This window comes from Triticum urartu, chromosome 5 (assembly GCF_003073215.2).
Source record: "Triticum urartu cultivar G1812 chromosome 5, Tu2.1, whole genome shotgun sequence".
Taxonomy (NCBI): domain Eukaryota; kingdom Viridiplantae; phylum Streptophyta; class Magnoliopsida; order Poales; family Poaceae; genus Triticum; species Triticum urartu.
The window spans coordinates 407,776,629-407,920,807 of NC_053026.1; positions in this window are offsets into that span (position 1 = coordinate 407,776,629).

Consider the following 144,179-nt stretch of genomic DNA (forward strand, 5'->3'; position numbering starts at 1 on the left):
TCCTCCACCCTCGTGGGCCCCCTATTGCTCCATTGACGTACTCCTTCCTCCTATATATATCCATGTACCCCTAAACAATCAGAGACGGAGCCAAAACCATAATTCCACCGCCGTAACTTTTTGTATCCACGAGATCCCATCTTGGGGCCTGTTCCGGAGCTCCGCCGGAGGGGGCATCGATCACGTAGGGCTTCTACATCAACACCATAGCCCTCCGATGAAGTGTGAGTAGTTTACCTCAGACCTACAGGCCCATAGTTAGTAGCTAGATGGCCTCTTCTCTCTTTTTGGATCTCAATACAATGTTCTCCCCCTCTCTTGTGGAGATCTATTCGATGTAATCTTCTTTTTGCGGTGTGTTTGTTGAGATCGATGAATTGTGGGTTTATGATCAAGTCTATCCATGAACAATATTTGAATCTTCTCTGAATTCTTTTATGTATGATTGGTTATGTTTGCAAGTCTCTTCGAATTATCAGTTTGGTTTGGCCTACTAGATTGATCTTTCTTGCAATGGGAGAAGTTCTTAGCTTTGGGTTCAATCTTGCGGTGTCCTTTCCCAGTGATAGTAGGGGCAGCAAGGCACGTATTGTATTGTTGCCATCAAGGATAACAAGATGGGGTTTTCTTCATATTGCATGAGTCTATCCCTCTACATCATGTCATCTTGCTTAAGGCGTTACTCTGTTTTTAACTTAATACTCTAGATGCATGCTGGATAGCGGTCGATGAGTGGAGTAATAGTAGTAGATGCAGGTAGGAGTCGGTCTACTTGTCTCGGACGTGATGCCTATATACATGATCATGCCTAGATATTCTCATAACTATGCTCAATTCTGTCAATTGCTCAACGGTAATTTGTTCACCACCGTAGAATAGTTATGCTCTCGAGAGAAGCCACTAGTGAAACCTATGGCCCCCGGGTCTATCTTTATCATATTAATCTCCTACTACTTAGTTATTTCCTTTGCTATTTACTTTGCCTTTATTTTACTTTGCATCTTTATCACAAAAATACCAAAAATATTATCTTTATCATATCTATCAGATCTCACTCTCGTAAGTGGCCTTATAGGGATTGACAACCCCTATTTGCGTTGGTTGCAAGGATTTATTTGTTTTGTGCAGGTACGAGGGACTCGCGCGTAGCCTCCTACTGGATTGATACCTTGGTTCTCAAAAACTGAGGGAAATACTTACGCTACTTTGCTGCATCATCCCTTCCTCTTCGGGGAAAACCAACGCAGTGCTCAAGAGGTAGTAGTGGCCTCCATCTCTGAAGTACTCCCTCTGTCCGGAAATACTTGTCATCAAAATGGATAAACAGGGGTGTATATAGAACTAAAATAAATCTAGATACATCCCCTTCTATTCATCTTGATGACAAGTATTTTCGAACGGAGGGAGTATAACACACTACCTTCATAACGAACCATTATTCTGATGACTTTGCACTTGTAGCGGATGATGGACACCCGGTAGATGAATGGTTGATCTGATGTACTCCATCCATCCCAAAATTCTTGTCTTAGATTTGTCTAGATACGGATGTATCAAGTCATGTTTTAGTATTAGATACATCCGTATCTAGACCAATCTAAGACAAGAATTTTTGGACGGAGGGAGTACATGCATTAGCAGCCCACTAACAGTTCTTTGCCGTAGTGGTACAACTTGATGATGTTGCTGGAGTTCATGGCCCCATGTCATGCATGCATGCATGTGCGTTTAATGAATTCTCCCTTGTACGTACACATGTGCCCTGGGTTTTTGTTTTTGTTGCTCCACTGATTTCTGCAGCGTGCACAGTGTTGGGCGAAGAGCCGCGACGGCTTGTGGAAGATGCGGGGCGGCTGGGAAGAGAGCCACAGCGAAGGCGGGCCAAGGTGATCAGGGGGAAGCTCTCAGCGATAGAGGAAATGACGTGGCAAGCCAGAAGGAACGGGGACGTGGCGGAGGCTGACCAGGCACTTTGATCCTTTGATGCTTGGTGACTCGATGGCGACTGAGATTGATAGCAGGTCAACGGAGGTGACTTGAAACAGAGGCGACGGCGACTCTCCCGCTGCTTGGAATGGCTTGAAATGGTAGCGGAGGCCGCGACGGAGTTGGGTCCCTTCAAAAGCGGCAAACGAGGCAGGTCCGCGGGGGCGAGACTCGAAGACGTCGAGGCGGCCTCGCCTCAGCAGAGGCGAGCCGGTACAAGGTGAGGCCGAGACGATGGCACAAACCATGGTGGCAGTAGAAGCAACAATCTGGACCGCGACAACGGAGACGGGCCACTCAGCGAAGGAGCGAGGCGAGTAGATGTAGCTACACTCAAAGGAGGCGAGTCGTAGCCCCGTTGACGGCTCACAACAGCGGGTCAGAGCGGTAGATCAGTGTGGCGGCTCAGAGCCCCGGTGGCAGCTCATGGTAGTGTTGACTCGCAGCGCGGCCGGAGATACGGCAGAGGCAAGCGTGGCCGCGGCTCGATGCGAGGGCTGTGCCATGCAGCTCCTAAGCGACAGAGGCCCGGGGACGCGGCGATCCATGGCCATGGAGGGACGATCCGAGGGCAACTCAGAGGCACTTGCAAACTATGGACGATTCCTTTTCCAAGTAATAGAGTTTTGAACAATCTATCTCCGGGTCTTGGCTTGACTTTGTTTTCTCTGGTTTGGAGTTTAGTGCAGGTACACGCGATGACAACGGTTGTCAGATAATTTAGGAAATTCCTTTGCTCTGGGCGACTCAACGTCCACCAAATAAGTCATAGGAAGTCGGCGTAACCCTAAATCCTTTTGATCTCAACTTTGTATAATCCATCGTTGAAAAACTCCTTTGATCTTTGACTGATGAACTTTTGATTGATGTGAATCCTTCCAAACCGGTTATTTTTCATCCAAAAAACTGCAAACTTTTCGATCCCTGGGAGAGATTGTTGGGGATCGTAGCAGAAATTTAAAATTTTCTACGCCTCACCAAGATCAATCTATGGAGTCATCTAGCAATGAGAGAGAGGAGTGCATCTACATACCCTTGTAGATCGCTAAGCAGAAGCGTTGCAAGAACGCGGTTGGTGGAGTCGTACACGCAGCGATTCAGATCGCGGTCGATTCCGATCTAAGCGCCGAACAACGGCGCCTCTGCATTCAACACACGTATAGCCCGGTGACGTCTCCCACGCCTTGATCCAGCAAGGAGAGAGGGAGAGGTTGGGGAAGACTCCGTCCAACAGCAGCACGACGGCACGGTGGTGGTGGAGGAGCGCGGTACTCCTGCAGGGCTTCGCCAAGCACTACGAGAGACGAGGAGGGAGAGAGGTAGGGCTGCGCCTTGGGAGAGAGAGACTCGTGTGTTGTTCAGCCCCAAAATCTCCACTATATATAGGGGCAAGGGCAAGGGGAGGCGCCCTAGGGTTTCCCCTAGGGGGGCGGCGGCCAGGGCAGATGGGATCTCCCCTTTGGGTGACTTGGCCCCCAAGCCAGGAGGTGGGAACCCTAGATGGGGCGCCCCAAACCCCCTGGTCACATGGGAATAGGTGAGGGGGGTGCACAACCCCTTAGTGGGCTGGTTTGCCCCCTTCCCTTGGCCCATGAAGCCCCCCAACACTTGCTGGGGCTCCCGAAACACCTTTCGGTCATGCTGGTCATCACCCGGTACCTCCGGAACACTTCCGGACTCCAAAACCCTTCGTCCAATATATCAATCTTCACCTTCGGACCATTTCGGAACTCCTCGTGACGTCCGGGATCTCATCCGGGACTCCGAACAACATTCAGTAACCGCGTACATACTTTCCCTATAACCCTAGCGTCATCGAACCTCAAGTGTGTAGACCCTATGGGCTCGGGAATCATGCATACATGACCGAGACATCTCTCTGGGTCAATAACCAACAGCGGGGTCTGGATACCCATGTTGTCTCCCACATGTTCCATGATGATCTCATCGGATGAACCATGATGCCAGGGATTCAGTCAATCCTGTATACAATTCCCTTTGTCTACCAGTATAGTACTTGCCCGAGATTCGATCATCGGTATCCCGATACCTTGTTCAATCTCGTTACCGGCAAGTCTCTTTACTCGTTCCGTAACACATCATCCCGTGATCAACTCCTTGGTCACATTGTGCACATTATGATGATGTCCTACAGAGTGGGCCCAGAGATACCTCTCCGTTACACGGAGTGACAAATCCCAGTTTTGATTCGTGCCAACCCAACAGACACTTTCGGAGATACCCGTAGTGCACCTTTATAGCCACCCAGTTACGTTGTGACGTTTGGTACACCCAAAGCATTCCTACGGTATCCGGGAGTTGCACAATCTCATGGTCTAAGGAAAATGATACTTGACATTAGAAAAGCTTTAGCAGACGAACTATACGATCTTGTGCTAGGCTTAGGATTGGGTCTTGTCCATCACATCATTCTCCTAATGATGTGATCCCGTTATCAATGACATCCAATGTCCATGGTCAGGAAACCATGACCATCTATTGATCAACGAGCTAGTCAACTAGAGGCTTACTAGGGACATGTTGTGGTCTATGTATTCACACATGTATTACGGTTTCCGGTTAATACAATTGTAGCATGAACAATAGACAATTATCATGAACAAGGAAATACAATAATAACCATTTTATTATTGCCTATAGGGCATATTTCCAACAGTCTCCCACTTGCACTAGAGTCAATAATCTAGTTCACATCACTATGTGATTGCAATGAATCCAACACCCACGGGGTTTGTTCATATCTTTCTTGTGAGAGAGGTTTATTAGTCAATGAGTCTGAACCTTTCAGATCCATGTGTGCTTTACAAATCTCTATGTCATCTTGTAGATGCAGCTACCACGCGCTACTTGGAGCTATTCCAAATAACTATTCTACTATATGAATCCGGTTTACTACTCAGAGTCATCCGGATTAGTGTCAAAGTTTGCATCGACGTAACCCTTTACGACGAACTCTTTTACCACCTCCATAATCGAGAAAATTCCTAAGTCCACTAGTTACTAAGGATAAGTTCACCCGCTGTCGTGTGATCCATTCCTGGATCACTCTTGTACCCCTTGACTGACTCATGGCAAGGCACACTTCAGGTGCGGTACACAGCATAGCATACTGTAGAGCCTACGTCTAGAGCATAGGGGACGACCTTCGTCCTTTCTCTCTCTTCTGCCGTGGTCAGGTCTTGAGTCTTACTCAATATTCACACCTTGTAACACAGCTAAGAACTCCTTCTTTGCTGATTTATTTTGAACTCCTTCAAAATCTTGTCACGGTATGTATTCATTCAAAAGTACTATTAAGCGTTTTTGATCTATCCTTATAGATCTTGATGCTCAATGTTCAAGTAGCTTAATCCAGATTTTCCATTGAAAAACACTTTTCAAATAACCCTGTATGCTTTCCAGAAATTCTACATCATTTCTGATCAACAATATGTTAACAACATATACTCATCAAAAATTCTATAATGCTCCCACTCATTTCTTTGTAAATACAAGTTTCTCATAAACTTTGTATAAACCCAAGATCTTTGATCATCTCATCAAAGTGTACATTCCAACTCCGAGATGCTTACTCCAGTCCTTAGAAGGATTGCTGGAGCTTTGCATACTTGTCAGCATCTTTCAGGATTGACAAAACCTTCTGGTTGTATCACATACAACATTTCCTCAAGAAAAACGTCGAGGAAACAATGTTTTGACATCCTATCTGCAAGATTTCATAAATAATGCAGTAACTGCTAACATAATTCCAATAGACTCTTAGCATCGCTACGAGTGAGAAAGTCTCATCATAGTCAACTCCTTGAACTTGTCGGAAAACATCTTAACGACAAGTCGAGCTTTCTTAATGGTGACACTTACCATCATTGTTCGTCTTCCTTTTAAAATCCATCTGCACCCAACAGCCTTACGACCATCAAGTAGTCCTTCCAAAGTCTATACTTTGTTTTATACATGGATCCTCTCTCGGATTTTATGGCCTCGAGCCATTCATCAGAATCCGGGCCCACCATTGCTTCTCCATAGCTCGCAGGTTCATTGTTGTCTAGCAACATGACTTCCAAGACATGATTACGTACCACTCTGAAGTAGTACGCATCCTTGTCGACCTATGAGGTTTGGTAGTGACTTGATCCGAAGTTTCATGATCACTATCATAAGCTTCCACTTCAATTGGTGTAGGTGCCACAGGAACAACTTCCTATGCCCTGCTACACACTAGTTGAAGTGACAGTTCAATAACCTCATCAAGTCTCCACCATCCTCCCACTCAATTCTTTCGAGAGAAACTTTTCCTCGAGAAAGGACCCGTTTCTAGAAACAATCACTTTTGCTTCCGGATTTGAAATAGGAGGTATACCCAAATATTTTTGGGTATTCTATGAAGATGCATTTATCCGCTTTGGGTTCGAGCTTATCAGCCTGAAACTTTTTCACATAAGCATCGCAACCCCAAACTTTTAAGATACGACAGCTTAGGTTTCTCTAAACCATAGTTCATACGGTGTCGTCTCAACGGAATTGTGTGCTTCCCTATTTAAAGTGAGTGCGGTTGTCTCTAATGCCTAACCCATAAACGATAGTGGTAATTCGATAAGAGACATCATGGTATGCACCATATCCAATAGGGTGCAGTTGTGATGTTCGGACACACCATCACACTATGGTGGTCCAGGCGGTATTAGTTGTGAAACAATTTCCACAATGTCTTAATTGTGTGCCAAACCCATAACTCAGATATTCATCTCTATGATCATATCATAGACATTTTATCATCTTGTCACATCGATCTTCAACTTCACTCTGAAATTACTTAAACCTTTCAATAATTCAGACTTGTGTTTCATCAAGTAAATATACTCAGCATCTACTCAAATCATCTGTGAAGTAAGAACATAACAATATCCACTGCGTGCCTCAGCACTCATTGGACTGCACACATCAAAATGTATTACTTCCAACAAGTTGCTTTCTTGTTCCATCTTACTGAAAACGAGGCCTTTCAGTCATCTTGCCCATGTGGTATGATTTGCATGTCTCAAGTGATTCAAAATCAAGTGAGTCCAAACGATCCATCTGCATGGAGTTTCTTCATGCATACCTACCAATAGACATGGTTCGCATGTCTCAATCTTTTCAAAAACTAGTGAGTCCAAAGATCCATCAACATGGAGCTTTTTCATGCGTTTTATACCAGCATGACTCAAATGGCAGTGCCACAAGTACGTGGTACTATCATTACTACCTTATATCTTTTGACATGAACATGTGTATCACTACGATCGAGATTCAATAAACCATTGATTTTAGGTGCAAGACCATTGAAGGTATTATTCAAATAAACAGAGTAACCATTATTCTCCTTAAATGAATAACCGCGTGGGGATAAACATAATCCAATCATGTCTATGCTCAACGCAAACACCAAATAACAATTATTTCGGTTTAACACCAATCCCGATGGTAGAGGGAGCGTGCGATGTTTGATCACATCAACCTTGGAAAACACTTCCAACACATATCGTCATCTCACCTTTAGCTAGTCTCCGCAGCCTTTTATTTTGAGTTACTAACGCTTAGCAACCGAACCGGTATTTATTACCCTGGTGCTACTAGGAGTACTAGTAAAGTACACAATAATATGACGTATATCCAAAATACTTCTGTCGACCTTGCCAGCCTTCTCATCTACCAAGTATCTAGGGTAGTTCTGCTTCAGTGACTGTTCCCCTCATTATAGAAGCACTTAGTCTCGAGTTTGGTTCAACCTTGGGTTTCTTCACTAGAGCAGCAACTGATTTGCCGTCTCATGAAGTATCCCTTCTTTCCCTTGCCCTTCTTGAAACTAGTGGTTTAACCATCAACAATTGATGCTCCTACTTGATTTCTACTTTCGCGGTGTCAAACATCGTGAGTTGCTCAAGGATCATCATGTCTATCCCTGATATGTTATAGTTCATCATGAAGCTCCAATAGCTTGGTGGTAGTGACTATGGAGAACCATCACTATCTCATCTGGAAGATTAACTCCCACTCGATTCAAGCGATTGCAGTACTCAGACAATCTGAGCACATGCTCAACGATTGAGCTTTTCTCCCTTAGTTTGCAGGCTTAAGAAACTTGTTAGAGGTCTCATACCTCTTGACGTGGGCACTAGTCTGAAATTCCAATTTCAGTCTTTGGAACATCTCATATGTTCTGTGACGTTTCAAAAACGTCTTTGGTGCCACAATTCTAAACCGTTAGTATTACGTACTGAATTATCACGTAGTCATCAAAACGTGTATGTCAGATGTTTCCCAACATCTACAGACGATGCTCGAGGTTCAACACACTGAGCGGTGCATTAAGGACATAACCCTTCTATGGAGCAATGAGGACAATCCTCAGTTCACGAACCCAGTCCGCATAATTGCTACTGTCAACTCTCAACTAAATTTTCTCTAGGAACATATCTAAAACAGTAGAACCAAAGCGTGAGCTATGACATAATTTGCAAAGACCTTTTGACTATGTTCATGATAATTAAGTTCATCTAATCAAATTATTCAATGAACTCCCACTTAGATAGACATCCCTCTAGTCATCTAAGTGATGCATGATCTGAGTCAACTAGGCCGTGTCCGATCATCACGTGAGACGGACTAGTCATCATCGGTGAACATCTTCATGTTGATCGTATCCACTATACGACTCATGTTCGACCTTTCGGTCTTCCGTGTTCCGAGGCCATGTCTGTACATGCTAGGCTCGTCAAGTTAACCTAAGTGTATTGTGTGTGTAAATCTGGCTTACACCTGTTGTATGCGAACGTTAGAACCTATCACACCCGATCATCACGTGGTGCTTTGGAACAACGGACCTAGCAACGGTGCATAGTTAGGGGGAACACTTTCTTGAAATTATTGCGAGGGATCATCTTATTTATGCTACCGTCGTTCTAAGCAAATAAGATGTAAACATGACAAACATCACATGCAAATCATAAAGTGACATGATATGGCCAATATCATCTTGCGCCTTTGATCTCCATCTTCGAGGCGCGGCATGAACACCATCGTCACCGGCATGACACCATGATCTCCATCATCATGAACTCCATCATCGTGTCTTCATGAAGTTGCCTCACCAACTATTACTTCTACTACTATGGCTAACGGTTAGCAATAAAGTAAAGTAATTACATGGCATTTTCATTGACACGCAGGTCATAAATAAATTAAGACAACTCCTATGGATCCTATCGGTTGTCATACTCGTGATTCCTATTACAAGAACATGATCAATCTCATACATCACATATATCATTGATCACATCCTTTTGGCCATATCACATCACATATCATACCCTGCAAAAACAAGTTAGACATCCTCTAATTGTTGTTGCATGTTTTACGTGGCTGCTATGGGTTTCTAGCAAGAACGTTTCTTACCTACGCAAAATCACAACGGTGATATGCCAATTGCTATTTACCCTTCATAAGGACCCTTTTCATCGAATCCGATCCGACTAAAGTGGGAGAGACAGACAACCGCCAGCCACCTTATGCATCAAGTGCATGTCAGTCGGTGGAACCTATCTCACGTAAGTGTACGTGTAAGGTCGGTCCAGGCCGCTTCATCCCACAATGCCGCTGAATCAAGATAAGACTAGTAACGGCAAGCAAATTGAACAAATCATCGCCCACAACTACTTTGTGTTCTACTCGTGCATAGAATCTACACATAGACCTAGCTCTGATACCACTGTTGGGGATCGTAGCAGAAATTTAAAATTTTCTACGCCTCACCAAGATCAATCTATGGAGTCATCTAACAATGCGAGAGAGGAGTGCATCTACATACCCTTGTAGATCGCTAACCGGAAGCATTGCAAGAACGCGGTTGGTGGAGTCGTACACGCAGCGATTCAGATCGCGGTCGATTCCGATCTAAGCGCCGAACAACGGCACCTCCGTGTTCAACACACGTACAGCCCGGTGACGTCTCCCACGCCTTGATCCAGCAAGGAGAGAGGGAGAGGTTGGGGAAGACTCCGTCCAACAGCAGCACGACGGCGTGGTGGTGGTGGAGGAGCGCGGTACTCCTACAGGGCTTCGCCAAGCACTACGAGTGACGAGGAGGGAGAGAGGTAGGGCTGCGCCTTGGGAGAGAGAGACTCGTGTGTTGTGCAGCCCCAAAACCTCCACTATATATAGGGGCAAGGGCAAGGGGAGGCGCCCTAGGGTTTCCCCTAGGGGGGCGGCGGCCAGGGCAGATGGGATCTCCCCTTTGGGTGACTTGGCCCCCAAGCCAGGAGGTGGGAACCCTAGATGGGGCGCCCCAAACCCCCTGGTCACATGGGAATAGGTGAGGGGGGCGCACAGCCCCTTAGTGGGCTGGTTTGCCCCTTCCCTTGGCCCATGAAGCCCCCCAACACTTGCCGGGGCTCCCGAAACACCTTTCGGTCATGCTGGTCATCACCCGGTACCTCCGGAACACTTCCGGACTCCAAAACCCTTCGTCCAATATATCAATCTTCACCTTCGGACCATTTCGGAACTCCTCGTGACGTCCGGGATCTCATCCGGGACTCCGAACAACATTCAGTAACCGCGTACATACTTTCCCTATAACCCTAGCGTCATCGAACCTCAAGTGTGTAGACCCTATGGGCTCGGGAATCATGCATACATGACCGAGACATCTCTCTGGTCAATAACCAACAGCGGGGTCTGGATACCCATGTTGTCTCCCACATGTTCCATGATGATCTCATCGGATGAACCATGATGCCAGGGATTCAGTCAATCCTGTATACAATTCCCTTTGTCTACCAGTATAGTACTTGCCCGAGATTCGATCATCGGTATCCCGATACCTTGTTCAATCTCGTTACCGGCAAGTCTCTTTACTCGTTCCGTAACACATCATCCCGTGATCAACTCCTTGGTCACATTGTGCACATTATGATGATGTCCTACAGAGTGGGCCCAGAGATACCTCTCCGTTACACGGAGTGACAAATCCCAGTTTTGATTCGTGCCAACCCAACAGACACTTTCGGAGATACCCGTAGTGCACCTTTATAGCCACCCAGTTACGTTGTGACGTTTGGTACACCCAAAGCATTCCTACGGTATCCGGGAGTTGCACAATCTCATGGTCTAAGGAAAATGATACTTGACATTAGAAAAGCTTTAGCAGACGAACTATACGATCTTGTGCTAGGCTTAGGATTGGGTCTTGTCCATCACATCATTCTCCTAATGATGTGATCCCGTTATCAATGACATCCAATGTCCATGGTCAGGAAACCATGACCATCTATTGATCAACGAGCTAGTCAACTAGAGGCTTACTAGGGACATGTTGTGGTCTATGTATTCACACATGTATTACGGTTTCCGGTTAATACAATTGTAGCATGAACAATAGACAATTATCATGAACAAGGAAATACAATAATAACCATTTTATTATTGCCTATAGGGCATATTTCCAACAGTCTCCCACTTGCACTAGAGTCAATAATCTAGTTCACATCACTATGTGATTGCAATGAATCCAACACCCACGGGGTTTGTTCATATCTTTCTTGTGAGAGAGGTTTATTAGTCAATGAGTCTGAACCTTTCAGATCCATGTGTGCTTTACAAATCTCTATGTCATCTTGTAGATGCAGCTACCACGCGCTACTTGGAGCTATTCCAAATAACTATTCTACTATATGAATCCGGTTTACTACTCAGAGTCATCCGGATTAGTGTCAAAGTTTGCATCGACGTAACCCTTTACGACGAACTCTTTTACCACCTCCATAATCGAGAAAATTCCTAAGTCCACTAGTTACTAAGGATAAGTTCACCCGCTGTCGTGTGATCCATTCCTGGATCACTCTTGTACCCCTTGACTGACTCATGGCAAGGCACACTTCAGGTGCGGTACACAGCATAGCATACTGTAGAGCCTACGTCTAGAGCATAGGGGACGACCTTCGTCCTTTCTCTCTCTTCTGCCGTGGTCAGGTCTTGAGTCTTACTCAATATTCACACCTTGTAACACAGCTAAGAACTCCTTCTTTGCTGATTTATTTTGAACTCCTTCAAAATCTTGTCACGGTATGTATTCATTCAAAAGTACTATTAAGCGTTTTTGATCTATCCTTATAGATCTTGATGCTCAATGTTCAAGTAGCTTAATCCAGATTTTCCATTGAAAAACACTTTTCAAATAACCCTGTATGCTTTCCAGAAATTCTACATCATTTCTGATCAACAATATGTTAACAACATATACTCATCAAAAATTCTATAATGCTCCCACTCATTTCTTTGTAAATACAAGTTTCTCATAAACTTTGTATAAACCCAAGATCTTTGATCATCTCATCAAAGTGTACATTCCAACTCCGAGATGCTTACTCCAGTCCTTAGAAGGATTGCTGGAGCTTTGCATACTTGTCAGCATCTTTCAGGATTGACAAAACCTTCTGGTTGTATCACATACAACATTTCCTCAAGAAAAACGTCGAGGAAACAATGTTTTGACATCCTATCTGCAAGATTTCGGTAACGCGTACATACTTTCCCTATAACCCTAGCGTCATCGAACCTTAAGTGTGTAGACCCTACGGGCTCGGGAATCATGCAGACATGACCGAGACATCTCTTCTGGTCAATAACCAACAGCGGGATCTGGATACCCATGTTGGCTCCCACATGTTCCACGATGATCTCATCGGATGAACCACGATGTCAAGGATTCAATCAATCCCGTATACAATTCCCTTTGTCTACGGTACGATACTTGCCCGAGATTCGATCGTCGGTATCCCGATACCTTGTTCAATCTCGTTACCGGCAAGTCTCTTTATCGTTCCGTAACACATCATCCCGTGATCAACTCCTTGGTCACATTGTGCACATTATGATGATGTCCTACCGAGTGGGCCCAGAGATACCTCTCCGTTACACGGAGTGACAAATCCCAGTCTCGATTCGTGCCAACCCAACAGACACTTTCGGAGATACCCATAGTGCACCTTTATAGCCACCCAGTTACGTTGTGACGTTTGGTACACCCAAAGCATTCCTACGGTATCCGGGAGTTGCACAATCTCATGGTCTAAGGAAATGATACTTGACATTAGAAAAGCTTTAGCAGACGAACTATACGATCTTGTGCTAGGCTTAGGATTGGGTCTTGTCCATCACATCATTCTCCTAATGATGTGATCCCGTTATCAATGACATCCAATGTCCATGGTCAGGAAACCATGACCATCTATTGATCAACGAGCTAGTCAACTAGAGGCTTACTAGGGACATGTTGTGGTCTATGTATTCACACATGTATTACGGTTTCCGGTTAATACAATTATAGCATGAACAATAGACAATTATCATGAACAAGGAAATACAATAATAACCATTTTATTATTGCCTCTAGGGCATATTTCCAACAGAGAGATCCCTTCAAGAACTCATGACCACCGTGCGCAAGCCCCACGGTGGGCGCCAACTGTCATGGATTTGTCACGGCAGATGTCCTTAGTGCGAGGACTTAGTCGTGAGGCCAACGCATCTATGTGGTAGCTTGAGAGGGGTTGAGTGGGATGAGAGACGTGATGTTTTTACCCAGGTTTGGCCCCTCTCGATGGAGGTAAAAGCCTACATCCCGTGTCTAAGACTTGTCTATTGAGACGTCTAGAAAAATCTCTCCCTCTTGGGGTTCCCCGCCCCTCCTTATATAAGTTGAAGGGTAGGGTTACATGTAGAGTCCAACTCGGATTAGGACTTAACCTATTTTGACGTCTCACCATGGACTTCTCATCACGATCTTCTCACCATGGGCTTCTTAACGTCTTGTGCTTCTTAACTCCATGCGACTCAATTTCATGGCTAAGTACTTGTCGTGTTACGATCTGTCTGTCGGGTCATAACTGTCTGTCGGGTTATAACTGTCTGCTGGGTTATAACTATATGTCGGGTTATAACTGTCTGCTGGGTTATAACTGTCCGCCGGCTTACAATCTGACGGCTTATAACTGTCCGCCGGCTTACAATCTACCAGCTTACAATCTACCGGCTTATAATCTGCCGGGTCACCAATGAGTCACCAGGCTCAGCCGGTTTACCTATGAAACACCAAGTCCTAGCCGCATCATATCTCCGGCCGGGTCATACCGCGGGGTATATCCCCGACACCTACCCCCTGGGAGCACCCATGTGCCTTGTGGCCTACTCCTTCGCCTTCTGGCCGGAAAAAAATCGTCAAAAAGTTTCATGCCATTTGGACTTCGTTTGGTACTGATTTCATAGAAAACCAAAACGAGGCAAAAAAATAGCAACTGGCAGTTGGCACTAAGTTAATAGCTTAGTCCCAAGAAATGATATAATATTGCATATAATTGCGTATAAAACATCCAAGATTGATACTATAATAGCATGTAACAATGAAGAATTGTAGATACGTTGGAGATGTATTAGTGTCAGAGAGTTTTGGCTCTGGCCCCATGTGCACAGGTTGTCTAGAGAGTTGACATTGCGTCATGTCCAAGACCCCTATACCCCATGTGCACAGGGTGTCTAGAGAGTTGACATTGCGCCGTGTGCATGCCCCCTATACCCTATGTGCATGGGCTATGTAGTCAAAAGGCACATCCTCATTGAGAATACGACATTTTTCTGGTGGATGGACTTGGGGGCCTGGTGTATATGTTTTGCATGTTCCCACACTTTTCATCCAAGCATCTTGACCCCTCTTAATAGTGCAGTTGTCCTATGACTCAAAGAAACCAAGAGAGAACTTCGAGTCATTGGAAAACCATGCCTTTTTCCTTTTTGAATTGGGCGTTAACCATCTTATTTAAAGAACCTTTGAGGGACAAATGACCTGAGATAAACTTAGCAATCGCCATTAGTCCCACTAAACACATTGTCAATATATCAAAACACCATTTAGAGACATATGCACTTTCAAGAAAAGGTCATGGTTCTTCAGGGTCTTTTTGAAATCTGCTTGTCAAATGATGAGCGATATTTTTACACTCATCTAACCTTTGTTTAAACCAAGATATTTCAATCAAACCGATATATTCACTCCAATATTGCCACTAATGACTAATGAATGCAAAGGATTCCATAAATCCTATTTTTATTGCGTTTCTACAGGAAATGGGATAACTATGCATGAAATCAAGTGGGAACATGGAAAGGAGTGAAGGAGATAGAAGAAATTGGGAGGAGGCACACTAGAAGAAACAATACCAAAGATGTTGTTCCATGCAACCATGACATGAGCGGTCATATGGCATGGAAACCGAGGCCTCTCGTCCACCTGAACAACTTTTATAAAGGGGTTGAGGCTGAAATGTCAACAAAACATCCGTGAGCGAAGTCAGAACAGAGTCACCCTCATCCATATCCATCAACCCTAGCCATCGCCATATCCATAGCCACCATCAACACCATAGTTCATCTTCCACTAAATCATACATGTAATCGTGCATCACACACGACATCCATTTTAAGACATATTATCAATCAATCTCCATGACGTGTCCTTCAATGTATTGTTTGTGTGATCTGATCTCCATGTGTGAGTATTTTGGTAAGGTATGGGTTGAGGCAAGAGCCTTGCAACCCTCTGTATTGCTTGGAGGGATCAATGGAAGTAATTTGAATTAATGTCCCGTATGTGTGAAATAAAATTGTTCTGTAGATGTCTCTTGTCTCGTCTACATTCTTCATCCATGCAGGTACCCAGGATCATGGAGAGCAAGCCACGGAGAGGCTAAGGACAGGGAGACCGTGAAATGTTATTCTGAACACCAGCTACAGAAGGGTTTAATACCGTAACACGGATCCTATCTCTGAGGATTCAAGAGGTGTAGTCATTAAATGCCCAAAGCTCTTGCCTGATTATTATAATCTGAATTATCGAGGCAACCCCGCGAGATGAATAGGGCCTTCGGTTGGATAACTAATTCTTGATGCAGGACGTGTGCCAGTCAAGATGTAATTTGGACACATCCCCGACTTCAGTTCGTAACAAGCACATCTCGATGGGTGATTTCCAGTGCACAAATTAAGATCATATTTGGTCCCAACAGAAATACATGGTTGTAAGCATGCATTAAGACCTCATACCCGTACCTATTTTTATTATAAGTGTTCAACTCAAGGTAGTTGATTTTGATCCGGTCAAAAGCTAGAATTTTTTTCTTTAACAAAAGCTTGTTAGAGACCCTAGCTTGAAGGGGACCTTACTCTCATGGGTTCGATAAGCCAGGGTCACCTTTGGGGAAATAGGTGTGGATACTTTCTGGGCCTGGTAGTCCCCAAGGGCCGGCTCATCTTTTCGACATGAGTCGGGTCTTCTAGATAAGTTTTGAAAAGATAACATGTAGCCCCCAAGGGCCGACTCACTTTTATGAAACGACTCAGGTCTTCCAGATAAGCTTTGAAAAGATAACCGGTAGCCCCCAAGGTCCGACTCATTTTTATAAACTAAGTCTGGTCTTCTTGTGATATTCATAAAGAAAAAATGACCTGCATTATCCCCCAAGTGCTAAGCATATTGCTTGCAATCTGCTTGGGACTTCACAACTTAAATTGAATTGGCATAGCCCCCAAGTACCGGGTCGCATATTATAGCTGGCCTGGTTCAACACTTTGTAAATGAATTATCTCCTTATTTTGCAATAGGCTTTGAGTACGACTGAGTCAAATTTGACCGGCTTGAAAAAAGAACTTGAATCTGAACAAACTCTACGAGTTAAGGCGGAATCAAGCCTGCAATCTTCTTTGGAAGAATTAGAGAAAATCAAGGTGGGCTTTGAGACAGAAAAGAAGTCCTTTGAAACTGAGAAAGCCGCCTTGATCAAGCATGCAGAAACTGCCGAAGGCCAATTGGCATCGATTACTGAAGAGCTGGCCGGGTTAAAGCACCATATCTCCCAAATGACCCAGGCCATATTTGGTAAGCAAACCCCTAAGTTCTTGTCAAAAAAATCACCTAACAAGTCATAGATGAGTAATAAATCGCCTGGGCGGGTCATGTATAGGCAATAACTCGCCTGGCGACTCATACATTGCAATTTGTTGCGGGTGGTAGAACTCGCAAACTCCAAGATAACTTAATGAAGTTGAAGGTTGTGTACTCCCTCTTAGAGCAATTATATGCTAGAAGCATGCATCCCCTCAGGGTTGTAATGTACAGAAAAGACCCGCCGCAATTCATGGGATGTGTTGAAGTGACTATCAACCATCCCAAAGCAGGTCGAAGAACTGAAGAGGTAAGCGGCCCGCGCAGGAGCAATGACCGCGCTGAGCCGGGCTATGGCTTATGCATCCGTTAGACCCTTTGGAAATGGCCGGCAAGTTCCCACAGTACAAACATGATAGGACCGACTTTTCTCAAGCTGATTACTGCTACTTCTTGAGCTTGCGTTGGTTTCTCCCTTGAAGACGAAAGGGTGATGTAGCAAAGTAGAGATAAGTATTTCCCTCAGTTAGAGAACCAAGGTATCAATCCAGTAGGAGGTACAAGAAAGTCCCCAATCTATGCACTTGCACAAACAATCAAACACTTGCACCCAACACGATAAAGGGGTTTTCAATCCCTTCACGTTCAATTGTAAAGGTGAGATCTGATAGAGATATATAAAACTAAGTAAAAGATAACTAAATAATTTTGGGTTTTTTGGTTTATAGATCTGAAAATAAAATATTGCAAAATAGTAGATCGGAAACACATATGATAGAAAATAGACCCCCGGGCCATAGGTTTCACAAGAGGCTTCTCGCATGAAGGCAAATAAGATGGTGGGTGAACAAATTACTGTCGAGCAATTGATAGAAAAGAGCAAAGTTATGACGATATCCAGGGCAATGATTATGCATATAGGCATCACGTCTGTGTCAAGTAGACCGACTCTTGCTTGCATCTACTACTATTACTCCACACATCGACCGCTATCCAGCATGCATCTAGAGTATTAAGTTCATAAAGAACGGAGTAAGGCCTTAAGTGAGATGACATGATGTAGAGGGATAAACTCAAGCAATATGATGAAAACCCCATCTTTTTATCCTTGATGGCAATAATACAATACGTGTCTCGCTACCCCTACATTGTCACTGGGTGAAATCACGCAAGATTGAACCCAAAACTGAGCACCTCTCCCATTGCGAGAAATACCAATCTAGTTGGCCAAACAAAACCGATAATTCAAAGAGAAAAACAAATATAACAAATCATGCATATAAGAATTCAGAGAAGATTCAAATAATATTCATAGATAATCTGATCATAAATCCACAATTCATCGGATCTCGACAAACGCACCGCAAAAGAAGATTACATCGGATAGATATCCAAGAACATCGAGGAGAACATGGTATTGAGAATCAAAGAGAGAGAAGAAGCCATCTAGCTACTAGCTATGGACCTGTAGGTCTGAGGTAAACTACTCATTCTTCATCGAAGGGCAATAGGGTTAATTTACAAGCCCTCCGTGATCGAATCCCCCTCCATCAGATCGTTGGAAAAGGCCCCAAGATGGGATCTCACGGGTATAGAAGGTTGCAGCAGTGGGAAAGTGTTTTCGTGGCTCCCCCTGAGGGTTCTGGAATATATATGAATTTATAGGACAAAGAGGTAGGTCAGGGGACTCCCGAGGGGGCCACAAGGTAGGCCCCCCCTAGGGCGCCGTCCACCCTTACCGCCGCCTCGCGGGACTTCTGGCTTGGAGTCCAAGTCCTACGGGTGTCTTCTGGTCCAAAATCATCGCAAAGTTTTATTCCGTTTGGACTCCGTTTGATATAACTTTTCTGCCAAACTCAAAAACAAGGAAAAAAATAGAAACTAGCACTGGGCTCTGGGTTAATAAGTTAGTCCCAAAAATAATATAAAATAGCATATTAATGCATATAAAACATCCAAAACAGATAATATAATAGCATGGAATAATCAAAAATTATAGATACATTGGAGATGTATCAAGCACCCCCGAGCTTAATTCATGCTCATCCTCGAGTAGGTAAATGATAAAAATAGAATTTTTGATGTGGAATGCTACCTAATATATTTATCCATATGTATTTTTCTTTATTATGGCATGAATATTCAGATCCATAAGATTCAAAATAAAAGTTTAATATTGACATAAAAACAATAATACTTCAAACATACAAACAATGCAATCATGTCTTCTCAAAATAACACGGCCAAAGTAATTTATCCCTGCAAAATCATATAGTCTGCCTATGCTCCATCTTCATCACACAAATTATTAAATCATGCACAACCCCGATGACAATCCAATCAATTGTTTCTTACTTTTGATGTTCTCATTTTTTCAACTTTCGTGCAATACATGAGCGTGAGCCATGGATATAGCAATATAGGTGGAATAGAATATGGTGGTTGTGGAGAAGACAAGAAGAAGGAGATAATCTCACATCAACTAGGCGTATCAATGGGCTATGGAGATGCCCATCAATAGATATCAATGTGAGTGAGTAGAGATTGCCATGCAACCGATGCACTAGAGCTATAAGTGTATGAAAGCTCAAAAAGAAACTAAGCGGGTGTGCATCCAACTAGCTTGCTCACGAAGACCTAGGGCAATTTGAGGAAGCCCATCATTGGAATATACAAGCCAAGTTCTATAATGAAAAATTCCCACTAGTATATGAAAGTGACAAAATAGGAGACTCTCTATAATGATGATCATGGTGCTACTTTGAAGCACAAGTGTGGAAAAAGGATAGTAACATTGTCCCTTCTCTCTTTTCTCTCATTTTTTGGTGGGATTCTTTGGCCTCTTCTATTTATTTTTTAAGTCCGGAGAGTCATCCTAGCTTGTGAGGGAATCATAGCTTCCATCATTCTTTCCTCACATGGGGCAATGCTCTAATAATGATGACCATCACACTTTTATTTACTTACAACTCGATTCTAGAACAAAAATATGACTCTACATGAATGCCTCCGGCAGTGTACCAGGATGTGCAATGACTCAAGAGTGACATGTATAAAAAATATGAAAGGTGCCTTTGCCACAAATATGATGCCAACTACATGATCATGCAAAGAAATATGACAATTATAAAGCGTGTCATAATAAGCGGAATGGTGGAAGTTGTATCGCAATATATCCCGGAATGGCTATGGAAATGCCATAATAGGTAGGTATGGTGGCTGCTTTGAGGAAGGTAATGGTGGGTTTAAAGCACCGGCGAAAGTTGCGCGGTACTAGAGAGGCTAGCAATGGTGGAAGGGTGAGAGTGCGTATAATCCATGGACTCAACATTTGTCATAAAGAACTCACATACTTATTGTAAAAATTTATTAGTTATCGAAACAAAGTAATAGATGCATGCTCCTTGGGGGATAGATTGGTAGTAAAAGACCATCGCTCGTCCCCGACCACCACTCATAAGGAAGATAATCAATAAATAAATCATGCGCTGACTTCATCACATAACGGTTCACCATACGTGCATGCTACGGGAATCACAAACTTTAACAAAAGTATTTCTACCAATCCACAACTACTCATTAGCATGACTCTAATATTATCATCTTTATATCTCAAAACAATCATAAAGAATCAAACTTCTCATAGTATTCAATGCACTTTATATGAAAGTTTTTATTATATCCCTCTTGGATGCCCATCATATTAGGACTAAATTCATAACCAAAGAAAATTACCATGCTGTTTAGAGAGACTCTCAAAATAATATAAATGAAGCAATAGAGTTCAATAATTTCTATAAAATAAAGCCACTGCCGTGCTCTAAAAAGATATAAGTGAAGCACTAGAGCAAAATTGCCTAGCTCAAAAGATATAAGTGAAGCACATAGAGTATTCTAATAAATCACGATTCATGCGTTTCCCTCTCAAAAGGTGTGCATAGAAAGTATGATTGTGTCAAACTAAAAAGCAAAGACTCATATCATACAAGACGCTTCAAGCAAAACACATATCATGTGCTGAATAAAAATATAGCACCAAGTAAATTTATCGATAGACGAAGACGAAAGAGGGGATGCCTTCTAGGGAATCCCCAAGCTTAGGCTCTTGGTTGTCCTTGCATATTACCTTGGGGTGACTTGGGCATCCCAAAGCTTAGGATCTTGCCACTCCTTATTCCATAGTCCATCAAATCTTTACCCAAAACTTGGAAACTTCACAACACAAAACTCAATAGAAAACTCATGAGATCCGTTAGTATAAGAAAATAAATCACCATTTTGGTACTGTTGTGAAATAAATCTTTATTTATATTGGTGTAATATCTACTGTATTCCAACTTCTCCATGGTTCATACCCCTCATACTACCCATAGATTCATCAAAATAAGCAAACAACACATAGAAAACATCATCTGTCAAAAACAAAATAGTCTATAGCAATCTGTAAATCTCAAATACTTCTGTAACTCCAAAAATTCTGAAAAAATAGGACAATGGAGGCAATTTGTATATTAATCTTCGGCAAAATGAATCAATATTTTATCGCTCTTACGTTAATAATAAAAATTATTTTACTGGGCGCAAAAGTTTCTGTTTTTCATCAAGATCAAATGAACTATCACCGTAAGCCATCCCAAAGATCTTACTTGGCACAAACACTAATTAAAACATGAGAACACATCTAACCAGAGGTAATGATGTGTATTTTATTCAAGAACAGTAGAAAAACAAAAAAACATATAAATGAAATTGGGTTGCCCCCCAACAAGCGCTATTTTTTAACGCACCTAGCTAGGCATTGATAATTTTAATGATGCTCACATGAAAGATAGCAATTGAAACACAAAGAGTGCATCATAAAACATGTGACAAACAAGTTTCAGTCTAACATGCTTCCTATGCATAGGGATTTTATAAGTAAACAAATTATCAAGATAAGCAAAAACTACCATATGCAAGGAAGAAGCAAGAAACAATAGCAATCTCAACATAACGAGAGGTACTTTTGTAACATGAAAATTTCTACAACCATATTTTCCTATCTCATAATAATTACATGTGAGATCATATTCAAATTCAACAATATAAATATCACATAAAATATTCTCTTCATGATCCACATGCATGCAAAGTTGACACTCTTCCAAAATAGCGGCATTATCAACAAATAAAGTCATGAGCTCTCCAAGCCCACTTTTATCAAAAATTTCACGAGATTGAACACTATCCAAATATGTGGGATCACTTTTACTTAAAGTTGACACTCTTCCAAACCCACTTTCAATATTATCGCAAACATATTCATCATGAGGCTTTAATAAATTTTTGAGATCAAAAGAAGAGTCACCCCAATCATGATCATTGCAATAAGTAGCGGACATAGCAAAACTAGCATCCCCAAGCTTAGGGTTTTGCATATCATTAACACAATTGACATTAATAGAATTTATAATAACATCATTGCAATCATGCTTTTCCTTCAAGGAGCTATCGTGAATCACTTCATAAATTTCTTCTTTCAACACTTCATCACAATTTTCAGATTCACGAATTTCAAGCAAAACCTCATAAAGATAACCTAGTGCACTCAACACACTAGCAATTGGTTCATCATAATTGGATTTTTTAAAAAGATTAGCAAGTGGATGAGGATCCATATCAATAGATTTTTAACAAGCAAAGATGCAAGCAAGTAGATGGCACATGGCAACACAAGCATACATAAGATCGAACGAGAAAAGGCAAACGAAAAAGAGGGCGAAATAAAAAACGACAAATCTCTTTGTATTTTTCTGAAAATCATTTTAGAAGTGGGGAGAGGAAAACGAGAGGCAAATGGCAAATAATGTAATGCAAGAGATGAGAGTGTATGATGGGTACTTGGTAGGCTTGATGTAGACCTCCCCGACAACGGCACCAGAAATTCTTCCTGCTACTTCTTGAGCTTGTGTTGGTTTGTCCCTTGAAGAGGAAAGGGTGATGTAGCAAAGTAGAGATAAGTATTTCCCTCAGTTAGAGAACCAAGGTATCAATCTAGTAGGAGGTACAAGCAAGTCACCAATCTATTCACCTGCACAAACAATCAAACACTTGCACCCAACGCGTTAAAAGGGTTGTCAATCCCTTCACAGTGCCAAATGCCAGTTGCTGTTTTCGCATGTTTTTTACATCACAGGAAATCAATATCAAACGGAGTCCAAACGCAACGAAACTTTTTGTGGATTTTTTTGGACCAAAAGACATCCAATGGGCCAGAGAAGCGCCTGGGGGGTGCTCCGAGGGGAGCACAACCCACCAGGGCGTGCGTGGAGGCTCAGGCGCGCCCTGGTGGGGTGTGCCCACCTTGGGTGCCTCCAGGACCGCCTCTTTACTCTATAAATACCCCAATATTCCAAAAACCCTAGGGGAGTCGACGAAAATCAATTCCAGCTGTCGCAAGTTCCAGAAACACCAGATCCAATCTAGACACCATCATGTCCATTGGTGCCTCTCTGATGATGCGTGCGTAGTCTTTTCTAGACCTTCGGGGCCGTACTTAGTAGCTAGATGGCTTCCTCTCTCTCGTTTGATTCTCAATACAATGGTCTCTTGGAGATCCATATGATGCAATTATTTTTGCCATGTGTTTGTTGGGATCCGATGAACTTTGAGTTTATGATTAGATCTATCTTTTTATCCATGAAAGTTATTTGAGTCTTTTGATCTCTTATATGCATGATTGCTTATAGCCTCATATTTATTCTCCGATATTTGTTTTTTTGGCCAACTTGATTTGTTTATCTTGCAATGGGAAGAGGTGCTTTGTGATGGGTTCGATCTTATGGTACTTGATCCCAGTGACAGAAGGGGAACCGACACGTATGTATCATTGCTATTAAGGATAACAATATGGGCTCTATTTCTACATAAATATATCTTGTCTACATCATGTCATCGTTCTTATTGCATTACTCCTTTTCTCCATGAACTTAATACACTAGATGCATGCCGGATAGCGGTCGATGTGTGGAGTAATATTAGTAGATGCAGACAGGAGTCGGTCTACTAATCTTGGACGTGATGCCTATATAATGATCATTGCCTGGATATCGTCATGATTATTCGAAGTTCTATCAATTGCCCAACAGTAATTCATTTACCCACCGCTTGCTATTTTTCTCGAGAGAAGCCACTAGTGAAACCTATGGCCCCCGAGTCTCTTCCTTAATATATTTGCCTTTTTTATCTATTTTTATTTGCTTTTATTTTCAGACCTATTAAACCAAAAATACAATAATACCTTGCTGCAATTTATTTTATTTGGCATCCGATCTATCAAATTATTACAACTCACTCACGTCCGTTTGCCAATTTCTGGCGCCGTTACCCGAAAGGGATTGATAACCCCTTTAACACGTCGGGTTGCGAGTATTTGTTATTTGTGTGCGGGTGCTATTTACGTAGTGTTGCTTGGTTCTCGTACTGGTTCGATAACCTTGGTCTCATCACTGAGGAAAATACCTACCGTCGCTGTGCTGCATCATCCCTTCCTCTTTGGGGAAATACCGACGTAGTTCTAGCAGACATCAATAAACTCAAGCAATATGTTGAAAACCCCATCTTTTTATCCTTTATGGCAACAATACAATATGTGTCTCGCTACCCCTACTTCGTCACTTGGTGAAATCACACAAGATTGAAACCAAAACTGAGCACCTCTCCCATTGCAAGAAATACCAATCTAGTTTGCCAAACCAAACAGATAATTCAAAGAGAAATACAAAGATATCAAATCATGCATATAAGAATTCAGAGAAGATTCAAAAATATTCATAGATAACCTGATCATAAATCCACAATTCATTGGATCTCGACAAATACACCTCAAAAGAAGATTACATCGGATAGATCTCCAAGAACATCGAGGAGAACATGGTATTGAGAATCAAATAGAGAAAAGAAGCCATCTAGCTACTAGCTAGCGACCCATAGGTCTGAGGTAAACTACTCACGCTTCATCGAAAAGGGCAATAGGGTTGATGTAGAAGCCCTCCGTGATTGAATCCCCCTCCCGCAGATTGCTGGAAAAGGCCCCAAGATGGAATCTCACGGGTATAGAAGGTTGCGATGGTGGAAAAGTGTTTTCGTGCCCCCCTTGAGGGTTCTGGAATATATGTGAGTTTATAGGACAAAGAGGTAGGTCAGGGAACTCCCGAGGGGGCCACAAGGTAGGTGCCCCCCCTACGGTGTGCCCTCCACCCTTTCCACCACCACACGGATCTTCTGACTTGGAGTCCAAGTCCTACGAGTGTCTTCTGGTCCAAGAAAAATCATCGCAAAGTTTTATTCCGTTTGGACCCCGTTTGATATTCCTTTTCTACAAAACTCAAAAACAAGAAAAAACAGAAACTGTCACTGGGCTCTGGGTTAATAAGTTAGTCCCAAATATAATATAAAATAGCATATTAATGCATATAAAACATCCAAAACAGATAATATAATAGCATGGAACAATCAAAAATTATAGATATGTTGGAGACATATCAATTACGCCCATTGTGTGAAGGAGACCCGAGTACTGGCAAGTCAGCTTGTCGAGGAAATGGAATTGAAGAAATATCTGCTGGCTTATGATGGCAGAAACACACGAATTCTGCCACCAATACTGAAATCTTTTGACTTGACTACACAATGGCGTAAGCATCTCTCCGTCCCTGATGTTGAACCATCTCATATCTTGCATGACGAAGCTGTCTTCCAAGCCTTAACGGATGTCAACTGGAATTTGGACAATCTTTAGATCCAAAATGCAGAAGAGTCGGCGCAGGATAACCCAGAGGCGTCAACTACAAGGGGCCATCAAGAAGCTGACCCGGAGGGGACCAACTTGGATGGCAAAAAAATCCACAAATTTATAATTGGTACGAAATAACCCGACGACTTATCCACTGGCGACTTATAGTCATGATAGTTGATTGCTCAAAAGAATTTGTGAATTGATAATCTTGGCGACTCATGGTCAATAGAATCTCAATACTCATCACAAGCAACCTGGAGTTCTTTTGACCCGGAGACGTATAGTCATCGCCATAATGTGATAAAGAGCAAAAGATTCCTGCAGAAACAGAGAACCAATACTTACATATAAATATTGAATGAATTAGAAGTCGGCTTTCGAGGCTCGACAAAAAGACTGCTTTCGAGGCTCAAGTCTTGCTTCAGTGAAGCTGGCATGATAGACTTGGTTTATCCTCGCTTTCTGTAAGCCAACTCTCACATGACTTAAGTCGCCGTTTTAACCTTGACGAGTTCAGGGTCGTAAGATTGACTGTCAAGAGTACGACATGTCATCTTTATGGAGTAGCATCAAGCAGATAGGCAGGTTAAACCAAATTTATTATGGTGTTTTTGCCGGGTCAAGAGGGTGAGAAAGCTAAACTTGGTGAGTTGGAAACCCCCAAGTGACCTATGATCAACAAATAAAAGACTCATGCACAATATATGAGATGAAACAACAAAGGCCCCGAGTTTCCATGATGTCATGTTTATTATATTTGATCATAAAAAGATATATACATGATATAGATATGTACAATGACTGGCGCCAGTGGCTTAAGTATAGTAAGGCCGAAGATGAGCAATATTCCAGGGCTTCTTGGTATCCTCCTCAGAGGTGCGTGACTTGTTGTGTTCACGTATGTCGATGAGATAATACGACCCGTTGTTGAGGTTCTTTCTAACCACAAAGGGCACTTCCCAAGGAGGTGAAAGCTTATGCATGCATGTGGAATCAAATGGAGCACTAAGTCACCCTCCTAGAAAGTGCGGCTTCGAACCCTACGACTATGATAACGACGTAGGTCTTGCTGGTAAATCACAGATCGAGCCGCCGCAAGATGACATTCTTCTTCCAAGGCATCCAAGGCATTCTGACGAGCCGTCTCATTATCTGTTTCGACATAAGACGCCACTCTGGGCAAGTTATGCTAGATGTCACTTGGGAGAACCGCCTCTACGCAATAAACCATGAAGAACGACATGTAGCCTGTTGATTTGTTGGGTGTAGTCCTTATGCTCGAAAGAACTACAGGAAGCTCCTCAACCCAACAACCTGGAGTGCACTCCAAAGGAACCATGAGCCGGGGCTTGATTCCTCATAATATCTCCTGGTTAGCACGCTCGGCTTGGCCATTGGATTGTGGATGAGCCACCGATGAAACATCAAGCCGGATGTGTTCCCTTTGACAGAACTCTTTCATAGCACCCTTAGACAGATTTTTCCCATTAGTAGTGATGATACTATGATGATAACCAAATCGGAAGATTAGCTTCTTCACAAACTGAACTGCAGTCGCCGCCTCACGATTGCCGACTGGCTTTGCTTCAACACACTTTGTAAATTTGTCGACTGCAACCAAAAGGTGAGTCTTCTTGTCCTTAGACCTCTTGAATGGCCCAACCATATCAAGCCCCCAGACTAGAAACGGCCAAGTTATTGGGATCATCCGCAATTCCTGAGCCGGCACATGAGCTTGTCATGCAAACTTCTGGCAACCATCGCACTTGCGAACAATATCTTCTGCATCAGTGTGAGCCGTCAACCAGAAAAAATTGTGTCGAAAAGCCTTGGCCACTAAAGATCTTGACCCGACATGATGACCACAATCCCTCACCTGAATTTCTTGGAGAATCTCACAGCCTTCCTCAGGGGAAACAGAACGTTGGAACACGCGACTCACACGACATGTGTGTAACTCGCCATCGACAATTGTCATGGACTTAGACCGCCTTGTAATATGTCACGCCACAATTTCACCTTCTGGCAGCTCACCCCAACCCAGGTAAGCCAGGTAAGGCATTGTCCAATCTGGAATAGCACACAGAGCCGCCACCAACTATCCTTCCGTGTCAGGAATAGCCAGATCTTCCTCTGAAGGCAACTTGACACAAGGGTTATGCAGCACATCAAGGAACACATTAGGGGGAACCGGCTTACACTGAGAACCCAACAGGGACAAAGCATCAGCCGCCTCATTATGCCGCCGGTCTGTGTGATCCACCTGATAACCTTTGAAACGACCTGCAATATTGGTCACTACTTGAAAATAAGCCGCCATGAGCGGGTCTTTAGAATCCCACTTTCCTGAAACTTGTTGTGCAACGAGATCTGAATCGCCAAGGCATCTAACTCGGCTCAAGTTCATCTCCTTGGCCATGTGGAGCCCATGTAGCAAGGCTTCTTACTCATCTGCATTATTAGTATAGAGAAACATAAGCCTCAAGACATAACAAAATTGATCACCTCGTGAGGAAGATAAAATTACTCCAGCTCCTGAGCTTTCCAATTGCCTTGAACCATCAAAGTGTATCGTCCAATATGTATTATCCGGCTTCTCCTTAGATGCTTGGAGTTTCGTCCAATCATTGATAAAATCCACTAGAGCCTAAGACTTGATGGCGGTCCTACGCACATATTTCAGATGATGCGGCCCAAGCTCAATTGCCCACTTAGCAACTCAGCCAGTGGCTTCTCTATTTTGAATGATATCCCCTAGAGGAGCTGAACTGACCATAGTGATTGGATTCCCAAGGAAATAATGCTTCAGCTTACGGCTAGCCATGAACACCCCAAACACTAACTTCTGCCAATGTGGGTATCTCTCCTTGGACTCCGTCAAGACTTCACTGACCTAATAAACCGGCCGCTGGACTAGATACTCTTTGCCTGCCTCCTTGTGCTCCACGACAACTAATATGCTTACAGCCTTATTATTAGCCACCACGTATAGGAGCATATGCTCTTTGTCGATCAGAGCAGCCAATAGGGGTGGCTTAGCTAGCTGCTTTTTAAGTGCCTCGAATGCCTCATTAGCAGCCTCACTCAGAAAAAATGATCAGTCTTCTTCATCATCTGATACAAGGGAATCACTTTCTCACCCAGGCGACTTATAAACCGGCTTAGGGCTGCAGTACGACCTGTCAGGCGTTGAACGTCATTGATACAGGCCGGCTTAGACAGAGAGGTGATAGCCTATAACGCCCTCGATGCGGCTATATCTCCCACGTGTCGAAGCACGACTTAGAGGCATAACCGCATTGAAAGCAATGTCGCAAGTGAGGTAATCTTCACACAACCCATGTAATACATAAGGGAAAGAGATACATAGTTGGCTTAAAATCACCACTTCACACAATTACATGAAAAACATTACATCATCCAGATACACTCAAGGTTCGACTACGGAACCAAAATAAAAGAAGACTACCCCAAATGCTAAACAGATCCCCGATCGACCCCAACTAGGCTCCACTAGTGATCAACTAGAACGAAACAACACAAAGGACAAGATCTTCATCGAGCTCCTCCTTGAGCTTGGTTGCGTCACCTGCACGATATCATCGGCACCTGCAAACTGGTTTTGGAAGTATCTGTGAGTCACGGGGACTCAGCAATCTCGCACACTCGCGATCAAGACTATTTAAGCTTATAGGTGGGGAAAAGGTATGAGGTGGAGCTGCAGCAAGCGACTAGCATATATGGTGGCTAACATACGCAAATGAGAGCGAGAAGAAAAGGCAAAGCACGATCGAGAAACTCTGATCAAGAAGTGATCCTAGAACAACCTACGTCAAGCATTACTCCAACACCGTGTTCACTTTCACGGTAACACACACAGTTGATGTATTTTAATTTAAGATCAACTTTAGGTTTTCTACAACCGGACATTAACAAATTCCCATCTGCCCATAACCGCGGGCACGGCTTTCGGAAGATCAATCCCTGCAGGGGTGTCCCAACTTAGCCCATCACAAGCTCTCACGGTCAACGAAGGATATTCCTTCTCCCAAGACAAACCGATCAGACTCAGCATCCCGGTTACAAGACATCCTCGACAATGGTAAAACAAGTCCAGCAACACCGCCCGAATGTGCTGACAAATCTCGATAGGAGCTGCACATATCTCGTTCTCAGGGCACACTCAGATGAGACATCCTACGAGTAAAACCAACCCTCAAGTTGCCCCGAGGTGGCCCCGCGGTCTACTCGGTCGGACCAACACTCAGAGGAGCACTGGCCCAGGGGGGTTTAAATAAAGATGACCCTTGAGTCTGCAGAACCCAGGGGAAAGAGAAAGGCTAGGTGGCGAATGGTAAAACCAATGTTGGGCATTGCTGGAGGAGTTTTATTCAAGGCAAACTATCAAGGGGTTCCCATTATAACCCAACCGCGTAAGGAACGCAAAATCTGGGAACATAACACCGATATGACAGAAACTAGGGCGGCAAGAGTGGAACAAAACACCAGGCATAAGGCCGAGCCTTCCACCCTTTACCAAGTATATAGATGCATTAACTAAATAAGAGATATTGTGATATCCCAACAAAATATCCATGTTCCAACAAGGAACCAACTCCAATCTTCACTTGCAACTAACAACGCTATAAGAGGGGCTGAGCAAAATGGTAACATAGCCAAACAACGGTTTGCTAGGACAAGGTGGGTTAGAGGCTTGGCTTAACAAAATGGGAGGCATGATAAGCAAGTGGTAGGTATCGCAGCATAGGCATAGCAAAAGAGCGAGCAACTAGCAAGCAAAGATAGAAGTGATTTCGAGGGTATGGTCATCTTGCCTGAAATCCCGCAAGGAAGAAGAACGAGTCCATGAAGAAGACAAACAGACATAGTCGAACGGGTCCTCACAAATGCGACGTTATCGTAACCAACCCGAAGAAGCAACACCGGAAAGAAGCACACAACATAGTAAACAACCAACACACGAACATGGTATGATATGTGGGATGTGGTATGTGATGCATATGCATGATTTGGACATGAGTGATTGAACCTGGCCTCAACATGGAAATCCAAGAGTGCCACTCGAAAGGTGAGGTGATTTCGGTTGAAATCGGTATAAAGATCACCGGAATCGGATGCACGGTTTGGAAATGGCAAGCAAAACAAATATGGCACCGGTCTGCGATAAACAGCAAGTAGCCATCTAAATGCATCAAGATAAATATGCTACGGCACTCAAACATGATAATAAAATACATGGCAGGGATCCACTCATGATGCTTGACAAACGATGAACACTGAGCTACGGATAATTCACTTATTAACAGGTTCAAACAAGCATGGCAAAAGTGCAAATGATAACAGGTTTCAGACTTTGTGAAATTAACACAAGTCTGGAATTTATCATCAGGAAGCAATCTTTAGAGAATGAAAACTACATGCTACAGGAACATATCATGGCAAAGCAAGGCATGGAACGAAACTACTCTAAGCATATAACAAAAGTCCCTTAGTGACCATGAGCCAAAAGGGATCAGAAAAATACAATTGCAAGCATGTGAACATAGCAAAAATATAAACAGATTCAGACTTAATGAAAAATTGGAGCATGCAAAACAGATTAGCAAGTAGGCATGTTTACGAGCTCAATGCACTCACTACAGAGCATGGCATGAAAAACTAAGCATACATCCATCAAGAAGACATGTCATAGAAGCTAGACATGGCAAGAACAACAACATAGCATGCACGGATCAATAGCAACATCCTCGGCAAAATTGCTAAACACGTCAACAATCTGCCAGGATCATTTTATAGCAAAAGTAGAGCTCGATTGACTCAAGCTAGGGTGATCCATAATTGCAAACAAAGACATGGATGGATATAGCACCACAATATTAATAAAACATCCTTACTGATCATCCTCAAAATAGGCACGGATCATTAGGAAACAACATGAACATATGGCATAAAGACAAAAACAGGACAAGGACTTAGTGAAATTATAAGTCCCTGAAATCAGCACTACCGATTAGGCTACTTTGCATGCTTGTGCTAGTCACCACAAAGATCACAAAAATAAATGGCATACACCCCTGTAAAGATGGCATGGCATTCTACAAAACACATGTAGAGCTCAGGATCATCGCATGCACACATTAATCATGGCAAAAATGACAAAAGGCTATTTGCTGAAACAGATCTGACATATTCCTCACATAGCCCTCTTCCAACATAATTTCGGGAATCAAGATGAGCTCAAATGAAAATGACGCAATGAGATGAAATGATGTACTCGTTGAGATGAACATTTTGATATGCTACACGTATGAATCGGAGCTACGGATGCAGAGTTATGGCATGTCAAAGTATGCAAAATACTAGGGTTTCGGGAGGAAAAAGTCAACTGAGGCAAACGAATCTGGATCTGGATCTCGCGGCATGCGAACCGAGGCGGCCGGAAAAGTGCTCGCCGGAGTGCTTGCCGGCGTCGTTGAGCGGAGGTGGCCGGAGGGAGCTGCGAGGACGAGGTTGGCCGGAGGTGGCGCGGCTCGCCGGCGACGTGGCGGAGGCGAGGGCGACCGGTGGTGGCGCCGCGAGGTCCGGCCGGCGAGGGTCGGTGCGGGGGCGGCCGGCAATGGCGCCGCGGTGGCCGGCGCGCTCTCCGGGCGGCGGCACAAGGAAGGTAGGCGGCGGCGCGGACGGGTCCTGCTCCCAGGCGGCGGGGCGCGGACGACGGGCCGAGAGGGCCCCGCACGGGCTCACGGGCCCTGCGGATCCGGTGAAGTGGGCACGGGGCGGCGGCCAACGGGGGCGCGACACGTGGCGGCGGCGGAGCGAAATGGACGTGTCCGGCCGGTCGGAAAATTGTCCGGCGGCGCGTGGTGGGGGAGGGGACTAGGGTTTCGTCCGGATTTCGGGGAAGGGGTCTATATATAGAGGTAGAGGGAGATAGGAAGCCCCAAATGAGGTGCGGTTTTCGGCCACGCGATCATGATCGAACGCTCTAGATGATGGAGAGGGTTTAGGTGGGTTTTGGGCCAGTTTGGAGAGGTGTTGGGCTGCAACACACATGAGGCCTTTTCGGTCCCTCGGTTAACCGTTGGAGTATCAAACGACGTTCAAATGGCACGAAACTTGACAGGCGGTCTACCGGTAGTAAACCAAGGCCGCATGACAAGTCTCGGTCCAATCCGAAAATGTTTAACACCCGCACACGAAAAGAGGTAGAAAGGGACACCGGGTGACATAGGAGCGCTAGATTGCAAAACGGACAACGGGGAAAATGCTCGAATGCATGAGACGAACATGAATGCAAATGAAATGCACATGATGACATGATATGAGATGCATGACACGCAAGCAATGACAAGGCAACAACAGCGAATAACTGGAGGACACCTGGCACATCGGTCTCGGGGCGTCACATAGCCTCAATCTTCTATGGGTTAGCTTCAATGCCCCTTTATGAAACCAAAAAATCTTGCAATTTTTGTACAAGTACACCAAAAACGCACTTGGTCGGGTTAAGCATCATCTTGTACACTCAGAGATTATCAAAGGTTTCCTTCAAGTCATCCAGCAAGGTTTCCTTCTTCCTAGACTTAACCAAATGTCGTCCAATCTGCCTATGAAAGAAATTCTGAACACATCACTGGTAAGTCGCCTGAGCACTCTTGAGCTCAAAAGGCATAGACACATAACAGAAAGCTCCAAAGGGCATGATGAAGGTTGTTTTCTCCTAATCCTCAACTGCCATCTTGATCTGATGATAACCAGAATAAGCATCCAGGAAACATAGGCTCTCACAACCTGTCGTGGCATCAATGATCTGGTCGATACGGGGGAGAGCAAACGGATCAGCTGGACAAGCCTTGTTAAGGTCTGTGTAATCAACACACATACGCCAAGTGCCATTCTTCTTGAGCACAAGCATAGGGTTAGGCAACCACTGAGGGTGAAAAACTTCAACTATGAACCCGGCAACCAAAAGCCGGGCCACATCTTCTCCAATGGATTTACACCTCTCCTCATTAAAATGACGGAGGAACTGTCCGAACAGGTTTAATCTTATGATCCACATTAAGGTGGTGCTTAGCGAATTCTCTCGACACACCAGGTATGTCAGAAGGTTTCCATGCAAAGATGTCCCGATTCTCACGGATGAACTCGATGAGCGCGCTTTCCTATTCGGGATCTACCCTAGTCCCAATGGTGAACTACTAAGAAGAATCACCAGGAACAAAATCAACTTGTTGCGTGTCCTTTGCCGACTAAAATTTGAGCAGAGGGTCCTTCTCAGTGGTGGGCTTTTTCAGAGGGGTCATGCCAGTCGGGTCAACATTGTCTTTATAAAACTTGAGTTCCGCGGTAGCACAAGCTGTCTCTCTGCATAAGCAGCATCTCCTTCATCACATTCTAGGGCTATATTATGATCCCCATGAACTGTGATCTTCCCTCGCGGCCCTGGCATCTTAAGCTGCAAATATATATAACAAGGGTGAGCCATGAATTTGGCGTAAGCTGATATGTCTCCAATGTATCTATAATTTTTTCATTGTTTCATGCTATTATATTATCTGTTTTAGATGTTTTATATTCATTATTATGCTATTTTATATTATTTTTGGGACTAACCTATTAACCTAGAGCTCAGTGCCAGTTTCTGTTTTTCCTTGTTTTTTAGCTTCACAGAAAAGGAATATCAAACATAGTCCAAACGGAATAAAACTTTCGCGATGATTTTTCATGGACCAAAAGACACCCAGGAGACTTGGAGTGCAAGTCAGAAGAGCCAAGAGGCGGCGTCAAGGGTGGAGGGCGCGCCCTAGGGGGCGCCCCTACCTTGTGCGACCCTCGGTGCCCTCCTGACCTAGTTCTTCCTCCTATATATTCGCATATATTCCCGAACCTCCAAAAGCATCCAGGAAAACACTTTTCCACCACTGCAACCTTCTGTTCCCGTGAGATCCCATCTTGGGGACTTTCTGGCATCCTGTTGGAGGGGGATTCAATCATGGAGGGCATCTACATCAACTTCATTGCCCTTTCGATGAAGCGTGAGTAGTTTACCTCAAACCTATAGGTCCATAGCTAGTAGCTAGATGGCTTCTTCTCTCTCTTTGATTCTCAATACCATGTTCTCCTCAATATTCTTGGAGATCTACCCAATGTAATCTTCTTTTGCGGTGTGTTTGTCGATATATGATGAATTGTGGATTTACGATCAGATTATCTATGAATATTACTTGAATCTTATCTGAATTCTTATATGCATGATTTGATATCTTTGTATTTCTCTTTGAACTATTGGCTTGGTTTGCCCAACTAGATTGGTTTTTCTTGCAATGGGAGAAGTGCTTAGCTTTGGGTTCAATCTTGCAATGTCCTCACCCAGTGACAAAGTAGGGGTAGCGAGGCACGTATTGAATTGTTGCCATCGAGGATAAAAATATGGGGTTTACATCATATTTCTTGAGTTTATTCCTCTACATCATGTCATCTTACTTAAAGCGTTACTCTGTTCTTTATAAACTTAATACTCTAGATGCAGGCATGAGTCGGTCGATGTGTGGAGTAATAGTAGTAGATGCAGGCAGGAGTCGGTCTACTTGACATGGACGTGATGCCTATATTACATAATCGTTGCCTTGGATATCGTCGTAACTATGTGCTTTTCTATCAATTGCTCGACAGTAATTTGTTCACCCAACGTATTATTTGCCTTCATGAGAGAAGCCTCTAGTGAAACCTATGGCCCACGGGTCTATTTTCCATCATATTAGTTTCTGATCTACTATTTTGCAATCTTTTATTTCCAGATCTATAAACCAAAAAAATCCAAAATACTTAGTTATCTTTTGTTTAGTTTTATTTATCTCTATCAGATCTCATCTTTGCAAGTGACCGTGAAGGGATTAACAACTCCTTTATCACGTTGGGTGCAAGTGTTTGATTGTTTGTGCAGGTATTGGTGATATGCGCGTTCTTCTCCTACTGGATTGGTACCTTGGTTCTTAACTGAGGGAAATACTTGTCTCTACTGTGTTGCATCACCCTTTACTCTTCAAGGGAAAAACCAACGCAAGCTCAAGAAGTAGCAGGAAGAATTTCTGGCATCATTGCTGGGGAGATCTACGCCAATTCAAGATCTACATCAAGCCTACCAAGTACCCACCATAAACTCTCATCTCTTGCATTACATTATTCGCCATTTGCCTCTCGTTTTCCTCTCCCCCACTTCTAAAATGATTTTTGAAAAGATTTGCCCTTTTCTTCGCCCTTCTTCTGTTCATCTTTTCGTTTGCCTGCCCGTGTGTTGGTGTGTTTGCCTACCTTTATGGCTCAACCAAAGAATGTTGATCCTTACTATAGGAGGTTAGAAGAAATTGAAAATAATGTCAGGAGCTTCATGTCTTTACAATTTGAGCATAATACTTTCTTTAGAAATGAGCTCAAGGAGCAGAAAACTTTTTTGGAGTATACGAATAAAGAGCTTGATGATATGTCTATGGAATTTTATGGTTTTAAATCTCATTTTGCTCATCTTGAAAATTTAGTAGGCCAAATTTCTGATAAACAAGCTACTTTAGTAAACAAGATGGCTGCTAAACCGGAGTCTTTAAATAATGATGAAGATCTTAAAGTGATTGATGTGACTCCTATTGAATCTTTGTTTTCTAAAATAAATCTTGATAAAGATGGGACTGGAGATGAGTCAACTTTAGCTAGAAGGCGTCCCAATGATTTAGAGTTTATAGATCTTGATGCAAAAATTGATAAAAGTGGGATTGGAGAGGTCAAAACTTTAAGTAGCAATGAACCCACTCTTTCGAATTCCAAGGAATTTAATTATGATAATTGTTCTTTAATATATTGTATTTCCTTGTTGCAATCCATGTTGAATTCTCCTCATGCTTATAATCAAAATAAAGCTTTTACTAAACATATTGTTGACACTATGATGAAATCTTTTGAGGAAAAGCTTGAATTGGAAGTTTCTATTCCTAGAAAACTTTATGATGAGTGGGAACCAGATTAAGATTAAAGATTATGAGTGCCATGCTTTGTGTGATTTGGGTGCTAGCATTTCCACGATTCCAAAAACTTTATGTGATGTGTTAGGTTTCCGTGAATTTGATGATTGTTCTTTAAATTTGCATCTTGCGGATTCCACTATTAAGAAACCTATGGGAAGGATTAATGATGTTCTTACTGTTGCAAATAGGAATTATGTGCCCGTAGATTTCATTTTTTTGATATGGACTGCAATCCTACATGTCGTATTATTCTTGGTAGACCTTTTCTTAGAACGATTGGTGTAATGATTTATATGAAAGAAGGAAACATTAGATTTCAATTTGCGTTAAGGAAGGGCATGGAACACTTTCCTAGAAAGAAAATTAAGTTGCCATATGAATCTATTATGAGAGCTACTTATGAATTGCATAACAAAGATTACAATACTTAGATCTATGTTTTTGCGCTTAGCTAAGGGCATTAAACAATAGGGCTTGTTGGGAGGAAACTCAATTTTATTTTTGTTCTTGCTTTTTTGGTCCTGTTTTTAAATAAATAATTCATCTATCCTCTGGTTAGATGTGTTTTTATGTTTTAATTAGTGTTTGTTCCAAGTAAGACCTTTGGGATGGCTTATGGTGATAGTTGATTTGATCTTGCTGAAAAATAGAAACTTTTGCGCTCAGGAAAATAATTCTCATTTTTAACATAAGCGTGATAAAATACTTATTCTTTTTGCAGAAGATTAATATAAAAATTTCCCAAGCTGTACAAATTTTTCAGAATTTTTGGAGTCATAGAAGTATTCAAGAGTTACAGATTGCTACAGCTATTCTGTTTTTGACAGATTCTGTTTTCTTTGTGTTGTTTGCTTATTTTGATGAATCTATGGGTAGTATCGGGGGGTATGAACCATGGAGAAGTTGGAATACAGTAGATATTACACCAATATAAATAAAGAATGAGTTCACAGTACCATAAGTGGTGATTTATTTTCTTATACTAACGGATCTCATGAGATTTTCTGTTGAGTTTTGTGTTCTGAAGTTTTCAAGTTTTGGGTAAAGATTTGATGGACTATGGAATAAGGAGTGGAAAGAGCCTAAGCTTGGGGATGCGCAAGGCACCCCAAGGTAATATTCAAGGGCACCAAGAGCCTAAGCTTGGGGATGCCCCGGAAGGCATCCGCTCTTTCGTTTTCGTCTATCGGTAACTTTACTTGAGGCTATATTTTTATTCACCACATGATATGTGTTTTTCTTGGAGCGTCTTGTATGATATGAGTCTTTACTTTTTAGTTTGCCACAATCATCCTTGCTGTGCACACCTTTTGAGAGGGACCCGCATGAATCGTGATTTATTAGAATACTCTATGTGCTTCACTTATATCTTTTGAGCTAGGCAATTTTGCTCTAGTGCTTCACTTATATCTTTTTAGAGCACGACGGTGGTTTTATTTTATAGAAATTGTTGAACTCTCATGCTTCACTTATATTATTTTGAGAGTCTCTTTAAACAGCATGGTAATTTGCTTTGGTTATGAATTTAGTCGTAATATGATAGGCATCCAAGAGGGATATAATAAAAACTTTCATATAAAGTGCATTGAATACTAGGACAAGTTTGATTCCTTATGATTGTTTTGAGATATGAGGATGGTGATATTAGAGTCATGCTAGTAAGTAATTGTGGATTTTATAAATAGTTGTGTTAAAGTTTGTGATTCCCGTAGCATGCACGTATGGTGAACTGTTATGTAACAAAGTTGGACCATGAGGTATTTATTGATTCTCTTCCTTATGAGTGGCGGTCGGGGACGAGCGATGGTCTTTTCCTACCAATCTATCCCCCTAGGATCATGCACGTAGTACTTTGTTTCGATGACTAATAGATTTTTGCAACAAGTATGTGAGTTCTTTATGACTAATGTTGAGTCCATGGGTTATACACACTCTCACCCTTCCACCATTGCTATCCTCTCTAGTACCACACAACTTTCACCGGTACCTTACACCCACCATATACCTTCCTCAAAACAGCTACCATACCTACCTATTATGGAATTTCCATAGCCATTCCGAAATATATTGCCATGCAACTTCCACCGTTCTGTTTATTATGACACACTTCATCATTCTCATATTGCTTGGCATGATCATGTATATGACATCGTATTTGTGGCAAAGCCACCATTCATCATTTTTATACATGTCGCTCTTGAGTCATTGCACATCTCGGTACACCGCCGGAGGCATTCATGTAGAGTGATATTATGTTCTAAGTATCGAGTTGTAATTCTTGAGTTGTAAGTAAATAAAAGTGTGATGATCATCATTATTAGAGCATTTTCCCTTGTGAGTAAAAAATAAAAGAGGCCAAAGAAGCCCACAAAAAAAGAGAGGCCAAAGAAGCCAACCAAAAATGAGAGAAAAGAGAGAAGGGGCAATGTTACTATCCTTTTTCCACACTTGTCCTTCAAAGTAGCACCATGATCTTCATAATAGAGAGTCTCCTATGTTGTCACTTTCATATACTAGTGGGAATTTTTCATTATAGAACTTGGCTTGTATATTCCAACGATGGGCTTCCTCAATTTTCCCTAGGTCTTCTTGAGCAAGCAAGTTGGATGCACACCCACTTAGTTTCTTTTTGATCTTTCGTAAACTTATAGCTCCAGTGCATCCGTTGCATGGCAATCCCTACTCACTAACATTGATATCTATTGATTGGAATCTCCATAGCCGTTGATACGCCTAGTTGATGTGAGACTATCTCCTTTTTGTCTTCTCCACAACCACCATATTCTATTCCACCTATAGTGCTATGTCCATGGATCACGCTCATGTATTGCGTGAAAATTGAAAATGTTTGAGAACACCAAAAGTATGAAACAATTGCTTGGCTTGTCATCGGGGTTGTACATGATTTGAGTATTTCTTGTGATGAAGATGGAGCATAGCCAGACTATATGATTTTGTAGGATAGCTTTCTTTAGCCATGTTATTTTGAGAAGACATGATTGCTTATTAGTATGCTTGAAGTATTATTGTTTTTATTTCAATATTAAAATTTTGTTTTGAATCTTATGGATCTGAACATTCATGCCACAATAAAGAAAAATTACATGGATAAATATGTTAGGTAGCATTCCACATCAAAAATTCTTTTTTTATCATTTACCTACTCGAGGACGAGCAGGAATTAAGCTTGGGGATGCTTGATACTCCCTCTGTTTTTATTTACTCCGCATATTAGCTTTGGTCAAAGTCAAGCTTTGTAAACTTTGATCAAATTTATAAACAAAAATATTAACATGTACAATAACAAAATAATACCATTAGATTCATTATTGAACGTACTTTTTCATCATACAGATTTGTTATGGTAAATATTTATATTCTTTTCTATAAACTTGGTCAAAGTTTACGTTTGACTTCAGTCAACTCTAATATGCAGAGTAAATAAAAACGGAGGGAGTACGTCTCCAACGTATCTATAATTTTTGATTGTTCCATGCAATTATATTATCTGTTTTGGAGGTTTTATATGCATTAATATGCAATTTTATATTACTTTTGGGACTAAACTATTAACCTAGATCCAAGTGTCAGTGTCAATTTATGTTTTTTCCTTGTTTTTTAGCTTCGCAAAAAAGGAATACCAAACGGAGCCCAAACGGAATAAAACTTTCGGGATGATTTTTCCTGGACCAAAAGATACCCAGAAGACTTGGAGTGCAAGTCAGAAGAGCCATGAGGCGGCGACAAGGGTGGAGGGCGCGCCCTAGGGGGGCTACCTTGTGGCCCCCTCGGTGACCTCCTAACCTAATTCTTCCTCCTATATATTCACATATATTGCCGAACCTACAGAAGCATCAACGAAAACACTTTTCCACCGCCGCAACCTTCTGTTCCCGTGAGATCCCATCTTGGGGCCTTTTCTGGCATCCTGCCGGAGGGGGATTTGATCACAGAGAGCATCTACATCAACTCCATTGCCCTTCCGATGAAGCATGAGTAATTTACCTCAGATCTACGGGTCCGTAGCTAGTAGCTAGATGGCTGCTTCTCTCTCTTTGATTCTCAATACCATGTTCTCCTCGATGTTCTTGGAGATCTATCCGATGTAATCTTCTTTTGCGATGTGTTTGTCGAGATCCGATGAATTGTAGATTTATGATCAGATTATCTATGAATATTATTTGAATCTTCTCTGAATTCTTATATGCATGTTTTGATATCTTTGTATTTCTCCTCGAACTATCGGTTTGGTTTGCCCAACTAGATTGGTTTTTCTTGCAATGGGAGAAGTGCTTAGCTTTGGGTTCAACCTTGCGGTGTCCTCATGCAGTGGCAAAGTAGGGCTAGCGAGGCACGGATTGTGTTGTTGCCCTCGTGGATAAAAATATGGGGTTTACATAATATTGCTTGAGTTTGTTCCTCTACATCATGTCATCTTACTCAAAGTGTTACTCTGTTCTTTATGAACTTAATACTCTAGATGCAGGCAGGACTCGGTCGATGTGTGGAGTAATAGTACTAGATGCAGGCAGGAATCGGTCTACTTGACATGGACGTGATGCCTATATTACATATGTGATGCATATATTACATAATCATTGCCTTGGATATCGTCATAACTATGCGCTTTTCTATCAGTTGCTTGACAGTAATTTGTTCACCCACCGTATTATTTGCCTTCATGAGAAGCCTCTAGTGAAACCTATGGCCCCCAGGTCTATTTTCCATCATATTAGTTTTTGATCTACTATTTTGCAATCTTTTATTTTCAGATATATAAACCAAAAAATCCAAAAATACTTAGTTATCTTCTGTTTAGTTTTATTTATCTCTATTAGATCTAACCTTTGCAAGTGACCGTGAAGGGATTGACAACCCCTTTATCGCGTTGGGTGCAAGTGTTTGATTGTTTGTGCAAGTATTGTTGATTTGCACGTTCTTCTCCTACTAGATTTACACATTGGTTATTAACTAAGGGAAATACTTATCTCTACGGTGCCGCATCACCCTTTCCTCTTCAAGGGAAAAACCAGCGCAAGCTCAAGAAGTAGCATAAGCCGGCCGTCTGAACAACGCATGATAATGACTCTTAATTTTGACCACCTCAAACCACAATGTCTCCGCTCTATAATTATACTCATCACCAAAGGCCACTTCCAGAGCGATCTTCCCCACAGGGTAAGCCGATTTGCCAGGAATGACTGTGAAATACCATAAAAGATGGCTTAAGATCTTTCTGTGTCAGATTCATCTGTCAAAAAGTGTCATAGTATGATATGTTGATACTACTGCTACCATCCATAAGTACCTTGGTGAATTTATAACCACCCACTTGAGGGGCCACTACAAGGGCCAGATGACCCGGATCATCAACATGGGCGGGTGATCAGCCCGACTCCAAGTTATCGCGTGCTCAGACCACTTCAAATACTGTGGCACCGCCAGCTCAACCGCATTGACCACCCGCTTATGGATCATCCGGTCACGCTTGCATGTATTTTTAGTAAAAACATGGTACTGGCCACTGCTGAGCTGCTTAGGATTACTCTGATATGCTGATTGATTATTCTGCTGTTGATTACCTTGACCGGACTGCTGACTGTGACCACCATGGTTCCCTTGGCCCTGATAACCAGAATTTGAGCCGCCACCACCAAAGCCGGCTCCATGAAAACCTCCAGAGCTAGACCCGCCCGGCAGCCCATTACTGTTACCATGATGTTGTTGAAACGACTGGTTCTTGTACTCTTGGATGATATAACAATCCTTCCAAGCGTGAGTAGACGGCTTGTTAGGATAACTATGCTTCGAACACGACCCATTAAGGGCTTCCTCATAATTCTTAGGTTTTCCCCCAGCATATGTCTACTTGCCATTGCGACACTGATTTTTGAACCCTGCGTTGGTGTTAGCCACAAAATCTGACCCGCCTTCTGAGTGTTAAAGTTTTTCACCATTACCATGGTTATTACCATTCTGCGTTGAGGTATTCTGTTGCTGACCCTTGACGCCGCCATTTTTCTTGCCCTTGCCAGATTTATCATCATCAGAATTAGGATCCTTCATACCATCAGAGTCGGCATATCTGCTAAGTACATCCATGAGACTGCCCATATCAATGCACTTGCGTTTAAGCCGCCTGAGCTTCTGCACAAGAGGCTGAAAGTGACAGTTCTTCTCCAAAATCAACACAGCTTGAGCTGCTTGGATGCTATCGGAGGAGTGGATAATGCTCGCAACCTGGCGAGCCCAATGATGGGCCGACTCATCTTCATGCTGTAGACAGTGCTGCAAATCAACAATTGTCATCGGCTGCTTGCAAGTGCCCTAAAAATTCTTGATAAAGCGCTCCTTCAACTCTGCCCAAGTGTTGATAGAATTGGGGGGAAGGTTCTTCAACCATGTGTGAGCCGGCCCCTCCAACATCATAGTGAAATACTTGGCACATACCGCATCACTGACGTCCAACATATCCATGGAAAGCTCGTAGCTATCGATCCAAGTGTCCAGAGGAAGATCAGCCGTGTAGTTGGGTACTTTGCGAGGACCCTTAAAGTCTTTAGGCATGCCCTCATTACCAAAAGCCAACACTAGGCACGGCACTCTGATGGTTCTGGCACTCGACCCGACTCCCACCGAAGTTGAAGGAACTACCGGGAGCGACTGGTAAGCCCCCTGGTTTACTGCCTCTGCCTCTCGATGGGCCCTTGCATCATCCACAATTACCTGAGCATTAGTCTATGGGTTACGGGGCGGGTGATCCTGGGGCGGGTTACGATATCGTTCGCTATTGGAAACCGTCGACGACTCAGCATGCTGGTTGTAGCTACGACTCGGCAGTGGGGTCGAGTGTACATGATGCCGACTATAAGAGTAATTAGCCTGCTGAGTAATCGCCGTCTGTAGAAGTTCAACGGCGTTCCGGGTTTCAGGTTGCCGCTGCTACCATGTTATCCACCGGGTTAGAGCAGTGACCCGACGATGTTAAAAGATGTTGCGGTGGTGTCTAGACAGGGGAGGGTTTGGGACCGGCTCATCCCTCCTGGACGGCTCTGGCCGGTGAGGTTGAGCTATCACCCTATTCCTAGACGCATCAGGGGTTAATTGGGGTATAATCGGTGCTCCCAGAGTGCTCGGACCTGGCCCTGGTGTGTTGAACAAACGTGTCGGCCCATAACTCGGAGATAAATAGCTCTGGTATTTCCTCTGGTAGACTGCATTGGAAGCATTCTGATCAACATTTAAATGCCAAGCCTCCGTCTTCAAGCATTCTGCCTCTGCATTAACATGAGCCTGCAACTCGGCTATGTGGATGTTTTCAGCGTTTATATCCTCCTGGGCCTTGGTCATCTGTTCTCGGAGTTTTGCAATTTGGGCATTGCATTCCACTTGGTTCTCTGCAGTGACCTCAGTCCCCAGCAAAGTTGTCAGGGTAGTTACCAGCTCAAACAAAACTTGAGCTGAAGGCCTGGCTAAGCCGGATGCTGAAGGGTCAGTCATTGCCGTAGCTCCAGCCACCGTGGTGTTGAGAGTCGGCGTTGTCCCTGCCATGAAGATGGCGGCCCTGCACGACGGATCATAAGGGTCTGGAGTAGTGTTGCCATCGGAACAACCCCCAAGCTTGCCGTCATGAAGCGGGTAGATTGACTCCCGGTCGAGGACTCACCATCTGAGTGCACGAGAGTCTCTCCTCCAGATGCGGAATTTTCTACAAGTTCCACACCTTGCGTGAAACCAACGAAGACATGCATGCGACCGGCTTGGATTCGGGCGGGTTGCGTGCACTGAGCCGGCTCGACGAGCTCGGTACAGATGTCCGGCTCAAGCTCAGATCCGCCGATCTTGCTGATGAAGACGCGGAGTCCGCCGAAGGGGACCCGGTACCTGATACCTCTCCAATGTATCTATAATTTTTTATTGTTCCATGCTATTATATTATCTGTTTTGGATGTTTAATGGGCTTTAATATACCTTTTTATATTATTTTTGGACTAACCTACTAAGCAAAGGCCCAGTGCAAATTGCTGTTTTTTGCCTATTTCAGTGTTTCGTAGAAAATGAATATCAAACGGAATCCAAACGGAGTGAAACCTTCGGGAGAGTTATTTTTGGAACAAACGTGATCCAGGAGACTTAGAGTGGAGGTCAAGAAAGAAGCGAGGAGGCCACGAGGCAGGAGGGCGCGCCCCCACCCTCATGGGCCCCTCACGGCTCCACCGACGTACTTCTTCCTCCTATATATACCCATATACCTCGAAAACATCCAGGAGCACCACGAAACCCTATTTCCACCGCCGCAACCTTATGTACCCATGAGAAACCATCTTGGGGCCTTTTCCGGTGCTCTGCCGGAGGGGGGATCGATCACGGAGGGCTTCTACATCAACACATAGCCTCTCCGATGATGTGTGAGTAGTTTACCACAGTCCTTTGGGTCCATAGTTATTAGCTAGATGTCTTCTTCTCTCTCTTTGGATCTCAATACAAAGTTCTCCTCGATTATCTTAGAGATCTATTCGATGTAATTCTTTTTGCGGTGTGTTTGTCGAGATCCGATGAATTGTGGGTTTATGATCAAGATTATCTATGAACAATATTTGATTCTTCTCTGAAATCTTTTATGCATGATTAAAATATCTTTGCAAGTCTCTTCGAATTATCAGTTTGGTTTGGCCTACTAGATTGATCTTTCTTGCAATGGGAGAAGTGCTTAGCTTTGGGTTCAATCTTGCGGTGTCCTTTCCCAGTGACAGCAGGGGCAACAAGGCACGTATTGTATTGTTGCCATCGAGGATAAAAGATGGGTTTTATATCATATTGCTTGAGTTTATCCCTCTAGATCATGTCATCTTGCCTAATGCATTACTCTGTTCTTATGAGCTTAGTACTGTAGATGCATGCTGGATAGCGATCGATGTGTGGAGTAATAGTAGTAGATGCAGAATCATTGTGGTCTACTTGTCGTGGTCATGATGCCTATATACATGATCATGCCTATATATTCTCATAAGTATTCACTTTTCTATCAATTGCTCGATAGTAATTTGTTCACCCACCATAGAATTTTCTATCTTGAGAGAAGCCACTAGTGAAACCTATTGCCCCCGGGTCTATCTTACATCATATTATTTTCATATCAACTTGCTATTTCTATTACCGTTTATTTTGCAATCTTTATTTTCCAATCTATACCATAAAAATATCAAAAATGTTTATCTTCTTATCTCTATCAGATCTCACTCTCGTAAGTGACCGTGAAGGGATTGACAACCCCTTTATCGCATTGATTGCGAGATTCTTGTTTGTTTGTGCAGGTACTAGGTGACTTGCGTGTTACCTCCTACTGGATTGATACCTTGGTTCTCAAAAACCAAGGGAAATACTTATGCTACTATGCTGTATCACCCTTTCCTCTTCAAGGGAAAATCAACACATGCTCAAGAGGTAGCAAGAAGGATTTCTGGCGCCGTTGCTGGGGAGGTTGCATCAAGTCAAGACATACCAAGTACCCATCACAAACTCTTATCCCTCGCATTACATTATTTGCCATTTGCCTCTCGTTTTCCTCTCCCCACTTCACCCTTGCCGTTTTATTCGCCCTCTTTTCCGCTCGCCTCTTTTCTGTTCTTATCTTTTCGCTTCATTCTTGTGTATCCGTGTGTTAGACCATTGGTTTTGCTATTATAGCTAGCCCTTCTATCATCGTTAGTACTCCCAATCATGGAGTTCCTAATTTTAAACAAGGGGAGGGAGAAAATTTAAAAGATGCTTCGTATAGAATTTGCAATGCTCAGAATAGATCCACTCGGAAGCAATCCACTTTGTTCTTCTTCGCAACTTTTACGTAGGCATCACCCCTTGGAATAGATATATTCTCGATACCATTACCGGAGGGAATTTCTTGGGTAGTCATACTTTTGATTCCTATAATGCTATGATAGATTTGTTCGGGTCGCCACCTCTCTTGGTTAATGGAACTATTTTAACTTTGGAACATGTGATGCAAAGGCTTGAAATTATTGAAAATAAGGTTGCTACCGTAGAGTTGATTGAAAATTTGGATAAAAAGATCCACAACCAGATTACCCAATATGGCTCTAAGGTAGGAGTTACTCTGAATTTTTTTAAAGAAAAAGAACCCATAGTCAACGAAAAAATAGATCAAGATTCCACAAGAATTGATAAACTTGAGGATATTATTACCAACTTAGGGTCTGCCTTTCATTTCGTGAAAAATACTCCAAATCCTCCTACTACTAGAGTTGCCAAGTTTATGTATGTGCCTAAAAATAAAAAAGGTGAATCTTCTAGTAAGGAAAATGCGGATCTTAAAGCAATAAGTGTTCACCCAAACTTTTTCACTATCATTAAGGAACCTTTTGCTACGAATGATTTTTCGATTTCTTGCCTAGGAGTTTGATCATTAATAAAAAAGAAGGAAACTCCTAAGGGGTATAAGTGTTCTATTGAAGAATTGCCTACCAAAGATGATAATACCTAAATCTATTCTTGTTTTAATGCCTAGCTAGGGGCGTTAAACGATAGCGCTTGTTGGGAGGCAACCCAATTTTATTTTTGTTTCTTGTTTTTTGTTCCTGTTTAGTAATAAATAATTCATCTAGCTTCTGTTTAGATGTGGTTTTATGCTTTTAATTAGTGTTTATGCCAAGTAGAACCTTTGGGAAGACTTGGGGGAAGTCTTTGCGATCTTGCTGTAAAAAACAGAAACTTTAGTGCTCACGAGATTAGCTGCCATTTTTTACTGGAAAGTGCGATTAGGTTGATTATTTTTGCAGATGATTAATAGAAAAATTCCTAAAGTCCACCAATTTATTTCAGAATTGTTGCGGTTACAGAAGTATTCGAAACCTACAGATTACTACAGACTGTTCTGTTTTTGACACATTCTATTTTTCGTCTGTTGTTTGCTTATTTTGGTGAATCTATGGCTAGTATCGAGGGGTATGAACCATAGAGAAGTTGGAATACAGTAGGTTTAAGACCAATATAAATAAATAATAATTTCATTACAGTACCTTGAACTGGTGGTTTGTTTTCTTATACTAACGGAGCTCATGAGATTTTCTGTTGAGTTTTGTGTTGTGAAGTTTTCAAGTTTTGGGTAAAGATTTGATGGATTTTGGAATAAGGAGTGGCAAGAGCCTAAGATTGGGGATTCCCAAGGCACCCCAAGGTAAAATTCAAGGACAAACAAAAGCCTAAGCTTGGGGATGCCCCGGAAGGCATCCCCTCTTTCGTCTTCGTCTATCGGTAACTTTACTTGAGGCTATATTTTTATTCACCACATGATATGTGTTTTGCTTGGAGCGTCTTGTATGATTTGAGTATTTGATTTTTAGTTTACCACAATCATACTTGCTGTACACACCTTTTAGAGAGACACGCATGAATCGGAATTTATTAGAATACTCTATGTGCTTCACTTATATCTTTTGAGCTAGATAATTTTGCTCTAGTGCTTCACTTATATCTTTTTAGAGCACGGTGGTGGTTTTATTTTATATAAATTATTGATCTCTCATGATTCACTTATAGTATTTTGAGAGTCTTATAGAACAGCATGGTAGTTTGCTTTGGCTATAAAATTAGTCCTAATATGATAGGCATCCAAGATGGGTATAAAAAAACTTTCATAAAAAGTGCATTGAATACTATGAGAAGTTTGATACTTGATGATTGTTTTGAGATATAAAGATGGTGATATTAGAGTCATGCTAGTTGAGTAGTTGTGAATTTGAGAGATACTTTTGTTGAAGTTTGTGATTCCCGTAGCATGCACGTATGGTGAACCGTTATGTGATGAAGTCGGAGCATGATTTATTTATTGATTGTCTTCCTTATGAGTGGCGGTCGGGGACGAGCGACGGTATTTTCTTACCAATCTATCCCCCTAGGAGCATGCGCGTAGTACTTTGTTTCGATAACTAATATATTTTTGCAATAAGTATGTGAGTTCCTATGACTAATGTTAAGTCCATGGATTATACGCACTCTCACCCTTCCACCATTGCTAGCCTCTGTAGTACCGCGCAACTTTCACCGGTACCATACACCCGCCTTATACCTTCCTCAAAACATCCACCATACCTACCTATCATGGCATTTCCATAGCCATTCCGATATATATTTCCATGCAACTTACCACTGTTCCGTTTATTATGACACGCTTCATCATTGTCATATTGCTTTGCATGATCATGTAGTTGACATCGTATTTCTGGCAAAGCCACGTTCATAATTCTTTCATACATGTCACTCTTGATTCATTACACATCCCGGTACACCGCCGGAGGCATTCACATAGAGTCATATTTTGTTCTTGTATCGAGTTTCAATTTTTGAGTTGTAAGTAAATAAAAGTGTGATGATCATCATTATTAGAGCATTGTCCCAAGTGAGGAAAGGCTGATGGAGACCATTATTCCCCCACAAGTAGGGATGAGACTCCAGACGAAAAAAAGGAAAAAAAGGAGAAAGCCATAAAAATGAGAGAAAAAGAGAGAAGGGACAATGCTACTATCCTTTTACCACACTTGTGCTTCAAAGTAGCACCATGATCTTCATGATAGAGAGTCTCCTATGTTGTCACTTTCATATACTAGTGAGAATTTTACATTATAGAACTTGGCTTGTATATTCCAATGATGGGCTTCCTCAAAATGCCCTAGGTCTTTGTGAGCAAGCAAGTTGGATGCACACCCACTTAGTTCTTTTGTTGAGCTTTCATACACTTATAACTCTAGTGCATCCGTTGCATGGAAATCCCTACTCGCTCACATTGATATCTATTGATGGGCATCTCCATGGCCAGTTGATACGCCTAGTTGATGTGAGACTATCTTCTCCTTTTGTCTTCTCCACAACCACCATTCTATTCCACCTATAGTGCTATGTCCATGGCTCATGCTTATATTGTGTGAAGATTGAAAAAGTTTGAGAACACCAAAAGTATGAAACAATTGCTTGGCTTGTCATCGGGGTTGTGCATGATTTAAATACTTTGTGTGGTGAAGATAGAGCATAGCCAGACTATATGATTTTGTAGGGATAACTTTCTTTGGCCATGTTATTTTGAGAAGACATGATTGCTTTATTAGTATGATTGAAGTATTATTAATTTTATGTCAATATTGAACTTTTGTCTTGAATCTTTCGGATCTGAACATTCATGCCACAATAAAGGAAATTACATTGAGAATTACGCTAGGTAGCATTCCGCATCAAAAATTCTGTTTTTATCATTTACCTACTCGAGGACGAGCAGGAATTAATCTTGGGGATGCTTGATACGTCTCCAACGTATCTATAATCTTTGATTGTTCCATGCTATTATATTATCTGTTTTGGATGTTTAATGGGCTTTAATATACCTTTTTATATTATTTTTGGGACTAACCTACTAACCAAAGGCCCAGTGCAAATTGTTGTTTTTTTGCCTATTTCAGTGTTTCGCAGAAAATGAATATCAAACGGAATCCAAACGGAATGAAATCTTCGGGAGAGTTATTTTTGGAACAAACATGATCCAGGAGACTTGGAGTGGATGTCAAGAAAGAAGCGAGGAGGCCACGAGGCAGGAGGGCGCGCCCCCACCCTCGTGGGCCCCTCTCAGCTCCACCGACATACTTCTTCCTCCTATATATACCCATATACCCCGAAAACATCCAGGAGCCCTATTTCCACCGCCGCAACCTTCTGTACCCATGAGATCCCATCTTGGGCCCTTTTCCGGTGCTCTGCTGGAGGGGGGATCGATCACAGAGGGCTTCTACATCAACACCATAGCCTCTCCGATGATGTGTGAGTAGTTTACCACAGACCTTCGGGTCCATAGTAATTAGCTAGACGGCTTCTTCTCTCTCTTTGGATCTCAATACAAAGTTCTTCTCGATTCTCTTGGAAATCTATTCGATGTAATTCTTTTTGCGGTGTATTTGTCGAGATCCGATGAATTTTGGGTTTATGATCAAGATTATCTATGAACAATATTTGATTCTTCTCTGAAATCTTTTATGCATGATTTAAATATCTTTGCAAGTCTCTTCTCTTTAGAATTTGCTATCTTGAGAGAAGCCACTAGTGAAGCCTATGGCCCCCGGGTCTATCTTCCATCATATTATTTTCATATCAACTTGCTATTTCTATTACCGTTTATTTTGCAATCTTTATTTTCCAATCTATACCATAAAAATACCAAAAATATTTATCTTATTATCTCTATCAGATCTCACTCTCGTAAGTGACCGTGAAGGGATTGACAACCCCTTTATCGCATTGGTTGCGAGGTTCTTGTTTGTTTGTGCAGGTACTAGGTGACTTGCGTGTTACCTCCTACAGGATTGATACCTTGGTTCTCAAAAACGAGGGAAATACTTACACTACTGTGTTGCATCACCCTTTCCTATTCAAGGGAAAACCAACGCATTCTCAAGAGGTAGCAGTACCCATACTCGATTGAGTCGGCCTCAGGGCCCCAGCCGACATCGTCGATGTAGAGCTTGCGCAGCGACTCTTCGTCATCCTGCCAATGGCGTATCCCTCGATCCCTAGGAAAGATCCCTTCAAGAACTCGAAACCACCATGCATTGGCCCCACGATGGGTGCCAACTGTCGTGGTTTTGTCACGGCAGATGTTCTAGTGTGAGGACTTAGTCGTGAGGACATGGCAACCGTGCAGTTAGCTTGTCGGGCTTGATTGGGATTACCCAGGTTCATCCCCTCACGATCGAGGTAATTTCCTACTTCCTACTTGTTTCTTATTGCTTTGAGATCAATTACAAGGGAGCGGATTCGCTTGACCTAGCTATTGATCGATTGTAACTTAACCCTATCTGCCTCTGGGACTCGCCTTTATATACAGGTTGAGGCCCAAGGATTACAAGAGTCTGGGTCATACTATGACCTGTGACTTAGTATGCTTCTGACTTGTCTTGCTTCCTAAGTAAGGAAGCTCCAGGTAGCTTATCCTTCCGGGCCTTGAGTCGCCGTATTCGGATGCTAGGCTGCAAGCCGGCCTACTCGGTAAGCCGCCCTGCTAGTCTCGTTGCTCAGTGCCATGGCCCATCTTGAACCTTGCTTTATCAGCCGCCACCTAGATGACCCGGCTCAGTATGGTGGGTCATATTGCGGGGTTATATCCCCGACACTTTCCTTTCCATTTCTGGGTCACAAAAAGGAAGTATCAAGGCCTTTTTATGGCGTCGTTGCCGGGAGGAGTCGATTGTTCCTAATCTTTGTGTTTAGAGTTTTTGTTAAAGTTTTAGCACTACTGCAGGATGGTCCAAACGCGACACTATGATCAGAGACCCTTCGATGAAACTGTGTGCGATGCCATAATCGCAAACGATGGTGTAAAAAACCCATTAAAAAGGGTGCAAAACGTTTTCGATGACGGGTGCATCAAACAAGGTTCAGATTTTAGTTGCGTGTGCGATGCAGGGCATACGGTTCGGTTTAATTAACTGTTTGTGATAAGGAGGAGCAAAAGAAACGGGCAGCCAAATGAAGGTGTGTGCAATATATAGCATACGGTTCACTAGGATGAACTGTGTGTGATTATGCAACACAATGGAAATGGTTCAACTGAATAAGATGTGTGTGATACGCGGCAAATAGGTCCGTAATCAGAAATGTGTGCGAAGACCAATGATAACACAGGCGATTCCTGCTAATAAGCCGTGTGATTTGCTCTGTCTAAAGAAGAATAACATGTATATATATAACTGAAATAAACATCCAATTACATAAGTGACTATACATATCATTTACACACCTCAATAAACAATTGCATGCATTCTAAAGTAGGAGAAACGATCGTCTAGTCATCTACTTCTTATGATGGTCCCTCCACTGCTCTGTGGCTCGATCCCTCGTCAGGGGTAGGAAGAAGACACTTCCTCATGTCAACGATCCTCCTGTACATCTCGTAGCTTGTGTACGCGTCCTTGGCCGCATACTTGAGATGTTGTTCATCCAGTCTCTCATGCCACACACTGTGCTAGGCGTTCTTGTCCATCTTGCTCCCATTCTTCATCTTCATGTAGTAGGGGTCGATGATGGCCGAGGCAAGGTCAACCAGGTAGTTCAGTTTGTTTTTGTTGCTGCCCCAGACCTTGTAGTGGTGCTGGATGTTGACAAGATTCGGGCATTTCAAGCCCGAAACCTTGAGCGCTTTTAGATCATTGGTGGTGTCCACCGTAACGAAACTGTAGTCGGAGCTGTTGATAAACCTGGAGAAATGCTCGCAAGGCCTTGTGGTCAGGTGGCAGTGGTAGACGAGGACATCATGTCGCACGCACAACTGGACGACGACAATCTTCTGATCGTGCCCGGCACGACCGATGGTGTACTCGAGGTCGAAGCCGACCACTTGGTACTTGTCCTCGGCAAGGAACTGCTCCATAGTTTGGATGGATCTCTCCACCGAGACCGGATCATTCGTGTACACCACCAAGAGGGCCTTCCCCCTCACGTGGGTGTACACTACGTGATGCGTGGTGAACTGCCAGCCGTTGTCGTCATCGGCCACTGGGAGCACTATTGGAGCCACGGGGATCGCCATTTGAACCGCTAGATGTCCTCTCTGTATTCATGTGTCGTCGTGGGTGTGCCTATTGTGTCGTGTGACGCGAGAGATGAAGGTAAATGGCCGCAGGAATAAATGGGGGCCAGGCAGCCTGGATTCTCTACGCGTCCGCATGGCAGTTTTTGCAGCGGGTAACTGCATTGTCGCGCCGTGCCCAGCGCAACTACATGCACACGAACGTGCATGATCGTGCGCCGGCCCCAAACACTGGCAACGCGTGTGGAGGGATGAGGGCAGAGCACCCGGAGGGACGCGAGAGCAGTGCGCGCGTGGCGGGATGCGAGCAAAGCGCGCCGCGGTGGGACGCGAGCAGAGCGCGCCGCGGCCGCCTCAACCGCAAGCAACCACACGCATAGAGCAGTTGAACACGCAAGAAATGGTCTCCTACAAGCCGGTCGACAGTTGCGTAGCTGCGTAGAGAGCGGCCGTGTGCTACTACCTCCGTCTTGGTCTATAGTCCCCTTTATATTCTGTGCCATACTTTGCCCTCAAATTTAACCAACAAAATGTTAATGCATGTTATAAAAGTTATATAATTGGAAACTATGTTCAAATACGAATCCAACTATATAATCTTTGGCGACATGCATTCATATTTTATTAGTTAAATCCTACTTATAAACCAGCACAGGGGTATAGTAGACAATTAAATCGCAAACATTTTTTTATTAACCGTATGTGTACGTGGTCTTTCGTCCTCCTCTGTCACATCTTGTCACCCCGCTGCCGTAGACGGCTTACAACACAAGCTTGCTCAACGCACAGGTGCGTTCTTTTGGCCAAACTGCGGCGCCAATGAATCGTCGCTGAGCTCGTTCCCGCGCAACCTCGCAGGTTCCCGCACAAGCTTCCCGCCCGACTTGGTGAAACCCCCAAAATCTCAATGCCTACCAGCCTGCTATATAAACCCTCACAGCCAGCGAGTCCAGCGTCGCATTTCCCCCTCCCTCCCTAAAGCTTATCCCGTCTGCTTCTCCCACAATCGCCAATGGCACTGGTACATCGTCGTCGCTCAGCCACTCCGCCGTCATCAGAGGACAGCTCTAGCTGGGAGGCTACACCGCGGCGGCGGTGCAGTCCCCTACGTACTATAGTGCGGGTGGCGTCCTTGTTGGGTGTGCACGGAACACCCACCACACGCTCCGCCAACGCTGCCCGTCGGCAGCTATTGTCGGCCGCTGTTGCCGCCACACCACCGTCGAAAGCCAGGGCCATTGCCCGCTCCACTGCTGGCCCGAAGGGGGAAGGTGGCCGCCGTGGTCGCCACCCCACTACCGACCACCGTGGCCATCACCCGCTCCTCCACCACGGCCCGAAGGCGGGAGGTGGTAGTCGTGGCTGCCACCCCATCGTCGGCCGCCGTGGCCGCCAGCCCACCATCGACCACTGGGGTCATCACCCGCTCCACCACCGCTGCCCGAAGGCGGGAGGCGGAGGTGGATGCCCGCACGTGCATCAGCGACCTTGCGCGCTACACCGAGTTCCTGCGGGAGGAGGAGGAGCACCTCGTCGAACACGCAAAGAGCCTTACCGCCGCTGTGGCCGCGGCAGACGCCGCCTCAGAGGTGAGGAATCAGGAGATCTACGAGGAGAACCACTGCTTCGAGAGGAGTCGTCTGGAGCAGCAGAGTGTGTTCGAGGTGAGCGTCGCTGGAGGTGCAGCAGCGGCAGACACCGTATAGCAGTTGTCCAGCTCATCGGTAGGCTCCTCCTCCCCTACCACTTACTGAGCGCGCTCGGCAAAGGAGAGGCTGCCGGAAGTAGTACAAAGCCCCTATGTAGTAGTTGTACTAGTACTTAGGGGCTATTTTGTTCGGTTCATCTGACTATAGATGTGGTAGAACTGTACAACGTACTTAAAATTAGCTAGTATATAAAGTAGAACAAGCTATTTCAGTACGTGGTTGGCAACAATTGGTGAAAAGTTTGGTCGGTTTAGCTATCGAGTTGAACTGTTTGTATAAAGAACGACTGCTTAACCTATGAATGAAATCTATGCTTAATTACTGAATTTTAGTTGCAAAATTAGAGAGTGCTAGTGATTTTTAGCTTCATATTTTGACAAATCGCAGTGTTACAAGGTTGACAAATGGCAATGTTACTAGATCAACAAATGTCAATCTTTCCAGTTTGACAAATGGCAACATACCCAATATGACAGATGCAAATCTTACCAAATTGTTTGTAAGTGGTTGCACGCGGGTCATCCAAAAGGACTGTTTGCGTTGAAGAGATGCGCAAATCCTGCTCTCACTTTGCCTACGGGTCTTCTATCTAAATTGTTTGCGATCAAGAGCTGCACAAATCCTGCTCGGCACATTTTCCCTTGGCTTCCTGGGGAAGGTGTCGATTTGCATATGGTGTTCTAACTAAAACGTTTGTGATGAGTGTTTTATATTTAAAAATCATTGGCATTTTTTTTCAAAAGAAAATCGTTTGATAAGTCTATACATTAAGAGAGAAAACCACAAGTTCGCTCAAACCATATCTTTCATTCAGTCATACTGCGAATTTATATTCATATGATTGAGATACAGTATTAAACCCAATGAAAAAAACTATTTCCGGCGGAGGCAGAGGCGGCGTGCCGTGCCGCCATTGTCGTTGTCGTCCTCCGGGACGCCATTGTTGAAGTCTTGAATGCAGCACAAAATGTTCTTCACATGTAAATCAAACATCATGTCATCGCGCGATCGACAGGCAGGGCGCGAGAGGACGGCAGCTGGCGGCGCTGAGAGGTAACGGTCGATGACAGCGTCCCATGTTGCTAAGGGGGGCGCACGCACGGGCACGGGCGTGGCGGGTGCAGCCAAATGCACGGGGACCAGCACCGCGGTGGGTGGAGGGGTGCGCACATGCACATGCACGAGCGCTGGGGCTGGCATGTACACGAGCTCGTGCGGGTCCGTGGAGACCTTGCTGATGCCCGCGGCTTCCATCTCTGCGATATTGCTCGGTGACCAGCCCATCAATGCTACGGGGATGGTCGTTGGTGCGGGCGCTGGGATGGGAGCGGGGGCAGCAACCGCCGCGGCCAGCTTGTTCTGGGTCATGTCCATGAGGCCGCATTCCTCCTTATTTTCTATCTCTTCCGGCTCCGAGCCGACTTCACCAAACTTGAAGACTAGTGGCAGATGATCTTTCTACGCCATGGCGTTGGTGGAGGTCTGCAGCAGCGAGGGGAATGGGAGGCGAACAGTAAGGCCGCCTGTATTAAGCAGCAGCTCGGGTGCCATTAATGGAGAGGAAGCGGGCGGCCATGGAATTCAAAGGGCTCGCTTCCCAGTGAGCCTGCGCAGCATACAACATGCACGCTTCCCGGTGAGCCTGTGCATTGGAGGACAGTTTTCATGCCTTTTGGCCAGCCTACGCACCGGACTATGCTCGCATGAGTCCCGTTCAGTCAAGCATCTGTCCGCATGGCTCCTCCTATAGCCGTTAAAACAAATACACGTGGCGTCACGTGAATGGTTAACATAACGCACACGATTTGAATTATACAAACGTTTGCGATGTTAGAGTGGCAGCTATTTGTTTCAAAATGCCTTTGTTGGTTGTTATTCAAGTGCGCCTTCTCTCAACATGGACACGAAAAGTACCACAGCATGTCGGGTGCCATTCCATGATAGCATGCCAAGTTTCATGAATTTCAGATGAGTTTTGGATTTGCTAGAATTTAAAAACAAAGTATCTCAACGTTTTGCTGGCAATCAACGGTGCCCTGGTGTTTGAAATTCATTCCCATTTCTTGCATGGGAGCTAAGCATGCACCCAAGCACAAAAGATTTGATTTTCAACCAATTTATATGCACAAGAGCATGTGCATGTAGTTCAAATTTGAACTATGCACATAAATGCATTGAAAACTCAATTAATGCATAAAAATGTTCAAGCGAACTCTGAAAAATCCAAAAAATTGACACAACACTCCTGTTGTTCTATGTTGACACGAGAAAATTTTGAAAGCAATAAGAGGCAATGGATATCGTTTCGTCCCCAAAGGTGGGACGTTCCCTACCGAAACCATCATGCTTGTTGTGAGAAGCTCTGGTTTGTGAGAAGCATATACCCAAACCTGCCCCAAATGGGACAAAAAATTTACCACGGCATGTTGATGATGCTCCATGATAGCATGCCAAGTTTCATGAATTTCAGACGAGCTTTGAATTTACTAGGATTTAAAAACCTGGTATCTCAATGTTTGTGGCAGAGTGATGGTGGCAGGGTGTTTGATATTCATTCCCATTTCTTGCATGGGACCTAAGCATGCAACCAAGGACACATATTTGAATTTTCAACCAATTTATATGCATTAGAGCATGTGCATGTAGTTCAAATTTTAATTATGCACATGAATGCATTGATAACTCAACTAATGCATAAAAATGTCCAAACGAACCCTGAAAAATCCCCAAAAATTGACACGACACTCCTGTTGTTCTATGTTGACATGAGAAATTTTTTGAAAGCAATGAGAGGCAATGGATATCATTTCGTCCCCAAAGGTGGGACTTTCCCTACCGAAACCATCATGCTTGTTGTGAGAAGCTCCGGTTTGTGAGAAACATATACCCAAAGCTGCCCCAAATGGGACAAAAAATTTACCACGGCATGTTGATGCCGCTCCATGATAGCATGCCAAGTTTCATGAATTTCAGACGAGGTTTGGATTTAATAGAATTTAAAAACCAGGTATCTCAATGTTTGTGGCCGAGTGACGGTGGCAGGGTGTTTGACATTCGTTCCCAATTCTTGCATGGGACCTAAGCATGCAACCAAGGACACATATTTGAATTTTCAACCAATTTATATGCATTAGAGCATGTGCATGTAGTTCAAATTTGAATTATGCACATAAATGCATTGAAAACTCAAGTAATGCATAAAAATGTCCAAACGAACCCTGAAAAATCCAGAAATTGACACAACACTCCTGTTGTTCTATGTTGACATGAGAAAAAATTTGAAAGCAATAAGAGGCAATGGATATCGTTTCGCCCCCAAAGGTGGGACGTTCCCTACCAAAACCATCAGGCTTGTTGTGAAAAGCTCTGGTTTGTGAGAAGCATATACCCAAACCTACCCCAAATGGGACAAAAAATTTACCATGACATGTTGATGCCGCTCCATGCTAGCATGCCAAGATTCATGAATTTCAGACAAGCTTTGGATTTACTAGAATTTAAAAACCAGGTATCTCAATCTTTGCGGTCGAGTGACGGTGGCAGGGTGTTTGACATTCATTCTCATTTCTTGCATGGGACCTAAGCATGCAACCAAGGACACATATTTGAATTTTCAACCAATTTATATGCATTAGAGCATGTGCCTATAGTTCAAATTTTAATTATGCACATGAATGCATAGAAAACCCAGTTAATGTATAAAAATGTCCGAGCAAACCCCGAAAAATCCCAAAAATTGACACAACACTCTTGTTGTTCTATGTTGACACTAGGAAAAAAATTGAAATCGAGAAGAGGTAATGGATATCGTTTCGTCTAGAAAGGTGAAACGTTCCCTACCGAAACCATCAGGCTTGTTGTGAGAAGCTCTGGTTTGTGAGAATCATATCCCCAAACACTACAGAAAAAGACACATCCATGACATTTTAGGCCGAACGAATTTTTTTCTGTCATGCTTATGACACTTCTATGACGATAATTGTGACAAAACCCGGTATCATCGTAGATGTGGTGGGCTCCAACTTCTATGACAAAAAATCATGACAGTAAATGGGCTTTTTGTCCTGGGCGGGCCGGAGACGCAACTGCATGACATTCTTTGGGCCGTCCATGACGGAAAAAACCGTGATAGAAGCGAGGGCAAGGAAAATATTGGGGGAGTTCCCGGTCGCGGTGGGTGGTCGAGGCCGAGCGATGCGCGTTTCTCTCGTACGTACGCGTGTGTGTGCGAGGCATTACGCTCTAACTAAACCCGAGCGATTGCACTAGCTACGTTACTGAACCCGAGCGATTGATCCCTTGTTGTTAACTGAACCCGAGTGATTCTTTCACTACTGTTGCTAACTGAAGCCGATCGATGCTGCCTCTGGATGAACAGTGAGCATTGTTGGGGTGGTTTGGATAAACAGTTCCCGGTGGGGGGTTGGATGAACAGGACCCCGTGGTAGTAGAGGCCGTTGGCGCTGGATGAATAGGACCCCGATCGAGCCGGTTGGGGGTGGATGAATAGGACCCCGTGGAGGGCTGGATGAACAGGACCCCGTGGAGGGCTGGTTGAATAGTAGCCGGTGGAGAGCTGGATGAACAGTAGCCCGTGGAGGGGTGGTTGAACATGACCCCGTGGAGAGGGTTGCTTGAACAGTAGCCGGTGGAGGAGCGGTGGAGGCTGGATGAACAGGAGCCCGTGGATGAACAGTCGCAGGTGGAGGCTGGAGGAGGTCGACGGTGGATGAACAGTAGCTCGTGGAGGCTAGAGGAGGTCGACGGTGGAGATGAACAGTATCCCATGGAGTCCCGTTCTGCGGTACGCCACACCCCTCCCGATGAACAGGACCCTCGTTTCGACTGTAGCGCTCCAACACAAGTCTGTTTCCTCCGTTTTACAGTACGCCACACCCCTCCCGATCAACAGGACCCCGTTTCGACTGTAGGAGGTCCAAGAGAAGTCTGTTTCCTCCGTTTTGCGGTACACCAAACCCCTCCCGATGAATAGGATCCAGTTTCGACCGTGGCCGGTCGAACACAAGGCTATTTCCTCTGTTCTACAATACACCAGGCCTCGTTTCGATCGGCTGTTCTGTCCAAGCCGGTTGGCTCCTGATGAACACCACAAATTCCATTGCCTCCCCATGAACACGGTGTTGGGCAACATAGCAATAATTCAAAAAAATTCCTACGTGTCACCAAGATCAATCTAGGAGATACTAGAAATGAGAGAGAGGGAGTGCATCTTCATACCCTTGAAGATCGCTAAGCGGAAGCGTTACAAGAACGCGGTTGGTGGAGTCGTACACGCAGCGATTCAGATCACGATCAATTCTGATCTAAGCGCCGAACAATGGCGCCTCCGCGTTCAACAGACATACAGCCTGGGAACGTCTCCTCCTTCTAGATCTAGCAAGGGGAGAGGAGAAGTTGAGGGAGAACTCCGACAACACGATGGCGTGGTGGTGATGGAGCTCGTGGTTCTCCGGCAGGGCTTCGCCAAGCACTACGGAGGAGGAGGAGGTGTAGGAGAGGGGGAGGGGCTGCGCCAGGGGAAGGGTGCGGCTCCCCTCTCTCTCCCTCACTATATATAGGGGCAAGGGAGAGGGGGGCCGGCCCCCTCAGCTCCCATCTAGGGGAGGGGCGGCGGCCAGGGAGGGGAAACTTGCCCCCAAGCCAAGGGGGCGCCCCCTTGAGGGTTTCCCCTCAACCCTAGGCGCATGGGCCCTAGGGGGGGTGGCGCCCAGCCCACTTAGGCGCTGGTTCCCCTCCACATACAGTCCATATATAGGGCCCTCCGGGGCAGGTGGACCTTCCCGGTGGACCCCCGGAACCCTTTAGGTGATCCTAGTACAATACCGGCAAACCCGGAACACTTAAGGTGACTGTATGAGGACTTCCCATATATTAATATTCACCTCCGGACCATTCCGGAACTCCTCATGATTTTCGCGATCTCATCCGGGACTCCGAACAACCTTCGGTAACCACATACTATTTCCCATAACAACTCTAGCGTAACCCAACCTTAAGTGTGTAGATCCTACGGGTTTGGGAACCATGTAGACATGACCGAGACATCTCTCTATCCAATAACCAACTGCGGGATCTGGATACCCATGTTGGCTCCTACATGTTCCACGATGATCTCATCGGATGAACCATGATGACAAGGATTCAATCAATCCCGTATGCAATTCCCTTTGCCTATCTGTGACGCCCCCGATTTAATCGTACACTAATCATACACGCAAACGTGTACGATCAAAATCAGGGACTCACGGGAAGATATCACAACACAACTCTACAAATAAAATAAGTCATACAAGCATCATATTACAAGCCAGGGGCCTCGAGGGCTCGAATACAATAGCTCGATCATAGACGAGTCAGCAGAAGCAACAATATCTGAGTACAGACATAAGTTAAACAAGTTTGCCTTAAGAAGGCTAGCAGAAACTAGGATACAGATCGAAAGAGGCGCAGGCCTCCTGCCTGGGATCCTCCTAAACTACTCCTGGTCGCCGTCAGCGGGCTGCACGTAGTAGTAGGCACCTCCCGAGTAGTAGTAGTCGTCGTCGACGGTGGCGTCTGGCTCCTGGACTCCAACGTCTGGTCGCAGCAATCAGGTAGAAGGGAAAGGGGAAAAGAGGGAGAAAGCAACCATGAGTACTCATCCAAAGTACTCGCAAGCAAGGAGCTACACTACATATGTATGCATTGGTATCAAATGAATAAGGCTATCATATGTGGACTGAACTGCAGAATGCCGGAATAAGAGGGGGATAGCTAGTCCTTTCGAAGACTACTCTTCTGGTAACCTCGGTCTTGCAGCAGGAGAAGAGAGTAGATGGTAAGTTCACCAAGTAGCATCGCATAGCATAATCCTACCCGGCGATCCTCTCCTCGTCGTGCTATTAGAGAGCGATCACCGGTTGTATCTGGCACTTGGAAGGGTGTGTTTTATTAAGTATCCGGTTCTAGTTGTCATAAGGTCAAGGTACAACTCCAAGTCGTCCTGTTACCAAAGATCATGGCTATTCGAATAGATTAACTTCCCTGCAGGGGTGCACCACATAACCCAACACGGTCGATCCCATTTGGCCGGACACACTTTCCTGGGTCATGCCCGGCCTCGAAAGATAAACACGTCGCAGCCCTACCTAGGCCCAACAGAGAGGTCAGCACGCCGGTCTAAATCCTATGGCGCAGGGGTCTGGGCCCATCACCCTTTGCACACCTGCACGTTGCGAACGCGGCCGGTGAGCAGACCTAGCAACCTCCATTACAAAGGAAGTTGCGTTACGCGGTCCAACCCGGCGCGCGCCGCTCAGTCGCTGACGTCACGAAGGCTTCGGCTGATACCACGACGTCGAGTGCCCATAACTGTCCCCGCGTAGATGGTTAGTGCGTATAGGCCAGTAGCCAGACTCAGATCAAATACCAAGATCTCGTTAAACGTGTTATCTTGAAGACACCGCGAACGCTGACCAGGGCCAGGCCCACCTCTCTCCTAGGTGGTCTCAACCTGCCCTGTCGCTCCGCCACAACGATCCACCCAGAGGGCCATCGGGACAAAGGTCCTTTCAGCCCCCAATCCGTGAATCACTCGCGGGTACTCCCCGAGCCAACCCGACTTTAGTCATCACATGTATCATGTATAAAGTACAGGTATATACCCGTGATCAACTCCCGAGTGATCACGGCCCGATAGTATAGCATGGCAGATGGACAAGAATGTATGGCCACTGATGATAAACTAGCATCCTATACTATGCATTTAGGATTGCAGGTAAGGTATCAACAGTTGTAGCAACAATGATAGGCTATGCATCAGGATAGGATTAACGGAAAGCAGTAACATGCTACACTACTCTAATGCAAGCAGTATAGAGGAGAGTAGGCGATATCTGGTGATCAAGGGGGGGGGGCTTGCCTGGTTGTTCTGGCAAGAGAGAGGGGTCGTCAACACCGTAGTCGTACTGGGTAGCAGCGACGTCGGTCTCGGTGTCTAGCGAGAGAAGAGGGGGAAGAAACAATAAATATATTGCAAACAAATGCATGACGATGCATGACATGACAAAGCGTGATGCTAGGTGTGCCCTAACGCGGTATGAGGTGGTACCGGTGAAGGGGGAAAACATCCGAGAAAGTATTCCCGGTGTTTCGCGTTTTCGACAGATGAACCGGAGGGGGAAAGTTGCGTGTTCGCTATGCTAGGGATGCGTGGTGGAAGAACGTGCTGCGTAACCGGATTCGTCTCGTCATTCTGAGCAACTTTCATGTAAAAAGTATTTTCATCTGAGCTACAGTTTATTTTATATGATTTTCTAAAGTTCTAAATCATATTTAGAATTTATTTAATTAATTTAATTCAACATTATCCAAAATAGTGTTTGCTGATGTCATCATGACGTCAGCATGATGTCAGCAGTCAATAGAGGTGTTGACTGGTCAAACTGACATGTGGGCCCAGTGGGACCCACCTGTCATACACTGTTAGGTTGATTAGGGTTTAAGTTAAACTAATTACTGTTTATTTAAACTAACAGGTTAATTAGATTAATTAAGTAGGATTAATTAACTTAATTAATTTAGTTAATTAATTAATTAATCTTATTTTTATTATTAATATTTTTTTAAATTTTTTTAATTCTAGTTTTTTTACACGTTCTGTGGGCGGGGCCCATATGTCATAGACCCCATGGGCCAAACGGGCACGGGCGCGAGTTAACGGGCACCGGGGCGTGCGGATGCAGGCAGAACCCGACACGGCACTCGCCCAGGCCTGCCGCAGGGCGCGGCGCCGGTGGCCAAGCGGGACGGCGCGGTAGGTGGGTGGCGGCGCTAGGCGGGCGGCAGAGAGCGACGGAGCTGAGCAGAGGGCGGCGGCGGGTGGCAGCAGCAGGTCGCAGCGGCGAGCAGCAATAGGAGGCAAGCGGGGCGAGCAGCGGCGCGGGAGCAGCGCAGGTGCAGCTCGGCGAGGCCGTGCAGGGCAGGGGCGCGCGACGACGAGCCTAGGCGAGGGGGGAGAGGTCCGACGAGGCAGGGTGGAGTGCGGTGGTCGAAGCGGCCACGGCGGCGTGTGCGTTCCAGCAAGAAGGGGCCTTGGGGAGCAGCGGTGCCCGTAGGGGACGGCCGCAGCGGCGAGCAACCTGGTCAGGGGCGAGGTAGCGCGGGGGAGCGTGACGGCAGCATGCCGCGGCTATGGACGCAGTGGGTGCGCGATGAGCACGCATGGCGAGGCGGGCGCGTGCTGGGGCGCGCGGAGGTGCCAGAGCACGGCGACGACGTTCTTTGGGCGCGGGCGAAGTGGTAGCAGGGCACGGTGACCGTGGGGACAGAGGGGAAAAAGGGGGAAGCTCACGGTGTGGTGTAGGGAACGCGGCAGCGAGTGTCGAGGTGGTGGTCAGAGACGATGGCACCGGAGGGGAAGCAGGCCGGCGGGGGAGCGCTCCGGCGAGGCGGCGTCCAACGGCGAGGCGGCGTCGGGCGGCGGGGTCGGGGCGTCGCGGCGACAGCGGGAGTTCGGGGGCGTCGGTTGCCCCCTCGATCCAGATCCGTTCGTGGGGGGTGGGGGTGGGGGATGAGTGGACCGAGAGGGGGGTTAGTGGGTAGGTGTCGGTTAGGGTTTGGGTGTCCAAGGGGTTAAGGGGGTGGGGTGCGGGGTGGGCTGGCCGGTTCGGCCTTTGCCTAGTTGGGCTGGCCAGCTGGGCCTCAGATGGCCCAGTGGGGGGGTGTTCCCTTTTTTGTATTTGTTTGTTTTCTGTTCTTATTTCTTTTTATTTATTTTTCTTTTCTATTTTATTTCATTTTAAATCATTTAGGCATTTTATAAAAATGTGTTTGCTGCACTATAATTACCTATGCCATTTTTGGCACAGCCCGAACATTTTAGTTTAATATTTTGAAAACTTTTGTCGTTTGACTTATTTAGGATTTAAATTTGAAACGGTTTCGAATTAACCCAAGATTAACTACAGTGACAGAGGTGACATGTCATCATTAGTACGGGATTACTGTAGCTTGATTATCCGGGCGTCACACTATCGGTATGTTACTTGCCCGAGATTCGATCGCCGGTATCCGCATACCTCGTTCAATCATGTTACCGGCAAGTCTCTTTACTCGTTCCGTAACGCATGATCCCGTGACCAACTCCTTAGTCACATTGAGCTCAATATGATGATGCATTACCGAGTGGGCCCAGAGATACCTCTCTGTCATACGGAGTGACAAATCACAGTCTCAATTTCGGAGGTACCTGTAGTGCACCTTTATAGCCACCCAGTTACGTTGTGACGTTTGGTACACCCAAACATTCCTACGGTATCCGGGAGTTGCACAATCTCATGGTCTAAGGAAATGATACTTGACATTAGAAAAGCTTTAGCAAACCAACTACACGATCTTGTGCTACGCTTAAGATTGGGTCTTGTCCATCACATCATTCTCCTAATGATGTGATCCCGTTATCAATGACATCCAATGTCCATGGTCAGGAAACCATGACCATCTATTGACCAACGAGCTAGTCAACTAGAGGCTTACTAGGGACATATTACGATCTATGTATTCACACATGTATTACTGTTTCCGGTTAATACAATTATAGCATGAACAATAGACAATTATCATGAACAAGGAAATATAATAATAACCATTTTATTATTGCCTCTAGGGCATATTTCCAACAGTCTCCCGCTTGCACTAGAGTCAATAATCTAGTTCACGTCGTTACGTGATTAACACTCATAGTTCACATCGCCATGTGACTAACACCCGAAGAGTTTACTAGATTCAATAATCTAGTTCACATCGCCATGTGATTAACACCCAAGAGTTTACTGGAGTCAATAATCTAGTTCACATCACCATGTGATTAACACTCAATGAGTTCTAGGGTTTGATCATGTTATGCTTACGAGAGAAGGTTCAGTTAACGGGTCTGCAACATTCAAATTCGTGTGTTCTTCACAAATCACGATTTCATATTGTAGATGTTGCTACTATGCTACACTTGGAGCTATTCCAAATGGTTGCTCCACTATACATATCCGATTTGCTACTCAGAGTCATCCAGATAGGTGTTAAAGCTTGCATCGACGTAACCCTTTACGCCGAACTTTTTATCACCTCCATAAATGAGAAACAATTCCTTATTCCTAAGGACATTTTTGACCGATGTCCAATGATCCACTCCTAGATCACTCTTCTACCCCCCTTGCCAGACACGTGGCAAGGCACATCGTGGTACACAGCATGGCATATCGTATAGAGCCTATGGCTAAGGCATAGGGGACGACTTTCGTCCTTTCTCTTTCTTCTGCCGTGGTCGAGCTTCAAGTCTTAACTTCACACCTCACAACCTAGGCAAGAACTCCTTCTTTGACTGATCCATCTTGAACTCCTTCAAGATCATGTCAAGGTATGTGCTCTGTGAAAGTCTTATCAGGCGTCTTGATCTATCTCTATAGATCTTGATACCCAACATGTAAGCAGTTTTACACAGGTCTTCTTTTTGAAAAACTCCATTCAAACAACCCTTTATGCTTTCTACAAATTCTACATCATTTCCGATCAACAATATGCCATCCATATATACCTATCAGAAATGCTGTAGTGCTCCCACTCACTTCCTTGCAAATACAAGTTTCTAGCAAACTTTGTATACACCCAAATGCTTTGATTGCCTCATCAAAGCGTATGTTCCAACTCCGAGATGCTTGCTCCAGTCCATAGAAGGATCGCTGGATTTTGCATACCTTTTAGCATCCTTAGGATTGACAAAAACCTTTTGGTTGCATCACACACAACCTTTCCTCACGGAAACCGTCAAGGAAACTTTGTTTTGACATCCATCTACCTGATTTCGTAAATGAAAATGCAGCAACTGCTAACATAGTTCTAACAGACTTTAGCATCGCTATGATTGAGAGAGTCTCATCATAGTCAACTCCTTGAACTTGTCGGAAACTTCTTTGAGACAAGTCGAGCTTCACAAATGGTGACATTAATTACCATAAGTGTCTGTCTTCTTCTTAAAGATCCATTTATTCTCAATGGCTTCCCGTTCATCGGGCAAGTCCACCAAAGTCCATACTTTGTTCTCATACATGGATCCTATCTCGGATTTCATGGCTTCTAGCCATTTGTTGGAATCCGGGCCCACCATCGCTTCTTCATAGCTCATAGGTTCATCGTTGTCCAACAACATGACCTTTAAGGTAGGGCTACCACTGAGAAGTTGTACACACCCTAGTCGACCTACGAGGTTCGATAGTAATTTGATCTGAAGCTTCATGATCATCATCATTAGCTTTCTCTTCAACTGACGTAGTTGCCACAGAAACATCTTTCTATGCTGCGCTACTCTCTGGTTGAAGTGAAGGTTCAACAACCTCATAAAGTTCTATCTTCCTCCCACTCAATTCTTTCGAGAGAAACTCTTTCTCGAGAAAGGACCTGTTCTTAGCGACAAACACTTTGCCCTCCGATCTGAGATAGAAGGTATACTCAATCGTCTTGTTTGGGTATTCTATGAAGATACAATTTTCCGCTTTGGTTCGAGCTTTTCCGACCGAAGCCTATCGACATAAGCATCGTAGCCCCAAACCTTAATAAACAACAACTTTGGTTTGTTGCCAAACCATAGTTCAAATGGTGTCGTCTCCACGGACTTAGATGGTGCCCTATTTAAAGTGAATGTAATTGTCTTCAATGCATAACCCCCCAAAATAGCGGTAGATTGGTAAGATACATCATACACCATATCCAATAAGGTTCGATTACGACGTTCGGACACACCATCATGCTATGGTGTTCCAGGCGGCGTCAACTGTGAAATGATTCCACCTTGTCTTTAGTGATTGCCAAACTCATAACTCATATACTTTCCCTTTGATCAGATTGAAGGAACTTGATCTTCTTGTTACGATGATTCTCAACTTAACTTTGAAATTGCTTGAACTTTTCAAACATTTCAGACTTATGCTTCATTAAGTAAATATACCCATATCTACTCAATTCACCGATGAAGGTGAGAAAATAACGATATCCACCGCGCGCGTCAACACTCATCGGACCGCACACATCAACATGTATGATTTCCAACAAGTCACTTGCCCATTCCATTGTTTCAAAGAATGGGGTTTTAGTCAGCTTGCCAAAGAGGCCTGGTTCGCATGTGTCAAGTAATTCAAAATCAAGTGACTTCAAAAGTCCATTCGCATGGAGGTTCTTTCATGCGCTTTACACCAATATGACCTAAGCGGCAGTGCCACATGAAAGTGGTACTATCATTATCAACTCTACATCTTTTGGCATCAATGTTATGAACATGTTTATAACTACGATCGGGATTCAATAAACCATTCACATTGGGTGCATGACCATAGAAGGTATTATTCATGTAATCGGAATAACCATTATTCTCTGACTTAAATGAATAACCGTATTGCAATAAACATGAACTAATCATGTTCATGCTCAACGCAGACACTAATGCAAACAACAGTTATCTAGGTTCGACACTAATCCCGAAGGTAGAGGGAGCGTGCGATGGTGATCACATCAACCTTGGAAACACTTCCAACACACATCGTCACCTCGCCCTTAGCTAGTCTCCGTTAATTCCGTAGCTTTTGTTTCGAGTTACCAATATTAGCAACTGAATTGGTATCTAATACCCAGATGCTACTAGGAGTACTAGTAAGGTACACATCAAATATACTTTTGTTGAAGTTGACAACCTTCTTATCTACCAAGTATTTGAGGCAGTTCCGCTGCCAATGACCGTTCCCCTAACTGTAGCACTTTGTCTCGGGTTTGGGTTCTTGGGTTTCTTCACTGGAGCGGCAAGTGGATTGCCATTCAAGAAGTTTCCCTTCTTGCCCTTGCCCTTCTTTGAAACCAATGCTCTTGTTAACCATCAACACTTGATGCTGCTTCTTGATTTCTACCTTTACGGCCTTAAGCACGATGAACAGCTCCGGGGTTATCTTCCCTTGCATGTTATAGTTCATCACGAAACTCTAGTAGCTTGGTGATAGCGACTGGAGAACTTTTGTCAATCACTCTCTTATCTGGAAGATTAACTCCTACTTGATTCAAGTGATTGAAGTACCATGCTCACTGGCTGAGCTATTCTCCTCCATCTTGTAGGCAAAGGTCTTGTCAGAGGTCTCAACCTCTCAACATGGGCATGAGCCTGAAATACCAATTTCAGCTCTTCGAACATCTCATATGTTCTATGGCGTTCAAAACGCTTTTGGAGCCCTGACTCTAAGCTGTAAAGCATGGCGCACTAAACTATCAGGTAGTCATCAGAACGTGTCTACCATATGTTCACAACATCCACATACGACGCCAGAGGGGTTGGCACACCGAGCGGTGCATCAAGGACAAAAGCCTTCTGTGTAGCAGTGAGGACAATCCTTAGACTATGGCCCTAGTCCACACAATTTCTTACAACATCTTTCAACTTAGTCTTTCTCTAGGAACGTATTAAAACAAAGAGTTAAAGCGCGAGCTATTAATCCACAACATAATTTGCAAAGACAATTTAGACTATGTTCATGATAATTAAGTTCATCTAATCAAATTATTGAATGAACTCCCACTCAGATAGACATCCCTCTAGTCATCTAAGTGATACATGATCCGAATCAACTAGGCCGTGTCTGGTCATCACATGAGACGAACTAGTCATCAACGGTGAACATCTCCATGTTGGTCGTATCTACTATACGACTCATGTTCGACCTTTCGGTCTCTTGTGTTCCGAGGCCATGTCTGTACATGCTAGGCTCGTCAAGTCAACCTAAGTGTTTTGCATGTGTAAATCTGCCTTACACCCGTTGTATTCAAACGTTAGAATCTATCACACCCGATCATCACGTGGTGCTTCGAAACAACGAACCTTCGCAACGGTGCATAGTTAGGGGGAACACTTTCTTGAAATCTTAGTGAAGGATCATCTTATTTATGCTACCGTCGTTCTAAGCAAATAAGATGTAAACATGACAAACATCACATGCAAATTATAAAGTGACATGATATGGCCAATATCATCTTGCGCCTTTGATCTCCATCTTTGAGGCGTGGCATGAACACCATCATCACTGGCATGACACCATGATCGCCATCATCGTGTCTTCATGAAGTTGCCTCGCCAACTATTACTTCTACTACTATGGCTAATGGTTAGCAATAAAGTAAAGTAATTACATGGCATTTTCATTGACACGCAGGTCATAAAATAAATTAAGACAACTCCTATGGCTCCTGCCGGTTGTCATACTCATCGACATGCAAGTCGTGATTCCTATTACAAGAACATGATCAATCTCATACATCACATATATCAGTCATCACATCCTTTTGGCCATATCACATCACATAGCATACCCTGCAAAAACAAGTTAGACATCCTCTAATTGTTGTTGCATGTTTTACGTGGCTGCTATGGGTTTCTAGCAAGAACATTTCTTACCTACGCAGAAGCCACAAAAGTGATATGCCAATTGCTATTTACCCTTCATAAGGACCCTCTTCTTCGAATCCGATCCGACTAAAGTGGGAGAGACAGATACCCGCTAGCCACCTTATGCATCAAGTGCATGTCAGTCGGTGGAACCAGTCTCACGTAAGCATACGTGTAAGGTCGGTCCGGGCCGCTTCATCCCACAATGCCGATAAGACTAGTAAAAGTAAGCAAATTGAACAAATCATCGCCGACAACTGCTTTGTGTTCTACTCGTGCATAGAATCTACGCATAGACCTAGCTCATGATGCCACTGTTGGGGAACGTAGCAATAATTCAAAAAAATTCCTACGCGTCACCAAGATCAATCTAGGAGATACTAACAATGAGAGAGAGGGAGTGCATCTTCATAGCCTTGAAGATCGCTAAGCGGAAGCGTTACAAGAATGTGGTTGGTGGAGTCGTACACGCAGCGATTCAGATCGCGGTCGATTCCGATCTAAGCACCGAACAACGGCGCCTCCGCGTTCAACACACGTACAGCCCGGGAACATCTCCTCCTTCTTGATCCAGCAAGGGGAGAGGAGAATTTGAGGGAGAACTCCGACAGCACGACGGCGTGGTGGTGATGGAGCTCGTGGTTCTCCGGCAGGGCTTCACCAAGCGCTACAGAGGGGGAGGAGGTGTAGGAGAGGGGGAGGGGCTGCGCCAGGGGAAGGGTGCGGCTGCTCTCTCTCTCCCTCACTATATATAGGGACAAGGGAGAGGGGGCCCGGCCCCCTCAGATCCCATCTAGAGGAGGGGCGGCGGCCAGGGAAGGGAAACTTGCCCCCCAAGCCAAGGGGGCGCCCCTTTAGGGTTTCCCCTCAACCCTAGGCGCATGGGCCCTAGGGGGTGGTGCCCAGCTCACTTAGGGGCTGGTTCCCCTCCACATACAGCCCATAGGGCCCTCCGGGGCTGTGGACCCTCCCGGTGGACCCCCAGAACCCTTTCGGTGGTCCCGGTACAATACCGGCAAACCCCGAACACTTCCGGTGACCGTATGAGGACTTCCCATATATAAATCTTCACCTCTGAACCATTCTGGAACTCTTAATGAAGTTCAGGATCTCATCCGGGACTCCGAACAACCTTTGGTAACCACATACTATTTCCCATAACAAATCTAGCATCACCGAACCTTAAGTGTGTAGACCCTACGGGTTTGGGAACCATGTAGACATGACCGAGACATCTCTCCGGCCAATAACCAACATCGGGATCTGGATACCCATGTTGGCTCCTACATGTTCCATGATGATCTCATTGGATGAACCACGATGTCAAGGATTCAATCAATCCCGTCTGCAATTCCCTTTGCCTATCGGTATGTTACTTGCCTGAGATTCGATCGCCGGTATCTCCATACCTCGTTCAATCTCGTTACCGGCACGTCTCTTTACTCGTTCCGTAATGCATGATCCCGTGACCAACTCCTTAGTCACATTGAGCTCAATATGATGATGCATTACCAAGTGGGCGCAGAGATACCTCTCCGTCATACGGAGTGACAAATCCAAGTCTCGATTCGTGCCAACCCAACAGACACTTTCGGAGATACATGTAGTGCACCTTTATAGCCACCCAGTTACGTTGTGACATTTGGTACACCCAAAGCATTTCTACGGTATCTGGGAGTTTCACAATCTCATGGTCTAAGGAAATGATACTCAACATTAGAAAAGCTTTAGCAAAATGAACTGCACGATCTTGTGCTACGCTTAAGATTGGGTCTTGTCCATCACATCATTCTCCTAATGATGTGATCCCGTTATCAATGACATCCAATGGCCATGGTCAGGAAACCATGACCATCTATTGATCAACAAGCTAGTCAACTAGAGGCTTACTAGGGACATATTACGATCTATGTATTCATACATGTATTACGGTTTCCGCTTAATACAATTATAGCATGAACAATAGACAATCATCATGAACAAGGAAATATAATAATAACATTTTATTATTGCCTCTAGGGCATATTTCCAACACACGACGCATTCCGTTGCCTCCCGTGAACACGATGACGACGCAGTTTCTCCGTTCTGACCCAGCCATGTACATGAGCCCTGGCTGTTTGTATGCGCGAGTAGGCGTTCGAGACCCCGCCCGTATGTACGTGCGTGGCCGTATTTATTTTCTTGCACCCTAGCCGTTGTATGTATGTGTACATGCTACGTTCGCGCCTCTACTACGACACATGCCCTTCCTTACACTGCCACGGTTCATCGTTGCAGCCTGCAGACGGGCTGATCGTATGTACGTACACGTTCGCGACCAGAATGACAACGCTACGTACGCTTCGACCAGGTGGGTCCCGACTGTCAGGCACTTCCTTCCGTGCGAAGATGTAGCTGGTGGGTCCCAGCAGTCAGGGGGCGAATCATTTTTTCCCCGTAATATGGACGCACTTCCTTGCGTGCGAAGATGTAGCTGGTGGGTCAAAACAGTCAGGGGGAACATTTTTTTCACGAAATACGGTGGCCCGTCCGGTGGGTCCCTATTGTTAGGTGGAGGAATCATTATTTTCCGCGCAATAAGGAGGCATGGTCGTGGACCCAGCTGTCAGCCTATCCACGTACAGTACTCTTCCGATGGAAGTCGTTCGTTGACCACATTGACCACGCCGCGCCGAGAGCACCAAGGCGGTGGACGGCGGCGAGGCCTAGGAAGGGGACGACGCGGAGACGGGGAAGACGTAGTTGTGGATACCCACGCGGAGAGGAGTGCGAGGGTTCACTGGTTCGGCTGCGGTGGGAGTAGTAGGGGCGGTGAGGCCTCTGCAGTAGCACAACTGACCATGGGAGGCAGGAGCAGGCGACACGACCGGTGCTGCTTTGGGCGGCTGGAGCAAGAAGACCAGAGGTTGAAGAAGCACTACGGCCGTTGGATGGACATCGTATGATCACTAGCGCTAGAATCGTTGATATTGACTAAGTTAAGCCCTCCGTCCCCGTTAACTTAGTAGGTCCACAAGTCAGCCTCCCACTATGCTGGGTCCCAGCTAGCAGGGGGAGTATTCATTTTTTGTGCGTAATAAGGAGGCACTTCCTTGTGTGTGAAGATATAGCTGGTGGGTCCGACCTGTCAGTGGGGGAACATTTTTTTGTGAAATACAGAGGCCCTTCCGATGGGTCCCAGTTGTCTTGAAAGATTTCTGGCCCAGCAGGGCGTAGAAAGCAAGTAGGCCTACGTTGGTTATTCTGCAAAAAACAAAATAGTTGGGCTAGCCATTTTCATAAAGGAAAAAAAACAAATTGGGTTGGTCATCTGCTAAACATATGAAATAAAAGCCCGGGCTAGACGGGCCACAACTCTCGAACAACCCAGTTGATACCCTTCTCCGTCCCGAAAAAACAAAATTACTACGCGCGCTGCTGGGTCCCTACTATCATCCTCACCATGTACATTCATCTCCTTATTCCTCTTGGTTGTTGACCATGTTGACAACACCGGAGGGCGGCGCCGCAGTGAGTGAACCAAAGCGGAGGACGATGGTGAGGCCTCGGACGGGAATGAACAGGAGTCGAGGAAGATGCGCAGAGTTTTAGGGTGCAATGTGGCCACGATGCGTGTGCGGCAGCACAGCCAGCCGTGGGAGGCCGAAGCAGGCGGTCCCACCAGCGCTGGTTTGGCTTTGGCGGCTGGAGGAAGAAGAGACTGAAGAAACACGACAGACGTTGAATGTCAATCCAACGGTCAAGGTTGGCACAATCGTTTGTCTACTAAGCTGACACCAAGTAGCATACTTTTTTATATATAGGAAGAAAAGAAAAACAGGGCTCGTTCGCCTGATAACATTCCTGAAACTGCGACTGTTCGATCTTGCATCGCAACTAAAACTACGAGGAAAATGCGTTCGTCTGCCGTCCTCCTCCCAGGGAACGTTCACCACATAAGTGACTAGCACCCTTGGTTTTCAACCGAGATGTCTTGGGTTCGAGTCCCAGGAACTCTCAATTTTGTCCTCCTTCCTTCCTTGCAAAAAAAGAAAGAAAACAAAAGACTTGAGAAGGCGTACAGAACAATCTAGTGTACCAGTAAAGAGACGTTGCTGAGTTTTAGAAAAAAGAGAGACGTGCTCCTGTAGTTGGTTCGAATCCAAACCTAGACTATGGCTATATATGGTGCTATGCTACTCTGCAAGTAATGAAACTGACATATCCAACATTCGCTTCTCCTCTTCTCTACTTACTCTGCCTAGCATCGGAAGCTCTGGCCGCAGAACCATGTCCGCTGGCTGCTCGTCCACCTGCTCTTCAGCAGGCAACAACCAGATATGCGCCAAGTCGCCACCCGTACCATCGCTTGTGGGTCTCATCACACCCCCGCCGGCATACGCACCGCAACCCACTGCCGTTGGTGTGGTGCCACTGCTGCAAATCACGCAGAGTCATCCATCGCGTCTCAACCACAATCCTCAACCCTGGCCGAGTCTTCTACAAATGCCCGAATCATGGAGTAATAATATGTTTAAGTGTTGTTCTACTGCTTTCAGTTGCTGATTTTTTTAATAGTTTGGCTGATGATCTTCCAATTTGATTCATGCAGAAAAGGGAAGATTCGTGTGATTTGTATTTCTGGGAAGTTGCTGATGTGGGGGAATGCAACTACGCTGATTATTTGGTTAGCCGAGGAATCCCAATACCAGCAAGTTGGGGTGTTGGACAAGTAACTAAAGGAATGACAGAAGAGGAAGATGCAGAGCAGAAGGTTACAGATGTAGTTCCTCTGATCATGGCCAAGCAACAGCTGCTGAACGGCCTTGACAGCAATGAGGAGATGAAAGAGCTTGTGAAGATAATGGGCAAAATTGATGTGCTCTGTAGGATGATTGTCTCTTTATTTGCAGTGTATGTAGCACTCATGATGTATTCAGTGGCTATGACATGAGCACTTTGCTGAAACTAGTAATGAATGAAACCTGTGTAGCAGGCTGGGCGTAGTGTTGTGAACATCTAATGATTTCTATTAACGGAAATCGGGGGTATCCCCTTTTTCTCATAAATAAATAAATAGCAGAGGCCCTTTTGGTAATAAATAAATAAATTAGCAGAGGCCCTGTCGGGTCAGCTTTCTTCCCATTCGAAGACGTCGAGCAAATTGCAATCCAATAGCAAACTATGTCATCAAATTCAAGTTTCACAGCCAAGTATGAGTACAACTAAACAACAATGTCATCATGTTTTAGTCATCATACAATCACCAAACCGAAATGAACATACATAACAAGTGATGTTCTCACCGCAAAATACTAAACAACACATTCATCAGGTTTTAGTTGTCATAGAAAACACAGTTTCACATAGTATATAAAAAACGTCTTCTGACAGGCAAATATGACAAAAGCAATCTAATAATCATCCGTAGCAGCAGCGTCAACATCTTCGCCATGTGTATCAGTCTGGATCGTAATTCCCTAGAGTTTCATCTTCTTCTTCATCCTCAATGTCCTCGAACGTTGGCTTCTTCTTGATCAACTCTTGTATGTCCACAGCATGACAGGCAATCGTTTTGCCAGCGTCATTGACGTGATGGTTCTCAAATATATTAGGAACATCTGTTTAGTCTTGTACATCAGGAGTAGTGTAAGCATGATCTTGTTGTGCAACTTCATTAAACGAATGCCTCTGCTCAAACCTTTGCAATACTCTCCAGTCATCGCTACGTGCAAATGTGTCTTCCAAGAAAATATATGTGTTGCTTGATTTGCCAAAATAACAGGCTCGTTGGTATGGTACGCCGCCTTGACATTGATGGATTTGAAATAATCATCAGCTCTGGATTTTGTGATCCTGGAAAATAGGTTATACCAATGACAGCACAACAGAACCACACACCGATGATCCTCGAAACTGGAGATATACTACAACTGAACAATGTCTGTTATGTTAGCATACATTTCAGTTGTCTGTCTATCGTACGTATCCATGCTCATGATGGCACTATTTTGTGTCTTTCTGCGTTCATCACGTGCAAGGGTGTTGTAGCGCACATCTCCAACAACGCAAAATTCATAATGTCTTACCCGAGTATCAGGACCCATTGCTAGTGCGTAAAGGGCATCGTCAACTGCCTGCCCACCCTCCCGAATCTTGTTAACCTATGGTTAGAAAATAGACAAGTCGGTCATCTTATGTACTCAATATATTAAAAAAACTGACAGTGCAATTCAAAAGCTTACATGGCTCTTGAACCATTTCGCAAATCCGGCCATAACCAGTTTGTCAATGTTTCTTGGATTTTGCGGAAGTAACTCCCTTTTGTAGATGTTGCACAACATAGTGATCGCGTCAAACATCTAAATATATAAGAATGTGCTGCAAGTTTAGTAGATTACGATGTATAAGCTGCAGTACTTAGCACTTACTTGATATAAGGTAGTATCTCAAGACAGTTATTCAACACATACTAAACCATTTTGTCCAAATCTTTAGGTTTGTCCTCTTGTCGACTCTTCCGTGTAACTCAAATAGAATAATTGAAAACATTGTGCCCGGGATTGTCTTCACCCACCTCTTTGCTAAGTTGATCAGCTATTTCAATGTATTTTGAGCAGAATGTCAACGCTTCTGTAGCAATGTAGGCCTCTGCAATGGAACCCTCGGGTCTAGCTCTGTTCCTAACATAGCCCTTGAAAGTGCCTAGCCGCCTTTCAATAGGGTACATCCAGCCATACCGTATTGGACCTCTAAGTACTGCCTCATCAGGTAGATGAACATCCAAATGCACCATCACATCAAAGAAGGCTAGAGGAGATATCTTCTCAAGGTCGCATAGGATAGTTGGTATCTTGTCTCTAAGATGCTCCAAAGCATCTACCCTGATATTTCTACTACAGAGTTCCCTAAAGAATTGTCCCAACTCTGCAACTGCTCTGTATAAGTCAAGGCGGCCCAATCCTCTAAGGATAACAGGTAAAACCCTTTGAAGTAGGACATGGGTGTCATGAGTTTTCAACCCTTGTACCTTGTTTCCATCTGCACTGACTCTCTTTTCAGGGTTGGAAGCAAATCCATGTGGTAATCTCACACGTGACAGGACCTCGCATAATTCTTTTCTTTTTACCTTGTCCAAGACATACACAGCTGGTGCCATATCCCATGGTTTACCTTCATCTTGCACCTGCAAATCCTGTCTGATACCCAGGTGTATCAAATCAATCCTAGATTTTGAGGTATCTTTCGTCTTGCCTTTAGTATTAAGAAGTGTGTCGATAATGCTGTCACATATATTTTTCTCGATGTGCATCACATCAAGATTATGCCACAGATCCAAATCTTTCCAATACTCCAAGTCCCACAAAGTGGACCTGCGGGTAAACAATAATCTCTCTTCTGCCCTGCCACACTTACTTTTCCCGCTACCATTACCAGGATGGTTTCCTTGTGTAATATGCCTGATCTTCTCTAATTCCACTTGCAACTCATCGGCGGTGAGCCTCTTTGGCGCATCACGGTTTTCATGCTTTGCATTGAACACATGTCTTCTGTATTTTGTAGGACGTGGCTTGTCCTTGGCAAGTAAACGGTGGTGTCCAATGTAACAGATCTTGCTAAGTATTGCGTACGACAGCGGATTCCTGTCACAGCAAACACATGCATTGTAACCATGTGTTGTTCGCCCTGACATAGTGCCCAAAGCCGGATAATCATGGATACACCAAATTATAATAGCACGCAGAAAGAAATCAGCTGGTGGGCTGCAATATAGGTCTCGAGTGAGAACACCCCTCCATAGTTGTTGTAGTTCCTCCACGAGAGGCTCCATGAACAAATCAAAATCCTTTCCAGGACTTTTTGGACCTAGGATGAGCAAGCCCATCATGTAGTTTGATTCTTTGGTGCAGACATTTGGAGGCATGTTGTAAGGGATAACAAGGACCGACCACATGCTATATGTGGCGCTCTGGTGGCCAAATGGGTTAAATCCATCTGAAGCTAAGCCAAGTCTAATGTTTTTCAGGTCAGCAGCAAACTTTTTGTGTTTCTGATTGAAGCTTTTCCACTCACTACCATGACATGGATGGCTCATTACATTCTGATCTCTGTGCTCCTGGTTCCTAGAATGCCACAGTACATTCTCTCTTGTTTTAGCATCATGAAACAACCTTTGCAATCTTGGTATAATTGGAAAATGTCTCAGGACATTATGAGGAATCCTCTTCACAGCATCACCATCTTTCCATCTTGATGATTTGCATTTTGGGCATTCACTTAAGTTGGCATAATCCTTCCGGAACAAAACACAATTATTCTTACAAACATGGATCATATCATATCCAATTCCAACTGCACAAAGGAAATTCTTCATTTTACTGTATGTGTATGGCAGCTCAGACGCATCTAGGAAAGCTTTGCGGAAAGCAGCCAACATCGCATCGAATGATTTGTTGGTCATCCGCTCAGATGTCTTCAACTTAAGAAAGATGACCATAGCTGAGAATACTGAAAGCTTATTTCCTGGGGTGACAGCCATGATGCATTGTTCCGACACGCGGGCCCACCATTTTTCTTCTGCAGGTGAAAGTTCACGAAATGCACGAGCATTTCGTAGCATTGTTTCAATGTTGGTCACATTCACTGGCTCCGCCACGACCACCCCCTCCTTCTCTTCCACCTGAGCATCAGGCAGATCAAGATGGTGATCTGCTGCTTCCACGTAGTTAGTAACATTAATGTTCACAGCTTCACCATGATGAACCCACCTAGTATATGTGACCGACATCCCATACAAGTGTAGATGATTTTGCATAGTTGACTTGGGTCTTGTAACTAAATTCATACAACTGCTACAAGGGCAGAGCACATCTGATTTTGGACCACCGTACTCAGCTCTGATAAAGTTCATGAAGCTTTCAACACCCTCGACATATGCAGCGGAGAATCTTTGAGCAGAAGTTATCCAAGTCATGTCCATCTGTTAGACATACAAATTAGTTCTTCTACTTCATATTACAGGAAAAACATACATGCTTTTTTATGAAGTCCAGGAAAAGAATACCTAGGTCGATGTCAAAAGCTATGGCAAGATATTTGGACGATCAGATCTAAGTAATGAAATATATTCAAAGCTAATTCAGCAAACAAATTTGAGTGCTAAATTATGGCAGGCTTTTTCAACAGTCAATGAGGCCGAGCACACGGCCATCGAACTATCGAAGGCCATCGCATCAACAAAGATTGAGTATAAAATGGTGTAGAGCTATTTCACCTAGCAGATTGGCTACTAGACCATGGCAATCTACGTCACAATGAATATATGGAAGGATATTTTAGCAACTAATCGGGCTTGGCATGCCATCTCAGCTAAGCAAATTGAGTGCAGAACAGGGCAAGGAAGCTTCTTAAGCAGAGCATATTGACTGTAAACTACTTCGGCAAACAGTGAGATTAACAATGTCTATCATCTAACATTCAGCGCTACACCGACATGCACGAGGCCTCAGTCTAGAATGTGCGTACCGTGGGAGAAGCCGAGCGCCATGCGTATCCACACGAACGTTGCCAGCGGTGGCGGCGCTGACCATCGTGCGCCCCCACAAGAATGTGCCAGCAGTGGTGGCATGGCTAGAGGACGGCAGTCTACGAGAGTGTACTGTGGGAGCGAGAGGATCGCCGTGCGTCCCCTCGATGAACCGCGGCACCGACGTATCAACGCGGCGGGGAGGGCGGCTTTGGTGGAGCGAATGGAGTGGAGGGGGACATGGGGAGGGGGGTTTGGGAAATATTATTGGCTAGTTGGCCGAAGGGCGGTTGAATTTGGGATTTGGGGGGAATTTTTTCGGGGGGGATTTACGCGTAGTGGGCGGGGGGAGTTTGGCGCATGGTCGGTTTCTCCAAGTGCAGTCCCACGTGTCAATGAAGAGGCAAGCCGAAGCGCATTCCATTTGCGTGAGTCGTGTGTAGGACCGAATGTGTGTGGGGTGCAATGCGACCGCGACATGGCTGTTGTGAGTGTACCACCTTTTTTCCTTTTAAACTAGGTGCTTCGCTCACTCAAAAAAAAACTTGGTGCTTCGCACGATCCATTGATATTACTACTAGTAATCCGGTAATCCCGACTAAAATGGCGCGGCCGGGTCTTTTCCCGCGCGATATGCTAGGAGGTTGGCTTAGTTAGGACGAGTAATGTTACACCTATGTAATCCCAGTTACGTCATTAACGTAATGTGAAACGAGTGAGCTGTTGACTGTATATTGGGGGCGGGAGGGGCCCACCACCATGAAAATCAGGGAGGAGAGAGAGAGAGGCAATTTATGTTAATCCTTTTGTAGGTTCCCGTAGATGTAGAAAGATGTGAAATGCGTGAATGTGTAGTGGACGTACTATTGGAGTGCTTAGGATAAATTGTGTATGTAGACCCTATGTGTTTATTTACTTCGCATGTTAGCTTTGTCTCGGTTCAATAAAAAGCGGAGTTGGTGATGATGGTGTGCCTGCCATCCTGCAATATAGGTCGTCCGATCTATATCTAACGGATAGGAAGGAAACTATGACAATTTACCCGCACTCCTCTCCGCATTTGCAGATAAGGCCTTCCCTCGTTCATCCTTTTCTCCCACAAGATCTTGATGTTCCGTGCAACACACGGGCATCTTGCTAGTACTCCTACAATATACTATATTATTGTGAAAGTTCATATACATCGACCAAGATTAATGCAAACACGGCAGATTTTCATTACATTTAGGACAGAAAAATATAAGAAACCCGACCCTAAACCTATTCTATGGCGGCGACCGACGTCCTCCATCTGCGATCTCCATGTATGGGGCGGGGTTCAAGACGAAGTTGCGCTCTCCGGCGAGGAAGAGTAGAACACGGGAGACGGACTGGCCAGTTGGCACACCATGCCATGCCGCCTCCCATGCCCTACTCATCCTCGGAGGATTCTCCGACCGCAGCGGTGCCGGACGTTGGACGGCGGCAAGTAGGACACGTGGCTGACGGTGCTCCCGTCGTTGGCCGCCAGCGTGGCCACCACTTGTGCGGTCGCGTCCGTGTCCGGCTATGCTACTATTGCATCGCGAGGGCGGCGACCTCGAACTTCATCCCCGAAGACAAGCTCTCCAGTAGAGCGTTCGCACTCGCGGTCATGGCAGATGTGGTGCCAGGTAGCAGGACGATGTGCTATGGTGTGGAGGTTAGCCGGGCATTGCCGCTTTAAGTAGCGCATTCTGGTGAGGCCAAAGCGTCTGGGCACGTCATTAAGTCGCCAGAGTTGGTTCCTCGGGCACCGAGCCTCTTAACGACGTGATACGGATGGACGACATGAATGCAGGCAGCTGGCGCCGGCTAGGAACGCACCGTGCGACGGTGCGAGGGATGAGGGTTTTTGGTGTGCCTGGGTATTCAGCTGTGGTCGTGGCAACATTGGAGATGCCATTTGCTCACATGCGACCCCACATGTCATTGAAAAAGAAAGATGACTTGGCATGGTCTCAGGTCCTGGGGATGTAGTTGGCCGCGCTACACCACTCTGCAGACGCGTCGCGGCGCGCGTGCACTTTGGTGCCCTGTGCATCCTCGATGAGCTGGGTGTTGATCTACTGGTCGTGCCACAACGCTAACGCCACCCTCGGCACACTAAAACCTACCGTGTCTAGCGACGATGAGCATGTCGCTCACCGTGGTCGCCCTGTCTAGAGGCGGTGCTGGAGCTGCACCATGTTGCTGGCCCCACGACCCACATGAACGGTTGCTGGTAGCGAGAAGGTCGCGGGCTAGCTCCTCCATTGGACTAGTCTGCGCCACGTCGTCTCGACAGGTGTGCCCCACATGTTGGTTTCCCTGTTTTACCGGCCATATTCGAGCGTCAGTGCTCCACGTTGCGCATTAGGGGCAGAACATGTGGTTTTTGTGCCCTGGTTCAAATGTGGTACAATACCAAGTTGTTACCCTAGCCCCAAGTGTGGTGGTTTTGGGTACGGTACCACCCTTTTCCTTTTCAAGTAGTGAAGCGTAACACTTCATTAAGTAGCCGGATGGTGTGCTAAATGTAGGTGTCTGACTGTTTGAAAGAATAATTGAGGTGTGCTCGGTCTGTGCCCGCATTTAGGGGTCCAACTTACCATGTTTTGGCAGTAGTAACTACTCCCTCCGTCCTTCAAAGAGTGTATTTCCAACTTTCTTGAAAAGTCAAACTTTTTTATGTTTGACTGTATTTATACAATAATACACCAATATTTATGCCGTCAAATTAGTAGCATTCGATTCATGATATAATATATTTTCATCATATACTGATATGTCTCCAACGTATCTATAATTTTTATTGTTCCATGCTATTATATTATCTGTTTTGGATGTTTAATGGGATTTAATATGCTCTTTTATATTATTTTTGGGACAAACCTATTAACCGGAGGCCCAGTGCCAGTTTCTGTTTTCTTGCCTATTTTAGTGTTTCACAGAGAAGGAATATCAAATGGAATCCAAACAGAACGAAACCTTCGCGAGGATATTTCTTGGAACAAACGCAAACCAGGAGACTTGGAGTGGAAGTCTAGAACTCCGTGAAGCTTCCACGAGGCAGGAGGGCGCACCCAGGGGGTAGGCGCGCCCCCACCCTCGTGGGCCCCACGGAGCTCCACCGAAGTACTTCTTTCACCTATATATACTCTTATACCCAAAAAACATCAGGGGAGCCACAAAACCACTTTTCCACCGCTGCAACCTTCTGTGCCCGTGAGATCCCATCTGGGGCCTTTTCCGGCGATCTGCCAGAGGGGGATTCGATCACGGAGGGCTTCTACATCAACACCATAGCCTCTCCGATGATGTGTGAGTAGTTTACCACAGACCTTCGGGTCCATAGTTATTAGCTAGATGGCTTCTTCTATCTTTGGTTCCCAATACAAAGTTCTCCTCGATGTTCTTGGAGATCTATTCGATGTAATACCTTTTGTGGTGTGTTTGCTGAGATCTGATGAATTGTGGATCTATGATCAAGTTTATCTATGAACAATATTTGGTTCTTCTTTGAATTCTTAGATGCATGATTTGATATCTTTGCAAGTCTCTTCGAATTATCGGTTTAGTTTGGCCTACTAGATTGATCTTTCTTGCAATGGGAGAAGTGCTTAGCTTTGGGTTCAATCTTGCGGTGTCCTTTCCTAGTGACAGTAGGGGCAGAAAGGCACATATTGTATTGTTGCCATCGAGGATAAAAAGATGGGGTTTATATCATATTGCTTGAGTTTATCCCTCTACATCATGTCATCTTTCCTAAAGCATTACTCTGTTCTTATGAACTTAATACTCTAGATGCATGCTGGATAGCGGTCGATGTGTGGAGTAATAGTAGTAGATGCAGAATCATTTCGGTCTACTTAACATAGACGTGATGCCTATGTTCATAATCATTGCCTAGATATTCTCATAACTATGTGCTCTTCTATCAATTGCTCGGCAGTAATTTGTTCACCCACCGTAATACTCGCTATCATGAGAGAAGCCACTAGTGAAACCTATGGCCCCCGGGTCTCTTTCTTATTATATTGCATCTCCTTTATTTACATCGCATCTCGTTTACTATTTTGCAATCTTTATTTTCCAATCTATACAGCAAAAATACCAAAAATATTTATCTTACTATCTTTATCAGATCTCACTTTTTCAAGTGGCCGTGAAGGGATTGAAAACCCCTTTATCGCGTTGGTTGCGAGGTTCTTAATTGTTTGTGCAGGTACGAGGTGACTTGCATGTTATCTCCTACTGGATTGATACCTTGGTTCTCAAAAACTGAGGGAAATACTTACGCTACTTTGCTGCATCACCCTTTCCTCTTCAAGGGAAAACCAACGCATGCTCAAGAGGTAGCAAGAAGGATTTCTTGCGCCGTTGCCAGGGAGATCTACACTCAAGTCAAGACATACCAAGTACCCATCATAAACTCTTCTCCCTCGCATTACATTATTTGCCACTTGCCTCTCGGTTTCCTCTCCCCCACTTCACCTTTGCCATTTTATTCGCCCCTTTTTTGTTCGCCTTCTTTCGTTTGCCTCTTGTGTGCCTGTTTTCCCTGATGGCCTTGCCTAAAAGTGTTCATCCTCACCTTAGAAGGTTGGAAGAAATTGAGAACAACGTTGGAACCTTTATGTCTTTGCAATTCGAGCACAATAATTTCTTTAGAAACGAGCTTAAAGAATAGAAAGGCTTTATGGAGTACATGAATAAAGAGCTCGATGATATGTCTAAAGAATTTTATGGTTTGAAATCTCAGTTTGCTCATCTTGAAAATTTAGTAGGTCAAATTTCGGATAAGCAAGCCACCTTAGTTAATAAGATGGCCGCTAAACCGAAGGATCTACATGATAATAATGATGAAGATCTAAAAGTGATTGATGTGTCTCCTATTAAATCTTTGTTTTCCAATATGAATCTTGATAAAGATGGGACTGGAGATGATTCAACTTTAGTTAAAAGGCGTCCCAATGATTCGGAGTTTTTAGATCTTGATGCTAAAATTAATAAAAGTGGGATTGAAGAGGTCAAAACTTTAGATAGCAATGAACCAACTATTTTGTATTTCAAGGAATTTAATTATGATAATTTCTCTTTGATAGATTGTATTTCCTTGTTGCAATCCATGTTAAATTCTCCTCATGCTTATGATCAAAATAAAGCTTTTACAAAACATATCGTTGATGCTTTAATGAAATCCTATGAAGAAAATCTTGAACTAGAAGTTTCTATTCCAAGAAAACTTTATGATGAGTGGGAACCTACTATTGAAATTAAGATTAAAGATTATGAATTCTATGCTTTGTGTGATTTGGGTGCTAGTGTTTCCACGATTCCAAAAACTTTGTGTGATGTGTTAGGTTTCCGTCAATTTGATGATTGTTGTTTAAATTTGCACCTTGCGGATTCCACCATTAATAAACCTATGGGAAGGATTAATGATGTTCTTACTGTTGCAAATAGGAATTATGTGCTCATAGATTTCATTGTTCTTGATATAGATTGCAATCATACATGTCCTATTATTCTTGGTAGACCTTTCCTTAGAACGATTGGTGCAATTTTTGACATGAAAGAAGGAAACATTAGATTTCAATTTCCGTTAAGGAAAGGTATGGAACACTTTCCTAGAAAGAAAATTTAATTGCCTTATGAATCAATTATGAGAGCCACTTATGGATTGCATACCAAAGATGACAATACCTAGATCTATTCTTGCTTTTATGCCTAGCTAGGGGCGTTAAACGATAGCGCTTGTTGGGAGGCAACCCAATTTTATTTTTGTTCTTTACTTTTTGATCCTGTTTAGTAATAAATAATTTATCTAGCCTCTGTTATGATTGTGTTTTTTATGTTTTAATTAGTGTTTGTGCCAAGTAAAGCCTTTAGGATCTTCTTGGGTGATTGTTGTTTGATCTTGCTGAAAAAAACAGAAAGTATGTGCTCACGAGAATAATTTTCATTTTTTACCAGAGAGCTAAAAAATATCAATTCCAACTTCAGTAGATCAATATACAAATTATTTAGGTTTTCCTAATTTTTCAGAATTTTTGGAGTTACAGAAGTACTCAAAACCTCCAGATTGCTACACACTGTTCTGTTTTGACAGATTCTGTTTTTCGTGTGTTGTTTGCTTATTTTGATGAATCTATGGCTAGTATCGGGGGGTATGAACCATATATAAGTTGGAATACAGTAGTTTTAACACCAATATAAATAAATAATGAGTTAATTACAGTACATTAAAGTGGTGGTTTGCTTTCTTATACTAACGGAGCTCATGAGATTTTCTGTTGAGTTTTGTGTTGTGAAGTTTTCAAGTTTTTGGGTAAGGATTTGATGGATTTTGTAACAAGGAGTGGCAAGAGCCTAAGATTGGGGATGCCCAAGGCACCCCAAGGTAAAATTCAAGGACAACCAAAAGCCTAAGCTTGGGGATGCCCCGGAAGGCATCCCCTCTTTCGTCTTCGTCTATCAGTAACTTTACTTGAGGCTATATTTTTATTCACCACATGATATGTGTTTTGCTTGGAGCGTCTTGTATGATTTGAGTCTTTTCTTTTTAGTTTACCACAATCATACTTGCTGTACACACCTTTTGGGAGAAACACACATGAATCGGAATTTATTAGAATACTCTATGTGCTTCACTTATATCTTTTGAGCTAGATAATTTTGCTCTAGTGCTTCACTTATATCTTTTTAGAGCACGGTGGTGGTTTTATTTTATAGAAATTGTTGATCTCTCATGCTTCACTTATATTATTTTGAGAGTCTTTTAGAACAGCATGGCATTCTGCTTTGGTTATGAAATTAGTCCTAATATGATGGGCATCCAAGATGGGTATAATAAAAACTTTCATATAGAGTGCATTGAATAGTTTAATACTTGATAATTGTTTTGAGATATAAAGATGGTGATATTAGAGTCGTGCTAGTTGAGTAATTGTGAAATTGGTAAATACTTGCGTTGAGGTTTGCAAGTCCCATAGCATGCATGTATGGTAACCGTTGTGTGATAAATTTGAAACATGAGGTGTTTTTTGACTTCCTTCCTTATGAGTGGCAGTCGGGGACGATCGATGGTCTTTTCCTACCAATCTATTCCCCTAGGAGCATGCGTGTAGTGCTTGGTTTTGATGACTTGTAGATTTTTGCAATAAGTATGTGAGTTCTTTATGACTAATGTTGAGTTCATGGATTATACGTACTCTCACCCTTCCACCATTGCTAGCCTCTCTTGTGTCGCGCAACTTTCGCCGGTACCATAAACCCACCATTTACCTTCCTCAAAACAGCCACCATACCTACCTATTATGGCATTTCCATAGCCATTCCGAGATATATTGCCATGCAACTTTCCACCGTTTCGTTTATTATGACACGCTTCATCATAGTCATATTGCTTTGCATGACCATGTAGTTGACATCATATTTGTGGCATGGCCACCTTTCATATTTTTTATATATGTCACTCTTGATTCATTGCACATCCCGGTACACCGCCAGAGGCATTCACATAGAGTCATATCTTGTTCTAAGTATCGAGTTGTAATTCTTGAGTTGTAAGTAAATAAAAGTGTGATGATCTTCATTATTAGAGCATTGTCCCATGTGAGGAAAGGATGATGGAGACTATGATTCCCCCACAAGTCGGGATGAGACTCCGGACGAAAAAAAGAGACCATAAAAAAAGGCCCAAACAAAAAAATGATAGAAAAAGAGAGAAGGGGCAATCTTACTATCCTTTTCCACACTTGTGCTTCAAAGTAGCACCATGATCTTCATGATAGAGTCTCTTATGTTGTCACTTTCATATACTAGTGGGAATTTTTCATTATAGAACTTGGCTTTTATATTCCAATGATGGGCTTCCTCAAATTTCCCTAGGTCTTCGTGAGCAAGCAAGTTGGATGCACACCCACTTAGTTTCTTTTGTTGAGCTTTCATACACTTATAGCTCTAGTGCATCCCTTGCATGGCAATCCCTACTCACTCACGTTGATATCTATTGATGGGCATCTCCATAGCCCATTGATACGCCTAGTTGATGTAAGACTATCTTCCTCCCTTTTGTCTTCTCCACAACCACCATTCTATTCCACCCATAGTGCTATGCCCATGGCTCGCGCTCATATATTGTGTAACAGTTGAAAAAGTTTGAAAAGGCTAAGTATGAAACAATTGCTTGGCTCGTCATCGGGGTTGTGCATGATGGGAGCATTTTGTGTGACGGAAATGAAGCATGGCCAAACTATATGATTTTGTAGGGACGAGATTTCTTTGGCTATGTTATTTTGAGAAGACATGATTGCTTGGTTAGTATCCTTGAAGTATTATTATTTTTATGTCAATATTAAACTTTTGTCTTGAATCTTTCGGATCTGAACATTCATGCCACAATAAATAAAATTACATTGAAAATTATGTTAGGTAGCATTCCACATCAAAAATTATGTTTTTGTCATTTACCTACTCGAGGACGAGCAGGAATTAAGCTTGGTGATGCTTGATACTGTTGGGGAACGTAGCAATAATTCAAAATTTTCCTACGTGTCACCAAGATCAATCTAGGAGATGCTAGCAACGAGAGAGAGAGGGAGTGCATCTTCATACCCTTGAAGATCGCTAAGCGGAAGCGTTACAAGAACACGGTTGATGGAGTCGTACTTGCGGAGATTCAGATCGCGGAAGATCCGATCTAGCGCCGAATGGACGGCACCTCTGTGTTCAACACACGTACAGCCCGGGGACGTCTCCACCTTCTTGATCCAGCAAGAGGAGAGGAGAAGTTGAGGGAGAACTCCAGCAGCATGACAGCGTGGTGGTGGAGTTTGTGGTATTCCTGCAGGGCGTCGCCAAGCTCTACGGAGGAGAAGGAAAAGTTAGAGTAGGGAGGGGCTGCGCTAGGGAAGGGGTGCGGCTGCCCTCTCTCTCCCTCACTATATATAGGGAGAAGGGGGATGGAGGAGTCACCCTAGGGTTCCCTAGGGGAGGGGCGGCGGCCACAGGGAAAACCCTAGATGGGTTTGGGCGCACCCACCCCCAGGAAACTTGCCCCCCAAGCCGGGAGGGCTGGCTGCCTTTGGGGAGGCGCCCCCACCTCTCCAAGTTACGTGAGATGGGGTGGGAGGGGCGCTCAGCCCCTTAGTGGGCTGATGTGCCCCCTCCCCTTGGCCCATAAAGCCCCCCAACGCTTGTCGGGGCCTCCGAAACCCCTTTCGGACACGCTGGTCGTCACCCGGTACCCCCGGAACAATTCCGGACTCCAATACCCTTCATCCAATATATCGATCTTCACCTCTGGACCATTCCAGAACTCCTCGGCATGTCCGGGATCTCATCCGGGACTCCGAAAAACCTTCGGTAACCACATACTATTTCCCATAACAACTCTAGCGTCATCGAACCTTAAGTGTGTAGACCCTACGGGTTCGGGAACCTTGCAGACATGACCGAGACATCTCTCCGGCCAATAACCAATAGCGGGATCTGGATACCCATATTGTCTCCCACATGTTCCACGATGATCTCATCGGATGAACCACGATGTCGGGGATTCAATCAATCCTGTATACAATTCCCTTTGTCTATCGGTATGTTACTTGCCCGAGATTCGATCGTCGGTATCCCCATACCTCGTTCAATCTCGTTACCGGCAAGTCTCTTTACTCGTTCCGTAACACATGATCCCATGGCTAACTCATTAGTCACATTGAGCTCATTATGATGATGCATTACCGAGTGGGCCCAGAGATACCTCTCCGTCACACGGAGTGACAAATCCCAGTCTCGATTCGTGCCAACTCAACAGACACTTTCGGAGATACCTGTAGTGTGCCTTTATAGCCACCCACTTACGTTATGACGTTTGGCACACCCAAAGCATTCCTACGGTATCCAGGAGTTGCACAATCTCATGGTCTAAGGAAATGATACTTGACATTAGAAAAGCTTTAGCAGACGAACTATACGATTTTGTGCTATGGTTAGGATTGGGTCTTGTCCATCACATCATTCTCCTAATGATGTGATCCCATTATCAACGACATCCAATGTCCATGGTCAGGAAACCATAACCATCTATTGATCAACGAGCTAGTCAACTAGAGGCTTACTAGGGACATGTTGTGGTCTATGTATTCACACATGTATTACGGTTTCCAGTTAATAAAATTATAGCATGAACAATAGACAATTATCATGAACAAGGAAATACAATAATAACCATTTTATTATTGCCACTAGGGCATATTTCCAACAGATACATCTCCAACGTATCTATAATTTTTTATTGTTCCATGCTATTATATTATCTGTTTTGGATGCTCAATGGGCTTTAATATGCTCTCTTATATTATTTTTGGGACTAACCTATTAACCGGAGGCGCAATGCCAGTTTTTGTTTTTGCCTATTTTAGTGTTTCGCAGAAAAGGAATATCAAACAAAATCCAAACGGAATGAAACCTTCGTGAGGATCTTTATTGGAACAAACGCAAACCAGGAGACTTGGAGTGGAAGTCTGAAACTCTGCGAAGATTCCATGAGGTAGGAGGGCGCGCCCAGGGGGTAGGCGCTCCCCCACCCTCGTGGGCCCCACGGAGATCCACCGACATACTTGTTTCGCCTATATATACTCTTATAACCTAAAAACATTAGGGGGAGCCACGAAACCACTTTTCCACTGCCGCAACCTTCTGTACCTGTGAGATCCCATCTCGGGCCTTTTCCGGCGATCTACCGGAGGGGGATTTGATCACGGAGGGCTTCTACATCAAAACCATAGCCTCTCCAATGATGTGTGAGTAGTCTACCACAGACCTTCGGTTCCATAGTTATTAGCTAGATGGCTTCTTCTCTCTCTTTGGTTCTCAATACAAAGTTCTCCTCGATGTTCTTGGAGATCTATTCGATGTAATACTTTTTGTGGTGTGTTTGCTGAGATCCGATGAATTGTGGATTTATGATCAAGTTTATCTATGAACAATATTTGGTTCTTCTCTGAATTCTTATATGCATGATTTGATATCTTTGCAAGTCTCTTCGAATTATCGGTTTAGTTTGGCCTACTAGATTGATCTTTCTTGCAATGGGAAAAGTGCTTAGCTTTGGGTTCAATCTTGCGGTGTCCTTTCCAAGTGACAGTAGGGGCAGCAAGACACGCATTGTATTGTTGCCATCGAGGATAAAAAGATGGGGTTTATATCATATTGCTTGAGTTTATCCCTCTACATCATGTCATCTTGCCTAAAGCATTACTCTGTTCTTATGAACTTAATACTCTAGATGCATGCTGGATAGCGGTCGATGTGTGGAGTAATAGTAGTAGATGTAGAATCGTTTCGGTCTACTTAACACAGACATGATGCCTATGTTCATAATCATTGCCTAGATATTCTCATAACTATGCGCTCTTCTATCAATTGCTCGGCAGTAATTTGTTCACCCACCGTAATACTTGCTATCATGAGAGAAGCCACTAGTGAAACCTATGGCCCCGGGCTCTCTTTCTTATTATATTGCATCTCTTTTATTTACATCGCATCTCGTTTACTATTTTGCAATCTTTACTTTCCAATGTATACAACAAAAATACCAAAAATATTTATCTTACTATCTTTATCAGATCTCACTTTCGCAAGTGACCCTGAAGGGATTGACAACCCCTTTATCGCGTTGGTTGCGAGGTTCTTGATTGTTTGTGTAGGTACTAGGTGAATTGCGTGTTATCTCCTACTGGATTGATACCTTGGTTCTCAAAAACTGAGGGAAATACTTATGCTACTTTGCTGCATCACCCTTTCCTCTTCAAGGGAAAACCAACGCATGCTCAAGAGGTAGCATATACCTATTTGGTTTCACAAACATTCATATATTTTTGCACAAACTCGGTCAAACTTTCAAAGAGTTTGACTCTCCAACGAAGTTCAAAGTACACTCTTTCAAGGACGGAGGGAGTATACTAGTCCCTGCGTACTCCCTCTTTTTTATTTACGTCGCATTTTAGCTTTGCTCAAAGTCAAACTTTGTAAACTTTGACAAATTTATAGACAGAAATAATAACATATACAATAACAAATCAATACCATTAGATTCATTATTGAATATACTCTCAGATCATATATATATATATTTGTTATTGTACATGTTCATATTTCTACTCTTACTAGCAAGATGCTCGTGCGTTGCACGTAACATCAAGATGCATTTGTATGACTAGTTTATCTTGTGAGAGAAATGGATGAACGAGGGAAGGCCTTATTTGCAAATGTGGAGAGGTGTGTGGGTACCTTTTTGCAAAATTGCCATAGTTTCCTTCCTATCCGTCAGATATAAATCGGACGGCCTATATTGCAGGATGGCAGGCACACCATCATCACCAACTCTGTTTTTTATAAGAGTCCGTCCGATTTATATCTGACGGATAGGAAGGAAACTATGGCAATTTTGCAAAAAGATACCCACACCCCTCTCCACATTTGCAAATAAGGCCTTCCCTCATTCAGCCTTTTCTCCCACAAGATAAACTACTCATACAAATGCATCTTGATGTTCCATGCAACGCATGGGCATCTTGCTAGTGTAGAAAAAACGCAGAGTTGGTGATGATGGTGTGCCTGCCATCATGCAGTATAGGCCGTCTGATCGATATCTAATGGATAGGAAGGAAACTTGAAAATTTACCCGCACTCCTCTCCACATTTGCAGATAAGTCCTTCCCTCATACATCCTTTTCTCCCACAAGATCTTGATGTTCTGTGCAAGGCATGGGCATCTTGCTAGTTTTCTATAAATTTGGTCAAATTTTATGAAGTTTGACTTCAGTCAAACCTAATATGCATAGTAAATAAAAACAAAGGGAGTATCTTACTCCATGACCAAGACGGAAGGGAAAACAAGACAGCTTATTGTTTATTTGAGCCGTTCAAGTATAATCATGTGGCGTTGCTTATTTCTCATTCCTCTCCAACCCTCTTCTCCATCGATCATGCCGCCCTCCAGTCGAGTCCATCCTCTCGCATGCCTCATTTGAGCATTCCACTGCGTATCATTCACATGTGGGCCTAGACCATGCTTGTATTTCCAATGTTGTAATTTGTCCGACATGCATACAAACAAAGGTTCGTTTAAAGTTTCACTTTGCCTCCACTACGTGTCGCTTCCCGTCTTAGTTTTGACATCCCATTCGGTTCATGCCCCGACACATCTTGACGAGATCGATTGATGTTCAGAGATCAATTGTGTGTCATGCAAGGAGATAAAGGTTTGGTCTGTTTCTATGATAGAAATGACCCGCGGGGGGGTGTCTATGGGGATCAGAGGGAGTATATTGTATGTTCATAAGCGAAACGAGCGTATTGTACCCACCCTAGTCCTCTTTCAATCGATCTTCGGACCCCGAGATGAAATCGAGAGAAAACGAGTGGGTGCATGTGTGATACCTAAGGCGGATTCAAAATTTGAACCGGTGATCATATCATGTGCAAATCATATATAAAGGGTATTCAATGTTCGTTTCACTTTTGAATGTACAATATACTCCCTCCGATCCTTTCTAGTTTACATATGTATAAGTTTTATGTGTAGTCAAAGTATCTCTAATTTGAACAAACTTACAGAACAAGGTATCAGCATTCAACAATGCCCAATCAATATTTTTAGATTCGTACGTACTCCTAGATGTGTATTCAAACAAAGATGGTTTCCAATTTGTTTTAAACCACATGAATGTGCTTGTTCTTGCGCATGCTCTTCCTACTAGGATTTCGCCATGTATAGCCTGTCCAATAGTAACTTTTTTAAGCTCCCTGTCCAATAGTACTAGTGGAGTACTGACAACATATGTAGTAGAGTATGCAGTGCTCATAGTACTCCCTCCTTCCATTTATATAGGGCCTAAGAGCAAGTCTAATAAAGGCCTGTCAGCAGGCTATAAGACTTGTCATGTCATTAAAATCCTACTTGGAGGAGTGAGAAGAGAGGAGAGAGAGTGAAGCGGGCTCTTATTCTAAAGCCCGTCTATAACACATAGATCAAGAAAAAATAGTATGCATGCAACTCTCTTGCAATCATATACCTTGCTCATGCAAATATTAAGAGCTTAGAGCCAACCTAATAGACATTCTAAGAGCCAACTTACATGGCACTTTTGCCTATGTGGAGGAGAGAGGTGTGAAAAAGTAAGGGGAGTGAGCTCTCATGCAAGAGCATAGCTATATACGCATTCCTAGGTAAATACAATTAATATGAAGAAAGAGATAGAGAGGAGATGGAAAAAAGTACTAATACAATAGCCAACCTTATTTTTTTTTGCAGGAAATAGCCAACCTTATAGCCCACACTATTGTATGAGTGCATATAGATGATGGCTATAGATGGCATGACAGTTCCTTATAGCCATCGGCTGGCTATATTATTAACCATGCTTTAATGCGTTTTTCAAAACCCCCTTTAACTATTGACAAGATTAATAGTACATGAGATGTATAATGTAAAAATTATATCATTGGAAGCTCCTTTCACATACGAATTTGACTGCATGCTTTGTGTAAGTTGCATGTCATATATTATTACTCTAACATTTGGTCAAAGTTAGCCTCGAAAAACGCATTAGGCCTGTATAGTAGATGGAAGGAGGGAGTAGTAGTGGAAGTGGATCATATGACGTAGGTATCCCTGCCTTAACCTCCCTTTCGGCCACTTACTGGCGGACCCCATGCTTGCTAGGCCCCGCATGTCAGTTACTCAATGGGTTCGGCCACGTCAGGGGATCCTCATCTGTAGTATGCTCCCTCTGTTTTTATTTACTCCGCATAAAATGGAGGGAGTGGTAGTATAAATGACGCAGGCAGGAGAGGGGGGACGTCGGTTTGCTCTCAACTGCGGTCCCACAAGCAAGCGAAAACGCAAGGCGAAGTGTGTTCCATTTGGTGAGCGATGTGGAGGGTCCAACGTGTCGGGGTGCAACGCGAACACGATAAGAGTGATGTACAGTCAAAACCGATTGACCGGTCATCACCGGAACCACTATTCACACCAGAACCTTCATTGCTTGGCCTACGCCAGCCCCTGCCCCAAAACCACACCTCCTCTCCAACCCATTCCCCCACCTTTCGATCCCCTAGCCTACATCAAGCGTCCCCTAGTTCATCGGAAAGCCATGGTGCACCGCAAGATCACGTACTACAAGATGCTGACGCCGGAGCGCCATGCAGAAATCGCGGCGGCGGTCGGTGCCACAGACCTCCGTTCCCAAGCTCGCTTTGCAGTGGGCCAATCCCCGAGTTCTCCGGAGCCAAGCTACAAGGAGGAGGAAGCCGATCCAATGTTCATGGCGGAGGTCGCGGCGCAGAAGGCCCTTGATGGGTATGAGACGATGGACGTTGACTTCGTGTCGGCGTCCGAGTCCCCCATGGTGTAGGCGGACCAGCAGTTCAACCTGTCGATACTAAAGGAGGACCGGGAGGCAGAGGCTCAACTCAACCGGAGCGCGCGCATGCCGCTGCCATCGAGGCTCTCCTGCAGGCGGAACCAGATCTCGTGGATGTGAACCGGGCGGCGGAGGCTCAACTTGACGCGGAGCGCGTGGATGCTACTGCCATCGAGGCCCTCCTGCAGGCGGAACCGGACGTCCTGAACTTCAACCGGGCGGCAGAGGCTCAACTCGAAGCAGAGCGCGCGGATGCTGCTACCATCGAGGCCCTCCTGCAGGCGGAACCGAACGTCCTGGACTTGAACCGGGCAGTGCTATCGTCCGTGTAGAGTGCCCGCACGCTCCGTGTGAACGAGTAGCTGTAGGCCGAGGACAACCACGATGCAGAGACACACATCGTCAGCTACGACTGGTTCGCGCCGGCAGGCAAAGACAACGAGGCCGTCTCGTTCCACGAGCAGTGATAGTTTTCCTGTTTTTAGGGATCTTTTGTTTTGTAAAAACATATATTGTTATGCAAGTCGCCTCACTTTCATCATTTGGGTCAGTCTACCATTTTAGGCAGTTGGATGTCCTACATCTCCTAACCCTTCTTCCTCACCTCTTCTTCTTCCCCAACAAACCACCGCACGGGCCGTATGGATCCTTCCCAACATGCGGTTGGATAAACATACTGTATGAACGAAAATTATGTGTCGGCGGTAGGATGGCTGAGTTTGGTTTGTTCACATGTGGTACCACGTGTCAGTGAGGATGTGTTCTCTTGGTTGGGTTTGCGGCATGCAGGAGCAACTGTGTGAGGGTGCATTGCGACCGCGGCGTGCAGGAGCGACTGTGTGAGGGTGCGGTGCGACCGCGGCGCGCAGGAGCGACTGTGTGAGGGTGTGGTGCGACCGCGACAGCCATGCGCAAGTGTACCTCCTTTTCATTTTGAAAACTTTAGGCAAGCTTGGCAAAAATGTGTGCCGAAGTATGGCAATGCAAGGCCTAGACCCAAACAGGATACAAGTACATACGTACTAGGAGTACTAGTGTTAAAAAAGAAAGGTGGGGTTTTCCTTCGCGGGATTAATCAATACAAATCCTCATTTGACTTGTCAATTAATACGTATTGTTTTATTCAAAGCCCAAAGAGCTAACCATCTCACTCCTTATCGCTTGATTAATGCAGTGCCATGCAAACCAACCTTCTCACTTCTGCATGCATGCAAGGGTATATTAATGTCCTTGGTTGCTAGTACGAGGCAAACCCCATCAATTTTGCCTCGATTAGTGTTAGTGGACTTTTGTAAATTGTAATTTTAACATACTGGCCTTGTGTACAACAAAATGGAGGTAGTAACTAGCTGACTTCCTTCCCCATTGCGGTGACGTCGACGATATCTCAAACGTTGTGGTTTGGCAAAGTGCGTTTGACGGAGTACACCATTGAGAGAGACCACGGTAAGTCATTCACAAGTCCCGCCTACAAGCCAAGACAACCGCCTTATTTGCATACAGGAAGTCCGTTGAACCAAAGGACGCGTAAATGTACTGGTACTACTAGTACACAATAGCGTCATCCGTCCACCTTAGTGCGGTGAGGTGGTTTCTTGAAGAAGACGATGGAGAAGCGGAGTCAGCAAAGAGTGAAATGATGGTTGCTTCGTTCATGCTTTGTGATTTGACGCCTCACTGCTTTGTGATTTGTGATAGAAGGGACAAGGGAGTAGACTCTGTGCTCTATATTGTACATGCGTCCAAGCACGGGAGAAAGAGGAGAGACATTGCATTTTTCTATTCCTTCAATCAATCAATCAATCATTCAATCAATCAGGGAGCTTTGGTTCCATCTTTTTGGCTTTGGCAGCACCGTCCACAATGGTTCCCATCGATGCCAAAAGCTATTTTCACATTTGGCTACACATTGTGGATGCCCTTAACTGTACCACTTGGTTTTGCTCCTGTGTGCTATCTATACAAATCTCAATTATATTGATCTAAAAAATTATAGAATCAAGATTAGTAAAAATGAGGTGATTTTGCCACGCGGATGGCGGATGGTAGTGAGATAATGTGATGCAACACTAGAGGTGCCATGTGGAACATTTAACTGGTCAACTAGTCGTGTCTTGAGAAAATACAGAGCTGTACGGTGAGCCCATGACTGTATAATAACCACAAAACGTAAATGGTGACCATAATGAGTAGATTCTGAAGTCCAATGTATGTATCGTGCTTTTGCTTCAAATACAATCATCGTCATTGTATATATCGCGAGAGAAAGATGAAACATGCGTGAATGTGCTGGAGGAGAACTTTTAGAGGACCTGGAGATAGTTTGTGTGCGTACGTGAAAGGGGCGTAGAGGGGGGGGTATGCGATGGAGAGAGATATGATCTTCGTTTCTCTATATTATGACTAACTTTATATATAGTATAAAAATATAAAAATTCACAATGCGGAATAAATATCATTGTGGGCACCATGCAATGCAAATTAACGTTCATACTCCTCCATATAACTTTGTAATGTTGTATATATGTACAAATTCTAAAATAATTTTTTGGCCACACTTTATTCAAAAGGAATGTTGTATGTGAAATAAACATGAAGAGAGGGATTTTTAGATCAATGGGGTACGTGATGTAACATGTGTGAATTTGTAGTTGATGTATTTGGCAGGGCCTAGAGAGGTATGTGTGTGTATTACGTATTCGAGAGAGGCATGGATAGAGGGGTCGGCCGGGGGAGGGGGCATGGGAGAGATAGCACGACTAATGAGAGAGGTCTAGAGAGAGACACGAATATGATGTCATGGCGAGAGATTCCCTTGAGTGTGTATATGCAAGGGGGAGGGGATAGAGGCACGAGGAGAATTTTTTTGTGTGTGGTGTCTGTGTTGGTATGTGTGGGTGTGACAAGATAACGAGACCTGGGGGCAGAGGGTGTGTCACCGCGTGATGTCCGTTGGGCCGAGGTGAGGCCCGTGGTTCGGTTCCGTCCTGCGCCACATTGGTCGGCCCGTGGCGCATTTAGGGAGACCCATGAATGACTAGTCATACAAGACAAAGATAGCAGAATCATGAAGGACTCTGTGTCCACTGACAAAGCCGGCTAAGATTTGTAACCCTAGGTCCTCGGACTAAGGTAACCCCTTATCTCTGATATTACTATTCATCCAACCTAACTTTAAGGGGCATCCTACATAATGCTCTGCTAGAATTATACTCGTCGATTAGGAAGAGAGGTGTGAGACAATGCGTGAGAGACAGGCCTAAAGATAATGTGCGTACAGGAGACACGTAGGTAGGTCTATGTATATAGAAATGGGTCTATGGGGATTGTGCGTGTGTATGCTTGTGAGAGGAAGAGTGCTTGTGAGAAAGGTTAGTGTAAACAGTCATAAATGGTTAGGAGAGGGAGGGATGGTTATATCGAGAGCATGTCTGTGAGAAAGACACCTCGGGAGAGAGTGTGTGAGCATGTGTGAGAGACCACCGATGGAGAGTGAAACTACACGTAAAAGACTGATGTACACATTGATTAAAGATATAAAGTGTATCCAAATATTAGGATGGGATCAGGATATTTGCAATTCGCGTAAGGAACGGTCATTGATCCATCAGACATCTAGATTCTATCAAATTTGAGCATGTCTATGTTATTATTCGACATAATTGATCCACATAGTTAGTATTTTGAACTCTAGACAATGCATCGCTTTAGCAATCGAATATAAACGTGAGTATAGTTCATGTTGTGTGTGTAAAGCACATTATACATACGGAAGTTACACAATGAACATTATAAATAGCTAGCTATGAACTAGCATACATTTGAATTCAACTTAAGGTGGTTTAAAAAATTCGAATTCAACATAAAGTCCATTCAATTATTTGAATTCGATATCATGGTATTTGTAAATCATACCTAAATTATGGGGGCAGCAATCTTTGCTCTGCTTTTGTACATAATGGCATATATAGTCGTGTACAAAATAGATTCAAATTTAGCTCCTCCATTCCAAAATAATCGTACTTATAGGATTTTGAAGTGTCAAAATTTCACAAAGAAGCAGATAATTTAATGAGGTTTTCAAACATACAAGGTCAAATTTAACATTGTCTATTTAGGTCAATCCTCAAAGTTCAAGAGTACTCTGAACTTGAATGCTTCTGTTTCAAAATTTCGAACGAAGCGCCAAAAGAGCCTCTACTCGCCCGAAACCGCGTGAGACCAATATTTGGTAGAAGGAAATTACTTTTCTAACTCCGACCCGTGAAACCTACTGGCCCAACGTCCAAAGGTCTAACCGGGGTAGGTTAGTAGCTACTTCTAGACGCCACGCAACCGCCTCCAAAAAACATTCATACATAATGGCCGCCTAAGCACACATGCACGCGGCCGAAATCGCTCCCGCCCACTATTTGGGACACCACGGATTACCATCCTACCCCCGACCCATAGTAGGTCTGAAATTTAGGAGGGGGGCAAAGTTTGTACTTCCACCAAATTTCAAACAAGCGTGTCCCATCTGTTAAAAAAACCAAAAAAGCGCGTCCTAGACCGAAACATGGTTCTCCCTTAGCTCCCCACCCCGTCCGATTACCCATTCATACTCCGTGGGTGCCAAAACTACCTCTCCACCAGCCGCGAAACCCCGGCGTCCTCCGTCCGCCACCACATCCCACCCATCAACCGCCGCCCTCTTCCATCACGCCAGAGCCGATACCCCGACGTCGTCATTGTCGGTGTCAAAACCGGCGGATCTCGGGTAGGGGGTCCCAAACTGTGCGTCTAGGCGGATGGTAACAGGAGACAAGGGACACAATGTTTTTACCCAGGTTCGGGCCCTCTCGATGGAGGTAAAACCCTACTCCTGCTTGATTAATATTGATGATATGGGTAGTACAAGAGTAGATCTACCACAAGATCAGAGAGGCTAAACCCTAGAAGCTAGCCTATGGTGTGATTGTTGTTATTATGTCCTACGGACTAAACCCTCCAGTTTATATAGACACCGGAGGGGGCTAGGGTTACACAGAGTCAGTTACAAGGAAGGAGATCTACATATCCGTATTGCCAAGCTTGCCTTCCACGCCAAGGAGAGTCCCATCCAGACACGGGACGAAGTCTTCAATCTTGTATCTTCATAGTCCAACAGTCCGGCTAAAGGTTATAGTCCGGCTGTACGGATACCCCCTAATCCAGGACTCCCTCAGTAGCCCCTGAACCAGGCTTCAATGACGATGAGTCCGGCGCGCAGATTGTCTTCGGCATTGCAAGGCGGGTTCCTCCTCCAAATACTTCATAGAAGATTTTGAACACGAGGATCGTGTCCGGCTCTGCAAAACAAGTTCCACATACCACCATAGAGGGAGAGAGTAACATTTCCACAAATCTAATCTGCTGACGTATTCTGTAGCATGACATCACACCACAGCCAAGCCTTTATTCGAATCGTTTTTTTACTGTCCCACCTCAGCACGTTTTGCGAGGCGGTTTCCTTGACACGTCTTGTCAAAGCAGAGATCGTGTCCCCTTATCACGGGATTCTCATCAATATGGGCGCGGGTAACCCAACCATGCCATTGATTACAGCGCTTGGGGGATAAGCGAGTTTTACCAGGCTGGTGGGGACGCATAGTTTCGTCCACCCATATAAAGGGATAAGGATTCACCTTTTCATCCACGCCTTCTTCCTCCTTTTGCTCATCCATTTTTGCACACTCGAGCTCCAGCGCCCAAGTTCGCACTTCCCACCTCAACCCTCTCCAACCATGTCCGGAGCGGGAGGCAGGTGGATGGTCTCCTCCGTCACGGAGGGACACATCAAGAAGCTAAGGAGAACCGGATACCTACCCGACGACATCGCGCACCGGCTCCCAGATGAGGGGCAGCTCATCCCCACCCCCAGGCCCCACGAGAGGGTAGTGTTCCTTACCCATTTCCTCCACGGACTGGGATTCCCTCTCCACCCATTCGTCCAGGGGCTCATGTTCTACTACGGCCTGGATTTCCACGATCTGGCCCCGAACTTCATCCTCAACATCTCGACGTTTATCGTCATGTGCGAGGCCTTCCTCCGCATCGAGCCCCACTTCAGCTTATGGCTGAAGACCTTCAATGTCAAGCCGAAGGTAGTGAGCGGCCGCCAGGCGGAGTGCGGAGGCGCCATGGTGGGCAAGATGCCCAACGTCACATGGCTCAAGGGCTCCTTCGTGGAGACCATAAAGGGGTGGCAATCGGGGTGGTTCTATGTCACCGAGCCGTGTGACCCCGAATGGGCAGCGGCCCCCGAGTTCGGATCTGGCATCCCCACGCGGCTCACCTCCTGGCAAGAGAAGGGCCTGTCCTGGGGTAGTTCGGGAGAGCTGACCGGACTCCAAACATGTATCCAAAACATGGTGAGCAAGAAGCTCAAACTCGTCAACGTAGTCCAGGTCATGCTCATCCGCTGGATCCTCCCGTGTCAACGACGGGCTTTCAATTTGTGGGAGTTCGACCCGGCCCAGCACCAAACTCTGAACAGGCTCTTCGACACAACACACGAGGATGCCTGGAAGGTGCTATTCAAGGGCGACGAGGTTCCCCCTCCCACTACCAAGGATCACGGATTCTGCGTGAAGCGCCAAGCCAGCGCGGTAAGCTGTTTTTACCTCTTACAGGATACTCGTTTTTCACAGTTTGACTCTATGCAGGATCTAAGCTCCCGTACCTTTGACAGGACTGGCAGGAGACGGACGGACAGATCGACTGTCCGGCTCCTTTGCCCGAAGCCCAGCGGACGCCCCCTTGGTGGAGCTGCTGGTTACGGCACCTTACGTGGTGCCGGAGAAGAAGGCTTCGGGAACCCGAAAGAGTTCCCGGCGCCCGGTGGTGTCGGACTCGTCGTCCGATGACTCCGAGACGCACTCCTCCAACGAAGGTGAGGAGGAGGAAAAAGAGGCTTCTTCCCCTCCAGCAGGGGGAGAAAAGAAAAGGAAGGCCGCCCCAACGGGGGAGGCCGGAGGGTCCAAGAAGGGAAGGACCCTTCCTCCGGACTACTCCACCAACGCCGCCGACGGCGAAGAGGAGTGGCCGCCCAGGGACAAGCCCCTAGCGAAGTCGTAAGTATTCGGACACCAGAGTGACTCGTAACGTTCCTTTATTGCACAACTTCTCCTAACGCCGAATATAATTTTATTGCACAACTTCTCCTAACGCCGAATATAATCATGCAGTTCGCCCCGAGCCCAAGTCGACATATCGTCGAGTGGTTCCTTGGATTCGTCGGATGCGAATAGCTTTTCGCTTCTGACCGCTTCCACCCCTCGCCCTATGGATAACGCCGAGGTGCTGTCCCAAAGGGTTCCAAGCCGAGGGGAGGTGGTCCTGGAGGCGCCGCAAGGCGACCTTCCGGACTGCAGGCACAAGGGGTGCAAGGCTCCCAAGGGCTCCAAGTCCGGCCCTGGGCCAAACATCACACCGGAACCTTCATTGGTTCTGGACTCCAGCAGGCGGGCCCCCACTAAGAAGGGCAATCCTACCGCGCCGGTGACCTCCGTGCAACCGGAGGCACCAGATAACTTGTTGGAGGTGCTTAACGGCGCCTCCATCGACGAGGAGCACCGTACTATTATGAGTGCGGTGATCCAGAAAGTTCAGTCCGCCAAGAGCGGGCTGACTGAAGTCTGTGCCAGCCTTCTAACAGGCTTTGAGGTATGTAAAAAATATATGAAAATATTACCGCATAGACAGTAGCCCCTGATGCTCTGTTTGGTGTTCACAAAAAAAATTCGAATAGAGGATCTAATAATAAACACAGGAGTCTAGCATAAGTATGTCAATATGGGTATGCAGGCTGCGCTGCTGACCTCTGCCGCACTGACTACAGAGGTCGATGCGTTGAAGCAGAGCCTCGAGCGGTCCAAGAAAGAGCTCGGCCTTGCCAAGAAGTAGCTTGAGGAGAAAGAAGGTAAGTAATACCTTGTGTAAGTATATTAAAAAGATGTGGTTGCGAAAAATGACAGGATCATCGTGGCTATGGCAGGGGCCACGAACAAGGTGGTGACCCTGAAGCAAGGCTGTCCGAGGCCGAAAAAAAAGCGGCCACGGAGCGCACCGAGCGAGGGAAACAGGAAGCGCGTGTGGAGGAGGTGCATCAAGAGCTCCAGGCCCTCGTGAAAAAACACGAGAGTTTGGAGCTTGACTCGAAGACGCGAGAGTCCGAGCTCGCGGCGGCCCTTGAAAGTGCCAAGTCTGCCAAGGCCGAAGCCCAAAAAGCCCTCCTGGAAATTGAGGCGATGAAGAAGATAGCGGCGGGTAAGGCATTCATTATGCAAAGCAAGCACGTGAAAGTGAATTACTTGTTACTTACCCGAGTTCGGAGCTCTCCAGGAGCGTTCGCAGATTTGCCCCGCAGCGTGTCAGATGCCGCCACCTACTACCGGGCCAAGGAAGGGAGCTCGACGGAGAAGGTGTTCTGGTCTCAGTATGCTGAGGCCGGACACCCGGTGCCCTTGAGCGACCAGCTGAAGCAATTGGTCGAGCTGGATAAGGTGGCCGAACAGGCCATGAAGGGTCTTATAGTCCGGCTGTGGCCTGGAGAGGCCATGCCTGGGAGCTACTTTGGGCTGGTGAGGCGGCTGGCGGATGCCTGTCCGTGGCTTGAAGTCATCAAGCGCTCCGTCTGCATCGAGGGCGCCCGCAGGGCGCTTGCCCGTGTTAAAGTACACTGGGGCAAGATGGATGCTGAGAAGCTGGTGAAGGACGGGCCACCGCAGGACAAGGAGCATCACAACCCCGGGATGCACTATGAGGGCGTCCTGAAGGGTGCCCGCCTTGTGGCGGATGAATGTTCCAAGGATGTAATTTTTGAGTGAACTCGCATTTGTGGTCCTGTACGCTGAAAACTTTTTCATATGCGCTATGCAACTCTTGTTTGAATTTAAAATATTACCTTCTATACGGCCATTTATTAAATCTGAGAGATGGCGAGTCGTCGGCTTCTGCCCCCATGCCACGAGTGCTGGGGTGTTTGGGAGAAACTTGAGCACTCCTTTTCCCATTCTTGGGTCCTTCGAGGGAGGTGCTCAGCACAACGAACAAGGCAATCGGACTATAATGCGTTATCACTCTCACTTAGCCAGAGAATTCTATAATTTTAAATTTTGGCGAAGCCCCTAGTGTTCGGAAGACCGAGTTCGGGGCGCTATACACGCCTAGGCCGGACAAAACCGGCTCCTCGCCCTAAGCAGCATAAGTCTTTACGGACTCGAAACCTCTTGAACAGCGACCAGCTCTCGCCCTATCATGACAGTCAGTTTTAGCTTTCTCTACTGAGGTGCTTAGCCCAGCTGAACCGGGGCACAATCATAGTAGTTCTCCCAGTGCTACCTTAGCCGATATAGCGGAACGTAAGGTACCAAAACATGGGAGCCGGGCAAACCCAACTATTGACCAAAGACATGATTCAGAGCTGATGCATATAATGCTATAAGTTTGGGTGCCGCACTTGTGAAAGCGTTCAGACTTCTCACACCATATTGTAGGGTACTTAAGCCCCTGGTGTATTGGCCGTACCAAAGTGTACGGTTGCAAGGTGTCATTAATGAACACTTATATAAAAGAAAAATGGAAAAACAGACTGAAGCTATGCATTGTTTATTCGAAAAGATGCATTGAAGCAAAACGATACAAGTAGTGCGATAAGTAGAAAATGGGACTATTTGACATGTCTCTTCCAAGGGTAAGCTGTGGAATGGTAGTGAAAGCGGGTATTTTGCTCGTTATAGAGACCACCTGGGAGTTCCATGATGCGACGTAGCTTCCGGCCCCCCTGGTCCTTGCATCATGTGTTCGGCGATTATATTGCCGGACAGGGCTTCCAGAGAGTGAAGTCCTGGAAGAGAGAAAAAATAACAAAGTAGGGAGCCCCTAGTGCGGTTGAGCCGCGTTTCGGGGCATGCCGTAGTCGTGCCCCTCCCCTGTGCCCATGGTATTTTTAATGCGTAATTGTGTACGCGTGGCACGTGTGTCGCCATTTGGATGGGGCTGGGGTAGGGGCCGCATTGCTATGCAAGCTCAGAACGTGCCAGGCGGTCCTGTCGCAGATTACTTTGGGCACGCTTGACGGTGTCCGGACATCTGATCACCGGACTGGAGAATTGCCTTGATAGGCTTCTTTGCACTTCTACTGCGAGGGCCGTAGTGTGCTCCTCGGTTCGGAGAGAGCGCTATGTGTTTCCATTGACTGTGATGACCCCCCGAGGTCCTGGCATCTTGAGCTTGAGGTATGCGTAGTGCGGCACCGCATTGAATTTTGCAAATGCCGTTCATCCGAGTAGTGCGTGATAGCCACTGCGGAACGGGACTATGTCGAAGTTTAACTCCCCGCTTCGGAAATTATCCAGGGATCCGAAGACCACTTCTAGTGTGACTGAGCCTGTGCAATGGGCCTCTACACCTGGTATTACGCCCTTAAAGGTCATTTTTGTGGGTTTAATCCTTGAGGGATCTATGCCCATTTTGCGCACTGTGTCCTGATAAAGCAGGTTCAAGCTACTACCGCCGTCCATAAGGACTCGAGTGAGGTGAAATCCGTCAATGATTGGGTCTAGAACCAATGCGGAAAATCCGCCATGGCGGATACTAGTGGGGTGGTCCCTGCGATCGAAAGTGATCGGGCAGGAGGACCATGGGTTGAACTATGGGGCGACTGGCTCCAACGCGTATACGTCCCTTAACGCACGCTTCCGCTCCCTCTTGGGGATGGGGTTGCGTATATCATGTTCACCATCTGCACTTGTGGGGGAAACCCCTTCTATCCTCCGGTGTTCGGCGGTCGGGGCTCCTCCTCGTCGTCGCTATGTAGCCCCTTGTCTTTGTTTTCGGCATTTAACTTGCCGGCCTGCTTGAACACCCAACAATCCCTGTTGGTGTGGTTGGCTGGCTTGTCAGGGGTGCCATGTATCTGACACGAGCGATCGAGTATACGGTATAAACTGGATGGGCCCGGAGTGCTTCTTTTGAATGGCTTTTTCCGTTGACCGGGCTTAGAGCCTCTGAATCCGGCATTAACTGTCGTATCCTCGGTATTGTCGCTATTAATGCGGCACTTATGCTTGTTGCGACGTGACCTGCCATTGCTGTCCTTGGTATCCGAATTACCAGGGCTCTTTGACATGTTATTGCTACAAGCTAGCCAGCTGTCTTCTCCCGCGCAAAAGCGGGTCATGAGTGTCGTGAGGGCTGCCATAGATTTCGGCTTTTCCTGTCCAAGGTGCCGGGCAAGCCACTCATCGCGGATGTTATGCTTGAAAGCTTCTAGGGCCTCTGCATTCGGACAGTCGATGATTTGATTTTTCTTAGTTAGGAACTGTGTCCAGAATTTCCTGGCCGATTCCTCTAGCTGTTGAATTATGTGGCTCAAGTAATCGGCATCTGGTGGTCACACATAGGTGCCCTGGAAGTTGTCGAGGAATGCGGCTTCTAGGTCCTCCCAACAACCTATGGATTCTGATGGCAAGCTGTTGAGCCAATGCTGGGCTGGTCCTTTAAGCTTGAGTGGGAGGTATTTGATTGCATGTAGGTCGTCACCACGGGCCATGTGGATATGAAGGAGATAGTCCTCGATCCATACCGCGGGATCTGTCATACCATCATATGATTCGATATTCACGGATTTGAAACCCTCTAGGATTTGATGATCCATTACTTCATCTGTGAAGCATAACGGGTGTGCGGCCCCTCTGTACTGGGCTATATCACAACGCAGCTTGAATGAGTTTTGTTTGTTGTGTTCGGCCCGGCCGGATTTACTTTTGTTGTATCCAGCGTGACGGTTATCGTCTCGTGTCGTGGGGCGCCCACGCGATCCGTAGATCGATCTTGTTTGCCTTGCTTTGTCCTCCAATATATCTCGCAGGTCTAGCGCGTTTCCCCAAGCCTTGGTATTTTTTGAGTGGCGCCAGGGTGCGGCTTGAGTTGTGGGCCGAGAGGCCTCTCTGTCGCGGCCACGAGGTGGCCGGTCAACCACGTCATACGCTGGGGACGTAGGTTTAGATGCTTCCTCCTCTAATCGGGGTAGCAACCTGCGTTTTGGGTAGCTTTTGGAGGGACGTTCGAGTTCATATTCCTCGGCCGCAAGGACTTCAGTCCGTCTGTCGGCTAGCAAGTCTTGATCAGCTCTAAGTTGCTGTTGCTTTTTCTTAAGGCTATTTGCCGTGTCTATAAGCCGGCGCTTGAAGCGCTCTTGCTCAATGGGATCCTCAGGCATGAAAAATTCGTCATCGCCGAGGCTTGCCTCGTCTTCGGAGGGAGGTATGTAATTATCATCCTCTTCCTCTCTATCTGCCGCTCTCTCATGAGGGCTGGCTTCTCCATCCTCCTGTGCTGAATCTTGCTGGAGGGGGTTGTCTTCGGCACTGTCCGGGGTGTTATTATCTCCTGTGCCAGAATCACCATTTTTGCTTTGGTGGGACTTAGAGCGGCGCCGCTGACGCTGGCGCTTAGGTTGCTTCTTGGAGGGGTCATCCTCCACTGTTCCATCGACATTGCCTTCTTTGGGTGTGTCCACCATATATATATGTCATACGACGAGGTGGCTTTCCGGTGCCCTATAGGCGCTGGTTCCTGTTCGTCTCCTGCATCGTCGTCCATACCGTCGATGTCTTCGGAGTCAAAGTCGAGCATGTCGGTCAAGTCATCGATAGTGGCTATGAAGTGGGTGGTGGGTGGGCATCAAATTTCTTCGTCGTCCGCATCCCAATCCTGCCGGTCATAATCCGGCCAGGACTCTCCTGACAAAGAGAGAGACCTTAGTGAATTCAGTATGTCACCGAAGGGCGAGTGCTGAAAGATATCCACGGCAGTGAACTCCATGATCGGCGCCCAATCGGATTCGATTAGCAGGGGCGCGGATGGTCTAGAGTCCGGAGGAGAGTCCGGCGATGGGGAGTCACGGGCCTTGCGAAGGATAAGGTTGGTGTTCAGTTCGATCTCCGTTGGGGCTGCTACCTCCGCGGCGGGGTCTAACCACCCGCCCTCGGATGGCGCAGTTGGCTCCGAATTAAAGGTCGGAGTGGCTGCAGGTGCGGTCTCCAGGACACTGTTCGGTGGCAGAGCTAAATCATGCCCATCGTGATAGTGCAGCGCACTCGGTAGGGGCTCGAATCCATCGAAGATCAAGTCTCCGCTGATATCGGCTGTGTAGTTTAGGCTTCCAAACCTGGCCTGATGGCCAGGGGCGTAGCTTTCAATCTGCTCCAGATGGCCAAGCGAATTGGCCCGCAGTGCAAAGCCGCCGAATACAAAAATCTGTCCGGGGAGAAAAGTCTCACCATGGACTGCATCGCTAACGATGATCGAAGGAGCCATCAAGCCTGATGATGACGACACAGAGGAACTCTCAATTAAAGCACCAATGCCTGTGTCAAAACCAGCGGATCTCGGGTAGGGGGTCCCGAACTGTGCGTCTAGGCGGATGGTAACAAGAGACAAGGGACACGATGTTTTTACCCAGGTTTGGGCCCTCTCGATGCAGGTAAAACCCTACTTCTGCTTGATTAATATTGATGATATGGGTGGTACAAGAGTAGATCTACCACGAGATCAGAGAGGCTAAACCCTAGAAGCTAGCCTATGGTATGATTGTTGTTATTGTGTCCTATGGACTAAACCCTCCGGTTTATATAGACACCGGAGGGGGCTAGGGTTACACAGAGTCGGTTACAAGGAAGGAGATCTACATATCCGTATTGCCAAGCTTGCCTTCCACGCCAAGGAGAGTCCCATCCGGACACGGGACGAAGTCTTTAATCTTGTATCTTTATAGTCCAACAGTCCGGCCAATGGTTATAGTCCGGCTGTCCGAATACCCCCTAATCCAGGACTCCCTCAATCGTCCACCGCAACCTCAACCGCAATGCCCTCCACGGCTAGTAGTTGAAGTCGAAGCTGAGCTGTCCATACCCGAGCAAGTTCAACCACGCCGTCCTGCGCCTCACCGATGCCGCTCCAACTTCGCCATTGTCCACCGCACCAGAGTTTTTCCTTCTATGGCATCCTTCGCCGCCTCGGATCTGCTTCCCCTCCGCTGACATACGGCCACGGCAACACAGTCAACAATTTGGCCATGGGTTCGTCCAAGGCTGCACCCTCCTCCAAAACATTGGTTCCCCCGACAAAAGAAGAACATCGCCGCGACATATGAAGGACAAAACACTGGCAACCGGAAATGGTACTCCTCTTCCCTTATTCGTGCAAATCTTACGTGTCTGCTTGCACGGTATTCATCCCACAGAAGACACTAGTTGACCGCTTCTTCTTGATACTAGATGTTCCTAGTAACTTGCGATGCACAAGGTTTCTCCTCATATACTATTTCACCTTAGCTAGAGGTCCGTCGCCCCCTGGATTTCAATTCCTGGTCAGTTGATTCCCAATTAAAGGAAGCATTCCATGGCGTAACATGCGCTAATCCACCTACTACACCGGGGAAGCAGCGCCTCGGTGTTTATCTTAGGGGCATGTGGGGCCTAGAGCTGCTGGCGCCCGATCTGGAGGTCGGCCAGGATTAAAGGGATGGCCTGGAGGCGCTGCCAAGCACGGTGGTGGAGTGAGGTCGAGGGGAGGGCGGGCGGCGGAGGCAGGGATCTATGCCGGTGGTCACTGGCGGTTCGAGAAAGATCGTCAACAGTGACTAGCGGGAGGTAGACGAAGGCCATCTGCCCGTTCCTTATAGATCGGACGGTTCATAAAAAATTGACTGACCTATTTATTTTTAGTTGACTATTATTTTGATAGGACCACATGTGGTGGTGTGCTGGAGGAGTACATGCATTTCCCAGCCATCCTGTGCTCATATATTACAAAATCATATAGAGTAGAATCAAATTTTGTTTGCCATGCAATGTTGTAGAGCTATCATATGTCTCATGTCATTTATTTTTCAGCCACCTGCTATCTGCTACTTTTACAGTGCACTAGTTCTGCACACACTTCACCCATACTCTCACTATTGTGTTTTTGTGCAAGGGTATTTCAGACCCTGCTGCCGAAGCAGAAAAGAAGAGAGAGAAGTCACTCCAGGGTGGTACGCGGCTAGGCCAGACATGTTTCAGCATTATAAAGGGTGCAGTGTCAGCAGATGGAGATGGTAAACATAGCTCTGGAGTTGATGACCTCGCTCGCGATGAACCACCATCCCAGTTGCTTGCTTTAACTTCGCAGTGTCATATGTGGTTGCATGTTGCATATGGTGTCTAGCTTGTATTCAAAAGGCCGAAGTCGATCTTTATTAAGATAAGGAAAGATATTTTTTACATGAACCACCATCCCGGGAGCACCAGAAGACAAATAGCTAGTCAGGTCACTAGCCGAGCCAGTGACAAGCCCAGCGCAGACAGACATCACCTGGAAGCCAACTAAAAAGCCACGATGGTGGCAAAGCAGCCTGCCTCCCACCAAGGTCTCGGGTCCTCGACGATCATGCTCACCACTCCAGCTGGATGTCTAGCTTGTATTGCTTCCAATTTGGTTAAATTGCATCTGCTTAGCTTACACATTATACCTTTGAATATGACATGCCTTCCTGTTTTCGGTACATAGTAGTACATTTTGTCTATTAACCATGTTCTTACATCAAACTAATGTTCTTGTGTATCCCTCATCAATCTCTTATGATGAGATAGTCACCCCAGTCGGTTACTTTGAGAAAAGATCCTCTTTTGAAGAATGCAGTGTCAGCCTCCCCACATGATTCTCAAGAAAAAGCAAGGCTAGATGAAGATAGTGAACGTAGCTCTGTAGATGATGACCACATTTCCCCTACACCAGCATCGCAGGTGCTTTCTCTAACTTGGCAGCATGATATGTGGTTGCATGTTGCATATGGTGCCTAGACTGTAATTCTTCCAATCTGGTTAAATTGCATGTGCTATTCTGCTTAGTTTATACATTATACATGTTAATGTGACATGCCTTCCTGTTTTTAGTACATAGTACATCTGTCTATTAAGCATGTCCTTACATAAAACTATTATTTTTTTGTATCCCGCATGAATCAATATGATGAGACACCTTTAGTATATGCAGTGTAATATTAGTTGCATCTTTCATATGATTTATAGCATGCACTACTTAACGCCATTTATGATGGGACGCTTTTAACTTGGCAGAGTCATATTGGTTGCATCTTTTATGTGGTGTGTAGCTTGCATTGCTTCTTATTTGTTGAAATGGCTTCTGCTTAGTTTACACAAACAGTTGTGAATATGCCATGCCGTCCTGTTTTTCGTACATATTCCATCCTGGTATCATGTGTTTGCCTTACATCAAAGTAGTGATTGTCATTACCATGCATGAATGAGTTCTAAAGAGTGAATTTTATTGCTTTTTCTTGTCGGTTCTACTTGACAATTCAAAATCAATAAAGCGGAAGGAAAGTAGCAAGGCAGCGGATATAGGTGCTCCTTCCAAACGGAGGGCCTCTACAGATTCTACTCCGCCACCCCCAAGAAGATTTGCAAGACAACACATGCATAGACACTCAACGTAGTTGTGTTGATGATGCGCACGTCTCCCCTAGTGCACCATCACAGGTGCTCCCTCTAACTTGGCACTCTTATATGTGGTTGCATGTTATGTATGATGTCTAGCTTGTATTGCTTCTAATTTTGTTGAATTCCATCTCCTTACTTTACACATTATACTTGTGAATAAGACATGTGTTCCTATTTCTAGAACATACAATATCTGTCTATCACACCATGTTCTTACATCAAAGTACTATTGTTGTGTAACCTGCAACAATCACTTATCATAAGACATGTTCAACTTAGGAGTGTGATATAGGTTACATCTCGCATTCTTTTCTAGCTTGTACTACTTCTAATTTGTTGAAATGGCACTTATGACGAGATAGTTTTAAATTGGTAGAGTGATATTCGTTGCATCTTTCATATGGTGTCTAGCTTTCATTGCTTATAATTTGTTGAAATGCCTTCTCCTTAGTTTACACATCATAAGTTGTGAATATGCAGTGTTGTGAATATGCAATGGCACTAATGATGAGAGACCTTAAACTTGGTAGTGTGATGTTGTTTGCATCTTGCATATGATTTATTTCTTGTACTGCCTCACATTTTTTAAAATGCCATTTATGACGAGACACTGTTAACTTGGCAGAGCGATATTTGTAGCATATTTCATATGTTGTCTACCTTCCATTGCATTGCTTCTAATTTAGTGAAATGTCTTCTGCTTAGTTTACACATCATAGTTCTGGTTATCTTATGTCGTCCTGTTTTTCTTAAATATTACATCCTCCTATCATGTGGTTGTCTAACATCAAATTTTAGTTCGCCTGTATCATGCATCAATTTGTTCTGAAGGACTAAATTGTTATTTGTTTTTCTTGTCGGCTTGACTTAACATGGCAAAGAGAAAGAGGAAGGAACACATAATGATAGGGAAAAGGAAGCGGAAGAGTCCTGCAGATTCTGCTGGTACTGGTGGTGCAATAGAAGGTCAAAATCTAGCGGAAAATTGTACAAACAGGGTATCCCATGCTACGCGATCTGCAGAACAAGCCAAACAGAAACCAATAGCTTCCACCAAACAAGCAGAGACAGCTCTAGTTGTTGCAACACCTTCCACACTACCACCAGCTGCACGAGTTACGCGTTGTTCAACTCATCTAGCAGCACAATCCCAAGCTCCCTTTCCACCTGACACTACTTCCGAAGCACTCTTGACACAAGACGAGTTGGCAAGATTAGATGAACTTTGTGAGCTTCAACAGCAAGAAGGTAGTTGCTGGAGTCAAGTTACAGTTGCATGCTTCTTTATATGTAGTCTCACAGTTTGATGTACACTAACACTTCCTATGTTCGTTGTTGGACTAGAACCTAGGCGCAAGAGGAAAAAACATCAGGGATAATGCTCGATAGGTTAACTAAATCTAGAGGAGGAAGAATGGAGATCCGTTTTGAGGCAGGTTTAAAAAGGCCACATGATGCTACAAAGCTAGCCAAGTTAGTATCAGAGGCAGCGGTTTCCGTTAGGTGTCATGTACGTATCCCACCAACATGGATTCAGTACAGGAATGACAAAGATGAAACCCAGTTCAACACCTTCCTCGACCATTTATCTATAAGTATGGTTATGTATGGAAACTAGTAATATCGTCTTGCTCTGTCCCATACTTCTAGGTTGCTGATAATGAGACTCCCATAATTTCCAACATATGAGGTTCAAGTTGGATAGCCAAGATGATGCAACCAAACAAGCTTGCACCCATGTTTTCAAGTATGCTCTATGACAGTATCGGTATAACTTGAGGAAAACTCACTTTGAAGGCAAGGCTAACAGTGAACTTGCCCAAACATCTCCAGTGGAAAATATATCGGATGAAGACTGGAGAGGCCTTGTTAAACACTGATCTGATCCAAAGTATCAGGTACATTATACATATGTGATCAGATCACATGTTGAAGTCCTATTTACGCATGTGCCTTGCAAATCTATCTTCTTGTAGGTGAACTATTCAAAGAACAAGCCCAACCGTACGAAAGTGAAATTCCAACAGACGACAGGATCTCATAGCTATATTACACACTGTGAGGCTCTTGTAATTAGCTGTTGTTTCACTCTTTTCGTTGTACCATACTATCAGATCTATATTGACTTGTTCCAAATGCAAAGGAAAGCCCGCAAGTACCAAAAAGTACCTGAACCAAATGCCGTGGAAATCTTCAAGGACTGTCACACCAGCAAGACGAAGGGCATGACTACACCAGTCAAAGCCGTTGTTGGAAGTCCTTAATCCTCATGCCTTTTAACTACTACTTACTCTAACTTGTGCCTTGAACTGCATGGTTTGCAGTCAATGTCTATTACTCTTTTTGATTTTATACACAATTGTCTTAGCGTATCATTGCACCTTACAAGGTTTAAAAGCGAGGAGTGATGTTCCTTTGATCTTGATCTGTAATCTAGTTCTGTGCTGGACTTGCCCACACAATGTTACAATTGCATGTTTGTCTGTTCTTAGTTGTTTTATGATATGAGTGATTCATACTATGATTACCGCATTATAAAATTTGCCTCTTTATCCTTAGCTGTCAATACAATGTGAAGAAATAGACAATACATTAGCCATGATACATGGTCATATGTTTGTAACCTGGTTTTATTATGTACTTTGCAGTAAAATACAATTAATATTTTACATGGGTTCACCAGAATAAGTTCTGTATATAGACCAAAGCTATTTTTTTGGTTTTTCCGCCTCCTTAATATGTTCTGTTCTGGTACTACTAGTGTAAAAACTCAACTTTTCAGCAAGCTATGGAAAAAATGGTGGAACCGCCACCTTCTAAAGGTGGCGAGGCAACTATAACTGCAATGTCAGCTCTTGCTGCAGTGGGTCAGTACCTGTCCACTAACAGTGCCAAAAGCACGTTCCTGCGTAATATTGGGTTGGTTTTAAGGCAATCTTTTCCAAACTGCCTCATGATCAAGATATGCTAGCTCAAAACAATGTTAAATCTGCGCTCCAGACACAACTCCATTCCCTAAAAAAGACCCTTTGTGAAACAAGGATAGACATTGTTCGATGTCGTCAAGATATGCATGGTTTTGAAACCAGACTATCAGACATTTGCTATGTTGTTCAGGAGCCTGGGAGAAATGAAGGCGAAGGTTCTGGTGCTCCATCAGACAATACAACATGAAAACATGACGGTTAGGTCAAATGTACTGAGCTTCTGAACTTCTGGTGGTGCATTTATCTGCCAGACTATTAACTTTGATGCCAACCTTTTGTTTTATAGTTGTAATTTGTTTTGTTGCGATACAAAATTTATTCTTAATGGGCTGCCACTAGCTGAAGAAAACAACAAGCCATTTTTGTATAGTGTAGGGTGTTCCCTATATTTGCACTGGTGGCGATCTTTGATGCCCAGTGGATGTAATCTGTGCAATCGCCTTAATAGCCTAGCGTTAGTTTCGAGCTTATTTATTTCCGAGTCTTCTTTTTCCCTGGTTTGCTAGTGGCCACAACAACCATGGGCCATATACGGACCGTGGTAACCTTGACCCTGCTACAGGCCGTAGGATCCATGGGCCTCCTATGGGCCGTCGATAAATGGGCCTCCAACGGGGCCGTAGAATCGGTGGGCCTCGGGCTGTCGGATAAATGTGCCTACATGGGCCGTAAACGGGCATAATTGGTATTGGCCTAGCACGGTAACGAGTCGTTAACAGGCCGGAGGACAACAAAGGCTTAATTCTGTCATAGGCATAACGGGTCGTTAATGGGCCAGAATATAGGACGGGCTGGAAATGGCGCAACGGGTTAACAAACCACAAACTGAACGACTCTGGCCACAGGCCAAATTTGGCCCATTAGGGTAAGAGGCCAGTAATGGGCCGGAAGTAATCGAGGACCGGAAAGGAGCCCAAGAACGTATGGGCCGTCTGCAGGCCGAAAGCTAACACGGGCTGGAAACGGCCCATGTGAGTCATGGGTCGTTAATGGGTACAAAGAAATTTACTGTTCATTATGGGCTAGAGTCACCGAGGGCCTCTAAAGGGCCTAAAGATATGAAAGGCCTCATATGGGCAAAAAGACGTCGTGGGCCATACATAGGGCGAAAGTGAAACGGGCTGGTGTTATATTCGATGGCCCACATGACGTTGTTGGGCCGATTTCGGGTAGGCCCTAGCAGGCCGTGAGTTACCGGGCCGTAAAATGGGCTATTTGCGAAGAGACCGTTAATAGGCTTTCCATGGGCCAGCCCGTGAACTTTTGACCAAGTCAAACGGGCTGGCCTTTGTAAGCTATATGGGCCAGTGGTGGGCCATCGCACGTGTCGACATATCATAGGCGCTTATCTAACCCATGACGAGCTGACACATGTTTCCTCCGGCTAATCAGAATTTTACACGTGGAAAATTCCCATTGGTCCAGGCTGTTAATGGCTTATCGGATCCTAAACCGAGCCTGATAGCTTAACGGCGACCTGTTACGGTGGATGCCACGTGTCGGTCACCCTTGACGAAAGCACTTCTGTGACGCATGATTTATCGTCATGGAAGTGGACACTTCTGTGATGATGATTTTGGTAATGTCATGGAACACTTTTATGACAGCACAGGCATGACTATCTTGATTCTATCATAAAATTGTCATGGATGTACATGCATGAAAGAAAATGTGACCTATTGTGACAAACATGTATCATCACGGAAGTGTATTTTTTGTAGTGAAACCTGCGCCAGATGGGACAAAAAAATTACCACGCCATGTTGATGCCGCTCCATGATAGCATGCCAAGTTTCATGAATTTCAGACGAGCTTTGCATTTACTAGAATTTAAAAACCAGGTATCTCAATGTTTGCGGCTGAGTGACGGTGGCATTGTGTTTGACATTCATTCTCATTTCATGCATGGGACCTAAGCATGCAACCAAGAACACAGATTTGAATTTTCAACTAATTTATATGCATTACAGCATGTGCCTGTAGTTCAAATTTAAATTATGCACATGAATGCATAGAAAACTCAGTTAATGTATAAAAATGTCCAAGCGAACCCCGAAAAATCCTAAAAATTGACAAAACACTCATGTTGTTCTATGTTGACACTAGGAAAAAATTTGAAATCAAGAATAGGCAACGGATATCGTTTTGTCTAGAAAGGTGAAACGTTTCCTACCGAAACCATCACACTTGTTGTGAGAAGCTTTGGTTTGTGAGAAGCTTATACCCAAACCTGTCCCAAATGGAACAAAAAATTTACCACGGCATGTTGATGCCGCTCCATGATAGCGTGCCAAGTTTCATGAATTTTGGACGACTTTTGGATTTACTAGAATTACAAAAGCAAGTACGTCGATGTTTGCGAGAGAGCCACAGTGGCGTGGTGTTCGAAATTCATCCTCATTTCTTGCATGAGACATAAGCATAAACCCATGGACACATATATGATTTTACGACCCATGTTGGTGCACCGGAGCATGTGCATGTAGTTTAATTTTGAATTGTGCACCTGAAATGGCTAGAAAACCAATTTAATATATAAAATGTCCAAATGAACTCTCAATAATTCCAATTCTTTTACGACACACATATAGTTGCATGTTCACTGGAAATAAAAGGTCTAGCAATTCAAACACCGTCCATTGCCACTGCGACCCCATTATGTAATTCAAATCAAGATGAAAAATCAAGTAGTTCTCACACAGTTTATTATCACCAACCATGTGAGATGTAGTACAAAATATCCTGGAGCACCGTCGGTGTATAGTACCCCTATGGCTTACACGAGAAGGTGTGTCGGCTACAGTCCACAGATGGCGTGCCAAGCACACTAGCTCGCTCCCCAAATATCATTTCACTGTTCAATCATCGCCGCTGAAAGATGGGTACGTGAACCTGCGTCGTGAGGACAACTTCGGCGAGAGCGCGCCCGCAGCCGCCATGCGCGTGCTAACAAGGTGCATGAGCGCACCCGCAATCTGCGACCAGGTGGCCAAGGCAGCCCAAACAGACGTTGTTGCTTCTCAGGCGGCCGCAACAACATCTGCCTCGGGGATAGGAACTGGCAAGAGCGGCACAACAGCTGTCCGTTCTGCTGCGACGGCCTTAGCTCTGATGGAGGCTACCCACGACCATGTCGAGACCGCCCAGCCCAGCTCGTGGCGGTCACCGCACAAATCGAACAAAGCTTCTCCGACAATGGTCGGCAACCCACGGCCGAATAGTTGGCAATCGCCGAGAGCATTCGAGCAGCCGTCCATTCCTCTACTGCATACCTTGCACGACAGAGCCCGTCCAAGCCCAGATCGCGGCCGCCCACACCCAGCTCGTGGCGGCCTTTTCCAAAGAGATGGCGGACGCGGATGGCGAGATGCTTGCCTTGTATGGTGTGATGGATGCCATGTGGCCCCTTCCCCATGAGACCATCGGGCGCGAGCTGTACATGGAGGAGGCGGCGGAGATCGACAAGCACCAGCCATAGTAGCACTCTTTGTTTTGTTTAATTAAGAGCGTCAGTCTTTAATTTGTTAGAGTAATGTTTAGGCCAGTTAGCTCTATTTAATTGCTGAACTTGCTCGATTAAGAAGTGTGGGTGTGTTGTAGTCTCCTTTGTGTACCCAAATTATGCAATGGCGTGGATGACCACTGTAACCAGGGAAATTATAACCAAAAAAATTGATGTTCAAACTCATCACACACGGGTTAAGCTATCTGAATTGTTTGTGACGTTCACATATCATACATAGTTCTGAATAAGGGACCGTGTCTGATGACACTTTGCGTGCCAATTTTTTCGCTGAAGCGATTCCAAATTTTCGGCTTCCGCGAAAATATCTACCTCCCCCCCTACCAAAAGCCACATTTCCCCTGTTTCCGCCTTCCTTTCCAAGTTTAAACCTTCACTCCTTGCTTGCAGCGCCGCCTCCTCGCCGGTGACCCTCCTTCACGCTGCTCGGCCTCGTCTATCCAGGCAGGTAATCCACACCCGACATCCATCCTGCTCCTCCTTCTACATCCCACATGCCCCGACCGCAGGCGCGACACCTACTACCCAAATCACCGACCCCTCCACCAAATAAGTGTCGCCCTAATCCATGGTGCACGCAGTATAGCCAGGAGCTCAAGGAGCATTTGGCAGCGGAGAAGCAAATCACGGCCTGATACGTCTGCAACGTATCTACAATTTTTTATTGTTCCATGCTATATTATATCCTGTTTTGGACATTATTGGGCTTTATTATACACTTTTATATTATTTTGGGGACTAACCTATTAACCGGAGGCCCAGCCCAGAATTGTTGTTTTTTTGCCTATTTTAGGGTTTCGCAAAAAAAGAATATCAAACGGAGTCCAAACGGAATGAAACCTTTGGGAACGTGATTTTTGGAACGAACATGATCCAGAGGACTAGGACCCTACATCAAGCAATCAACCAGGAAGGCACGAGGTAGGGGGCGCGCCTACCCCCCAGGCGCACCCTCCACCCTCGTGGGGCCCATGTTGCTCCACCGACGTACTCCTTCCTCCTATATATACCTACGTACCCCCAAACTACCAGATACGGAGCCAAAACCCTAATTCCACCACCGTAACTTTCTGTATCCATGAGATCCCATCTTGGGGCCTTTTCCGGAGCTCCGCCGGAGGGCGTATCGATCACGGAGGGCTTCTACATCAACACCATAGCCTCTCTGATGAAGTGTGAGTAGTTTACTTCAGACCTACGGGTCCACAGTTATTAGCTAGATGGCTTCTTCTCTCTTTTTGGATCTCAATACAAAGTTCTCCCCCTCTCTTGTGGAGATCTATTCGATGTAATCTTCTTTTGCGGTGTGTTTGTTGAGACCGATGAATTGTGGGTTTATGATCAAGTTTATCTATGAACAATATTTGAATCTTCTCTGAATTCTTTTGTGTATGATTGGTTATCTTTGTAAGTATCTTCGAATTATCAGTTTGCTTTGGCCTACTAGATTGATCTTTCTTGCAATGGGAGAAGTGCTTAGCTTTGGGTTCAATCTTGCGGTGTCCTTTCCCAGTGACAGTAGGGGCAGCAAGGCACGTATTGTATTGTTGCCATCGAGGATAACAAGATGGGGTTTATATCATATTGCATGAGTTTATCCCTCTACATCATGTCATCTTGCTAAAAGCGTTACTCTGTTCTCTTAAACTTAATACTCTAGATGCATGCTGGATAGCGGTCGATGTGTGGAGTAATAGTAGTAGATGCAGGCGGGAGTCGGTCTACTTGTCTCAGACGTGATGCCTATATACATGATCATGCCTAGATATTCTCATAACTATGCTCAAATCTGTCAATTGCTCAACAGTAATTTGTTCACCCACCGTAATACTTATGCTCTTGAGAGAAGCCTCTAGTGAAACCTATGGCCCTCGGGTCTATTTTCCATCATATTAATCTTCCAATACTTAGTTATTTCCTTTGTCATTTATTTTACTTGCTGAAAGTGCGCTATATCGCCTAGAGGGGGGGGTGAATAGGCGATTTTTATGAAAGTCTTCAAAACGTGAGAGTTATGAAGACAAACAGTGAAGATTATGCCTATTACTATGCAGCGGAAGTTAGATTACACTAGGCCAGCCATGGTCATGTATTCAATAGAGTGAAAGCGCAATGACAAACAGCTTCAGTGTAATAAGGATCAGGTAGGAAGAAGTTATGAAGCCAAACAGATCATACATTCATGTTGTGAAGACAAAAGATGAAGCAAGCACGCAATGGCTTCACAATGAATAACTGTAAGTAAAAAGGAAGTGTAGATGAAACCAGTGACACGTCGAAGACAATGATTTGTTGGACCAGTTCCAGTTGCTGTGACAACTGTACGTCTGGTTGGAGCGGCTAGGTATTTAAACCGAAGGACACACAGTCCCGGACACCCAGTCAAGGACACTTAGTCCAAGACACCCAGTCCTCACCGTTTTCTCCTTGAGCTAAGGTCACACAGACCTCGCCCAATCACTCTGGTAAGTCTTCAAGGTAGACTCCCAAACCTTCACAGACTTCGTTCACCGGCAATCCACAATTTCTCTTGGATGCTCAGAACGCGACGCCTAACCGTCTGGAGGATGCACAGTCCTCGAGTGTAATAAGTCTTCAGATCACACAGACACGAAGACTTAAGTGATGCCCAATTTACTCTGGCTCTGGGTGGTTAGGGCTTTTCTCCTCACTAGGAATTTTTCTTTCAAAGGCTTCGAGGTGGGTTGCTCTCAAACGACAAAAGCCGTGCGCTGAAATCTGAGCAGCCCACCGTTTATGGTTTTGGGGGGTTGGACTATTTATAGCCACTTGGCAACCCGACCTGATCTGTCCGAAATGACCCTGGGTCACTAAGGAACTGACACGTGTACCAACGGTCGAATTTTGAACTCACACGGCAACTTTACTTGGGCTACAAGTAAAGCTGACTTGTCTGACTCTGGACAAGATTTTCTCTCAAAGTCTTCGCTTGAAGACATAGGATTTGAATTAGGCATCACTTTAGTCATTCTGACTGGTTCTCTTGGACCCCACTTAACAGTACGGTGATTCCTATGACACAACATAAATGAAATAAAACTACGAAGGATCTAAGTCTTCGAGTTCCATAAGCTTCATAGGGAGTCTTCTCATGTCATTGTCTTCAATATGAATATCTTCATAAACCACTATTGTCTTCAATGTCTTCGTACATTTTTAGGGGTCATCTCTGGTAATAAAACCGAATCAATGAGGGACTTCTACCTGTGTTTTCCTGCAATTCTCACAAACACGTTAGTCCCTCAACTAGGTTTGTCGTCAATACTCCAAAACCAACTAGGGGTGGCACTAGATGCACTTACACTTGCATCTTTATTTCTCTTTATCATAAAAATACCAAAAATATTATCTTATCATATCTATCAGATCTCACTCTCGTAGGTGACCGTGAAGGGATTGACAACCCCTTTATCGCGTTGGTTGCGATGAGTTTATTTGTTTGTGTAGGTGCGAGGGACTCGTCCGTGGCCTCCTACTGGATTGATACCTTGGTTCTCAAAAACTGAGGCAAATACCTACGCTGCTATACTGCATCACCCTTTCCTCTTCAAGGGAAAACCAACATAGTGCTCAAGAGGTAGCAAGAAGGATTTCTGGCGCCGTTGTCGGGGAGTCTACGCAAAATTCAACATACCAAGTACCCATCACAAACCCTTATCTCCCGCATTACATTATTTTCCATTTGCCTCTCGTTTTCCTCTCCCCCACTTCACCCTTGCCGTTTTATTCGCCCTCTCTCTCTCTCGATCCACCCTCTCTTTCTCTATTCGCCTCCTTTTGCCCGTTTCTTGTTTGCTTGTGTGTCGGATTGCTTGCTTGTCATGATGGCTCAAGATAATACCAAATTGTGTGACTTTACCAATACCAACAACAATGATTTTATTAGCACTCTGATTTCTCCTCTTACCGATGCTAAATCTTGTGAAATTAATGCTGCTTTGCTGAATCTTGTCATGAAAGATCTGTTTTCTGTCCTTCCTAGTGAAGATGCCACTACCCATCTAAACAACTTCATTGATTTGTGTGATATGCAAACGAAGAAAGATGTGGACAATGGTATTGTTAAATTGAAGCTATTTCCTTTTTCGCTTAGAGATCGTGCTAAAGCTTGGTTTTCGTCTTTGCCTAAAAATAGTATTGATTCGTGGAGTAAGTGTAAAGATGCTTTTAACTCTAAGTATTTTCCTCCCGCTAAGATCATCTCTCTTAGAAATGATATTATGAATTTTAAGCAACTTGATCATGAACATGTTGCACAAGCTTGGGAGAGGATGAAATTAATGATACGTAATTGCCCTACACATGGTTTGAATTTGTGGATGATTATACAAAAAATTTATGCCGGATTGGATTTTGCTTCTAGAAATATTTTAGATTCGACCGCGAGAGGCACTTTTATGGAAATCACTTTAGGAGAAGCTACTAAACTCCTAAATAATATTATGGTTAATTATTCTCAAAGGCACACTGAAAGATCTACTAATAAGAAAGTGCATGCGATAGAAGAAATTAATGTTTTGAGTGGTAAGATGGATGAACTTATGAAATTATTTGCTAATAAAAGTGTTTCTTCTGATCCTAATGATATGCCTTTGTCTACTTTGATTGAGAATAATAATGAATCTTTGGATGTGAATTTTGTTGCTAGGAATAATTTTGGTAACAACGCGTATAGAGGAAAATTTAATCCTAGGTCGTATCCTAGTAATTCCTCTAATAATTATGGTAATTCCTACAACAATTCTTATGGAAATTTTAATAAGATACCCTCTGATTTTGAATCTAATATTAAAGAATTTATTACCTCGCAAAAGTATTTCAATGCTTTGATTGAAGAAAAATTGCTTAAGATTGATGAGTTGGCTAGGAATGTTGATAGAATTTCTCTTGATGTTGATTCTTTTAAAATTAGATCTATTCCTCCTAAGCATGATATCAATGAGTCTCTCAAAGCCATGAGAATTAACATTGATGAGTGCAAAGAAAGAACCGCTAGGATGCGTGCTAAGAAAGATTGCTTTATAAAAGTGTGTTCTTCTAGTTTTCATGATAATAAAGATGAAGATCTAAAAGTTATTGATGTGTCCCCTATTAAATCTTTGTTTTGCAATATTAATCTTGATAATGATGGGACTGAATATGATCCACCTTTACCTAGAAGGCGTTCTAAAAATTCGGAGTCTTTAGATCTTGATGCTAAATTGTTAAAAAGTGGGATTGAAGAAGTCAAAACTTTAAATATTAATTAACCCACTATTTTGGATTTCAAGGAATTTAATTATGATAATTGATCTTTGATAGATTGTATTTCCTTGTTGCAATCCGTGCTAAATTCTCCTCATGCTTATAGTCAAAATAAAGCCTTTACCAAACATATTGTTGATGCTTTGATGCAATCTTATGAAGAAAAACTTGAGTTAGAAGTTTCTATCCCTAGAAAACTTTATAATGAGTGGGAACCTACTATTAAAATTAAGATTAAAGATCATGAATGCTATGCTCTGTGTGATTTGGGTGCTAGTGTTTCCACGATTCCAAAGACTTTGTGTGATTTGCTAGGTTTCCGTGATTTTGATGATTGCTCTTTAAACTTGCACCTTCGGATTCCACTATTAAGAAACCTATGGGAAGAATTAATGATGTTCTTATTGTTGCAAATAGGAATTATGTGCCCATGGATTTTATTGTTCTTGACATAGATTGCAATCCTTCATGTCCTATTATTCTTGGTAGACCTTTCCTTAGAACGATTGGTGCAATTATTGATATGAAGGAAGGGAATATTAGATTCCAATTTCCGTTAAGGAAAGGCATGGAACACTTCCCTCGAAAGAAAATTAAATTACCTTATGAATCTATTATGAGAGCCACTTATGGATTGCCTTCCAAAGATGGCAATACCTAGATCTATCTTCGCTTTTATACCTAGCTAGGGGCGTTAAACGATAGCGCTTGTTGGGAGGCAACCCAATTTTATTTTTATTCCTTGCTTTTTGATCCTGTTTAGTAATAAATAATTTATCTAGCCTCTGTTTTGGTTGTGTTTTTTTGTTTAATTAGTGTTTGTGCCAAGTAGAACCGTTGGGAAGACTTGGGGAAAGTCTTTTTAATCTTGCTGTAGAAAACAGAAACTTTAGCGCTCACGAGAACTGCTGCCATTTTTATTTGGAAGGTGATATTTAGTTAATTATTTTTTCAGATGATTAATAGATAAATTCCTCAGCTCCAGAAATTTATTTTAGAATTTTTGGGGTTCCATATCTTGCGTTAGCTACAGATTACTACAGACTGTTCTGTTTTTGACAGATTCTGTTTTCCGTGTGTTGTTTGCTTATTTTGATGAATCTATGGCTAGTAAAATAGTTTATAAACCATAGAGAAGTTGGAATACAGTAGGTTTAACACCAATATAAATAAATAATGAGTTTATTACAGTACCTTGAAGTGGTGTGATGTCTACTACACAACCTTCTTCTTGTAGACGTTGTTGGGCCTCCAAGTGCAGTGGTTTGTAGGACAGTAGCAAATTTCCATCAAGTGGATGACCTAAGGTTTATCAATCCGTAGGAGGCGTAGGATGAAGATGGTCTCTCTCAAGCAACCCTGCAACCAAATAACAAAGAGTCTCTTGTGTCTCCAACACACCCAATACAATTGTAAATTGTATAGGTGCACTAGTTCGGCGAAGAGATGGTGATACAAGTGGTATATGGATGGTAGATATAGGTTTTTGTAATCTGAAAATATAAAAACAGCAAGGTAACTAATGATAAAAGTGAGCACAAACAGTATTGCAATGCTAGGAAACAAGGCCTAGGGTTCATACTTTCACTAGTGCAAGTCCTCTCAACAATAATAACATAATTGGATCATATAACTAGCCCTCAACATGCAACAAAGAGTCACTCCAAAGCCACTAATAGCGGAGAAAAACGAAGAGATCATTGTAGGGTACGAAACCACCTCAAAGTTATTCTTTCGTATCGATCTATTAAAGAGTTCATGCTAGAATAACACCTTAAGACACATATCAACCAAAACCCTAATGTCACCTAGATACTCCAATGTCACCTCAAGTATCCGTGGGTGTGATTATACGATATGCATCACACAATCTCAGATTCATCTATTCAAACCAACACAAAGTACTTCAGAGAGTGCCCCAAAGTTTCTACCGGAGAGTCAAGACGAAAACGTGTGCCAACCCCTATGCATAGGTTCATGGGCGGAACCCGCAAGTTGATCACCAAAACATACATCAAGTGGATCGATAGAATACCCCATTGTCACCACAGGTATCCCATGCAAGACATACATCAAGTGTTCTCAAATCCTTAAAGACTCAATCCGATAAGATAACTTCAAAGGGAAAACTCAATCCATTACAAGAGAGTAGAGGGGGAGAAACATCATAAGATCCAACTATAATAGCAAAGCTCGCGATACATCAAGATCGTACCACCTCAAGAACACGAGAGAGAGAGAGATCAAAGACATAGCTACTGGTACATACCCTCATCCCTGAGGAAGAACTACTCCCTCCTCGTCATGGAGAGCGCCGGGATGATGAAGATGGCCACCGGAGAGGGATTCCCCCTCCGACAGGGTGCCAGAACGGGTCTAGATTGGTTTTCGGTGGCTACAGAGGCTTCTGGAGGCAGAACTCCTGATCTATTCTCGTCTTCGATAGTTTTAGGGTATATATATAGGCGGAAGAAATACATCAGGGGAGCCACGAGGGGCCCACGAGGCAGGGGGCGCGCCCCCTTCCTCGTGCTCTCCTCGTTGATCCCCTGACATGCACTCCAAGTCTCATGTATTGCTTTCTTTCCAAAAATAACTTTTCCGAAGGTTTCATTCCGTTTGGACTCTGTTTGATATTGCTTTTCTGCACACTGAAACAAGGGAAAACAAAAACTGGCACTGGGCTCTAGGCTCTGGGTTAATAGGTTAGTCCCAAAAATCATATAAAATAGCATATAAATGCATATAAAACATCCAAGGTTGATAATATAATAGCATGGAACAATCAAAAATTATAGATACGTTGGAGACGTATCATGGTGTTTTGTTTTCTTTCGCTAATGGAGCTCACGAGATTTTCTACTTTAAGTTTTGTGTTGTGAAGTTTTCTAGTTTTGGGTAAAGATTTGATGGATTATGGAACAAGGAGTGGCAAGAGCCTAAGCTTGGGGATGCCCATGGCACCCCCAAGATAATCTAAGGACACCAAAAAGCCAAAGCTTGGGGATGCCCCGGAAGGCATCCCCTCTTTCGTCTACTTCTATCGGTAACTTTACTTGGAGCTATATTTTCATTTTCCACATGATATGTGTTTTGCTTGGAGTGTCTTGTATTATTTGAGTCTTTATTTGTTAGTTTTCCACAATCATCCTTGCTCCACACATCCTTTTGAGAGAGACACTGATGATTCGGAAATTGTTAGAATTCTCAATGTGCTTCACTTATATCTTTTGAGTTATATAGTTTTTGCTCTAGTGCTTCACTTATATCTTTTAGAGCATGATGGTGGATTTGTTTTATAGAAACTTTTGTTCTCTCATGCTTCACTTAGATTATTTTGATAGTCCTACAAAACAGCATGGTAATTTGCTTTAATTATGTTAGGCATTCAAGATCAATAATAAAATTTTCTTATGAGTGTGTTGAATACTATGAGAAGTTTGAAACTTGATAATTGTTTTGAGATATGGATATGGTGATATTAGAGTCGTGCTAGTTGAGTAGTTGTGAATTTGAGAAATGCTTGTGTTGAAGTTTGTGATTCCCTAGCATGCACGTATGCTGAACCGTTATGTGATGAAGTCGGAGCATGATGTATTTATTGATTGTCCTCCTTATGAGTGGCGGTCGGGGATGAGCGATGGTCTTTTACTACCAATCTATCCCCCTAGGAGCACGCGCGTAGTACTTTGCTTAGATAACTAATAGATTTTTGCAATAAGTATGCTAGTTCTTTATGACTAATGTTGAGTCCATGGATTATATGCACTCTCACCCTTCCACCATTGCTAGCCTCTCTAATATCGCGCACCTTTCGCCGGTATCATACACCCACCATATACCTCCCTCAAAACAGCTACCATACCTACCTATCATGGCATTTCCATAGCCATTCTGAGATATGTTGCCATGCAACTTTCCACCATTCCATTTACTATGACACGCTCCATCATTGTCATATTGCTTCGCATGATCATGTAGTTGACATTTTAGTTGTGGCAAAGCCACCGTTCATAATTCTTTCATATAAGTCACTCATGCATCATTGCTATCTTGGTACACCACTGGAGGCATTCTGTAACGCCCCGAGACCGATGTGTCAGGTGTCCTCCAGTTATTCGATGTCGTTGTCATGTCATTTGCTTGCGTGTTGCATCTTATCATGTCATCATGTGTATTGCATCTTCATGTTTTAAAACTTGCGTTCGTCCGGGTTCTCCGAGTTCTCTCCGTTGTCCGTTCTGAGCCCAACCACACTTGCACACGCATGTCCGAAATAGTATTTTATAAGTGGCCGGAAAATGTACTCGGAATGGGATGAGAGTTGACATGTGGTCTTATTATAGTGTAGATAGACCGCCTGTCAAGTTTCATCGCATTCGGAGATCGTTTGATGCCCCAACGGATAACTATAGCGGCAATGTAGCCGGTCTAACGTCGGACGTTTTCGGTATCCGGAAACCATGCCGGGCTGCATCTCTCTCCTTTTCTCTCAGACCAACCCGCTCTTCACAATCCGTCAGGCCCTACCTAACCTCTCTCGTCAGGCCGCGGACCTCCTCCCGCGCGCGTCCGAAATTTGTCCCGGACCCGACCCGGGCAGTCGTCACCGTTGTGTCCGGATCATCCCCAAACATCTACAAAACGTCTGCGTTTTGTTAATTGGACTTCCTAACATATTTTTTCGCGACCATCTGATTCAGATCGAAGGGACCAATTGCACCTAACCAAGATTTCACCTACTATATATTCAGCCTACCTAACCCTAAAAAAACCTGTCGTCCCATCCATCCTTTCCCGTAGCCGCCGCCAGTCTCTCGCTTCCCCTCGGGATCTCCTCCCAATCCAATCTCCCCAACCACCTCCCTGGTTTTCAGTGCCGCCTAATCACAACAGCAAACCACCATCTCCTGCCCGAGTGTTTCCTCCTCCCTGCCTCGCTCGAACAGCAAGAGGAGCTCCTCCTCGACCTTCAGTCGTGCTCGCCGGAGCACCGGGAAAACACCAGCAGCTGAGCTACGCCGCCCCTCCCGTTCTTCTCCTCCCGTTCTTCTTCTTCAACCAGCGCTCATCCCTCTCTCTCGTTTCTCTGAACAGGGACCACCTGCGCTGCCCCGCCAAGCCCATGGAGTCCGCCATGGCCGTCCGAACCTCGCTGCTGCCTCAAATTCCCCGCGCCGCCGGAGCCCTGCTTTGCGCCATCTTCCCGTTGACTGCGAGCTCGCGCTCGAGCTTTGCCTCTGCGAGCGCCGCCTGCGTTGACCCACTGCTTCGAGGACGAGGAAGCCCAGCGCCCGAGTCGACTCCCTTGCATCGCCTGTTGCCGCGCCTTGGCCTCGCGCCCAGCCTTCCTTCCCCGCGCCGTTCCTCGCGCGTCGGACCTCCCCAACCTCACCGGAGCCACGCAGGTCGCCGACCCTTCCTCTCTGTCCTCCGGTCCTCCTCCATTTTCCTCTCTCTCAATCGCCTGCTCTCTCTCTCTCAGGGACGAACAAGGATGCCGCCGCCCGATGGAACCTTCTCCGCCTGGAGCCCCTTCACCTGCATCCGCCCCCCTTCGTCCAGACCCGCCCTCTCCGCCTCCCTTCCTTCGTCTCCGGCGAGCAGCCGTGCCGCCGCGGCTCTGCTTCCTGTCGTGCAGACTGCAGAGGATGCCCGCTCGTGCCCTGCTTCTCATCCTGCCCAGGAGCGAGCACGTTGACCGCGGCCCCTGCACGCCCTCGTTCGATCCAGCTACGACCGGCCCATGGCCACCTTTTTCCTGCAGCCCACAGAGCAGGCCCAAGCCACTCCCCTCGCCCGGCCTTAAGGTCCAATGTGAGCAGCTCCCCCGCGCCTGGGCCAGATCTCAGTTTCGGCCGAACGCATGTTTTTTTTCCTGAACGTTTTTCCTTTTTTTCAGAGAACACTGTTTTTGCAGATAGGTCCCTAAACTTCATGCATATAATAACTTAATAACCGTGCATCAGATTAAAACAATTTATATATGAAACTTGCTTAGAATTTTGTCTAGTTTCATAATATGTCATTTTCATCCATGTTTAAAATGTTTAAAATTATGTTTGTTTAAATTTGCTCCTGTGCCATGTTAAAATGATTTATTTCATAACTAAATAACCGTAACTCGGATTTTAATAAACTTTGTATGTAAATGGGGTGGAAAAATGCCTAGTTTAACATGGTGGCATCACTTTGCATGTTTAACAACTATAAAATATGGTTTAGGGCAGAACAGTACCAAATCTATAATATGCTCATGAGGAGTTTCCGGATTTGTTGTTCGATGTTCCGGCCTCATTTAAACTTGCCTAGATAGGTAGTTTTATTATGATTCATCCTCTTGCCATGTTAATCAACATTTCATCTTGTTGGGTACATAAATGAGATCGAACTAAATAACTTGTCATGGTGTTTCGTCAATATGCACCGTTGCATATTGAGCTCCACTTAATTTGTAGGATTGCTTGTGCTCTTTTGCCATGCCATGCTTCATTAAACCGGACATGCACCATACTTGGTTGTGCATCATGCCATGCTTATGTCGTGGTTGTTTACTATGTTGTTTGCTCTTTTCCGGTGTTGCTTCTTCGGGTTGGTTCCGATAATGTCGCGTTTGTGAGGACCCGTTCGACTACGTCCGTTTGTCTTCTTCATGGACTCGTTCTTCTTCCTTGCGGGATTTTAGGCAAGATGACCATACCCTCGAAATCACTTCTATCTTTGCTTGCTAGTTGCTCGCTCTTGTGCTATGCCTATGCTGTGATACCTACCACTTGCTTATCATGCCTCCCATATTGTTGAACCAAGCCTCTAACCCACCTTGTCCTAGCAAACCATTGTTTGGCTATGTTACCGCTTTGCTCAGCCCCTCTTATAGCGTTGTTAGTTGCAAGTGAAGATTGAAGTTTGTTCCTTGTTGGAACATGGAGATGTTGTTCCTTGTTGGAACATGTTTATTTGTTGGGATATCACAATATCTCTTATTTAATTAATGCATCTATATACTTGGTAAAGGGTGGAAGGCTCGGCCTTATGCCTGGTGTTTTGTTCCACTCTTGCCGCCCTAGTTTCCATCATATCGGTGTTATGTTCCCGGATTTTGCGTTCCTTACGCGGTTGGGTATAATGGGAACCCCTTGACGGTTCGCTTTGAATAAAACTCTTCCAGCAAGGCCCTACATTGGTTTTACCATTCGCCACCTAGCCTTTTTCTTTCCCTTGGGTAGGCCTGCCCAAGGGTCATCTTTTTTAAACCCCCGGGCCAGTGCTCCTCTGAGTGTTGGTCCAAACTGAGCGATGTCCGGAGCTACCAGGGGCAACTCTGGGCTGGCCCACCCAACGTCTGGCTCATCCGGTGTGCCCTGAGAACGAGATATGTGCAGCTCCTATCAGGATTTGTCGGCACATCTGGGTGGCTTTGCTGGTCTTGTTTTACCATTGCCGAAATGTCTTGTAACCGGGATTTCAAGTCTGATCGGGTCTTCCCGCTAGAAGGAATATCCTTCGTTGACCGTGAGAGCTTGTGATGGGCTAAGTTGGGACACCCCTGCAGGGATTTGAACTTTCGAAAGCCGTGCCCACGGTTATGGGCAGATGGGAATTTGTTAACGTCCGGTTGTATAAAACCTAAAGTTGACCTTAATTAAAATGCATCAACCGCGTGTGTAACCGTGATGGTCTCTTTCCGACGGAGTCTGGGAAGTGAACACGGTGTTGGAGTTATGCTTGTCGTAGGTTGTTCTAGGATCACTTCTTGATCATAGTTTCTCGATCGTGCTTTGCCTTCTCTTCTCGTCGCTCTCATTTGCGTATGTTAGCCACCATATATGCTAGTCGCTTGCTGCAGCTCCACCTCATACCTTTTACCTTACCCATAAGCTTAAATAGTCTTGATCGCGAGGGTGTGAGATTGCTGAGTCCCCGTGACTCACAGATACTTCCAAAACCAGCTTGCAGGTGCCGATGAGTCCTGCGCAGATGACGCAACCAAGCTCAGGAGGAGCTCGATGAAGATCTTGTCCTTTGTGTTGTTTCGTTCTAGTTGATCAGTAGTGGAGCCCAGTTGGGGTCGATCGGGGATCTGTGTAGCATTTGGGGTAGTCTTCTTTTATTTTGGCTCCGTAGTCGGGCCTTGATTGTATTGGATGATGTAATGCTTTATTCATGTAATTGTGTGAAGTGGCGATTGTAAGCCAACTATGTATCTCTTTCCCTTATGTATTACATGGGTTGTGTGAAGATTACCTCACTTGCGACATTGCTTTCAATGCGGTTATGCCTCTAAGTCGTGCTTCGACACGTGGGAGATATAGCCGCATCGAGGGCGTCACAAGTTGGTATCAAGAGCCTTCCCCGACCTTTGGAGCCCCACTGCTTGATCATTAGCTGGCGCTGTGAGTCTAGAAAAATGTTTGAGACATTTAGGAATTATATGATCGAAGAGTTTAGGAATTCTTTTTACTCCCAGTCCCTTCATCGCTTCTGGTAAGGCATCCTGACGTAGAGTTTTGACTCTTCTCTTCTTCAAATTTCACTAAAATATTTAGGATCACGCTGGTATCTGGAATCGTTCCGATGGTTTTGTGACGGAACATTGTTCTTGGTGCCTCCTGACATTAGGGGTTTGTGGCAGTGTCCCGGGGAGTTGAAGCTCCGAGGTGTTTGTGCCACAATTTTATCATTGCAGTTCTGGAATACCTGAGTTTGGTTCGCCGACATCAAAAATATCTTTTGTGCAGTTGTTGGTGATATAACCTCGACACCACCCAGTACTGGGGCGGGAGTTCGGGAGTATTGCCATAACTTGTATAACGGATGCTTTTCGAAGGTTGAGGTAGATGATTTCTGAAGGTTTGTTGGTTATGTGTTGAAGGATGGATATAGCTGGATGTAGGATTTGCTAGTTTTGGGTGAGATATTATGCTTCCCCTGTATCCCCAACACCTGATTGCATAACCGAAAAGTTTTGGGAGTTGATAAGTGGGAATTCAAGTAGATCTTAGGATTTCTTTCCGACATATGTATGAAATGAAATTGGGGTTCGACGTCTAGTGGTCCGCCTATCCACGGTTGGTTTTACAGTGGTCTCGTTGTGTCTTAAAGAGTCCTTGGCTATGCCGACTCGGGGACGCTTCGTATGTCATGTGCACTGCCTTGTACATGATGGTGATGTACGATCGAGCCCGCCTGTGTAGGCCCCACCACGAAAACTTCAGACGAAATTTCTATCATATGTTTGTTCCGTCTTATTCCGCAAGCCAATCCTTTGTTTTTTTGTTTTTGAGTTGTGGTATTCGAGTTGCTTCGAAGTCAAATGTTGATTCCATACCTTCCCCAAATGGTGTTCTCATACTCCGATGTGAATACCAATCCTTCATGATAATCGAGATTGTCATGTCAATCTTGTTCAACCGGTGTGTCTCTCTCCAAGTGGGTCCGATCATTTCAACATCAACAAGATCAATAATCTTTTCTTCTCAACGGTGTTCGTTTCATTCTCAACGGTGTTTTCCCACCCTCCCACCCTTGTTTTCTTGAAGGATTCAGATTTCTTGATCAAGTATCCATCTTATTGATGTGAAGTCTCTTCATTCCTTTTCCATCAATGTTCTTGCCCAGTGTTGCTCATGAAGATTCTAACGGAGCCTCAAGTTTATCATTCTTTGTTCTTTTATCTTCTCCGATGGAACCAATTCAAGCGTTGAAGATCATATCCTTTCCTCGTTTCAACTGTCTGCTCTTGTTGGTTCACCTCATAATCATTCCCCGCTTGCTATTCTATTGTTCTGGAGTGCTCAAGATATCTCGAAGATTCGTGTTTCCACTCTGTTTTCGTTCAAACTCTTTTGAGGATGTTATATCATTCCAGCCTTTTAATTCAACTGGTGCAATCTCTCTTTTCAAGTAATCATTTCAACGGTGTTTCTCTTGAGTGGGCCCTAACCCACAGGTCTTTTCCAGGATCTTACCTGACTCTTCTATTTTCCCGGAGCTATCCTAAATTCTTTTTGAAGTTTGACGTAAGAATGAATTATCATCAGTCAAATGTCTTTCCCCAAGATCTTCCAAATTCTTTTCATCATTGGCTCAACTTTTCTATTCTTCTCTATTCCGGAGTGTCTCAACAATTCACGATGGTGTTTCTCGTCGTCATTCTCAGATTTTGAAGACCGAAGAAGATTTTCCTCTAAATCTTGCTCCTTTCTCTTCAAGACTCGTCATTCTAGCTTGTTGTCATCCCCTCATAGTTGTTTTTGGATTGTGAGAATTTTTTTCACCGATCCGGAGCAATTCAAGAGTCTTCTCAGTTTGTTATATGGAGCCCATCATCTAAGATTTGTTCATTCTCAGCTTTCAGCTCTCTTTCTCTAAATCATACCGGTGCATCGTTCAAGTGATCTCTAATCAGTTCGTGATCCCTTCGTTCTCATGTATCTAGATGGCCTCAAGTATCTTCGATCATTTTCTAATTCTTCCCGGTGTTTCTTTATCTTTTCTTCGTTCATTTTCAATTCTTACGGTGGTTCGTGCAAGATTCCTCTTCTTTCGTTATCATATCAATTCATTCGTTGTTTCGATTCCACCGGTGTTTCGTTGAAGGCATTCTCAAGTTGGCGAGAGACCTATCTTAATCTTTTCTACGAGAATAAGTAATATGCCAAATCCATTGATTGTCATCAATTTAATTGGTGAAGGATAAGCATAACATAATTCTTATTCTTGTTCATTCAAGTGATTAATTCCTTATTCCGGAGGCTCACCAAATTCTCGGTTTCAATTGTTTCATCTTTTCTTTTCCGGAGTTCCAAGCTATCCCAATTTGTTTCATCGTGAAGATCCATCTAATCATTGCAAGTCTTCACCTTGTGTTTTCAACTTGTCTTTTCTCTCGCTTGATCATTCTTTTACTACCGGAGTTCTTCATGAAGGTTCTACAGGATGGTTCACCAATGATTTAATTCCTTCTTGAAGTGTTCATCAAGGTTCTTTTCAGAGGAGCTCAAGTTTTCTTCATCTTGCAATCCGGAGTGCAATTTCTTTCTACCGTATCTTTGGAGGTGGTATTATGTCATGCTTGATAATTTGACTTCATGTTTCATGATTCACATGTTATTAAGTATGATGTATTTTAAATCCATCAATCTCTTCTTTGGAGTTATCTTGGGCTATATTTCACCTAAAGCCTTCCCTAAGGTTCGTTGCTATCTATGGTGCTTTTAAAGGACCCAAGTTCTTCTTTATCCTCCCGGTGAAATATTTTCCCGTCTCCTTGTTCATATCAATACGATTCTTTTCCCGTGAGTGGCAGGTTGTCATCTTTTAATTTGGGATGTATTCCATAAGACCACATCAAAGTTATTCTTTTCATTGTTGGGGTTCCAACAACTCCGCTCGACCCATCTCCTAAGGATGCCTTCTCAAGCTCTTTTGTGGCAGAAGTTGGCATTTTCTTCTCCAATCTTTTATTTCAATTATCTATCTTCTATTTCTTCCGTCCGGAGGCATTGTGATGTTGCTCTCTTCAACCCTTCTTCTTGTGTTGTCAGGATCGTGTTCTTTTCGTGCTTATCCTTTTAACCGGAGTGTCATGTCCTCTTTACAAGTATCCTCTCATCTTGTCAAGATCCTGTTCAATTCCTTCCATTTCCAACCGGAGTGTTGTCGTAATTGATCTTTATCGTTCCTTCTGCTTCTCATTTTAACCGGAGTGCTTGCATGTACTTCTTGTTCATTGCAACCTTTTTCTTATGTCTTTCAACCTACAAGGTTCTAGTATTGTTCCTTGTTTCTCTTTTCTAACAGAGGTTTTCAACTTTATTCATCTTAGTTGTATTCTTCCTTTCAATTTGGCTTAACCTTTTCAAGGTTCTTCAGTTTCACTCGTTTGTCAAAGGAGCAACTTAGGTTTTACCTCTTCTCTTCCTTTTCCGTTTCCCTCCGGTGCCATTCTAGATCTCGGGATGAGATCCTCTCGTAGTGGTGGAGTGTTGTAACGCCCCGAGACCGATGTGCCAGGTGTCTTCCAGTTATTCGATGTCGTTGTCATGTCATTTTCTTGCGTGTTGCATCTTATCATGTCATCATGTGCATTGCATCTCCATGTTTTAAAACTTGCGTTCGTCCGGGTTCTCCGAGTTCTCTCCATTGTCCGTTCTGAGCCCAACCACACTTGCACATGCCCGCGACATGTCCGAAATAGTATTTTATAAGTGGCCAGAAAATGTACTCGGAAAGGGATGAGAGTTGACGTTGGTCTTATTATAGTGTAGATAGACCGCCTGTCAAGTTTCATCGCATTCGGAGATCGTTTGATGCCCCAACGGATAACTATAGCGGCAATGTAGCCGATCTAACGTCGGACATTTTCGGTATCCGGAAACCGTGCCGGGCTGCATCTCTCTCCTTTTCTCTCAGACCAACCCGCTCTTCACAATCCGTCAGGCCCTACCTAACCTCTCTCGTCTAGCCGCGGACCTCCTCCCGCGCGCGTCCGAAATCTGTCCCGGACCCGACCCGGGCAGTCGTCACCGTTGTGTCCGGATCATCCCCAAACATCTAAAAACGTTTCCATTTTGTTAATTGGACTTCCTAACATATTTTTTTGCGACCGTCTGATTCAGATCGAAGGGACCAGTTGCACCTAACCAAGATTTCACCTACTATATATTCAGCCTACCGAACCCTAAAAAAACCTATCGTCACATCCATCCTTTCCCGCAGCCGCCGCCAGTCTCACGCTTCCCCTCGGGATCTCCTCCCGATCCAATCTCCCCGACCACCTCCCTGGTTTCCAGCGCCGCCTAATCACAACAGCCAACCATCATCTCCTACCCGAGTGTTTCCAACTCCCTGCCTCGCTCGAACAGCAAGAGGAGCTCCTCCTCGACCTTGAATCGCCGCTCGCCGGAGGACCGGGCAAACACCAGCAGCTGAGCTACGCCGCCCCTCCCGTTCTTCTTCTTCGACCAGCGCTCATCCCTCTCTCTCGTTTCTTTGAACAGGGACCACCTGCGCCGCCCCGCCAAGACCATGGAGTCCGCCATGGCCGTCCGAACCTCGCTGCTGCCTCAAATTCCCCGCGCCGCCGGAGCCCTGCTTTGCGCCATCTTCCCGTTGACTGCAAGCTCGCGCTCGAGCTTTGCCTCTGCGAGCGCCGCCTGCGTTGACCCGCTGCTTCGAGGACAAGGACGCCCAGCGCCCGAGTCGACTCCCTTGCATCGCCTTTTGCCGCGCCTTGGACCCGCGCCAAGCCTTCCTTCCCCGCGTCGTTCCTCGCACGCCGGACCTCCCCAACCTCGCCGGAGCCACGCAGGTCGCCGACCCTTCCTCTCTGTCCTTCGGTCCTCCTCCGTTTTCCTCTCTCTCAATCGCGCGCTCTCTCTCTCAGGGATGAACAAGGACGCCGCCGCCCCATGGAACCTTCTCTGGCTGGAGCCCCTTCACCTGCATCCGCCCCCCTCCGTCCAGACCCGCCGTCTCCGCCTCCCTTCCTTCGTCTCCGGCGAGCAGCCGTGCCGCCGCGGCTCTGCTTCCTGTCGTGCAGACTACAGAGGATGCCCGCTCGTGCCCTGCTTCTCGTCCTGCCCAGGAGCGAGCACGTTGACCGCGGCCCCTGCACGCCCTCGTTCGATCCAGCTGCGACCGGCCCATGGCCACCTTTTTCCTGCAGCCCACAGAGCAGGCCCAAGCCACTCCCCTCGCCCGGCCTTAAGGTCCGATGTGAGCAGCTCCCCCGCGCTTGGGCCAGATCTCAGTTTCGGCCGAACGCATGTTTTTTTTCCTGAACGTTTTTCCTTTTTTTCAGAGAACACTGTTTTTGCAGATAGGTCCCTAAACTTCATGCATATAATAACTTAATAACCGTGCATCAGATTAAAACAATTTATATATGAAACTTGCTTAGAATTTTGTATAGTTTCATAATATGTCATTTTCATCCATGTTTAAAATGTTTAAAATGATGTTTGTTTAAATTTGCTCCTGTGCCATGTTAAAATGATTTATTTCATAACTAAATAACCGTAACTCGGATTTTAATAAACTTTGTATGTAAATGGGGTGGAAAAATGCCTAGTTTAACATGGTGGCATCACTTTGCATGTTTAACAACTATAAAATATGGTTTAGGGCAGAACAGTACCAAATCTATAATATGCTCATGAGGAGTTTCCGGATTTGTTGTTCGATGTTCCGGCCTCATTTAAACTTGCCTAGATAGGAAGTTTTATTATGATTCATCCTCTTGCCATGTTAATCAACATTTCATCTTGTTGGGTACATAAATGAGATCGAACTAAATAACTTGTCATGGTGTTTCGTCAATATGCACCGTTGCATATTGAGCTCCACTTAATTTGTAGGATTGCTTGTGCTCTTTTGCCATGCCATGCTTCATTAAACCGAACATGCATCATACTTGGTTGTGCATCATGCCATGCTTATGTCGTGGTTGTTTACTATGTTGTTTGCTCTTTTCTGGTGTTGCTTCTTCGGGTTGGTTCCGATAATGTCGCGTTTGTGAGGACCCGTTCGACTATGTCCGTTTGTCTTCTTCATGGACTCGTTCTTCTTCCTTGCGGGATTTCAGGCAAGATGACCATACCCTCGAAATCACTTCTATCTTTGCTTGATAGTTGCTCGCTCTTTTGCTATGCCTATGCTGTGATACCTACCACTTGCTTATCATGCCTCCCATATTGTTGAACCAAGCCTCTAACCCACCTTGTCCTAGCAAACCGTTGTTTGGCTATGTTACCGCTTTGCTCAGCACCTCTTATAGCGTTGTTAGTTGCAGGTGAAGATTGAAATTTGTTCCTTGTTGGAACATGGAGATGTTGTTCCTTGTTGGAACATGTTTATTTGTTGGGATATCACAATATCTCTTATTTAATTAATGCATCTATATACTTGGTAAAGGGTGGAAGGCTCGGCCTTATGCCTGGTGTTTTGTTCCACTCTTGCCGCCCTTGTTTCCGTCATATCGGTGTTATGTTCCCGGATTTTGCGTTCCTTACGCGGTTGGGTATAATGGGAACCCCTTGACAGTTCGCTTTGAATAAAACTCTTCCAGCAAGGCCCAACATTGGTTTTACCATTCGCCACCTAGCCTTTTTCTTTCCCTTGGGTAGGCCTGCCCAAGGGTCATCTTTTTTAAACCCCCGGGCCAGTGCTCCTCTGAGTGTTGGTCCAAACTGAGCGATGTCCGGAGCTACCAGGGGCAACTCTGGGCTGGCCCACCCGATGTGTGGCTCATCTGGTGTGCCCTGAGAACGAGATATGTGCAGCTCCTATCGGGATTTGTCGGCACATCTGGGTGGCTTTGCTGGTCTTGTTTTACCATTGCCGAAATGTCTTGTAACCGGGATTCTGAGTCTGATCGGGTCTTTCCGCTAGAAGGAATATCCTTCGTTGACCGTGAGAGCTTGTGATGGGCTAAGTTGGGACACCCCTGCAGGGATTTGAACTTTCGAAAGCCGTGCCCGCGGTTATGGGCAGATGGGAATTTGTTAATGTCCGGTTGTAGAAAACCTGAAGTTGACCTTAATTAAAATGCATCAATCGCGTGTGTAACCGTGATGGTCTCTTTCCGGCGGAGTCCGGGAAGTGAACACGGTGTTGGAGTTATGCTTGACGTAGGTTGTTCTAGGATCACTTCTTGATCATAGTTTCTCGATCGTGCTTTGCCTTCTCTTCTCGCTCTCATTTGCGTATGTTAGCCACCATTTATGCCAGTCGCTTGCTGCAGCTCCACCTCATACCTTTTACCCTTCCCATAAGCTTAAATAGTCTTGATCGCGAGGGTGTGAGATTGCTGAGTCCCCATGACTCACAGATACTTCCAAAACCAGCTTGCAGGTGCCGATGAGTCCGCGCAGATGACGCAACCAAGCTCGGGAGGAGCTCGATGAAGATCTTGTCCTTGGTGTTGTTTCGTTCTAGTCGATCAGTAGTGGAGCCTAGTTGGGGTCGATCGGGGATCTGTGTAGCATTTGGGGTAGTGTTCTTTTATTTTACCTCCGTAGTCGGGCCTTGATTGTATTTGGATGATGTAATGCTTTATTCATGTAATTGTGTGAAGTGGCGAGTGTAAGCCAACTATGTATCTTTGTCCCTTATATATTACATGGGTTGTCTGAAGATTACCTCACTTGCGACATTGCTTTCAATGCGGTTATGCCTCTAAGTCGTGCTTCGACACGTGGGAGATATAGCCGCATCGAGGGCGTCACACATTCATATAGAGTCATACTTTGTTCTAGTATCGAGTTGTAATCATTGAGTTGTAAATAAATAGAAGTGTGACGATCATCATTCATAGAGTATTGTCCCCCAAAAAAGTCCAAATAAAAAAGGCCCAAAAAAGGGGCAATACCACTATCCTTTTTTTCACACTTGTGCTTCAAAGTAGCACCATGATCTTCATGATAGAGAGTCTCCTATGTTATCACTTTCATATACTAGTGGGAATTTTTCATTATAGAACTTGGCTTGTATATTCCAACGATGGGCTTCCACAAAATGCCCTAGGTCTTCGTGAGCAAGCAAGTTGGATGCACACCCACTTAATTTCTTTTTGTTGAGCTTTCGTATACTTATAGCTCTAGTGCATCCGTTGCATGGCAATCCCTACTCACTCACATCGATATCTATTGATGGGCATCTCCATAGCCCGTTGATACGCCTAGTTATTGTGAGACTATCTTCTCTCTTTTTGTCTTCTCCACAACCACCATTCTATTCCACCTATAGTGCTATGTCCATGGCTCACGCTCATGTATTGCGTGAAGATTGAAAAAGTTTGAGAACACCAAAAGTATGAAACAATTGCTTGGCTTGTCATCGGGGTTGTGCATGATTTGAATACTTTGTGTGGTGAAGATGGAGCATAGCCAGACTATATGATTTTGTAGGGATAACTTTCTTTGGCCATGTTATTTTGAAGAGACATAATTGCTTAGTTAGTATGCTTGAAGTATTATTATTTCTATGTCAATATTAAACTTTTGTCTTGAATCTTTCGGATCTGAATATTCTTACCACAATTAAGAGAATTACATTGAAATTATTCCAAGTAGCATTCCACATCAAAAATTCTGTTTTTATCATTTACCCACTCGAGGACGAGTAGGAATTAAGCTTGTGGATGCTTGATACGTCTCCAACGTATCTATAATTTTTTATTGTTCCATGCTATATTATATCCTGTTTTGGACATTATTGGGCTTTATTATACACTTCTATATTATTTTTGGGACTAACCTATTAACCGGAGGCCCAGCCCAGAATTGTTGTTTTTTGCCTATTTTAGGGTTTCACAGAAAAAGAATACCAAACGGAGTCCAAACGGAATGGAACCTTCGGGAACATGATTTTGGAACGAACATGATCCAGAGGACTTGGACCCTACGTCAAGCAATCAACCAGGAAGGCACGAGGTAGGGGGCGCGCCCTCCACCCTCGTGGGGCCCATGTTGCTCCACCGACGTACTCCTTCCTCCTATATATACCTACGTATCCCCAAACAACCAGATACGGAGCCAAAACCCTAATTCCACCACCGTAACTTTTTGTATCCACGAGATCCCATCTTGGGGCCTCTTCCGGAGCACCACCGGAGGGGGTATCGATCATGAAGGGCTTCTACATCAACACCATAGCCTCTCCGATGAAGTGTGAGTAGTTTACTTCAGACCTACGGGTCCATAGTTATTAGCTAGATGGCTTCTTCTCTCTTTTTGGATCTCAATACAAAGTTCTCCCCCTCTCTTGTGGAGATATATTCGATGTAATCTTCTTTTGCGGTGTGTTTGTTGAGACCGATGAATTGTGGGTTTATGATCAAGTTTATCTATGAACAATATTTGAATCTTCTCTGAATTCTTTTATGTATGATTGGTTATATTTGCAAGTCTCTTCGAATTATCAGTTTGTTTTGGCCTACTAGATAGATCTTTCTTGCAATGGGAGAAGTGCTTAGCTTTGGGTTCAATCTTGCGGTGTCCTTTCCCAGTGACAATAGGGGCAACAAGGCACGTATTGTATTGTTGCCATTGAGGATAACAAGATGGGGTTTATATCATATTGCATGAGTTTATCCCTCTACATCATGTCATCTTGCTTAAAGCATTACTCTATTCTCTTGAACTTAATACTCTAGATGCATGCTGGATAGCAGTCAATGTGTGGAGTAATAGTAGTAGATGCAGGCAGGAGTCGGTCTACTTGTCTCGGATGTGATGCCTATATACATGATCATACCTAGATATTCTCATAACTATGCTCAATTCTGTCAATTGCTCAACAGTAATTTGTTCACCCACCGTAATACTTATGCTCTTGAGAGAAGCCTCTAGTGAAACCTATGGCCCCTGGGTCTATTTTCCATCATATTAATCTTCCAATACTTAGTTATTTCCTTTGCCATTTATTTTACTTGCATCTTTATTTCTCTTTATCATAAAAATACCAAAAATATTATCTTATCATATATATCAGGTCTCACTCTCTTAGGTGATCGTGAAGGGATTGACAACCCCTTTATCGCATTGGTTGCGAGGAGTTTATTTGTTTGTAGGTGTGAGGGACTCGTCCGTGGCCTCCTACTGGATTGATACCTTGGTTCTCAAAAACTGAGGGAAATACTTACGCTGCTCTACTACATCACCCTTTCCTCTTCAAGGGAAAACAAACGTAGTGCTCAAGAGGTAGCACGGCCGCACGCGTGGATGAGGTCGCGATGGCTGCCATTTGTGCCGACCCCCAGATGTTGGAGGAGCACCTTTCCATTTGCTAGCTACGCCACTTAAGCATGCTCGATTTACCCATAGTGTGTGTTGCTCGTGCCTTTCCTTAACAAATTCTAGTGAATTGTGCTATCTAATTTTACCATGCAATCTGTTGCTCTAGTGTATATGTTCTATATGTCGTGCAGTGTGGTGCTCACTTATTAACTGTTTGGTTAATTAGTTGTCGTCTTCAGTTAACTGTTTGGTTCAATTCTGCAAATATGATGTTCAATTCTTCAGAGTGCAATTTTGTATTGTCTTCCATGTGAGAAATAAATCGAATTTATCTTTACAAAATACATGAGAAACGAATACAATTGCTATATTTCCAAGTTCTCAAGCATGCTTGGTTTGGTTATACATTGTGTAATGTGGTACTCAGATAACGTTTGGTTCATTTGTGTTGTGGTGTTTAGTTAACTGTTTGGTTCAATTATGCAGTGTGATGTTCAATAGTTGTGGGTGCATTCTGCTATTGTATACCATGTGAGAAGTAAATCGAATTTGTATGTACTAAATACGTGAGAAACAAATACAATTGCTATATTTCCAAGTTGTTAAGCATGCTTGGTTTGGTTAACTGTCTGATCTTCTATTAGGAGTATGTTATATTGTGCAATGTGGTGCTCAGTTAACGTGTGGTTCATTTGTTATGGTGTTTAGTTAACTGTTTGGTTCAATTCTGCAATGTGATGTTCAATTGTTGTGGGTGCATTCTGTTATTGTATACCATGTGAGGGATAAATTGAATTTGGTTGTAGTAAATACATGAGAAACAAATACAGTTGCTATATTTCCAAGTTGTTAAGCATGCTTGGTTTGGTTAACCGTCTGATCTTTTATTAGGAGTATGTTATATTATGCAATGTGGTGCTCAGTTAATGTTTGGTTCATTTGTTGTGGTGTTTAGTTAACTATTTGGTTCAATTCTACAATGCGATGTTCAATTGTTGTGGGTGCATTCTGTTATTGTATACCATGTGAGGAATAAATTGAATTGTTGGTTGTAGTAAATACATGAGAAACAAATACAGTTGCTATATTTCCAAGTTGTTAAGCATGCTTGGTTTGGTTAACTGTCTGATCTTCTATTAGGAGTATGTTATATTGTGCAATGTGGTGCTCAGTTAATGTTTGGTTCATTTGTTGTGGTGTTTACTTAACTGCTTGGTTCAATTCTGCAATGCGATGTCCAATTGTCGTGGGTAGAATTTTGTATTGTTGTGCATGTGAGGAATAAATCGAATTTGGCCGCACTTAATACATGAGAAACATATACAAGTTGTATATTTCCTAGTTCTTAATCATGCTTGGTTTGGATAAATGGGTTCTCCATGTCGCTTGAATTAATCTGATGAATCTGCAATGTGCTTATTTTTCATCAACATATTTTACTGATAGCATACGAACTCTTAGTTAACCTGATGACTAACTACCTTATATGTGTTGCAGGGAAACAATGGGAAGCACTGAGCTTTACAATCGAGGTTAGCACATGCATGGTCAGTTGTCTAATAGCACATTATTGTGCAATTGCAGGAACCATTCTATTATTTAGGTTTTTAACAATTTGGTCTTGCACATGTAGGTCCTGA